The sequence below is a fragment of the Macaca thibetana genome, chromosome 17 (assembly GCF_024542745.1).
Source record: "Macaca thibetana thibetana isolate TM-01 chromosome 17, ASM2454274v1, whole genome shotgun sequence".
Taxonomy (NCBI): Eukaryota; Metazoa; Chordata; class Mammalia; order Primates; family Cercopithecidae; genus Macaca; species Macaca thibetana.
The window spans coordinates 29429605-29567946 of record NC_065594.1 but is presented as its reverse complement, the minus strand read 5'-3'; the positions used below and the strand labels follow the sequence as shown (position 1 = coordinate 29567946).

At 40.5% G+C, this 138342-nt stretch overlaps 3 protein-coding genes across 6 annotated transcripts; 2 read left to right on the top strand and 1 right to left on the bottom strand.

Moving 5' to 3' along the window:
- Positions 1–8621: 8621 nt before the first annotated feature.
- On the top strand, positions 8622–36119 carry LOC126940428 (guanylate cyclase soluble subunit beta-2-like). Its single transcript, XM_050766312.1, is given in 15 exon segments — positions 8622–8723; positions 12975–13074; positions 14307–14494; positions 15941–16052; positions 17311–17414; positions 18446–18481; positions 18483–18663; positions 22015–22092; positions 22095–22118; positions 22121–22336; positions 25710–25858; positions 26441–26587; positions 32661–32815; positions 35793–35944; positions 36025–36119. Coding segments are annotated over 15 exon segments (1839 nt in total).
- A 261-nt stretch (positions 36120–36380) lies between these two features.
- LOC126940468 (uncharacterized) lies at positions 36381–48434 on the top strand. Its single transcript, XM_050766384.1, has 2 exons — positions 36381–38679; positions 48134–48434. The coding sequence occupies exons 1-2, from the start codon at positions 38379–38381 to the stop codon at positions 48277–48279; spliced, it is 447 nt and encodes a 148-aa protein (XP_050622341.1). The 5' UTR covers positions 36381–38378; the 3' UTR covers positions 48280–48434.
- An 18260-nt stretch (positions 48435–66694) lies between these two features.
- On the bottom strand, positions 66695–130888 carry RNASEH2B (ribonuclease H2 subunit B). Of its 4 annotated transcripts, XM_050766366.1 has the most exons (11): positions 130453–130888; positions 113174–113245; positions 111053–111160; positions 109877–109953; positions 105312–105426; positions 94128–94192; positions 92076–92181; positions 89550–89631; positions 87793–87835; positions 83207–83287; positions 80655–80800 (listed from the first exon to the last, which is right to left on the bottom strand). In XM_050766366.1, exons 1-11 carry the CDS (start codon positions 130514–130516, stop codon positions 80684–80686), a joined length of 930 nt encoding a protein of 309 aa, XP_050622323.1. In that variant the 5' UTR covers positions 130517–130888; the 3' UTR covers positions 80655–80683. The 4 variants fall into 4 exon arrangements, with proteins under 4 accessions (XP_050622325.1, XP_050622323.1, XP_050622326.1 ...); XM_050766368.1 differs by lacking the exons at positions 80655–80800; positions 83207–83287 and adding an exon at positions 66695–67211 and having other exon boundaries at positions 130453–130819; XM_050766367.1 differs by lacking the exon at positions 80655–80800 and having other exon boundaries at positions 83207–87270; positions 130453–130819.
- Between the last annotated feature and the right edge of the window lie 7454 nt (positions 130889–138342).

Sequence of the window (138342 nt, the reverse complement as noted above, 5' to 3'; positions counted from 1 at the left end):
CGTGCCCCTGTAATCCCAGCTACTCAGGAGGCTTAGGCAGGAGAATCACTTGAACCTGGGACGTGGAGGCTACAGTGAGCCAAGATCGTGCCACTACACTCTAGCCTGGGTGACAGAGCAAGACTCTGTCTCAAAAGAAAAAAAAAAAATTATGTTCTGAGCTCTCTGATTAATGGTCAGCAAACTACATACAGACTAAGGGCCAGATCTGGGCCTTTGCCAGTTTGTGTAAATCAAGTTTTATTGGAACACAGCCATGCCACTTTGTTTACACATCATCCGTGGCTGCTTTTGTGTTACGTGGCAGGGCTGAGTAGCTACACAAAGACCGTATGACCTGCAAAGCCGAAAACATTTACTATTTACTATCTGCCCTTTACAGGAAAATTTTGTCATTTCATGCTCTCAAGGGTAGATGCAGATATTTTACAAGATTCTAAAAATATCTTTTAACCTAAGAACTGCTCTGGACTGAATTGTGCCGCCATTCCCCAAATTCATATTTGGAAATGGAGCCTTTGGGAAATAATTTGGTTGAGATGAACTCATGAGGGTGGGGCCCTCTTGATAGGATTGGAGCTCTTATAGGAGAGATACCAGAGCGCTGGCTCTCTCCCTCCCTGTCACATGGGGACATGGTGAGAAGGTGACCCTCTAACAAGCCAAGTAACCATATTAGCACCTTGATCTCAGACTTCTGGCCTCCAGAACTCTGAGAAAATAAACATCTGTTGTTTAAGCCCCCCCATCTATGGCATTTTGTCATGGTAGCCCTAGTGGACTAATATAAGAACTTGGATCAGCTTGTATATCTCCAGAAAGAAATACTCTGTATATATCATATCACCCCAGTCCATTTTTGTGGCTGTCTGTGCTCATGTACATCAAACGGTGTGGCAGTACCTTCAGCAGTGAGATGCCATCACATACCTGCCCCATTGCCGTCACATTCCCAACCCAACCAACCTGTGTAGAGGCAGCAGCCAGTCTACAGACCAATATGTGGGCTGGCCCACATCACCTTTCCACCAAAAGCCAAAGTACCCAACGTACATCACTGTGGTTTCTCTCTGCCTAGCTTTGAGTGTCAGAAGTGTTTTCTTCTTGTCGTTTATTTCCATAACATCTATTGGCCTATATCTATCTGAAAGAGCAAATCAGTATGGCGAACGCAGTTTTCAAATAAGAAGTTGAGATGCAAAATTGAGTGAACACATGTATGAGATGTGGAATCAGGACAGCCCCAGGAAGCCCGTGGTGATTCTGTATGTCTACAACGCCCGTGAGACTGAGAGAGCAAGAGCAGGACCTAGCCAAAGGGAAAGCTACAGGAAGGACATTTTACTCTCTAACAAAATACACTGGTCAGTTGAAAATCCTCTCTTTGACAAAGGAAAAAGCGTGCTTAGTCACCAATAGCAAGGGCTTTGCTTTCCATGTGGGCTTCAGAATGCAATTTCCCTACCTTGAAGCAATTGTTGGTGCTTTTCCAGACCGCTCTGCCACTGCATAGCTCTGTGCTTTCCAATTAGCATAATTCAGGAGGGGACCAGATGGCAGGTTGAGCACTGCATAAGGAATTGTTCTGTGTATGAATAAGTGCCTACTTAATGTGTAAGTGGGTTATTAGTGATCTGAAGTGACAAAATTCAAAACAACACACAACAGCCATTTGGCACAGCTGTGTCCGTCTAGACTTTGCTTGCGAAGACACCCATAGTAAAATGTGTTTCAACAGTTAGCTATCAGCAAATGCCAGCAAGCCTCTCTGCACTCACATCTTTAAAAAGAAGAACAATATAAAATTGACAAAGTCTTGAAGTCAGGCATTGTAACGTTTGCTCTGTACCATACTCCTCTGAGGGTGGGACAAGTAACTCAGGCTGCGCAGCCAGCCACGAATGGAGACCTGAATTCAGGTCTGCTGATTCCAAGGCTGGTGCTTCATTCCACAGACTGGAGGGGAAGTTGACGATGTCTGGAGCAAAGGCTTTGGAATCAGACTGACCTGGATGAGCCCCCCTGGCTACACCGGCTCCTGATAATGTAACCCGGGGCAAATGTTCCCCTGGTTGTGCAGCAATGATACCTGTGACACTTTGTTCACCTTATTTGATTTCATCTGTAGGACAACAACTCAGAGGGTTTCACCTATCCTACAGAAGAAATCAAATAAGGTGAGCAAAATGCCTGACACCCAGTGGGTATACAGCAAGGTACCTCACCCTATCCCTCACCCCTCTATCGGTTGGCGATAGACCCCTGGCCCTCTGCTGTGGCTCTGGTAGGGCTGACTACTCTGTTCCAAGGTTTGACGGGAACCAGACAGCTTCTTCTCTACCAGGCTTCAGTGGAACTGTTTCATCCCTGCAGAGCACCACTTTCTGAGCTGCCTTAATCGACTTCCAGTTTATTTTTTCTCTATGCCTGAATAAACTTACTACTACTTCTGAAACCCAAGCCTCCCAACTTAGAGTCTTCTTCCTCCTTGCAAACTATGGCATGGACGCGGGTAGATGTTTCTTTCCTTCTCTCAAACTCCTCTTTCTCCTACTCCAAAATATTTCCCCATAAATTAACTCATGCCTGACATTAGTGATATAATTGGAGAAAAAGAGTATGTGAGATTGTGGCTCTTTTCAGGTATCTGAAGAGTAATCCTTTGAAAACCAACGCTTTGGGGGAAAAATTACCACTTTTCAATGGAAAACTTTGTCAAAGGTAGAGCATGTACTTCCCTTTGCTGTTGAAGAGCATACGTTTTGCTGGGTGACTCAGGAAGGGTGCCATGAGGAATAGCTCTTGTTGCCTGTGACTTGGGTAATGGGAGGTGGGCAGGGGTCTTGGCAAGTCTGGCCCTGAGTGGGCTGTTTGCCTAGGAGGCTCTGCTTTGGTGGCTAGGCTGTCCCTGCCAGCCTCATTGCAGCTTCAACAGGTTCCCTCTGTCCCCGTGCCCTAGACAGCCCAACTCTACTCTTTCCAGTACCTTGAGCTGAAACCCAGCAAGAAGCAAATGTTTCCCAGTGACAAAGAAGACCCATGCTTGTTAAGTCAGAAAGTTTGAGTTCATGCAACATTCCAATGTAAAAGCTTGTTAGAAATCTCCACACCTGGGGAACCAGGTATAGAAGCTTTGTGACCATTGTTTCCTTCTGGAAAAAAGTCTTGGATAGGTGCTGTAATCCCAGCACTTTTGGAGGTCAAGTCGGGTGGATCACTTGAGCCCAGGAGTTTAAGACCAGCCTGGGTAACATGGCAAAACACCCATCTCTAGAAAAAATACAAAAATTACCCAGGCATGATGGCACAAATCTGTAGTCCCGGCTACTTAGGAGGCTGAGGCAGGAGGACCACCTGAGCCTGGGGATGTTGAAGCTGTGTGAGCCATGATGGCGCCACTGCTCCAGCCTGGGCAACAGAGTGAGACCCTGTCTAAAAAATAAAAAAATAAAAATAAAAAAAACAACCAACCAAAAAAACCCCAAGTCTTTTATTTATTTAAAAACAAAAACAAAACCAAAAAACAACGTATTTTAACACACACACAAAAGTAGAGAGAATTATGTACAGAAGCCCACATACCCTCCACCCAGCTTCACTAGTTAACAATATTTTGCCAATCTTATTTCATCTATTTGATTCCTCCACTCTTTTTCTGGTTTTATTTTTTCTGGAGTATTTTAAAGCAATTACCAGGTTTCTCACAATTTCATTCATAAATATTTCAGTATGAGTCTCTAACAAGATAAAGACATTAAAAATATACTGATAATGCCCCGATTATAACTAACAAAATTCATAGCATTACAGATGCCTGGGCTGCAGGTGTATTTCAGCTGGCCATGGATAAACATGGTCTTTATCGTGTTATTATGTAAGATTCTCTATGGTCTTTTCAGAGCAATCAACAGAAACTTTTTTACTTTGACGTAATTTCAAACTTGCGAAAGGCTTACAAGAATAGTACAAAGAATTCCCATGTAGTCTTTATCCATATTCCCCAAATGTTGACATTTTACCATATAGTGTCTATCCTTCTCTTCATATCTAGATTTATACTTTTTTCTTGAAATTGTTAGTATATTGCAAATGTGGTGCCTTTTTGTCCTTAAAAATTCTCTTAAATAACTACAGTACAACAATCAAACTCAGGAAATGAACATGGATATAGTGCTATTATCTAATCTATAGAACTTATTGAGATTTTTCCAATTGACCCAATGATGTCCTTCAGAGCAAAAGAAAATCCTGGATCATGTCAGTTATCATGTCTCTTCAGTACTCTTTGGCTTGGAACAGTTTCTGAGTCTCTTTATGTTTTATAAAATTGGTATCTTTGGAAAGTTCTGGTCAGACATTTTGCAAAATGTCCCTCAATTCAGGATTATCTGATATTCCTCATGATATAATTCAGGTTATGCTTTCTTGGCAGGAAGATCACAGACGTGATCTTTTGTCCTTCCCAGTTTATCATATCAGGAGGCATATTGCATTGATCTGTCCTATTATTAGTGAGGCTAACCTTGATCACTTGATTTACTTAGAATTTGCCAGCTTTCTCCACTGTAAAGTTACCTTTTCCCTTTGTAATTAGTATCTTGTGAGAAGATACTTTCAGATTATGCAGATATCTTGTCGTTTCTCAAACTCCCTCTTTCATAATTTTAGTATTTATTTGTGATTTTTGTCTGAATCGATACTTATGATGGAAGTCAAATAGTAATTTTCTAAAATATTATTCCTTTTGTATTCATTGAGTTTCTATAAGGAAGAATTTCCCCCTCTCCCCCATGTTTTTATTTACGTATTTCAATGTAGATTTGTGATTTTTATTTTTTAAAAACAGGCTGTAATCCTTTCCTTTTATTATTTATTTTGATGCTCAAATTCTGCAAGAGTTAGCCAGTGACAGCCTCCCTAAACTGGCCCCTGTGTCCTTTTGACATGTCCCCATTATTCTTTGATCACTTCTTTACCTTCTTCATAACAAGATGTTATGGGCTGATCTCATCCTTTCCCTGCCCCAGCCCTTGAAGCTGCCACTTCTCCAAGGCCCTGATTCCTTTTACAGGAGAAGGGCATTTAAAAACTAAGATCTAGACATTAGGCAACCCCACTGCTACCGGGGTGTCACTGCTTTTAGGCCCTCTTAGTGGACAGTGCTGGAAAATAGATGTCATATACACACACCCACCCACACACACACACATACACACATCCATCTCTCTCTATATATACATATATGTTTTATATAATATTATATGTCTAAAATTTATAAAATATATAAACATATTAGATACATAATATATTAGATATATATATATATCTAAAACCATGATAGATTTCATTGTCTTATTATGTTAGATTTTCTAATCCAGAGGCACAGGGTTCATTCTAGTCTTCTTTCCATAATTGTAACTTCGTTCTCAGATAGTGAAAAACCTGGCTCCCACTATCCACAATGTATTACTTGTTCAGAACATAGTTTCAGAATTGCTAACCCACACTGCTGTGAAAAGGAAGCCTACTAACTGCAGTAAAATATTTGTTTAAAGTTCTTTTTGCTTTTGGCCTGAGGACACAGTAGTGTAAATACTATATTCAAATATTACTGGGTTAATTTTTTTCCTGGGTAATTATGTTATTCAAAACTGTTCTGTTGAAATGCTGTTCTGTGAATTTGTTTCTGTTTGTATTCCATCTTAGGGGTTTTCTCTATCCTTGTTGATCTTATATTTTATTTGTTTTAAGCATATGAAACATTAACATGACCCCCCAAACCAGAACTGTTCAAAAAGTTATGCTCAGAAAAATGTCGTTTTCCCCAACTCCACAATTTTTCTAATCTTTCCACCCCATTCCCTACCAATGTCCTGTAGGTAACCAATCTCAATAGATCCAGGTTTATCCTTCAGGTGTTTAATTTTGCACAAGTAAGCAGATAGATGATTATTTCCTTGTTTTCTCTTCTTTCTTACATGAAAGAATACTAAGCATAGCATAAATTGTCCCCTGCACTATCAAAAAACATTTTAAGGCACTTTAGTTCTTTCTTGCAGTTTCTAACTATTTCTTGTATATCTTGGATCCTCTGTGACTGAGCAGGCTCTTAGAATCTTAAATACACTGAGGTGAAACTGTATAAAAGACTAAGACAGGTGTTGATTTTTTTTAAAAAGTGGGCTTTATTCTCTGCTGGACAAGCATTCTCAACTAATAATTCTAGAAAAAGCTCCAAACCCATTACAAGTGGAAAACACCACGCTCAAACCCCAGATCCTTGTTTCAGAAACAGTTCCTCTCTCAGCCAGATGTCCTTTCCTGTTAACAGAGCTGGTCATCCACAAACAAAATAACCAGAGCCTGGAACAAACAGCTTCATGGATTTTTGTAAGTTTAAAGATTTAAAAGTCAAACAGGCAGTCTTTTACCCAAAGCTGCCACTCTCACTTGAATATAACTTTGCTTGGCTTACAGGCAGCCCAGTCCTCCTGGCAGAGGTTCTTGGGAGAAGGGGGGCCACTGGGACCCCTGCTCTTCCTGGCAGGTAACAGGATGCACCTGCTCAGAGCTCCAGCCGCCAGGATGCACAGCACAGCTGTTTTTTCTTAGTCTGGATAAGCTAGATTTAGAGGTAACAGAGGGATGGAAGCAGGAGAGCAGAAGGACAATTCCCCATCTGTCTGTTTACCTTTTAGCAGTTCTCCTCCCAGAGACTCAAGCATTGGAAAGGAACGTGGTAGAATTTGTCTCAGATCCCCTAGGGGTTAGCAGGTGGCCCCTGAATACTGGTATAGATAAGCCAGGATGCACCCACAAGCAAAGAATCCAACGGAGGCAATTAACACAGGCCATTACCACTGGCTCCTTTACCATCCCAAGCTTTGTCTAGATTCAGATCGGTCTAATCAATTTTTGGAAAATATGTGTAACTCATCTTGGAAAATATGTACAACTCATCTCTGACAAAACTAGACCAATTCAGTGGGGACTCTATCCTGCTCAGATTAGAGAACAATGATCTGCCCCACGGTCTGGCTGTGGATTATGAGCTGTAGGGAAACTGCTCTTCAGACCATCCTAGGAAGCAAGCAGGGGCTGGAGAGTGCTCAGACCTCCTTGGTCTGTCCTCTGTAGGATTTAGCCATGGATAGCTCATGAGACCTGGAATGTCCCTTGCTGTGAATTTCAAATCCAGCCAGAGCATCATAGAGTTTTTCAAGGATGTAACCACAGATACTGGTGATGGTGAGCTCTTCAGGCCTTCCATAAACCTGGGCAGTACAGACATTCGCCCCAGCCCCCAGGACTTACATGTGTCACAGCCCCATTGTAAATAAGAGGGCGTTTCTCACAGGAGCTCCAGACCAGCAGCATGGATGGATGCCCTCTCTCCCGTGTCAATGATGCCAATGCATAAGCAGCCCTTGCCTTGGGGAGACTCCCTGCTTCTCTCATTGCTGCTTCAGAGGCTGGGGGATGTGGTACAAAAAGCGCTGAACTTAGAGTTGGAGCCTCTTCAACAAATCTGGCCTCTGCAACTCTATGTGACTGGAGTCAATTCACAGAGATGACTCAGCCCCCATAGGCTCAGCTGTAAAAAGGACATGATAATAAGGTTAGCTACCTTACAAGAGCTGGGCAAACATTGAGTAACGGAACCATAATTAATGTGTGTTGTCAGAACTATAAAATATTCTTTTAAAATGTTTGCTGTCTCTCCCATAAAGTGGACACTTGCCCACTGTCTATTCCAGCAGTGCAGCCTGGGGAGCGGGGAGGTGAGCAGCAGTCCCAGCTAACGCCGCAAATCTACCTCCAGGTGTTCATCAGTCACCTACGCTGCGTTTAGCACAGAAAACATGTAGGACCAGGTTGCTTCTCTCCAGAATTACCATGAATTAGGAAGAAAAAAATGCAACATTTAGGAAGAGAGAATTCCGTGTGACCTGGACCTTTCAGAGAAATCTTTATGGAGAATAGAATGTGAACACTGGGCCTCACAGGGAGGCCAGGATCTGATGAGGTCAAGAGAGAAAGGAAATGTCACTGCAAGTATTTGGTATCATCTTTGTGGTAAATCGGGATCCTATAGCCTTGAAGGCATAGGTTTTTCACTGTGTATTAGTTATTTCTCAGAGACATCCTTGTAGTCTTATTAGAGACTGTTACATTTAAAGATGTGGGAGGTGTTGGGAGTGATCGTGGAGTGCCGTTCCCTCCCCACCCAGAGTGAAGCTTGTTCTGGGTACTGGCTTCAGCAGCTAAGCAGGTATGGCATCTCTGCTTCCCCTTCTTGACTTTGAGGAAATATTTGTCATGGAGACTCATGTTTCACAAGCACCTACCCAGTGCCAGGCTGCACTGGGCTCCTCACAAAGGCCCCATGACATCAATGTGGTTATTGGCATTTTACTGATGAGGCAAGTGATGGCTTAGAGAGTAGCTTAATAGTGTCACACAGCCAGGATGTGAACCCTCTGGAAATAAATGAAGACCACGCAAAGGACAACACATACCTCCCAGGGGATTTATTTAGGGGCTATACTTTGGTTTCTACAGGTGTCTTCATGGAAGCCATCCTGAAACTCTTTGGAGAATACTTCTTTCAATTCTATAAGATGTCTGGCTATGACAGGATGCTACGGACACTGGGAGGAAATCTCATGGAGTTTATTGAAAACCTGGATGCCCTCCACAGTTACCTGGCACTCTCTTATCAGGTAAGGCCACTTGAGTCTGGTCTTGGCTGCCCAAGAGGAAGCAAATACTGTGGCAGTCCTGGGCCAGCTCCTGCCTCCCCCTACGGAGGTGCAGTTGTAGGAGAACCCTCCCACCTGCAGAATCCTTGGTACCTGGTATTGGTGGGCCCGGGAGTTCTTTTCGGAAGAGAATGAAAAAGAAACACCTGCTGGCCACTTTTATAAACTGGCTCACAAAAACCGAAGGGATGGCCTTTTCAGATAGTGTGTGGTGTTGATTTGGAAGTAAATCCTGGAGACTGATTACAATTGGAACAAAGGCTGGAAAACAGTCAGGTTTCAGTGCATTTGCAAAAGCTCTCCTAAGGTTTCCTGGCCAGGATGGAGCTGATAAATTGCATATGCAGCCAGATTCATGTTATTCATGTATCAGAAGGGAAGATTTGACAGGGGTAAGAGCCAGAATCAGAAACCATCCAACTCTAATTAACCCATGGGTGACCGACTGAGGTGTTAGGAAACTAATTTCCCTACCGGGATATGCCCTCCTGGAGTTCTTTCCTTGGGTTTCTTGTTTGTAGAGATCACTAGAAATTCAAACATCTATTTTCTCTTTTATTTTTTAGACAAGAAAAGGTGAAAGAGCATTTATATATATCATAATAATAGTTTATTACTTTAGAGAAAATAGTTTAATTTTAGGGCCTTTATACTTCACCGAGATCTTCCTTCACCATTTCTATACTGGTGTTCATATCCACCCTTTCGGGGTTGTCATGGGGACAAAATGGGATTGTGGATGTTAAAAAGCCTCAGCAACCCTTACACTCCCCATAGACGATACATGGGAAAAGTATTATTTTCTCCATTTTTCGTATAAGGAATCAGAGGCTTGGAAGCCTTAACTGACTTCAATTACGAGTCATGCATAGTTGGGCATGAATAGCCAGGCCTGTCCTATTGTTATCATGTGAACTACTCAAGGGTAGAGGGCGTGGAAAGAGCCCTGCTTATGGGGTCAGATGGGCCCACGAGGCTGTCCCACTGGCTCTACAACTTAACAGCTGTGCGATTCTGGCAAGTTAGTTGCCGTCTCTGAATCTCAATGTATTTTATTTAATAATATTTATTGGGTGACCAATATTTACTGAGTGAGAGTATGTATCAAGCACTTTTTAAGGTATTGGACACAAACAGAGACAAAAAGAAATAAGTAGGGAAAAAAAATAACCTGCCTCATAGCAATATGTGGATTACGAGAGATAAGATGTAAAAGTCTCTAGCATTGTAATCAGTCCAGAAAAATCAGCTTTCCATAAATAAATAATAACTCCATTCCTTCCCCTTTCTTTTCTCTCTGTTCAACATGGCCAGTTTAGTAACTACGATAATTTGCATGACAACTTCCTTTCAATTTCTTAGCTAAAGCACAACAATCAGGATATAAAGAAATATAGTTAGGCCCTTTTAATATTTTTTATAATACATATATTTTTTATTCTATGATCTTTCTTTCTTTGCTTTTTTATAATTTCAATTTTTTGAAAAAGACTCAGAGGGTACATACGCAGGCTTTTTACATGGGTATATGGCATGATGCTGAGGTTTGGGTATGATTCATCCTGACACCCAGGTAGTGAGCATAGTACCCAATCGACCCCCATCCCCTCCTCCCTCCTCTAGTAGTCCCCGGTGTCTGTTGTTGCCATCTCTATGTTCATGTGTATTCAATGTTTAGCTCTCACTTATAAGTGATGCTACAGAAGCAATAGAATAGAACTTCTCTGGTGGTATTTGAGGACATTTTGCATATAATGAGATAAATAAAATATTTAAATATTATAATATACAAGTTGGAAGAAGATACATGCAATGATACCTAACAGCTATATAGTGCTTTATTCTGGGCAAGGTATTATAGATTGTCTCTTCAGGCAAAAATAACAAATTAAGATAATGTTCACTTTTTTTGTGTCTGTCTAATAATTTGGCAGTGCCTTTGAGGCATACATTTCTGGTTATAACTGAGCCTTTAATCTTCTTATGCTTTAGCTAACCTTTATTGAGTGCTAATTATGAAGCAGGTGTTGGGCTAAGTAATGTGTCAACATTGACTTATCTTCCTGATGCCATTAGAGTTGGCAGTCTTATTTTTCCTATTATGCAGATGAGAAAACTGAGGTCCAGAAAGGTCAAGTAACTGTCCCCAAATCACCCAGGCATGGTGGCTGAGCTGGATCCAAACCCACACATGTCAAATATCACACGGCTTTAGGTGTACAGCCTTATTTCTGGGCTTTCTATTATGTTCTGCAATGTTACCTAACAGCTATACAGTGCTTTATTCTGGGCAAAGTAGTATAGATTGTCTCTTTAGGAAAATTTTTTTTTATTCTGTTATTCTTTGCCCTGATTCTCCACTTTTAAAAAGCCCTATTTGAAGCAAGAAATAAAAGTATAAGAAATGAAAGTATAAAAGTACAAGAAATAACTGTATTATTTAGAGATTTAGTGACATTGACCAGAAGAACTAAAAGCACAAACTTTTGGAAGTGTCTCTGGGCAGGGGCTAAGGAGTGAGGGGCATGAAACAGGATCACGTGGACTTTCTTTCAGGCCTCTGTATTCTGTTACTTTATTTTCACTATGTAGGATTTGGATATAATTTTTAAATTAACTGTTAATTTCCTATTTTATTGATGCTTTTTATATGTGCTGCCTCAACTACTCTTTACATTTTGTCAAGATGTAAACACACATACATACAAATAAATATATATACTTTCTCTAGGTACACACTTTTGGAATTATAAAAAAAAAATAGTATTTGAGGGCTGGGCATGGTGGCTAATGCCTGTAATCTTAGCACTTTTGGAAGCCGAGGTGGACAAGATCATTTGAGCCTAGGAGTTTGAGACCAGCCTGGGCAATGCAGCAAAGCCCCCATCTCCACAAAAAAAAAAAAAAAAAAAAAAAAAAAAAAAAAGTAGCTGGGCATGGTGGTGGCATGCCTATAATCCCAGCTACTCAGAAGCCTGAGGTGGAAAGATCACTTGAGCCTAGGCAGCAGAGGCTGCAGTGAGCCGTGATCGTGCCACTGCATTCCAGCCTGGGCAACAGGGTGTGATCCTATCTCAAAAAAAAAAAAAAAAAGATAAAAAAGTATTTGGGGGAAAAAAAGAAACCCATTTTAACTAACAACCTTTCACCATGGAAGACGACCAAGATCTTGGAAGGAACCCATCTCCTTCACCTATTCCCTCATGGCCAAAAGCTGTGTGTCCAGGGTACTGAACTGTCTACTAACTAGCTAGAGACTCCCCCAGGCAAAGTCTCTATTCTTCTTTCCTGGTATACATCTCATTTACTGTGAAATGATACGTACTTGAATGTCAACATTTCTGGAGAAAGGGGATCTCTTCTGATGTATCCTTGAAGGTTCTACTTTTTTTTTTTTGAGATCGCTCTGTCTGTCACCCAGGCTGGAGTGCAGTGGCGCCATCTCGGCTCACGGCAACCTCCGCCTCCTGGGTTCAAGCGATTCTCCTGCCTCAGCCTCCCGAGTAGCTGGGACTACAGGCATGTGCCACCATGCCCGGCTAATTTTTTCATATTTTTAGTAGACGGGGTTTCACCGTGTTAGCCAGGATGGTCTCGATCTCCTGACCTCGTGATCTGCCTGCCTCGGCCTCTCTGAGACTGGGATTACAGGCACGAGCCCACCGCGCCCGGCGGAAGGTTCTACTTTCTAAATGTTCAAATTGACATCACAGATGACATTATCCTTTCAGAACAAGAAATGATTTAATTCTACTTGCAAATTATCTGATTCCCTGATGTGTTGGAAAGTGAAGATGCCCATGGTCACTTGGTCACAGGCCAAGTGTGGTGGAAACTCACTAAGGCTTCCTGTTACCAGCAGACAGCTGCTTTTGGAATATGGGTGGAAACAGCATGGCACGGTGCAAAGGCTCATTTGGGAATCAAATGTTGTTCTACCATTAACCTAGGTTTACCTTCCCTGAGCCTCAGTTTCTTCCTCTTAACATGGAACTACTACTTGACATATAGGGTTGTTTAAAGTATAGTAGGTATAGTATAAAATTCCTGACATACAGGAGCAGAAACACTGGGAATTTTTATGTGATTGGAGAGAGGGTTCGGATATAGTGCCGTAGGATGTAATGGATAAACACTATTGTTTCACAAAGCCTCAAAAGCATAATTTACACAATTTGTGTCCACTGGGGAAAATGTGTGTCTTTTAATTAGGAGATGCATGCACCATCGTTTCGTGTGGAGAGAGGAGCAGATGGGAAAATGTTTCTCCATTACTACTCAGATAGAAGTGGTCTGTGCCATATTGTACCAGGTATGGAAATGGCTTAGCTGACTGCAGAGCTATGGAGCTTCTGAAGTGAGGAAAGTTTCCCCACAGATTCTCCAGGATGGCTAATAGCCGGCTACGGGTAAGAAGTTAAAACTCTCTTAGAATGTGTGACTTCATATCATCTTGACCACTGCTCCCAAAGTCCTTGAGCTTTTAAAATGTTTCCAAAATTCCACAAAAATGAATAATTTGTATTTTTCTTTCAACATTTTAAATTATACAGGTTTTTACATAGCTGTGATAATTCTGCATATATTATTTTGTATCAACTCTTTATTTGCATTTAGCATTGTAGTAAAAGCATGTTTCCACATAATCTTTAAAACCACATATTAAATGGCTGAATGATATTCCATATTGTAATTATCTGAACTAATCTCCTATTATTAAATTTTCCATTGATACTAATCTTTTGCTTTTGTAAACAATGCTATCATGAACATCTTCATGCATGCTTTCCATATATATATATATATATATATATATATATATATGTGTGTGTGTGTGTGTGTGTGTGTGTGTGTTTTTTTTTGAGATGGAGTCTCGCTCTGTCCCCCCAGGCTGGAGTGTAGTGGAGTGATCTCGGTTCACTGCAAGCTCCACCTCCTGGGTTCACACCATTCTCCTGCCTCAGCCTCCCGAGTAGCTGGGACTACAGGCACCCGCCACCGTGCCTGGCTGATTTTTTGTATTTTTAGTAGAGATGGGGTTTCGCTGTATTAGCCAGGATGGTCTCGATCCCCTGACCTCATGATCCACCCGCCTCGGCCTCCCAAAGTGCTGGGATTACAAGCATGAGCCACCGTGCCCGGCGCTTTCCCTGTATTTTGTATATAACCCTGGGATAGTGCCCAGAGGAACACTTTTAAAAACTTGATCCTTAAATCTTTTACAACTGAATTTTGCTTACATTATCTCTAGGTTTATTTGATTGTTTAATGAGTTAAATGCCTACCTGAAATAACAAACAAATGAATAGATGCCAAACTAGAAATTAAAGTGGCATGGATATATTTGGTATCCAAACATGTATAACTTCAGTCTCTGCATATTTTTATTTAATTGGTTGTTGCTGATGTCTGATTTAAAGCAGGGCCTGGGCTTGGTGAACTTCAGAATATTCACCAGAAGTTTTACAATTTGATTATTTTATGATTTTTGCTAATAAAATTGCCTTCGGCCATCCCTCAACAATAGGTGTCCTTCTGCTGCAGGTATCATTGAGGCTGTGGCCAAAGACTTCTCTGACATTGAGGTAACCATGGACATTCTTGACATGAATGAAGAAGTGGAGAGGACAGGGAAGAAGGAGCATGTTGTGTTTCTGAAGGCTTATAGGAAGAAGAGAAAGGCAAAGTCAAAAAGGCTACAAGACAGTCAGGGCATCGAGAGAGACCAAGAGGTACTGGGTTTGCTATGCCTTTAGAAAGAACAGTTGCACTTAAGTAGAGCTATCAGTCTTGGAAAAATCTATGCAAAGGTCTATTCAAAGGTCCAGAATCAACTGGACCTTTGAATTTTTTGTTTTTGTTTTTTACATTTTCCTTTAAGTTCTGGGTTACATGTTTTGAACGTGCAGGTTTATTACATAGGTACGTATGTGTCATGATGGTTTGCTGCACCTATCAACCCGTCATCTAGGTTTTAAGCCCCACATGCATTAGGTATTTGTCCTAATGCTCTCCCTCTCCTTGTCCCCCATCCTCTGACAGGCCTCAATGTGTGATTCTCCTCTCCCTGTGTCCATGTGTTCTCATTGTTCAACTCCCACTTATGAGTGTCTACAGCTATACCACCCTGAACATGACTGATCTTGGAAGCTAAGCAAGGTTGGTCCTGGTTAGTGCTTGGATGGGAGACTGACTGGACCTTCTAATAGTGGAATTAGGGCAGAGCTTCTCAATTTTGACACAACTGACATTTTGAACCAGATAATTCTTTGGTGTTGATGGTGTGTCTTTTACATTATAGTGTCCTTAGCAGCATCCCTGGTCTTTTCCTACTAGTAGAACCTCATCCCTTCATTTGTGGCACACACACACAAAAAAAGACAGAAAGAAAGAAAAAGAAACGTCTGCTGGCATTGCCAAGTGTCCGCATAGTGGGGGTAATGGATAAAATCATTCCCAGTTGAGGATTGCTGGGTTAAGGTTAAGTGGATATATACTGGGAAGCATTCTGGAATGTACCTGAGCCTGGAAAATTGTTCACCTATAAGAATAACCATATGAAGGATTTGAAATTTGAACTTGATGGCTTTTTTTTCAATCCTCCTCAAATAAATTGATCTTTCCAGTCTTCAGAGCCCACTTCTGCAGCTGGAACCATTCATAGGTCCTGAGTCAACTCAAGACCCTGTACTTGGCCACCTCAGTTGCACCTGGTAGGGTGACCATTACATTACATTAGGTGAATAATGTACTGTTCACCTAACGTACATTAGGTGAACAGCTCTCCATGACCATAGCTTGTGAAAATACTCAGATTAGGATTAGTCTGTGATTCCTTAGAGTATTTTCAAAGTCCACCTCAGAGTCTGTTCACTGCAGAATCTTCAACCACAGGAAGAAATGTTCGTGCATGATTTTCTTGCCAGACAGCATCTTAGTTCCGTCTTGAGATTTTCTAAAAAGTTGTGGCTTTCTTTGATAGAGAAACAGTATGAGGACTAATTTGATTTTAAAATATCGGAAACACTAAAATCTTGGTAGAATTGATCTTATAAGCCCTCATGCTGTTCCTCTGGCCATGGCACAGTTCCTTAGTTAAAGGTGGACCCCATCACAGCAAATGGGGTTTGTGCTTCTCCAGTCATGTGACCTGGTGCCTATCTCCCTGCCATCTGCAGGCCCTCCAGGCAGCTTTCCTCAGGATGAAGGAGAAATATTTGAATGTTTCTGCTTGTCCTGTGAAAAAACACCACTGGGATGTTGTGAGAAGCATAGTCATGTTTGGAAAAGGTAAGCGAGTGGTTCTCCCAAGCTCAGCTCTGAGATCAGAAAGACTGCCTGATTCTCAGGAGTAGCTGCCAGTGTACACTGACGGGGCCAAGCCCTCTGTGATTATCATGGCACTAGTTTCCGCAACACTTGGATTTGGCGGCCATGGTTTTTAACTTTAAAATGCCAGACTCTAATTGTCCTTCCATTGCCTCTCATTATTTGTGCTGGGTCACATGGAGACATCGTCTCTCCTGTCCTAAGAAAAAGTTTTTGGAGACACAATTGGAATCACTCCCAACAGGTGATAGATGGAGAGAAGGAAGATGAGCACTGATGTGCCATCAGGAACAATGAATTTTCCACAGCTCCTCTTCTGCAGTCACGCCTTCTCCATTTGGACACATTTCGGGACTGGAGATCTGTGGATAACAACCCTAGTCACCCAGCAAGGCCACTAGATCAAGAGCCAAGAAAGCAAGTTTCTGGCTCTGTGCCTAAGGAGCTGTGTGACCCTGGACAAGAGTCTCCATCTTCTCATTTGCAAAATGCAGGCATTAGGCTTGCTAAGGTAGCCCCGTGGGCACTGAGCCGGTCTAACGATTAGCACCTAACGCCTGAGTCTGAATAAGGGCTCTGATCCACTGGGAGAAGGGAGTTAGGGTGCTCTGTGTCACAGCTCAATGGGCCAGGTGACACGCATCTGGGAGAAGGTCTGCAGGGCTCAAAGAGCTGCATTTTGCGTCCTTCAAGCCATGGCAAGTGAGTCAAACATGCAATTGACATCCTTTGTCTAGGAGATTTTCATATCAAAAAGGCTCCATTTCGAATCTCTACCCCCTGCCAAATAGGACTGTTGGTTAAATTTTCACGTGCCACCCAAAACTGTCAGTCTAAAAAGCTCCATGGCAAATGTCCCTGATGCTGGGCCCGGAGCACACGCTCTGCTCTGCTGGCTCATTGTCTGGCTGTCACCATTTCAATGCCGACTCTGTGTTCATGGCGAGACGTACTCAATTGGCCCAGAAACTCTTCAGCGGCAGGCAGAAACTTGGCAGGGGGCAGAAGGGCTTCTCAACCTGGTAGCAAGTTTTCTGTTTGTTTTAATTTGGAAGAAGAATTGCCGTGGCCATCTGGAGATGCTGAGGGAGCCCATGCAAAAGAAGTAGGATTGCACTTTGCTTGTGAAACACTTAAGATACTATCCCTATCCTGAGCTCTGCTCTGTGCAAGGGTGGCGGCAGGAGCTGCTTCTCATCAGCACTTTCTCTATGTCCAGGGCATCTCGTGAATGCCTTTGAGCCCATTTATCCTGAGAGACTCTGGATTGAAGAGAAGACATTCTGCAATGCTTTTCCTTTCCACATTGTATTTGATGAATCAGTAAGAGACTCTTCCCTAAATAGTTTGGGACTGGGGCTAAGCCAGGGAAGTGAGCATGATTTATAGTCCTTCATGAACAGTGGAGATTTTCAAGTCCCTGAGAAATCCCCAGGACTTGGGAGACTAGGCTCTACCCTGGCAGGACTATTGATTTCCTTTTCGTATTGTGGTATCCTCCAGAATCCAGAATGCAGGAGCTTCTTGATAGGGGAGAAAGGGAGGTTTGAACTAGTAAAAGCATGGGAAAGTTTACCATTAGAAAAAAGGGGAAAAGGAAGTGACACTAAAATTCACTACATAAACAGACAGCAGAACACAATCAGTAGCAATGATAGGGTGGAATTCTACCCGTGAATTCTTCCCATCCTTGTGGCCACCAGGTATGTCTCCATCCCACCCAGCTTCACATTCTGCATCTTGAACATGGGGAAAGGGTCATGCCAACTCAAGCCACTGCTCTGTGAGAGTTGTGAGCATAACTATTTAAGTTTGATTGTTAATCCATTTCCATGGATAAAATATATGTCAACTGAATTGATTAGGAACTCATTAAAAGGACACCTATTTTACTTCCTCCTTCTGTGTGTTCACTGGTGATAGCAATGAAAGGCATCTCCCCACCTCCCTGATGAATTTCTTCATCCAGACCTGGGTAATAGATCCAATGGTATAGAATTTGCTAGTTTCTTCATTAGCAAATGATAGAGAGAGAGAGAGAGAGAGAGAGAGAGAGAGAGAGTTGTCTCAGAGCTAGGGAGGAACTATTAGCCCAATAGAGAGCTGTAACCTCATTTCTCTTTAGTCAGAAATAAGCCTCTGAGCACTCTCATACTATTCTTTTCTCTTTCAGACATTAGCACAGATTTGATTGTTTCAAAAAAAATTATTACTTCCATGATGTTGATTCCATTACTGATCCCCTTTCCCGACAGTGAGCCACAGAACATGGCTAGAACGTTATTTCCAAGGGGAAGTTTATGGGGAGGGGGGTCGCCTTCTATTCCTGTCTTATATCTGTCTTCTGTGGATAGCTACAGGTAAAGCAAGCTGGAGTGATCATTCAGAAGTTACGTGCCAGGACTCCAAACCCAGAAGATTCAACTGGATGAGTATTTCTCCATCATTCATCCTCAAGTTACCTTCAACATTTTCAGCATCTGCAAATTTATCAACAGTCAATTTGTCCTGAAGACACGAAGAGAAATGATGCCTGTAGCATGGTAAAGTCAGACCACACTCAAATTTCGAGGTAATCACTCACTCCTTTCCTGTTGCTCCCTGCCTGTTTGAGAGATTGATCAGAAAGGGAAGACGCAAAGTTTTCCAATTTCCTAAAAAGTGGGATAGGGGCTACGTTGAGAACACATTTTCTTTTTTCTGACCTTTCCACTTGACTTGATCTGTAAAGAATGTATTTTATTTCCTCAACCATCTCTGGTTTAGACGTAAACTATATATGTAATATAGTTACATACATAATTATAAAATTATATACATTATGTAATTACAAAATTCTGATGTTACCAAAATTTTCAGAATGCATGAGGTATTACTGGTACTAAATTAATGTCTGTATTTTATGTAGTAACATGATCATCTAATTCACTGTCAGTAGGGCACACATTTTGTTTTTAATTGAGCAAAATTTACATAACAAAATTTACCATTTTAATAATTTTTAAATGTACAATTCATTGACATTAAGCACATTCACATGTTGTACTACCTTCACTACCATCTATCTCCAGAACTTTTTTCATATTGTGCAAAACTGAAACTCTACCTATTAAGCAATAACTCATTTGTCCTTCCTCAATTCCCTGGCAACCAGCATTCTACCTTCTGTTCCTATGAATTTGACAAGTCTAGATACCTCATATAAGTGGAATAATACAGTACCTGTCCTTTTGTGACTGGCCTATTTCAATTAGCATAATGTCTTTAAAGTTCATCCATAATGTAGCATGTGTCCGAACTTCCTGCCTTTTTAAGGCTGAATAATATTCCATTGTATGAATATACAACATTTTCTGTATCCATTCACCCATCAATGGACACTTGGGTTTCTTCCACAACTTTGCTATTGTGAATAATATTACTACTATAAGGGTGGGTGTGTGAATGTCTCTTTGAGTCCCTGCCATCATTTATTTGGAATATATATCCAAAAGTGGCATTGCTGGATTTTGTGGTAATTCTATTTTTAATTTATTAAAATCAGGAACTTCCATACTGATTTTCATAGTGGCTGCTCTATGTTACATTCCCATCAAAATGGATGAGTGTTCCAATTTCTCCACATCCTCATGAACACTTATTGTCTGCTTTTTAAAAAATAGTAGCCATCTTAATGGGTGTGAAGTGGTATCTCATTGTGCTTTCGATTTGCATTTCTCTAATGATTATTGATATTGGGCATCTTTAATGGCCATTTCTACTTATTCTTCAGAAAAATGTCTATTCAAGTCTTCTGTCCATTTTTAATTGGGTTGTTTGCTTTTGCGGTTGAGTTGTAGGAATTTCTTATACATTCTGAATATTAACCTCTTATCAGATATATAATCTGCAAATATATTCTGTGTGTTACCTTTTCACTGTTGGTTGTGTCCTTTGATGCACAAAAGATTTTAATTTTGGTGAAATCCAATTTATCTATTTTCTCTTTTGTTGCTAGTGATTTTGATGTCATATCCAAGAAATTGTTGCCAAATCTGATGTTATGAAACTTTTCTTCTATGTTTTCTTTAAGAGTTTTATAGTTTTAGCTCTTACATTTAGGTCTTTGATTCATTTTGAGCAAATTTTTGTATATGCCATGAAAGGGCACACATTTTGAGCTATCTTTCTATTAGAGGGATGATTAGGTATTCCAGGGATAAGCACAGGCAGAGCTGGGGGGATGTCTGACGGGAGAATGACATGTTCTGGGAGCCTGAGTGAGATGTAGAGTGGAGTGATGGGAGAGGAGGCTGGCAAGATGAGGACTTGAACTCTATCCTGCAGCTGGAAACATGTTGAAGTGTCTGCCATTATCAGATTTGATTTTAGAATGATCACTCTGGAGGTGTGTGAAGGATGGGTCAGAGTGTAGAGAAAATGGATCCTGGGAGGCCAGACAGAGGCTGCTTCTGGAGTGCAGGAAAGAAGCTCTAAGGGGCTGAACTCCGGCAGTGGCACTGGGGTGGCAGTTGGAGGATAGACTCATGAGATAATTAAGACAGGACTTGGTGACCTGATGTGAGGGGTGGAAGAGAATCGTTGGGATAATTATTAGCTTCCTTGCTTGGGTAACTGGGTGATGAAGGTGCAATTAACTGAAAAAAAGACATGATATAATGTCTTGAGGCAGGGATTTTTGTCAGTTTGAGTTACTGCTGTATTCCCAATGCTTAAAACGGTATGCCTGGCTCATCGTAGGGACTAACTACATATGTAATGAAAGAACTAATAGAAAGAGAAGATTTGTGGAGGGGATTGAAGATGAGTTCAGTTCAGATATCCATGAACAAGACACCTGATAGCGAGAACAGAAGAAAAATAAAAACACTGTTCATGGAGTTATTAATTGTCACAATCATCCTAGAGGGTATTTTGGCAATATGTATCAAAAGCCTTAAAAATGAGCATGTTCTTTGTCTAAGTAACCCGTGTCTAAGAATACATCTTTTAACAAACTAACTAGCCATGATTATACACAAAGACTGCCTCAAGCTTATTCATCACAATGTTGTTTATACAATGATAAGCTAGATATAATATAATCAATACTAACTTATTATTTAATAGTATGAGCAAGGTAACCAGCAAAAATTAAGATGCATATCTATATTTAATACTATGAAAGAATATGTTATATATTTTAAGTGAAAAATTCAGATTATGAAAAGAAGATGCCATGTACATCTTTTTTGTAAAACAAAGATGTACTACAAAATATTAACAGTAATTATCCATGTGGTGTGATTGTGGGTGATTTTTACTATTTTCTTTCGCTTTTTTTTGTTTTCTGCAATGAATGTGTACTGCTTTTACAATAACAACAAACATATCTATTTTTAAAGAAATACACATATTGAGTTCAGGAAGCAAGGTTTCTCTGGAAATTCAGGTTCAGTCAGCATGGTGTAGGATGCAGCTGTGTGATGCTAAACAAGAATACCAAGACAGAACCCTCAGGAACACTAGCGTTTAAGGAATGAGATTAAAATAATGTAAATAAAATTCAAAGAATTAGGGGACATCTCAGAGAGAAAGCAGTGCAGAGAAGTCCTAGGAAGTGAGATTTCAGGAAGGAGGGTCTGGTTAACATCATCAAACAGCAGAAGGGCTGAGTAAAGAAAAATCCAAGAAACTTGTGTTGGTATCAGTAGCATGGAGGCCCTTGATAGATGGGAGCCACTTCAATGGAGGCAATGGACAGAGCTGCTGGGGAAAGAGGGGAGATGAATAAGGTCTCATGGACTTTGGGTAAAAGAGAAGGAGCGTGACTGTGCAGTGACTAGAAGCACACAGTGTGGGAGATGATTGGTTGTCCAGCGAGCTCGTCTCAGCCCCTACTGGTGACATACAATATTGTTGCATTTCTCTCCATGATGGCAAGGCCAGATGATCTGGATGGAGTCCATGCAGTACATGGTGTACCTGTGCTCTCTGAAGCTCCGCAGCCTGTACGAGCTGGAAGACTCAATATGCATCTTTCTGACATCGACCCGATGACACCACCAGGGATCTCATCCTCCTGAACCAGCAGCGGCTGGCTAAGATAGAGTTGTCCAACCAGCTGGAAATGAAGAAGAAGGAAGAGCTACGGGTCCTCTCCAAGCATTTGGCCACTGAAAAGAACAAAACAGAGACCTTGCTTTATGCCATGCTGCCCAAACATGTGGCCAACCAGTTGAGGGAGGGCAAAAAGGTGTCTGCAGGTAAGACACCCTCTCCTGCACGGGGACCTCTGAGCAGAAGGTGGTATGTCTTAGTGGTCAAGGCCACAGGTTTTGAAGCCAGACAGAAGTGGTTTTGAATTCTGGTTCTGTCACTTGTAAGTGACATGATCTTGGGATAATTACTCCACCTGTATATTCTCAGCTTTGTTCTCTCTACATTGATAATAATAAAAATAATACATGAGTAAAACATGAATTATATAAAAATGGTTGTCAACTACATACACATTAGGTTCTCTAAGAATGCAAGGATGTACCCTGAGACTGGCCTCATTACTCAGTGACAATGAGTAGGGTTCTTAACTGTAACTAAAAATAATACACTCGCACACCGGTTAAATCACAGCGTTCCTCTGAGGATCATTCTGGGACAGTATACTATTTATGGAGGCAGGGATGCCGTGTTTACCCTGAACTCACTTTCCATTTGTCACGGGACTGTGTTCATTCACCAGACATGCCTGGTGAACTTACTCTGTGCTAGGGTGCTGTTCCAGATCTGGGGCCACAGAGGAGTTTACAGACTTGTGAGTTTGATAGATATATGCAGAATAAATTAATGGATGTAGAAATGACCAATGGAAAAGAAATTAATCTGCATTAAGGAGAAATTATTGTGCCAGGATCCGTGTTAGACATTTTACATGTGCTGTTTCATTAAATTTTCTCAACATTTCTATGAGGGAGGTATTGCCCATGCCATAATGCTGAGCAAATTGACATTCAGCACAGCTGATAAGTGAAAGAGCTGGAAAGTAACTGTGTTAAGGCCATCTAACTTCAAAATCCATACTCTTTCCATCACATAAGGTGCTATGGCAACACGGGGACAAGGAAATTAATAATAAAGATATGTCAGGAGAGAAAGAGATAGGGTGGCCAGTTGGGGTTGTGGAGGTACCTCTCAAAAGTGTGTGACACTTGAGTTGGGCCTTGAGGCTGAATTTCAGCAAGCAAAGAGGAAAAAGGCATTTCCGGAGAATGGGCTACTAAGAGCAAAGGTGCAAATAAATACCATGGGGCATGTTCCCAGAGCATGGGGTATGTGGAAAAGTGGGGTCTGGTGAGGCTGAGTGGGTAGGGTGAGGTTCAGGTGATGCAGTGATTAATCTGGACTGTTAAGGAAAAGGAAATTGTCTTTTATTTTGTAGGCAGTGAGAATTCATTGAAGTTTCTTCTCTTATTATGGAAGTGACATGATGAGTTTTATAAATTCAATTTGGGCTGCAGTGTAGTGAATGCGTGAGGTGGGGCTGAAAGCCCGTAAGGGTGCAGCTGATTGATGGTAGAGGCCTGAACTAGGGCAGCCTGAGGAAGAATCAGCAGGATTTCCCCACTGACCAGATGGGGAAGGTAAGACAGAGGGGGCAGGCATGGGTCTGAGGCTTCTTGCATGGAAAAATGGGATGATTTATCGTAAGGCAGGGCCAGAAAGAAGAGCAGGGTTGGGGGAGAATGATAAGGTCTATTTTAGAACCACTGAGCTGGAGATGTCTGTGGGATACTCCACATAGGATGATCAGAGGTAGGAATCTTAGTGAGAGCTCAAGGGAACATTGTGGCATGGAGCTATACATCTGGGAGTTATTGCAATGTGGGCAGGGTTAATCATAGACTCTGTGAATGGTGGATAAGATCACCTAGAGGACAGGAAGTGAGAAGACAGTGGAGTATTACTGTTCAGGGAACATCTAGTACTTAAGAAGGGTGAGAAGCCAAGGAAAGATATAAAACAAGGAGATCAGAAAGCTAGGAGGAATATGAAGAGAGGATGATAGGCCAGAAGCCAAGGAGAAGAGAAAGTTCCACGAAGAGGGAATTACAACTAGAGGCTTAACTAACAAAGTAGGCACCCGGCTGTGTTCAAGGAGTCATTGATTCACCCACTTAATATTTATTGAGCATCTACTATGTGCCAGGCCCTGCTTTAGGAGCTTGGGATACAGCAGAGATCTAAACTGACAGTCTTCCATCTCATGGAGCTTTGTATTCTAATGCAGAGGTAGACAAAAACCAAATAAACCATTCCATACAAAATATCGGGCCAGGCGCAGTGGTTCACGCCTGTAATCCCAGCACTTTGGGAGGCTGGGCTGGCGGATTGCCTCAGCTGAGGAGTTTGAGACCAAGCTGGGCAACATGGTGAAATCCTGTCTCTACTAAAAATACAAAAAATTAGCCGGGCATGGCAGTGTGTGCCTGTAGGACAGCCCAGCTACTTGGGAGGCTGAGGCAGGAGATTTGCTTGAACCCAAGAGGCAGAGGTTGCAGTGAGCCGAGATCGTGCCACTGCACTCTAGCCTGGATGACAGAGCGAGACTCTGTCTCAAATAAAATATATATATATATATATATATATACACATACACACACACACACACACACACACATACACACACACATATATATACATAACGTCACATGTGTATGGAGTGGGTGGAAGGCAATCAAGCTAAGAGGATAGCCAGTCTAGGGGCTATTTTATACAGGGTGGTCAAGAGAATTCTCACTGAGTTGGTTACATTTGAAATGTGAGTAACAGGCCCTGTAGATATTTGAGAAAACTGTCAGGCAGAGGAAACACCTCTTTTTTTAGGTGTAGAAGCCCGAAGGCAGGAGGCACTTGGCATGTTGGAGAAACCCCATGAGGCCAGTGTGGTCAGAGTGGAGGGAGCCGGAAGGACATAGGGTCAGAGAGGTGGCAGGGACAGAGGTGGGGTGTCTCCTCTGTAGGCCATGGTCAGGCCTGGGTTGCATTGGGTTGCACTCTCAGTGTGATGGAATCATGAAAGATTGGAGATTGAAGAATGAGAGATCTGACTTAAACAGGGCATCTGGTTGCTATGTGGAAGTTAGCATGAATGGGGGCCAAGGTGGAATCAGGGGCATGACTTACAAACAAGTGTTAAGGACAAGGTAGCTTCCCTGCCATACAAAGACGGGGAGCTACCACTTCACAGGGACCAGTCTCTGTCGGCCCTGTCCCCATGTCTCCTGTAGCTCAGGCTCTGCTTGGTCCACTTACTAGGGACCCTTTCTGTCCTCCCACAGCACTGGTTGCATCTTACTAGAAGCATTTGTTCACTTTTCTGTCTCCTTCATTCGACTGCGGGCTCCTTGGGGGCGAGGGCCTGGTCTGCTTGCCCCCTGTGATATGATTCTCCTAGTGTGACTAGCTTGCAGCGAGCACTCAGTAAACGTTTGCTGAGTGATGCTGAATGGGAAATGGTGTCTGGCTCCTTTTCCCACAAGCCACAGGCAGGTTTGATTCTCAAAGGGCCTCTGAATCCAGAATTCATGAACTTCTTAGTCTATCTCCTTGGTTCTCACTGATACCTGGTTTCTGTTGTAGGAGAATTTAAAAGCTGCACGATTCTTTTCAGCGATGTGGTGACATTTACTGACATCCGTGCTGCCTGTGAACCTATACACATAGTGAACATGCTGAACTCCATGTACTCCAAGTTTGACAGATTCACCAGCGTGCGCGCAGTCTATGAAGTCGGCGTCTGTGCAGTGTGGGGTGTTACACAGTGTGCTCACGCAGGGCAAGTGCTGGATTCTAAGTCTTCCTTTACCTCTGTCTTCACCGGTCTGGGGTTTGGTGCGGATGAGTGTGGGCTCAGAATAAGAGCTGAAAGGGAATGGGAAGTATTTTAGGAATTCTAGTTTTTAGGAATTCTTTTTACAATACTCAGTGCTAAGATGGCACTCTGGTGCCCTTGAAGGGCAAACACTGTTGCCCTAGAGCATCGTTCTCCTACTCCTAAATTCAGCAGAAAGTCGAATCCAAACAATGTGTTATCTCATATATAGCATCACATGACTACCCCAGGACCTTCCTCTTCTCTGGAATTTGTTTCCACCCAAAGCAGAAAGGCCTTTTGGCTCTTTTATGGTTGTTTCCTGAGTCCTTTTCCTTCTCACTTCCTCCCTCATGCTCCTCATACCCTTAGCAAAGAATCCATCACCAGCTTTAATATAGTCCCTTTGTCAATATATGCAAAATGAAAAAAAGCATAGCGACATGTTTAGTGCATGAAGGAAACCCTCTGAATACCTATTTTTTTTTTTTCCTGACAGGTAGAAACAATAGGAGATGCATATATGGTGGTAGAAGGAGTACCAGTGCCTACTGGAAGCCATGCTCAAAGAGTGGCTAATTTTGCCTTGGGGATGAGAATTTCTGCAAAGGAAGTGATGAATCCTGTTACTGGAGAACCCATCCAGGTAGAGGGCGACTGAGTACTTGGCTTAATGCCAAACATCTCACACACAAAAGTAAACTTCTGCTTATGTGCTTAGGTGATTACTGGGTAAGTTGCTGTCATTAAAATGGATAATGTATCCCAGTCCTTTTCTTCTCTTGCATATGTTCCTAATAGAGATATTCCTAAGGCTACTATAGTCTCAACTTTTCTCGAATTTCAGAGGAGGCTGTAGTGCTCAAGGTTTTCCTACAATTGACTGTAAGCTTCCTTTGTCAGTAATTTAGGACAGTGCTGAGCAGTTCTTCCTATTTATCTAGCAGGGCTCAATCCATCTTAAAACCCAGCTCATTTATAATTCCTGCTTTTTTGTTCAAGCATTTCAACAAGTGGTTCAGGTTTACTGAGCAGCCAACTTTTCCTGCTTATGAAATTGTGTCTCCAACATGCCATCTGACAGGTTCAGAACTCAGACTGAGGTGTGAAGCTGCCTGCAGTCAGCAGGCCAGGCACCGTGATGCCATAAGATATTCAGAATGGCTTTCCTTCCACCACGTGGCCACTAGCGAGACATCTGCTCGCCTTTCTCACAGAAAAGTATGTTTCCAAGTCTGGAAGTTTGTTCACACTCTAAAAGTTGAACAGTTTTGGAGATGAAAAATGAATGTCCTCCTCCGCTGGCTCAGCAGATCCTAATGCTCCTGGGATGGCTGAGAGTGGCGTCCGTCTGCCTTTGATTTCTAGATCCTTCTCTTGCTAATATCAGAAATTCAAAATAAACGAGTCAATTCAAAATAAAGCCAATTATAAGATGGACTATGATTTTTCCACATTATAACCTTTTTACAGGAGAGTCTGAAAATGTGCTGCACTTACTCTGACCAGTGCAGTGCAGCTCATGGCTACAGCATTGAGCAGTGCAGCTCATGGCTACAGCATTCATTGTAGTCTTCTAAGTAGAAGCTGGCCTTAGATAGTCACAAGAACAAGACAGCTGCCATAATGACTCATTGTAAACACTGTGTGCATCAGTGGAATAAAAATCCAATGTAATAAATAAAAAATCAGGATGGGAGGTAATGAGGGAAGAGATATAAGAACATTAGATAAGAGATAAATGTTTCAGTTAAGGGACCCTTGTATAAGTCACTGGTGAAAAAATAAAAATAAAAATGGAAAGTGTAGTGTGTGTGTGCACGTGTGTGTGTGTGCGTGTGTGCATGCACGTGTGTGTGTGCATGTGTGCATGCGCGTGTGTGCGTGCACGTGTGTGCGTGTGTGTGTGTGTGCGCACGTGTGTGTGTGTGTGCATGTGTGTATGAAAGGGGCATAGCACTAGAGATGAAAATAATGCTATACCAATAAGAATGAAATAGACAGTGAATTCTGGGAAACACTCAAGGTGGATTTACCAAGAAAAAAACAGGAAAAGATGTTAGCAATTCCAAGGTAAGAATATGGACATAATTAGGAGCATCATTAAATATCCACCAGAAAGAGCATATCATATGGGTTTATCCGAGGATGTAGGTGAAAGAACTGGAAACACTTTCTCTCTTAACAGAATTGTGCTGCCATTTCTACATTTTAAAAATTATTTTGCACTGAGATATCCTATTATTTTATTCATATAGCTTTAATATACATTTACTGAGATCTGTCCATGTATGAGACAGTATTACTAGGTGCCTTGAAGGGTTCAGAGAATCCTCTTTTTCTAGAGGAAGTTATAATTTTATTTCAAGGAGAAGAAAATCTAGCAAGTAAAAACAACAAGCAATCTGATTAGGATGTAGACAGCTGCAAGAGACTGTTGCTCCCATGCTAGTAGTTTTTAATTTTTAATTTTAATTTTTATTCCCCACCAGAAAGCAAAGGAATCAAAGTAAACTAAATTCCAGGTAGTAACAAACCCTTTCAAAGGGAAGACCCTCATAATTGCATTCAATCCTGGCAGGGCAGCAGAAGAAGTAATCTTGCAGAGGTGAGGGTAGGGATAAGCCCGTCTAAATTTTAGTGGGTTTTTAATGGTCACAGGGCTGAAACAACAGGTTACAATGCCAGAGAGCAGCAGACACAGAGTCTGGACCCATCTACCAACTCTTCCTCATAGGCCAAGTGTGGCGGGTTAGTCAGCCAAAGACTAGGACAGGAGAGGAGAGCTGAGAGAACTCCCGAGTCCCTGAGGTGTTTGGGGCCTTTCCCAAATGCAAAACGGTGGCCCATTAAAGGCTAATGTTAGAGTAAGATAACCGAGAGAAATCCAACTGAAGTACTCTTCATCTTCACCAAGTACACTACAATGACCTTTTGAAGTCTGAGGGCAAGGAGGAATGGCAGAGAAAATTTTCCCAAAGTGCAGAGAGCCAGGGTGGGACTGAAGAGCAAAGAGACTTCTGAGAATCTCACTGATGGACTGTACTGCAGAAGGAGATCTCCTACAACTCCAAAAGCTGGTGGATGGGCTGTACAGCACTCAAGGTCCTCAGAGCCTTGCTGGTGCTCAGATTCTAAGCTCTGCTGTACTGAAAGTTCTGATTCAGCCTTCATAATATTTGAAACCTGTGGTGCATGGAATCTACCATTATTTCCAGAAAAGCCCTGACCCAACTCAAATATGGATTAGATTACTCCCCATTCCAGCAGCCTAATTCTGAAGGGATGTAACATATTCTGGGGGATAAATGTTATCTACTTCAGTCTCTACTGTATTTTCACCCACAGTATGGATCATTCAATTAAATAATGAAAAATATGAGATGCAAGAAGAATCAAGAAAATGGTAATATAGTGGATAGCCAATAGAGAAAATAGTCAATAGAAGCAGGTCCAAAAATAGCCTAGATGTTGGAATTATCAGATAGAACCTTTAAAATAAGTCTGATAAATATTTTAAAGAGTCTAGAAGAGGCAAAACAAGTGTGAAGATATGGGAAATACACACATACTGTCTATATTTATATCTGTATCTATATCTAATAGAAAACTATCATCTCAGAAATCAGAAATAAAGAATTAATTTTATGGGCTTAACAAAGACTAGACACAATAGAGAAAAAAATCAGGGAATTTGAAGACAGAGAAATAGAAATCATCCTAACTGAAATTCAAAGAAGAAAACAGAGTGAAAAAGAGGAACAAGACTCTATATCTGTAGGACAATATCAAATGGACTCCTATATACGTAACTGAAATGCTAGAATGAGAACAGAGTGAGAATGGGTAAGAAGAAATATTTGAAGAGATAATAGTTAAGAATTTTTCAACATGAAGGATGTCAATGCACATATCCAGAGCTCAGCAAACCCAAGCAGAATAAATACAAAGACAACTGCTTCTAGTTAAAGTATACCAAAAACCCTACCCAGTGCACTAAGGCAAGAAGAAGAAATATAAGGCATTAAGTTTGGAAATGAATGAAGAAATAAAATTATCATTATTCACAGAACAAATAATGGTGCACCTAGAAAATCTTATACAAATTACAGGAAACTACAAGGTCTAATAAATGAGTTTAGCAAGGTCGTAGCATAAATACAGGAAAATTATTTAAATTTTTATATGCTAAGGACAAAAAAATTGAAAAATGAAATAAAAAGAAAATAAAATTATTTAAATTTCTAGGAATAAATCTAACAGATATACATGACCTCTATGCTTAAAACTACAAGATATTGCTTAGGGAAATTAAAGAAGACCTAATTAAATGGAGACATACACCATATTCATTGGAAAACTCAATATATTTAAGCTGTCTGTTTTCCCCAAATTGATGTATAGATTCAGCAGAATACCAAACAAAATCCCTGCAAGCTTCTTAGAAAATAGTCATAGGTTAATTTAAAAATTGATATGGAAGTGTAAAGAACCTAGACTAACCCGAACAATCTTAGAAAATAACAAAATTGGGGGATGTACACAACTAATTTTAAGACTTATTCTAAAGCAACAGTAAAAAAATACAGAGTTAGATTGGGAGAAGAGCAGAAAAAGAGACCACTGGAACAGCACAGAGTGTTCAGACATAGACTCAAGTTTAGTCCATTGATAAAAATCAAGTCATCAAACAATTGAGTGGGGAAGGCAACCTGTTTTTAAAAAAATGATTCTGGTACCACTGAATATCATATGGAAAGAAAAAATGTACCTCACTTCTACCTCACCCCATATACAAAAAGATCTTTTGATATGTATCACAAATCTAAACATAAAATCTAGGATCATAAAGCCTCTTGATGGAAATAAAGAATAGCATCATGACTTTGGGGCAAATGATTTTTTTTTTTTTTTTAGATAGGACACAGAAAGCACTCACCATGAAGGGGGAAAAAATGATAAATTTCATTGTTACAGGCTGAATTGTGTCCTACCCAAAATTCTTATTTTGAAACTCTAGTACTCAGTACCTCAGAACATGATTGTCTTTGGAGCTAGGGCCTTTACTGAGTAAAATGAGGCCTTAAGAGTGAGCCCTCATGCAATGTGCCTGATGTCCGTATAAAAAGATGAAATTTGGATATAAAGAGACACCAAGAATGCATGTGCACAGAGGAAGGACCATGTGAGGACACAGCAAAAAGGAGGACAATCTACAAGCCAAGCAGAGAGGCCTCAGGAGAAACCAACCCTGCCCACAGCTTGATCTTGGCCTTCCATGCTCCAGAATTGTGAGAAATAATTTCCATGGTTTAAGCTACACAATCTATGGTATTTTGCTATGGCAGCCTAAGCGGATGAATACATTCATCAAAATTAAAAAATTCTGCTTATTCAAGAAAATAAATACACAAACCCACAGACTGATAAAAATATTTGTAATACATACATATATGTATACAACTCATACACATTAACAATAAAAGACACACAGCTCAATTTTTATAACAGGCAAAAAATTGGACAGACTTTTTACAAAAGAAAATATGTGAAAGGCCAGTGTGTGTGTGACAATGTGCTTAACATCATTAGTCACCAATTTAACGCAAATTAAAACCACAGCGAGATATCATTTCACACCCTCGAGAAGACCAAATGATGGTGAAAATGGGAGCATCTGAAAGTGTTGCATCGCTGATAGAAATGTAAAACAGTAAAACAACTTTGGAGAATTGCTGGGTAGTTTTTTTGTTTTGTTAAAAAATAAAATTAAATATGTATCTACCTTGTGACTCAGAAATTCCACTTCTAGGTATTTACTTAAGAGAAAGGAAAACGTGTCTACAAAAATATCTGTACAGAAATGCTTATAGCAGCCTTAATTTTAATAGATTCAAACTGAAAAATAATCTAAATGCTCATGAAAAGGAGACTGGATAATGAATGTGGTGTATTCTTACAACAGAATACTATTCAGTGATAAAAATAATGAACTACTGATATGTAAGACAATATAGATGAATCTCAAAACATTATGTTGAGTAAATGAAACCAGATAAAAAGCAGTTTATACTATATGATTGTACATATGTGATGTTCTAGAACAGGCAAATCATTCTTTGGTAAAATAAACACAAAAGGCCGGGTGCAGTGGCTCATGCCTATTATCCCGGCACTTTGGGAGGCTGAGGCAGGTGGATCACCTGAGTTCAGGAGTTCGAGACCAGCCTGGCCAGCTGGCCAACATGGTGAAACCCCATCTCTAATAAAAACACAAAAATTAGCTGGGCGTGGTGGCGGGCACCTGTAATCTCAGCTACTCTGGAGGCTGAGGCAGGAGAATTGCTTGAACCCGGAAGGCGGAGTTTGCAGTGAGCTGAGATCGCGCCACTGCACTCCAGCCTGGGCAACAAGAGTGAAACTCCATCTCAAAAAAAAAAAAAAAAGAGAAAAAAGAAATGAGAATGTAGTCATCTCTGCTGAAGAAGATGGGGAGAGAGCTTAACTAGAAGGTGCACAAGATAATTTTGCGAGGTAATGGAACTAGTTTACATTTTATTTTGGCTGGTGGTTACAGGGATATAAGCACTTGTCAAAACTCAGGAAGCTAAACACTTTACTATCTGTTTTTGAAAAATTTTATGTAAATTGTATCTCAACTTACAAATCAAAGCAAGAGTATTAGATGGTCTCTTTTCAGTGATGCTCTCTCTGTACAGATCAGAGTGGGGATCCACACTGGATCAGTCTTAGCAGGTGTCGTAGGAGACAAGATGCCACAGTACTGCTTGTTTGGTGACACTGTGAACACAGCTTCTAGGATGGAAAGTCATGGGCTTCCCAATAAAGTGCACCTCAGCCCCACAGCCTACAGGTAGCCTTCCATTTATTCATGCCTTCCTTTGTCCCTCCCTCTTTCCAGAACTTATAGAGTGCCTAGCAGCCATGGGACAGGGTAGTGGAGGAAACTTGTGCTTTTTCTTCCATGTCTCAATGGCTTTCAGAAGATATTGTGGCAGACAATAAATTTTGTTGCGCTTCTAACTGTAACACAGTTTTTACTCTCAAGGAGCATGTAGTTTAGTTCAGAGAACAGCAAATTATTACCCCACAGACCAAATCTAGTCTGCTGCTCATTTTTGTAAATAAAGTTTTCTTGGAACACAGCCATGCGCTTTCATTTACATATTGTCTATGGCTGATGTCATGCTACAAAGGCAGAGTTGAATCACTGCAACAGAGACCATATGATGTACAAAGTCTAAAATATTTACTCTCTGGTCTTTTATATAAAAAGGGTGCTGACCTTTGGTCTAGCAGAAGAAAAAAGAAAAGTTGCAGTTAATTATTTTTAAAGTGAGAGGAGTACAATGATAAATATGTGCATAAAACTCTACAGTTTCTTGAGCACTTACAATAGGCCACATTCTATTCTAAATTCTTTCATATGTTAATTCATTTACAGTTGCAACAGCTCTGTGAAGATACATTATTATTATGTACATGAAAGAAAAGGCACAAAAAGGTTAATCATTTGCCTCAGGACCAGGTAGGCTAGGAAGGAGAATAGCCTACATGCAGCCCACGAAGTCAGGGTTCACAGTCCTCCCTTTAACTGCTGCACTCTTATCCCCAAGGGAGTCACAGAGGGTGCCATGAGAGCCCAGACAAGGGTGCTTTACCCAGTAATAAAAAAGGACTTCGGGAAGGAGATTCCTGAGCTGAATCTTGAAAAAGGAGTTCCAGAGTAAAATTTAGCCAAAATTGGGGTATTGGAAGTAAAAAGCAGGTACAGGCTCATATGTAGAAGAGGTGCAGAGAACTATAAACACCTGAGCTTTTCTGTATTGGAAAATATGAGACAGGAGTGATGAGAGCTGCACATGCCTTGCTGAAGGGCAAGGGCCCTATGCCATAGGTGAGGAAAAGCCCCCAAGGAGTGTGAGGTTGAAGACAGTGACAGGGTCAGGGTCCTATTTGACACTGACCACTCTAGAGACCCTGAAAGGACACATTTGAGGACCAAAAAATGAGATAGATGAGACCTGTTAGGAGTTTGATCTGAATCAGAACATTAGTGGTAGGAATATGGGGGAAAATAAAACCAGCTAAACTAGTTAGAAATGGGGGAGGAGAAGAAGGGAGGAGCCCGGGTCTCCATTCTGGGTGACTAGGGCTTGAATGGTGGCCCCGCCATCTGCAATGGGACAAATGAGAAGTATCCCAGATCACAGGGGCAGACAATGAGCTCAGGTTGGACACATTGGGTTCAAAGGAACTGTGGAACACTCAGCTAGAGGTACCACAAAATGGATGGATGAAGTTTGGAGTTGAGTTGTTCAAGATCCAGACTTGGAGTAAGCAACATATAGGTGGTAATTAAAGTCATGAGAGTTGATGGGATCAACCCAGGGAAGGATGCAGTATGCAAAGAACAGTGAGAAAAGAAAGGAATCCTGTGCAGAACCAACATTTAAGTGGCATAGAAGGAAGACGAGCCCAGGGAAGAGACAGGAGAACAAATAGTCAGAAAGGACCAGGAGAGTTCAGGGTGAGAAGCACTCTTGTGGATGACTGTAGGAAGGAGGAATTGAACAAAAATGTCAATTGTAGTAATAAGGACGGAAAAATACTCACTAGAGGTTTTGGGGACATTCTCAAAAGTCTTTGTAGTAGAATGGTGGGATAGACATTGGGCTGAAGAATAAAAAGAAGAGAAAATTTTATGGGATTAAAGCAGGTGAGAGGCTGTTTGTTTGCTTCTGTTTAGGATGGAAGAGACATAAGCACACCGAAAAGCAGAAGGAGAAAGGCAAATGGAGTGGGAGCTGAAGATAAGGGTGGGGTGGCCAATGGAGCAAGGCCCAGAGGTGGTGGGAAGGGGGCATGTGTGAGGAGCCCCTGGACAAGAAAGATACCTCATACTCAGAGATTGGGGGACAGGATGGTGTGGTCATGGGGTGAGAAGTCACAGGCTCTCACTTGTAATTAATGTAATTTTCTAGATGAATCAGGGCATAAAGTAGGAGGCACAGCCACCAGCATAAAAGTGAGGGGAGCAGATGCCAAATGGAGGCACATGAGGAGTGTGGTGAAGGTCTGAACTCTCTACCAACCTGGCCAAGGACAAGGGAAGGCTCAATGGACTGCCGAGGCAGGTGGTCATGAATTTGAATCCTCGTTGGTTTGAGTGGTTCTTTGGCTTTTCTCCAACATCACTTGGTGGCCAATAAATAAATAAACAGGAAAACATTTTGTAATTACTCTGTAGCTCTGTCTCTTTTCATGGTCCCTACCCTATAGTCCTCCTCTTCAGTTCCTCTACAGACAGAAATTATGGTGGAGAAAGCTTGGGTAGTTAGGATGAGCATAGTAGCAAGCGTGGGGCATATGGTGCACTTGGGGAAGATGGAAAGAAGAGTACTGATACCCAAGAGCCTTACGTGGCAGAACCATGAAAGGTGGTGTCCACACGTGCACTGACAGCATGGTGTGTAGAAACGTGAGAGATGCCCAGATGAGGGGTGAGCTGGAGGGAGGAAAATTGGTGGCAGGGTTTGGGAGGGTTCTGGTGGGTCCCTGTGCTCTCTTTCGGCCTGTGGCATCCTGTTCAGAATATCTCATCCTCACTTTCCCCACGGCCTCTGTCCCATTTCAGCAGGCTGATGTCTGGGATCCTCCCTCCTCTTCTGTTGTGTGTCCTGTGTCCTGGACTTTTCCTCTTGAGTAGCCCTTTGCATTGTAGCCAACTCTTAGTAGCCCTTTGCATTGTAGCCAACTCTTAGTCTGTAAAGATTGTTACAGACCCACAATCTTTGATGTCTGATGCATTTTTTTTTCTCTCTGTGCAGTGCCTTAAAAAATCAAGGGTTTGAAATCATTGAGAGGGGTGAAATCGAAGTGAAAGGTAAAGCGAAAATGACCACATACTTTTTGATCCAGAACTTGAATGCCACAGAGGACGAGATCATGGGGAGATCTAAAACCCCACTTGATCACAAGGGTAAGCAAAAAAGAGAAGCTTTGCCGTTAGTGTTGAGTAGTTTTTCCACTAACCACCTCAGATATGTTTAGTATCTGCAGGGTCAACACAGATGGTGTCCCTGCCCACCACCAAGCTCCAAGACTCAGTTCAACCATCTTGCCCTGAACACTCTTCTCTTGTATCCTGGTTATGATGATGTTCTTTGAGCTGGGCCGATAAATCCAGCTGAAGAGTTCTACACACATTTGTCTTAAGGTTCTTCTCTGGGCGTTTCCCATGCAGCTCTCTGGTAGCTGGGGAATGATTTGTGAGTGCATCCTCTGCTCCCCAGCCTCAGAGGCTCCAGCACAGGCTGGAACATTTTGCCTTTCACATTTTGTTCTAGCTTCCAAAACTGGGATGAGGGACAACATTTGTGACTCACCCAGCTCCAGGAATGACAAGAGGGTGGCAGTTTAGGGTAAAACAACCCAGTGCTAAGCTGGACCAGGGATTACTGTGTGGCTCATGGTACCCCCAAAAAGAAGCTGGAATCCAATGGCGAGGTCTCCATCAGCTGCAAGGCTGATCAATCCCACACACTCAGGGTCCCTTAGCTACAGCCTGGCTGAGACGGAAGTGCTGACCTGAAGGGGAAACCCGGTAGCAGGAGGCAAGCCTTTCTGAACCTCCAAGAAGGGAATGAATTCCTTCTGGCATGAACTAATCTGTAGCCACTCCAGAGGCCCACAAGGGGAATCTCAAAGTCCAGAGATCCCTTATTTTCACAGCTATTATATGCAGTATGTCTCTCTGGGACATGTGGATTATGATGACTATTTTTTAAAGTGGGACTATCCCAAAGAAAAGATGGATTATTTGAAGAATGTTTAAAATTGTTGTCATCATGCTTTCATTCTAATATCAGCTCACCTTAGTATCCCTGTGAGTTATAGTTGGTTTAGGTCACATTTTACTGCTGTAGACACTGAGATACAAAAATCTAAACAAAAAACAAGAAATAACTTTGGCAATAAGGACCAGGAGCAGTCCTCACTAGAGCTTTTAGCCCCAGAATTTCCAGGCTCTGGGCACCTCATCCACTGATATCTCCTGCTCCCTCTCACCCACCATCATGCCAGCCCCACAGTACAGAGGGTTTCTAGAGAGAAGTCAAACGAACTTCCCCCCTTTTCTCTTCTTTGTTGTCAAGAAATGGACAAAGTAAAGTGGGGAGAGGGCATCATGCCACGTGATCATTGGAGAGGGGAAGGCAGGGCTGGAGGCTTTGCCACAGGACAGGGCAGATGGGTCTCAGCTGTGCCTGGCTCTAACTGCACACTGCTCTCTCCCACTCGTCCGCTGAGGGTTCCCACACTTCTTAGAGAAACAGTATTCTGGAGCAAGGTCTGAGTCAGTAGAATCAAACCCACTTTCAGTTCTGAGCTAGGGAAAAGCAACCCCGAGTAGAAAGTGAGGAAGGGTGCCTTAACCGGGAGCCCTCAGAATGGAGCCTGAGAAAGAGGAGGGAGGGTGGGTGTGAAAGGAGGGCAGGAGATAGCAGCCCCCATCCCCCGAGGCCCCAGTCAGTGTCTCTGCAAATTAAGAACAAGGACCCCTTTGTGGGCTATGGGGTCGACAGCCCCCAGACATGGCTTATCGTAGAGGAAAACCCTCTGTGTGGGCTGAGGTCAGTCCTCACCCTGAAACCCTTGGCCAGGTGCCTCTATGTAGAGAAAACTGCACAAACATATATGTGGTCCCAGGAAGGAAGGATCCCAACCCTTTTCTTTTCATGCTTCTGTGCATTTCCCAGTCCCTGCTCCCTTTCCCCAGCAGCCTTGGATTTCCTGCTGTGAGCCTCAGCCCCCAGGCTCTGGGGGAGGGTGAGTCTGTCTCTCCTAGCCTGCCTTCATCTGCCCTGAGTGGGGGGCGGGCGGGGGGGGCTCCAGCAGGAAGGCCAGGCGCTCTCAGGGGAGACCTCATGCAGATACTGCTTCCTAAGGAACCCCATTAACTTCCGGGGGCCAGGGTGTTTTCTCCCAGTGACCACTGACAGCTCCATGAGGCAAGATAGAGCCTCTCAAAGGCAGTGAGGGGGAGGGGCATGGAAGCACTATGATGTTCACTGATACTCTTTTCACATGGGTCTATTCCCTCAGATTATCTCCCACGGGACACACACTATGTTTTGGGGGGTGGTTACTTAGGGAGGAGCAGGAGTGAGGGCACTTCAGTGATTCTAAGGTGCAGTCAGCATTAAGAACTATGTCTTAGACCAAAACAATGCAGAAGAAAGGGCCCTACAGGGTCTTTCTTGTGCCCCACTCCACCCTAGCCCAGACAGACCCAGAAGGTGAAAGGAACAAGAAAGGATAATGTCCAGGAGAGCTCTTCCTCAAATGAGCGTCCTCTCCGCCACTTTGTTCTCAGACAGTGCATTTCCTCGTTCTAGGCAATGAGTACATGAAACATGTTAAATGTCCTTCAGCCTCCCCAGCACGACATCCAACAGCTGGAACTTCCATCCAGTCCTTCACATGATGGGCACCTGTGGGAAACCTGCCAGGGGCAACCGATGTTCAGAGGCATCCAAAAAAAGTCTCCCACTTCGGCCGCCATGAAGCCCACTCATGCAAGCATCCTCACTTTTCCTTCCTCTCATGGTTTCTTTGCAGAAGCAAGTGCTCAGGGAAATCAAGACAGGAGAACGGTCATGAGCTATGCCGACAGTCAGCAGCTGATCCCCGACAGAGACACAGCAGACGCAGACGGTGAGTACAGCAGGCCTGGTCTAAAATACTTCCAGCCCTGCGTTGCTCCTAAAGACAATCGGACCCTTCAGAGGTCATTTCGTGGGCAGTGAGAAAGAGCTGGGAAGGGATAGCACAGCTCGTGTTTGGGGTTCTGGGGCAGGATGCTACTGACTTGCTCACTGTATTTTGAATAAACTGTTGTTTTGAGCACCCCCATCCCAGGTGTCCCAAGGGATCTCATTCTGGCAGGGCCTTCTATACTCGCTTCCAAAAGAATCTCTAATGGCAGAAAAACGTATTACTTTCTGTGCATCCACCAAATGTGCGTCCACCAAAGTTTCTCTGGACAGCGTAGCCCTCAGTAGCTTGCCTTGTCTTACTAAGGAGAGCTGAGACTTCCTCTTCCCGCACTATCTGGTGCTTTACAGAGACCTCAGGGCAGAGTAGCCCAGTTACCGTCTTCTCCACTTTGTCCTGAGGGTCGTAGGGACAGGAGGGTTTGCTTAATTCATGCTTATCTGGATGGCCTTGGCAGTCATTCAGCTCCCTCAGAGCCAGAGCCATTCTCAGGACTGACAAGGCTTGGTTTTGAGTATGGAATCACAAAGTAATAATGAAGAACCAGGGATGGGTGGACAACAGGAACCCCTGTAGCAGCAGCTCCCCCATCCCTTTCTAGAACCCCTATGCTAGGTGATCCATGTGGAGTTAAGTGAGGCTCGGCCACAGTATATGTTTGTTAGAGGGGATCACATCTCCTGCATTTTCTAAAAACTATCTCTAGTCACTGAGGCAATTTCTTAAGACAAATAAAACGATCCATGTGATGAGTTAGAACAGCTTAATAATCCATATAAAAAGTCCAGCTCTCATTATCTTTACTAGACAATATCTCTAAAGTTGAGTGTTGCTTGAGCCCTTGGTATTGGCACTGCCTTGATGGCTAAAGGCTTCCCTCTAGCTTCATCCTAGAACCTGAGGTTGAGGGAATTAATAGCAGCCTTCTGTTCATTTCAGGTGAGAGGAGACAGAGCAAAGCTTCTGTCACTCTGATCCTGGGGTCAGACGGACGTTCGAATTCTGGGACATGAGAAGCTCAAAGCAAAGTTTTTGCCTTTGCCTGGAGGCATTTCCCTCCCGTCCCCACTCCTCTCCTTCCTGGAGTTGCATGTTTCTGGCAGTGCCCAAAACCCTGAATAGTTGTCCAACCTATTACAGGATAGAATTATAACACTCATAGATCCATTTGATAGCGTTCCTGGGAAAACTGTTGCTGCTGCAGGAACAGACTAAGCATCTAGTCACTGTCCAGGGATCCGCAATGCTCACTGAACTAAACACGTGAAGTCCCCGCCTTTGGGCAGCTTGTGGTTTAGTAGAGGGAGACAATTAACATGTAACTAAACAAATAAGATCATTCGGGTAGTGATGAATGTTAAGAAAAAAAATAAAACTGATAGAGGGCCAGTGAAGCCTTCTGAGAGGGAGCGGCATTTCAGCTGAGACTTGGATGAAGGAAGAACCCCCATGTGGCTACCTGGGTAGGGGCTTCCAGGCAGTACTGTGCCCAGGGCAGAAACAGCCGTGGCAAGTTCACAGAAGATAAGAAGACCAGTGTACACTGCCTGGGAAGGGCTGCAAGAGGAAGGGAGCCACAGGGATGAAATCAGACAGGTGCATGGGCGCCTGGGACAGTCTTGGCCTTGAGACCGCTTTTGACGTGCAAAAAAGCATGAGCATGAAATAAGGGGTAGATGAGGAGGTGCTGGAGCTCCCTGGGGACCTTCAGAGGGAGAATGGCTCTGCCATTTGAATTCCTAAATGGCAGTTCCATAAACAGCTCAGAAGGGAAGGTCTTAAAACTCTTTATGCTCCAGGAAGATGAGTAAATTCATTTTTCAAACTTCTGCTGGGTGGGAGATGGGGAGGTGCCGCCACAGGGACCAACAGAGCTGGATGTCTTGCTTAGAGGTGAGAGACAAAAATTGCACAGCACCTCTTCTAACTGTGGCTTTCCTGGATGGAAAGCAACACTGACAACTAGAGAAGGAAAAAATTGAGGCCACCTCAGATTTGAGGGAAAACTTGAGGGGTCAACTGGTATCTTTTTGGCAACTACTTTGTGCCAGGCATTTTACCCACATTATCTTATTTACACAACAGTTATATAAGGTCCCACAACTAGTAAGTGGAAGAAATAGCATTTGATCTTCATTTCAGACTTGTTTGTCTTGGGCAGATCACATCCCTGTGAGTTAGTTTTGAGCATCAGACCAAGACAATTCCATAGTTTCCCTAAGTGGTAGCCACTGCACTTGAACTGCTTGGGTTGACAATGGCCCAGCCATGTGTCTCTCAGATCCTCCGGGCCCCATCTGAACAGATCTCTGATTGTTCGGTGTGATTAGCAGGTGTTTTAATGAGGAAGCACTCCCACACTGTGGGTGCATGACAGACTGGTGTGCACCAGGGTGCCATTGGACCCAAAGCTACCCGCACCCAGACGTACTGAACCAGAAACTGCCCTTTCACAATGTGCCCCAGTAATTTGAGTTTGAGTTTACCACCGACATGGGTTTCTTCCTTATCTCCAACAGTTGGCAGCAGACATAGAATACAGCAATGGAGGACTCATGCCACCTGCTCATGGGCCCTGCCTCTTCACTGTGGTTCAGGTCCTGGTTCTCATGGGTTTTCAGGTCCAGGTAGGTCTCCTATATCATGCTTAGCTCTGAAGTCAGTGAAGGCTGCTAGAGGGTCACTGTGGGAGCCCCCACCCTCGCCACTACCCCTGGGCCATCCTGCTCGGTCCCTATGTGGGCATCACGACGGGGAAGCATCTCCATCAGTAGCCATGACCTGTCAGGACTCCTCAGAGACCAGCCTGCTTCCCAGGCTCCAGGCAGCTGGGCAGACATTCAAGACTTGCTTCATTCCTCATCTCTGCCGCCAACCTCGTCAGGTGGTCACCTGGCTGCCAAACATGATAGCTCTCCAGTTGCACATCCTTCCATCTGACTTGGCTCTCTCGGGTGGGAAACAGGCACTCCTGGCCTCCTCTCTCCGGAGAGGACCATGGATCCTGACAAAGTATCTTAGAATCTTGGTAGCTTGTGCAGCTGCAGTGCACCTAGACTTCTCTCTGCTGGCCAGCTGAGGCCTGGACCTCACCGTCTCTCGACCCTCTTTAAAAAGGGGGCCACATGGAGTCCCTGCAAGGCCCAGCCACCTTCTGCCAGGGCAGTAGGGAGTGCTCAGCGGGACCCAGGCCTGCAGGCTGCACGAAGGACCTCATTTGCACTTCAATAACATCCTTTTCTTTCACTTAACTATGTATCTTGGTGTTAGATGTGTCAGTGGAGAGACTCCCCAGTGCAATTAAACGGGAGTATTGAGCCGGAGAGAAATCAGTGTGTGTTGACTCAGATATTTAAGCAACCACCTTTCAGTATTGACTCAGAAATTGGCCTTCCAGCTGTCCCTGCTGGCAGACTCTTCTGGCATCTCGTCAGGCCTCTGTTAATGTGTTTTTCAAATTTCAGCTTGCTTCGACTTGTCTCCTAACTGATCCTCCTAATGATGATAATAATGGTTTCCAGGCTGACCTGCACACAGCACTTAGGCAAGCAGCCCAGGCGCCTCTCTGGAGGCGACCCCTTCCTTATACATCACAGTCCGAGGGCGGCTGCTTGCTGGGTTCGTGGCAGGTTAAGTCAGCTTGGGGGACTTCTCAAGCACCTCCTAATTATTCCTCTGGAGAACTTGAGTGGTGAGGGTCTCTCTCGTGATGGGTTTAGGCTTTAGTGGTTTGCTGCTGGACGGGGGCGGGTTGCTGATTCCCTCCAAATTTTACTCACTCTTTCAAACAGGAAGAACTTTCCCACCATTTGCAGTCCCCTTGATGAGTAATTATTGGATGGGTTTGTGGTCACTTAATTGCCAGGGCCCTTGCCCCTTGCTTTGCAGAGACGTGACTATACGAGCACCTTTCCCAGACGTGGCCAATTAGCGGGGGCCCAGCTGGTTTGGAGCCAGGCTTCTAAGGAAGGCTGAGTCCCGGTTCTCAGCTCCGAGGCCTTTCTGCAGCCTCTCTCAGGCTTTCCTAAGTGCGGCTGTCAAACTTTGCTGACCTTTCCCCCTTGGGGCTAATGAGTGTCACAGCCATTTTTAACCTTGGGTTTTCTAGAAGTTGAGCTGTTAACCTAGCTCCTACAGAAGGAGGATCCTGGGAGGTGTAAGTGAACTCTTCACACACAAGGAGGTGACTAATGGAGGAACATAGGATTTTCAGTGTCAGGGCTAGCCTTGAAGTTTTGCATTGACACCCTTGATAACATCGACCAGATGTCAAATCAGAGCTGGTCAGCACAGGCAGCATGGGTGGGAGGGCAGCTGGATCATCTGTGGAACAACCCGTTGACAGTATAGATGGCTGAGCCTCACCTGAGAGGGATTTGGCAGGTCTGCAGTAGGGCTGTGACTGGTTCGTTAACCAACTTTATGGGGGATTCTAATGAGCCAACTGGCTTGGGGATCACCATCGTGATGGAAAGAGCATTAGACTGAAATCAGAATTCCAGGTCCTGGCACTGAGTGACCTGTGTGTTACTATGGGCAAGTCCTCTTCAAGCCATTTTTCTTATCCTGAATGCAGGGGTAATGGAGGGCCTTCTTCACAGGGTTGCTTTGAGAAATAGATGAGATACTATGTAGCATCTGAAAACAGCAGAGCATCAGGTGTACGGACTGCTGAGTCACTTGTGCATTTGTTCGCTTAACAAATATATGGGTCTTAACACAAAACTGTAAGAGGTACTGCAGAGGTGTTTTTTGTTTGTTTGTTTGTTTGTTTTTTGTTTTTTAAAGTACAATCTGTTGCCTGCAAAGAGCTTCAGATAAATGGGACAGAGGAATCCACATGGGAAGTCAGGATCTCAGCCTTGTGCAGGGCGCTCCAGCGTGACAGTGTGCACAAGCGATGCTGAAACACACACTGGGATTTGGAAAACCTCTTAGACAAGGTGCATGCAACAGCAGAAATGAGAATAGGCAAGGATCTGCTCTCGTCTCTGGAAAATGTGGGGACTTCTGGAAGCTGGGAATTTATTTCCTGCACAGCATGGCCTCTTTTGCCCATGGATAGAAAGAGGCAACCAGGTGGGGTGATCCCAGAACAGCCACCCCTCCCCTCATCCTGGAAATGCCATTGCACTCTTTGTATCACTAGGGAAGAAGTCTACACTCACTGGTAGAGTTTCCCCTAAAATTTCATTTTTGAAATTTGTGTCTCTTTTCTCTGTTCACACTTCCCCTGTCCTTTCTCTGGGATGACGGTGAATGCTGGGAAAACTGAGATGGAAGCAAGCGGGAGGGGTACAGAGCTCTGTACAAGTGGAGACCACACTGAGCAAAGGCCAGTCCAGGGTGGGGAGAGAGGTGGGACGGTGGCACAGGCCCTGTGCTGTCAAGGACCAGGATTGGGTGAAGCCATGGGTGGGGTAAAGCCATGGTGGTGCAGGGCCCTGGAGACAACTGAGCGTCTGATTTCAGGCTCAGGCCAAACCCTCCACCCCAGTCATGGAGAATCAGTGTTGAAACCAAGATGTGGTCTTCCATATCTTATTCTGTTTAGAAGGTTAGAAACAGATGCAGAAATGCTATGAAGGGATTATCTTAATGGAAAATGCAAGAATCCTTCTTGTAACCCCATATCATATCGTGTATGACTCATAGAGCCTGCCTATGATAACAGGTGATGATCCACATCCCACCTCTATTCCCCAAGGCAACAGCATTGCCTCACATTCCATGTTGCTATTGCTGCAGCCACTACCACCCCCAACTCCCCAGCCTCCAAGTTTGTGTTTGACAATCTTACGTGATAGGTGTTTTCCAAATGGGAAGATTTCTTCTGCAACCATTCTTTTCATTTAATCTGTTCTTGATCTATATTGAGATAGATTTCTGTGCTGATTTTAATACTGAGCTATGTTATTTGTCCAATTAAAGACTATTTGTTTATTTGTGTTATAGAAGAAATATTTAATTTTTAATAAGTATGGATAAACCAAAAGAAGAAAACAAAAGCACTTATAATTACATCACCCAGAGAGACTACTATTAAAATATGGGTCATATCTTCCCTGACTTGTGTATGGGAGGTTGTGTGTATGTGTATACATACATGTTTTTTCTTACAAAAATGGAATTGTCATGCATATACTGTTTTGTAATCTGGAAGGTCATGAATTTCTTTCCTTTGAACATTTAAACACACATTAATACTGAGGAGAAAAATTTTAAAAAGATATAATGTGCTTCACATGGTACCCTTATTTCCCATGTGACTTGTGCTATTGCATACCCCCAAACCACTTTTACATTGTACCAAATGAAAATCCCAATTATCTTATACTACCCACATCTACAACACATCTTTGGTACCCTCGATGTTCCATGAGTCCTGAAGTTTCCTCTAAAATTTCCAAGAATGACTAAACTTGTTCAAGTTAGCTTTGGTGTTTAGGGTATCCCAGGTGTCTAGATGTCAGCAACCCATGGAAGATGTACCTTGTAAGTTCTATTAATGGGAAAATGTAATTAACCAGAAGGCTACATTTCCCAGCTGTGCACAACAGTGAGCATTAACTGTAACAAAATGATGGTGCTCATAGGCAGTCCTTGGGGGTTGTGAGCAATGGTCTTGTGGGAGCGAAAGATGATGGATGAGAATTTGTCTCAAGTAAACAAAATTCTTCCACCATCTGGGCTGTGGAACTGAATTGGAGTAGAATGTCAAACATATATGTGTGAAAATTCCAAGACAGCCTTGCGGTTCTGTGCTGACCAAGTCTTGTTTGAATTGTCAGAGGTGTCAACTCAAATTGATGGAGTCAGGTTTGGCTTGTCCAGCTTTCACTGTGCTGTGTCAGTTCATTTTCTCAGCACAATCCTAGCTGATTGTCCTATCTGTTGTCTGTTCACTCTTTAGGGAGAGAAAAGGGGAAGAGGAAAATGAATTTAAAGGAAATAGGAGTAGAAATGGAGGAGATGGAAGATCCAGTTAAGATACAAGTGAGAAAAATGAAAAATGGACAGGCTAGAAGAGAGAAAAATGTGCTATGAGGCAGGAGAGATGAATCAACGCTAAAAAGCGACATTTCTGAGAAGAGAAATTGCAAGGGGGAAAACTTAAAGAGTGTTGAATAAAGAGGAGACGAAGAGATCTGTAAAATATTATTTCCTAGTGTTCAGCTTACTTCCAAAATACCTTATGAGAGGTTAGGCCAGAAAATAGATTATTCCTCTTGGTTACAAAGAAATCATGGTGCTCTCAGGAAGCAAGAGCAGATCATGAACATAGCCTGACAGCTGCTGGGTACAGGGAATGGTTTCCTTTATCGTATTTCCACTCATTTTAGCAATTCCAGCCTTTTCCAGCTCAGTTTTCAGTTTTTACTAGAGTAACCTCCACTTTTCATACAATTACAAAGATACAAAACAAATAAGTTCTGGGATCACAACACTTTTGTGGAGATTCTTTTCTCTCAAAGATTCTTATAACATTTCTTTGAGTTGAGGGGGAGACAGATGTGTTGAGTGGTGTTGTTTTACATCTGGAGGAACTGGGGCACAGAGCAGTACTGAGGGGGAGTTCAGCTGCCCTTTGTAGTGCTGATGGGTGGTGATGGATGTGGAGGCAGATGACCAAGTCTTCTCAATAGAAAAAAATTACACTTCCATCTGTAATCAACTCATTTTTTCTCTGTTTGCTACGATGACAAAACAAAATGGAACCCAAATTTCACAAATACACTATCCTTATCATTTAACCTGCGTGTTCCCATTTTTGAAAATCTTAGTTCTAATTATAATAGTTTTTACATCTCAAAAATACACTACTGCAGTAAACTCCATAATTCAAAATGAGATAAGGGTATTGGGAATAACAAAATTAGTAGAGAATCAGCAAAAAGCAAAAACAAAACACCCTGTATCTGAGTAAGTAACAATTTCCAAAGAGCATAAAATACTGCTGAATATAATTCAGTTTTGTGTGTGTGTGTGTGTGTGTGTGTGTGTGTGTGTGTCAGAGAGAGACAGAGAATACGTAATAGCAATCAAATGAATCTATAGCTAATGACATCTGTACTTAGCTAACTCTGGTTGGGCCACACCCTATAAGATGTCACAATTGAGAGTTTCATGAACCTTGATTCCTTTTCGGATTGGCCCCAATCTATGCATAAGCTAAACGCTTCCTGTAAATCATTGCTGGAAATTGCCTCAGTGACATGGCCCTACATGTTCCAGGAACCCCCCTTTCTCTGCTCCAGGGCCCTCTCTCCAATTTTCACCTCATTCTGGGCCTGAGACTGAGATGAGACTGGGGAGAGGTCTGGTGCCCCAAATTTTCCACATGTACGTCATCACTGACATTCCTCAACGAGCAGTGCATTAGCGAATGGGGCCTGTTTCAGTCTCATCGTTTGTGCTCTTAGGATCTTAAAACAAAACTGATCACTAATCCAGGTTCAGGAAGAAGTCTGAGGTGCTAACAGCCTCTAATAGTGAAAAAAAAGTCATCCATTATTTTGGGAAGATAAGGCCGAAGACAGGAGCCCCTCTTGATTTCCCAGTTTCTGTAACGCTAGATATACATGAGCCTCAGACCTAACACATGCGACTCTCTGAACTTGAATGTCTCTGTGACAATGATTTATATTTTTAAAAAGGAAATGGGAATGATATATGACTTTAAAATCTTAGACGCTGCCCTTCCAAATGAAACTGCCCGGAACACGGGAGGAGATAGATTCAGTGTCCTCCACCCAGCCTCCATCCCATTCCTTCTCTGATCCCACTCTCTCTCTCTTGCCTTGGTTCACAGTCCTGGAGGCAGTTTTTCTCCAGGGCCTTCTCCCAGGGTTCCCTCCCATGCTTAGAAATACTAATTGGCATCTTTGAGTTTGTGCTTTGTGGGGCATTGTGTGAATCACTTGGTATAAATCATGTAGTTTAATGATCCTAACAGCCCTGGGAGGTAGGTGTTATTTCCCCATTTTTCAGATGAGGAAAACTGAGGCCCAGAGAGCTTCAGTAACTCATCCAGGGTTACAGGGCAAGTAGTGGCAACCCTGGCTCTGACCTTCAGCCTCCGTGTCTGCTGCTCAGAACTCACAGACAGTCACAGGCCAGAAGACAAGGAGTCTTGGTGCTATTGTGTGACTTATGTAGAAGCAAAGATTTGGGCATGACCAAAAAGATGGCACAGGGCAGTTCAAGGAAATCATAGAGCCACAAGGCAGTGGTCTGTCTGGGCTGTTTGGCCTTGGCTGTGAAGACTTCTTCCTGTCCAGGGTCACGCTGAGTAGAAAAGGAGGCACATAGTGTCCACACGTGTTCCCCAGGGTCTGGCCCAGACAGACAGTCTGAGGCTCCATCACTTGCTCACCCCTCTGTGTTCTTTCAGCTCCTGATGAAACCATCCCTGTGGGGAGTGCAGGGGCAGATGGGGACTCCATGGAGGCAGCCGACCTGCGACAGCCTTCAGTTCCGACAAAGACACATCACCTTGCAAATGACACTCTGCCGTCTGGTTTCTGTGTTTTGTTGTAACAGGTTAAATGAACCCCTGGGCTTAATTTTCCCCCTACTTAGTTCTGTGGCAGCAAAGAAAAGTGACTTCTTTTCATTTCTCAGCTCAAAACTTCTTAAGCTGTGTCTCTTCCTCATCACCCCTTTGAGAATAAAAGTCTAGAAATGAAACACAATCCTGACAAGTTTGGAAAATGTGCTTTTATAGTCTTAGTTCAAAGCCAACCCTAAACTTTGAGATTTTGGGTCAAATTTGTTCTCAGAGATGTAAGTTTGGCCTTGAGGCCTATTTCTGTCTTCTTCTAACAGGAATGAATGGCTTCAAGTTCTCATCACTATGGTTCCACTGAACTTTTGCCTGAAGAAGAGCCCCAGTGGCTGACACCCTGACTCTGGAGGCTCACCTCGTTTTAAAGGGTGGTGGGAAGGAGAAAGGGAGGAGGAGGGGAAGGGGTGGGGGGGGGAGGAGGAGGAGGAGGAAAGACACCCAGGCTCTGCAGTTTGTAAATCACCCCAGAACACAGCCGGGCTGTGAAAGGCACTTAGCCAGAAGTTGTGAAAGGAAATAATTTTCATTCCCAGCCCTGGGAATTGCGTGAAGCAACAGAACAAAAGCTGCATTCCCCAGAGATTTTCTGAAAGTAAAATGAAAGGGAAAACATGAAAATCACCGGAAAGGCAGAGTTAGGAAAGCTAAGGAAAGAAGGCAGAGTACAGCCAAGACACCCAGGTCCTTTGGCCGGTTCCTCTCCTGCTTCCAGCTGTAGGTACAGAATGCCTTCTGCAAAGAGGAGTGTTGGAAATGTTCTCAGAGGCCACCCGAACAAGGGGAGGAGAGGCCTGAGATGGGGCTATGCATCTGCATTTCTTGATGATAAGAAAATACGTATTTTTTTGACCTAGACATTAAAGAAAATCTTAAGGGCACACAGGAGCTTGTGATCCATTTAAGCTAGTACCTTACTTGTCCCAAGAGGCATTAATTGTCTCAGCAGTTCCCAGGAGGGCACAGGCAGGACCTAGCTCCATCTTCAGCCAATCCCAGGGCCTGGAGACAAAGGGAAAGTGACAAGAGGTGAATTCCTTGCTCTTTCTAGAGAGCAACTGTGTCTTGTGTCTAGAAATGGACAGGTGTGACCTGCAGTCCAGCAGGAAACGGCAAGCTCAGATTAGACAAAGTGCAGAGTCAAGAGATGGGGGTTCTTGCCCAAGCTTTACCACCTGATACACCAGCTATACAATGGGGTTAGTGACAGCTGCCCCACCTACCTCACAGTTTTATGTGTGCATGTGTGTGTGTGTGAGAATTCAGTGAAATACAAGAGCACAAGATAATGACAATGCTCACAGTAGTAGTAACCACAGATGCTCCTCAACTTATGATGAGGGTTCTGTCCAGATAAACCCATTGTAAGCTGAAAATACAAAAATGCATCAGGTTTATATCCTGATAAAATGTTTATATCCTGATAAACCCATGGTAAAGTTGAAACTGTAAATCAAACTATCTTAACTCAGATGCTCCTTGACACACGACAGGATTACTTCCCAACAAACCCACTGTAGAGTTGAAAAACTGTTAAACCATCAGGGTACCATCTGTACTAACATTTATGGAGCCTCAACCACATGCCGGGCACTGGCCTTGCATGCATGTATGTTACACATTACTTCTGCTCCTGACAGCAACCCTATAAGACCACTATCCCAGTCCTTCCTTGACAGATAAAGAAATGGGAACTCAGGGAGACTTAGTAGCCCAAGATGGCACCACTGGTGAGCAGCCAAAACAGGGAGCCTAAAGCTCAGTTATTACACCATCAAAAGAGGTGGGAAAGCCTGGTGGTATGGACCCGGGACTAGCTGTGCAACTTTGGCAAAGTTGCTTAACATCTCTAGGACTTGGCATTCCATTTGTAAAACAAGGATAATCAGAGAACCTGCCGCATAGGGTTGTCATGAAGATTACATGAAATGTACACAAAACACTTAGAAGCAGGGCCGACACGTTGGTAAGCGCTCCTTAAACGCTAGCATTTTACAATTTTCTTAAATGCTCCTACTGAGTGACTGATCTCCCTGCTTAAGTGGAGGCAAGGAACGATGATGGAGCTCACACTCTTGTTACTTTAGTGATATGGTTTCCTTCGAAATCCTTAGCTCTGCTGTGAGTGAGAATCCTGTACAGAACGAAGAACCTGTTATGTGGTAGCATTGCCTGGGAGATAAAGAGCAGAACCGTTTTTTGGTGGGGTGCTGGCTTTCCGTTTCATTTTTAGAAAGAAGAAAAGCCAGAGCCTGTGGTTTTAGCCCCCAGCTGGCAGCTTGCTTTGCTTCCTTGGCCCTGACAGAATACACCAGCTTAATGTTCAGCTTTACCGACAACTGCCAGGAATTGTGAAGCAGGTGCCCCCATCCTGGGCTGAAAATGAAGAGAATTGTGCTCAATATTTATTAGGAGTTAAATAATAGTTTCCAGCTGTAAATGAATGACTACATCTCCCCGCATTTGGTGTCACCCTGGAAACTACTATTTATTCTTTTGGGTAAACACTGTTGGAGACAAGCTTCAGGTGCCCAGGCAACCTAGCCAGGCTGACAAAGTACTCCATGAGCCCCCTGCACTCACTCCCACAGGCACCTTCATTCTCTCTTGGTCTGCTTCTCTGGGTGGGAGGCCTCAGGAGCCCCAGTACCGAGCTGGGTATGTAAACACTCACTAAGCGGGCAGATTCGCTCGAAGGAGGCCTGCACCTCTGCACACACCTGCAAGTGCTAGGCCCTAACACCAGCATCTGATGGTCTGTCTGATGTCCACCAGCCCCCACATGTGGCTGTCACTCCAGACAACAGACTTGTTTATGAGCAGTGAATGCTTTGCTCAGCAGGGCAGGCAGAATGACCCCAGACCAGGGCCCTCTCAGTCTCAGAATCTTCAAGCATAGGAGCCCTCCCACACCTACAACCTGTCGGTTCCATTTGACTGCCCCCCCACTCCAGCTGCCTCCACCTCAGGCACCTGTTCAGGAGCATGGCAGACCTGGATCCCAGCAGATGGCTGGTCCTGCAGGCTGAGGACTGACAGACTCTTTGGCCTGTGGCCCACAGAGACAGGCAGACATTGTCATTAGGAAGAAATGAAAACATTGCTCACTGCCCCTTTCCAGTGGGGCACAGAACTTAACCCCATGGCCTCTACAGCAGCCTGCCCCCCTCCTCCCAGTCTCTACACACCAAGCCTTCCAGGCAACATTGGATCGTGGAGGTGAAGTTCATGGATGTGTGTGGAGGAGATAACAATGTGTCAGGTGTCCCCTGTCTCCCTGTCTTCTCCTTCGTGGACATCTGGAGACAGTTCTTCAACGTTCAGGGCTGGCCTGGTGTCTCTCTTCCTCTGGGCTACGAGGACCTGCTTGTTCTTTACAATCACCCGTTTTCCCCCACCCCTTCCTTTTCACCCTTTCTCTCTTTTCCAACTTCCCTTCAGCTCAAGTTGTGTGTGAGAGAAAGAAGGCGGCTCACGTGCCCGGCTGAGGAATGAGATCATTTCTCTCCCCGTGTAGCGGGCTTGCTGTCTGCTGGTCGGGGTTACTGGGAGAAAGCAGGACAGCTCGCTCTCCACAGAGAGCCATCTGGCTCCAACAGACTCACGCGGATGCTAATCTATTGGTTTCTTTTTCTTTTATTCTTTCATTCTTTCTTTTTGTTTGCTCCCGAGGAACACTTCATCTGCAGCTGTAAATTCAGACCTGGCCCCGTGAAGGCGAGCGTTCATTCGTGCATTTATTTATTCCTGCATTATGCCCCCTCGCCCCCTCTCCTCTGGTAGGTGTCAGGAAGCCATTGTTATCATTGGTGTGTCTATGTCGTTTTAATGTCAGGGCTGTACTTTCAAATGGAAATCAGGCAATTATGCTCCACATGGAGAAATCTGACAGATGCAGAGGTTTTACACCACTGGCCGTGTGGCAGGGACAAAAGCGACCAGGGCTCCCAGGGGACGGTTAAATAAATAGAATATGTTTCAAGAGTGCAGAAAAATTCAAGAATAATTAACTGCCTGATGAGAGTTCATAGATCCTGTGGCTGTTTATCTTCAGAATGTGATAATGATATGTCAACGAACCGCTTAACTCATCCTTGTAAAGGCAGAGTTAGAAAACTGATTACAATGTGCATTTACACAGAGGCAGACTGCTCTGTGCATCTGTTTTCCGGTTTCTAAATGCAAAGCTTTGCAGTATTTTCACTTGCTGTTTCCCCCTCGCAGGCGTTCTGGTTGGAGAAAGGAGATGGAGGCATGCTCGAAGCCTGATGTCTACCTGATGAAGCACTGTCATGTCTACATTTACTGTTAGCTAATCACAGTGGTATCTACAGATACCAATGGTGTGTAATATCAGTGTTATCTAATATCAGAGGTATCCGCCTGGGAACTCAAGCTGAAAAACATGGCGACGATATCATTGTGGCTATTGTTGGTTGATGCTTGTTTTGCGTCAAGCACCCAGCTAAATATTCTCCATATGTGGCCTCCTATAGTCCTGTGAGTGTGATGTACATAGTATTATTATCCATGTTTCACAGAGGGGAAAATGAGGCATGGGCTAAGTGGAAGAAGTGGCCTTCAGACCTAGCTCTGCCCAACTCTGACCTTAGCTCTCAGCCACTGGGCCCCAGTCCTCCCTAATGTTTCAACAGGAAGAAAGGTAACTACTCACTCACACCCTGTATAAACACTTTCATAATGTCAGACACATAGAGTTGGAGTGAACTAAACAGGAGAGATCTAATAAAAGTTAAAGCTTGATTTTTTCCCTGACATATCCTGCTGTTTAAACAGATAGTTCATTTGGAGCCTGAAAAAGAGTCATCATTCAATGTCTCCAAAGCTGGGTTTACATTAATCTATTTTATGAAAAAGTAAAGTACCTCCAACTACTGGTCATTGCTCTCTTCTGTTGTGGAAGAAAGAGTCAGGGAGCAGGAGAGGGTGTGTTTGGATTCCAGCGCCCCCTGCATCTCCCCACTAAGCAGCTGCCTTGAAATACACGGAAGCTGATGCCAATTAGAACTCAGAAAAAAGGGAGGACATTTTGTCGCTCAGGAAAAGTATGTTTTAAACAAATGATAAAATAAACACAACAGGTTTACGTAAGAATCTCCAATGCTTTCTCCAATGAATGAGCGCCATCTTGAAAGTCCATGAGGCCCCACTGCAGCGAGCAAACATTAATCAAAGCCAGAGTTATCAGGAGACAAAACGTCTACTAATTTGCTAGGGACTAATAAGCATCAGTCACACCCACCATTATAACTTGTTTTACCTTGTCCAAGGGTAAAGACACATGTAAGGAGACTCACAACCTTTTAGAACATTAGCTTTGTCTTAAGTGAGGGAAAAAAAAATAAACTTATGCTTACGGAGGAATTAGTTTTCTTTTTTCATCTCTATTGAACACATTGGTTTGAAAACATTAGCATAATAAGCTTGCATTACAAAAACAAAAAGTACTATTAAAGTAGCCTTTCAATAAACACCTTAATTAAAAGGATTCAAACACTAGGGGAAAACACGAAAGAGACAAAGTCATAGCTCACTCAAGAATGGATCACTCAAGAGATCAAGAAAACAGCAGGCACATCGTGTCATGGGAGGGCTGATGCAAGGTCTGGGACAGTCAGAATGAACAACTCTTGTTCCACTGAGACCAAACACTAAAGAATGAAGTGAATCAAAACAGAGAGAAGAAAATGGGAAAACCAATTCAAAGCCAGCCTTAAAACATCTGAAGAGGCTGGGAGCGGTGGCTCACGCCTGTAATCCCAACACTTTGGGAGGATGAGGTGGGCAGATCACCTGAAGTTGGGAGTTCGAGACCAGCCTGACCAACATGGAGAAACCCCGTCTCTACTAAAAATACAAAAAATTAGCTGGGTGTGGTGGCGCATGCCTGTAATCCCAGCTACTCGAGATTCTGAGGCAGGAGAATCGCTTGAACTCGGGAGATGGAGGATGCGATGAGCCGAGATCACACCATTGCACTCCAGCCTGGGTGACAAGAGCAAAACTCCGTCTCAAAAAAAAAAAAAAAATTCTGAAGAACAAAAATAGAGGTCAACAGTCCTGAAAATACATGTCATAGCTGATGTCATTCAATTGGTTAATGTCCATAATCAATTATTTTCACATAATAGCTTTCCACAAATAAATTTGGTTAACATCTTCATGATAAGATTTTTACATAGCAAAAACTATTTTAAATTAAGCATTAAACAAAAATTAAGATTCATTTACAGAGGAATCTCGAACACTTCCCCAGATTCAACAAGTGCTATTGTGAAGTTCAAGATGCGCAATTGCAGGGATGATTTATTAACTAAACAGAACCTGAGGTGTCTACTAATTTACCTGTGATTAATGAACACCAGAAACAGACACACAATCATTAGTCAGTTTACCTTCCCAAGTAGAGAAAATCATTTAGAAAGCCATTCAAAAGCTTTTGGCCATCAACTTATTTTAGGAAATAAAATTTTAATAATTTTCATTGATTAAAATAATCTTGTGATTATGACTTTTTAAAAAATGCTTGTGATTGGCAAAATCAAAATTGATTTTGACCCAGCTCTTCCAAAAAGAAAAAATGTATATGTATGTGCATGTGTGTGTGTTTATGTGTGTGTGTATTTTAATATTAGCCCACCTCTCAGGTGACATATGCACTGTGACAATACAGGTGACTATGTATGCCTATCACCATAATACCTAAGCATCTTAAGAAAAGTAAAGCAAGCGACTGGCCAGAGAGGGTACAGGTAAATCAGTAGGGTTGCAACAGTATGGGAAGGCTTTCCATTAGTAATACATAAAAATCAAACTTCTTCACACCTGATCACGGACAACGTGAACTTTGAAAAACCATGTCATTTATTAGAAGGAGACTAAAACAGCACAATGGACAGACCACATGAAAAACACGTGGAACTTTTCAGATGACACCTTCTTACCCGTAAGAAAAATCATTTCAGAGCGAGCCCCATGGGATTCCTCAGGATAAAAGAGTCACAGAATTCAGATGGACCGGGTTGGAGAAATGGTAGAAAGCTGCTGATTTAGATTAAAATATTAAGAGTGGTCATATTTAGGAATGAGAATTATGGGTGACTTTATTTTTCTTCTTCATTCTTTTCTGAGTTTTCCAAAGTATAGTGTGATGGCTTTTCAGCCTGATTCTGCAGCTGCTTGGCTCGTGCAAACCATTTCTTGCCTTTGGACCCTGAAGGTCCTTTCTGTGGGAGGGAAACTATCATAGTGCCTACTGCAAAAAGTTGTTACAGTGATGAGTGACATGGTGCTGGCAAAACATATAGTGCCTTGCACATGTAACTCTGCAATAAATGTTAACTAAGAGAAAAATTCTGTCTACAGATGAAGTCTGTAAGGGTTTTTATAGAATAAGTGGAAATCCTAAATCTTAGTGGTGAAGTCAATATGCCTTCCTATTGCCACATCGCCTGGTCACCTGGTCTGAGCGAGAAGCCCCTCTAATTCCTTCTCTGTGCTTTGTTGTCTTTCAGGATTAAAGTTTCTTGATATATGTATGGAATATTTCTTAGATTTATTTCCGGTTATTTAAACTTTTTTGTTGTTCTTGAAAGTGTAAAAGGGTCTTTTTTTCCATGACATCTTCTACCCAGCAGTTGCTTAAATGTATAAAACCTTTTGATATTTATATATTGATTTTATATTAAGCTACCTTACTGAATTATAATTTTTATAATCTTTTTCAGATGATCCTCTTGAGTATTCAAATATAAAATCTGCAAATAATGATAATTTTACTTCTTTTCAATTTGTATATGCCTATTTTCTCTCTCTTATCTAACTGTTTAGAACATTCTTATCGTACTCCTGACTTTAATGGTAATGCTACTGATATTTCTCCACTAAACATAATGTTGACTTTTATTTTGTATATATTAGGGAAGTACACATCTATTCCTATTTCACTGAATTATTTTGAGATCAATAAAGGAAGTTGAATTTTACCAGGTATCTTTTTTTTTTTTTTAAATACAGGAAGGGGTTTAATTGACTCACAGTTCCACAGGGCTAGGGAGGCCTCCGGAAACTTACAATCGTGGCGGAAGGGGAAGCAAACACGTCCTTCTTCACATGGTGACAAGAAAAAGTGCTAACAAGTATCTTTTAAGTATTTAAGGAGATTAATACCTTATTTCTTTCTCAGATAACAAAAATGGTAAGACTTCCTAATATTGAACCATCTCTAAATTATGAGTAGACCCCACTTTGTCACATTGTATTATTCTTTTAATGAATTATTTGAGCCTACTTGGTAATATTTTATTTAATATTTTTGCATTAATATTTACAAGTAAGCTTGTTTTTATTGAATTCTACAATCACCAGGTTTTAAAAAATCAGTATTTTGCTCACTTTTTTGTCCTGTTTAATAAATCTTTCCTGTACCCATATCAATTTCATTTTGCTTGGTTTTCTTATTTTTAACCTCTAAGCTCTTGTGCTATTATTATTGTCTATCTTCCTTCAAACACAGCTTTGTTTCTTTGATGGTTTACTTCTTCCCCCATGTCTACCCTGTAGTGCGCCAGCTCGAACAACGTCACTTGTCTTTCTTTTTTTTTTTTTTTTTTTTTTTTGAGGCGGAGTCTCGCTCTGTCGCCCAGGCCGGAGTGCCGTGGCCGGATCTCGGCTCACTGCAAGCTCCGCCTCCCGGGTTTACGCCATTCTCCTGCCTCAGCCTCCTGAGTAGCTGGGACTGCAGGCGCCTGCCACCACGCCCGGCTAGTTTTTTGTTTTTTTTTTTTTGTATTTTTTAGTAGAGACGGGGTTTCACTGTGTTAGCCAGGATAGTCTCGATCTCCTGACCTCGTGATCCACCCGTCTCGGCCTCCCAAAGTGCTGGGATTACAGGCTTGAGCCACCGCGCCCGGCCAACCGTCACTTGTCTTTCTATCACTTCCATGATTCTTCCCTCTCTACTTTGTGCCCAAACTTCATAGAGGTAATTGTTTCATTAAGTATTTTATGTTTGTAGTAAAATACTTTTTATTATTTTTATCTGCTCTTTGGCAACATTTTATCTGCCATTTACTTTTTCTGGTCTTTTTTTTTCTTGTTTTATATTTTGTATCTTTGAAATAACTTGGGTTTGCTCTTTTTGGTTTCTCATCTTTGAGGCACAAGAGTTTTCCTTGGGCCAAATATTTACAGGGCCACATCCCAGCCTAGTAGGAATTTTCTTTATAAATCAGGGTTTTGCATGCAAGTTTTAGATCTATTTCTCCCTGATCAATAAAGACAGGCAGCTATGGGGTTTTTTTAAAAAGCCAACGTCTCTCTTCTTTCCCTCTGCCACCGAGATAGATAGTTCCTGCAAATGTTGTGGATGTGTGATTTTTTTTTTAATCCCATCATCTCTTCATTTCACAACTAAATTGGGTCTTGGAGAGTTCTTGCTACTCTGGTGTGTATACTGGTTCCTTCTGTCATAAACATGTGACTTAGACTTTATTCTTCACCTCTGCCTTCCCTGTTTACAAATGTATTTCTGCTGACTCGGTCTCATTTCCACAGCCATGAACTCTTCCTTCCTCTTTCTCCTGGAAGCTCCCCTGCTTTTTGCAGCCCTTCCATCCATCTATTTGTTGTTCATAGCTTAAAATATCCCCTAGTTTTACTGAAAATTGATTTTTTGGTTTCCATTTCTTATTTTCCTTTTGCTTTGGATGATTTCAAAGAAGAGATTGGGGGTGGGAGGTGGGGACAGGGGATGAACTTCCCACATCCATCTTCAAATCAGAAATACTAGTATTTCAAAACTTCAGTGTGAGTAATCTAATGGGTAAAAGGCAGCTATTTCTGAAAATCTTTCAAAGAAAAACAATATGGGATTCATTTTATAGAGCACATGCACATTGAAACCTCAAGGTGGATTTAAAGCATTCAGGGTATTTTCTTAACTTATCACTTGGGAAAGTCATCTAATCTTTCTAGGCCCCATTTTTCCAATGAAGGGGTTTGACAAGAAGATTCCTAGAGCCTGAAGACAGAACAGCCAAAACCCAAGGTTTAATTCCAAGAAATGAATAACTGGTGGTAGTATATAGGCTCAGGGATACTTGGATTGAGGAGAAGTTTGGGGCCTTGGAGTAGAAAGAGAACTAACTTGTATTGAGACATGATTATGTGCCTGGCTCTGTGCTAGGAATTAAATATGTGAATATTCTGGGGAGATGAGAAACTGGGGAGATACTATGATCACCTCTACTTTAATGCCATAGAAAATGAGGTTCTAAGAAGTTAAAGGACCTATTCAAGATGGCAGAGCTAGGATGGAAATCCTGGCCTTTCTAGCCTTGAAGCCCAGTATTCTCTCCCAGAGAAATATACAGAGGCATGCAGGCCTGTCCTGCCTGAGATTCATGGGCTGGTTACACTCCAGCCACTGCTGCCTCTGTCGCCCTGTCTTCTACTCTAGCTCCATGGCAAATATTTAAAAACCAGTCCTTCTCATATACATCATACTGATTTAGTCTCTAATCATGAATCCAACCAAAATATCTGGATCCCTTCTGCCATCAGTCCATGGTGACCAGATCCAGGCTGTGTTAGGGGTCACTGCATTCAGCCTGCACTCTGGAAATTACACTCCAAACAAGAGAGTATTCATTTACTAAAGTTTTAACAAACGCATTCAGGCAAGTTATCCATTTAAAAAGTAGACTGAGTAGGTATCTTTGAAGACCCAAGATAAACAAGAAAAAACAAACCGAAAAAAAAATTGGTAATTTTGTTCACATTAAAAAAAAAATGCTGCATGTTGACCATCTGTCATGGTTTACTTATTAAATCACTGCAATTAATCTTGTATTACTATTTTTTAAAAGTTAAGAATGAGTTTCCTGAAAATGCTTAGAATTTCTGTGGAATTGCTTATAAATTCTTTCTTTTTGAACTTCCTTGGCCTTATAAAACCGTCAGCAGAGCAAAGGGTGGGCCAGTTTTCTGCAGCCATAACTACTCCCTCTCTTTTACAAGTCTTTATTCTTCAGAAATATAAAGGGTTGTGTTGAAAAGCATTAACTGGGAAAATAAATGAGCAGCACAATTATCAGTTTCCATTTAGTGATTAAGTTGCCTCTGGTCTGCTGGTTAACAGTGGAAAGCCTTTGAAGGCTGACGCCTTTCTTTGCACCTGGGTAAATGAAGTCTCCTGACTTTGCCCTCACCTTGCCTGGGCCTGTCCAACCCTAGGGCCCTCAGATAGCTGATGGCCCTCTAGGCTGTGTCCCCACTGGCCTGTTAGCCAGCCCTTATGATTCTAAGAACAACTTATCTTGGAATTTCCACCGCCAGCTTTAGACTATAGCACCAGGCAGAGAAAAAGTGAAATTATATCCCAAAGAGATTCTTCAAACCCAAAGAGCTAAGACTGCTTCCTTGCTGAATTCTCACTGCTTCTGATTCTGAAGACAGGGAAGGTGGGACTATGATGTGTTGTTAATTCCTTTCTTTCCCTTGGGGCTTGCCTTGGGCTGCACCTGCCTGAATCCCATTCATTCCAGCTCAGTTCCACCTTCTCCACAGAGCCTCCCATCTACACCTGGCAACCCTGTAGCTCCCTTTTTATGGCTTCTTATTCTGTGTGAGAACCTACATTTCCATCCCTTCAAAGCCAAACTCCTCTATCTGACTTCAAGACATGAATAGCCTTACCTCACCCAATTTATTACACACTGCTTCTAGACACAGATTCCATTCCCTGAGAAATCTACCTGGGTGTTACAAAGGAAAGATAAATCACAGCTCCGCCAGTTAACAGCTCATGCATCTCATGGTCTGCTGTCTTGCCTAGAGAAGGGTTAAAAAATGGCAAATGGATAGATTTACATTTAGTGGAGGAAGGAGCTTCCCAATATAGGAAATAACATATGCCTCCTCATTACTGATGATGAACTGTTACCAAATATTCAAAATAAAGTTAATTTACATCATCTTATATGTAAAGTGAGATATATATTCCTTAGTGGGCAACCGGCGGTGTAGACTACTGGTCATTATTGAAAACCATGCTCTCCTGAACGATTCTGTTCTGCACCCCAGCCACGTCCTTAGGAGTGACCCAGTCCGCCATAGTCCTGATTTGTATAGTTTCGAGTTCCACCTGCTTGTCTTAGTTGCTCCAATCTTCTCATGTGGTGGAGGCAAAAGGTCTTATTTCTTCCTCTTATCAGCGTGCCTGCTAACTGGCTGTGAGTTCGAAAACCAGAAACCAGAAATTTTAAGAAGCGTTTACAAAATAAGAATTCGTTTTGATGGAAGGATGGACCTTGTGAAATCTGATTGTCAAAGGGGATGTGTGAGGGAGGAAGGAAAAGAGACTGTGGAGTTAGAAGAGGCTGCACATTAAAATCCCAGTGCCTGGACCACACCTCGGGCTGATTATTTGCAGCATCTGTAGGAGTGGGGCCTGGCATCAGTATTTCTTCAAGCTTCCCAGGTGATTCCAACGTACAGCCAACGTGGAGAAGCTCTTGCTCCCCTGATACCGGGGTGTCACTCTCCGTGACGAGCTGGCTGACAATCTAAATACACAGGAAAGGGGGCGGAGATGGTGAAGGCAGCAGAAGAGCATCAGGGCCCAAGAGGAGCTGCTGGCTCATCTCTGCCCTGCTGTCACTTCAGATACAGAAAATTCATCTTTATGAGAAAACAATTCTAATGGGCTTTGATGGGCTAAATTTCCTGAATCATTTTTTATTCTGCCTTTTCCAGAAAGATGTGCGTTCTCTATTTGGGTCATTAGGATATAATTGATAAATCACAAAATTCCTTAGTTCTTTAGAGAATTTCCGCAGGATAGACTTCGTCCTACTCCTCTGAGGTCGTTTTCTTTTCATTAAAAAAATTATGTGTTAAGCAATTCATTAAATGTCAAATACTGAGCAAGATTCTGGGGATACCGTGGTGAGTTGAGAGTCCCCAAGACACCCCGATGTTTGAGTATTTGCAATGAGGACTCACCGGAGTTGGCACATAGCTGTGTTCACAGCTAGGACTTAGGACAGTGGTGTGGTGAGGATACACAGCCAAGCCAGGAAAAAAGACATGGGCAGAGTCTGCAGAAATCCACGTACAGGCTTCCTTATGCTCTCTCCCTCCCAAGTGAGGTCACGTGGGGTGCACCTCAGCAATGGAAATGCAGCACCACGCCTGCAACAATTCTGCCTGGGGAAGTCCATTATCGATTCCATGACTAATGTTGGGGCTGGTCACATGGGCTTCCTCTGCTTGGTGCATACCAAAATCCCAGACCCCCAGAAAGAAAGTCGCATGTTCAACATAAAGCACATGCTTCTACCCACAGTTTAGGCACGGCCAGCCCCTCTGATCCTATCACTGTTTCATACCAGTGTAAGGAACCATTTACCACTCAAGCTCCCAGATGCCAGCCAAAGGCCAACCTTGCAAGCAGGCCGTTCTAAGCATAGCAGTCTCAGGCCTGCCGTGTTAACTCTTCACACGAGTGGTTAAATGGTCTCTGCCTTCCTGAAGCTCTGTGTAATCCAAGAGATACACATTAATGTAATTATTAGGCCTAAAAATATAAAATTGTCTCTGTGATAGTTCCATGAAGGGGAGGTCAAGGGCGCTGTGACAGCTGTGATGGGAAGATCTGACCTGCTCTGGGGGTCAGGGGAGCCTTCCTAAGGCTTCCCTATGGCTGACCACGGTAGAGCAGATCTGAAGGAAGATCGGGACTTAGGTCATCAGAGGAAGCTGGCAGAACATTTCAGGTGAGGACACAGAACAGCTAAAGGCCACATAGCCAGAGTAAGCACAGCACGACTCAGGGTCTGCAGAGGGAAGGGCTTCAGCTCTGGCATGCAAGGCCTTGCAGGTCATGATGCGGGGCTTCATCCAAAGAGCAATAAAAGCTTTACAGAGGAGCTGGGTATGTGCGAGGGCATGGGAGAGGCAGGGATGATAGTGAACTTTGTGTTTGAAAGGCATGGAGAGTGCACAGGAGGGTTCTAGAGTTGGATGCTGGTCCTCCAGGTAGGGAGGACACAGTTGTGCTCTGGGAGATGACAGTGGTTTGAACCAGCAGGAAGGTGATAGGAACGGAGCAAAGTATCTGGCTTGGTGAGATTTGAACAGGATAAACTGAAAGATCATGCATGGGGTGTCGGGGTTAAAATAGCGAGGGGGGCCAAGGATGACTCTAAGATTTGTGGCTTGTTATCAACAGGTAAAGCTAGGAAAAACTTTGTCCACCATGCTTGGTTTTAAACACTTTCCTTCTCTACTTCCTTTTCTTTTTTCTTTCTTCTCTCCTTCCTTCCTTTCCTCCTTTCTTTCTTCTCTCTCCTTCCTTCCTCCCTTCCCTTTCCTTGTCTTCCCTACCTCCTTCCTTCCTTTCTTCCCTTCCTTCCTCCCTACGTCCCTCCCTCCCTCCTGTCTCTCTCTCTTTTTCTTTCCCTTTATTCCTTCTTCTTTTTCAATTAAGGAGATCATGAGTTGAGACAGTCCTTAAGATACCCAAGTGTGACTGTGATGTCAAAGGACCACTAGACATTCAAGCATGGAGCTCAGATGGGAAGTCTGGATGGAGGTCTACATTTGTGGAGTAGCTGAGTCTTGAGATTTGAAATAATAATGAAAAGGTGGTATTCAGCCTGGATAACCTTATAGAAAAAATATTTAACACCTTCATAGATAACATTTAATCAAATAGAACTAGGTTTTCCAAAGGCTGGTGATACTAAGTTCTTAATTGCTGTATCGTGATGGATTGAAATAATGTAAGCATGAACAAGGGAACAAACAAATGTAAAACAACACAAAACCCAAACAATAAACACACACCCAAGGGTTCCTAGAGGGATAGGATTCTGGAACACGATTCATCTGGAAGGCTTTTCTGCTTTAATTTTTAGGTTAAAGCTTGGGTGTTATGCAGCTGGAGGACGTCCGTATCAGTAGACTGGCAATCTAGCTAGACTGTTCTGCGGTCTGTGCTATGCTATTTTATTTATGTTAAATATTGTGGATAACACTCTTGCTATAAAGTGACTAAAGAAGGTGCAAGGAAAAGTCCCAAAGGAGTTTTAGGAAATAGCAGCTTATTGAGACACTATATGGGAAAAATAGTTAAGAGTGGTAAAATATATCTGGGAATACTGAAAACTGAATGCATCTCTAGTTTTACAAGGCACATGAAGATATTTGCTCCAAAATCGGTCGGGAGAGAAGCCTGTCAAATTCGGTATAACATACCTATTTTGCCACAAAATGCTGTTCTTTCTTCTAGGTAATATGTATCCATATCTAACCTCTTTTAGCAACAATGACACAAAGAAAAATGTATCTCAACTTTCTAAAAAGCCCTCAACAATGTCAAATTTTTATAGTTTCCTTTATTATATCATCAAATCACGTAACTGAGGGAGAAATGAAACATTAAGTTAGGCTCATACAATATTACATATTTCCAGAAGTGGCCTAAGTAACTTTAAAACAATTAAAAGTATAGTAGCAATTAATTTATCCCTATAAAGTTCTTTTGAAAAGCCAAGTACTAGCACTTAGAAATTGAGTCTCTAAAGTTCTTGCTGTGAAGTTGAGCAATTTGGTTACAATCTGCTAGGGCAAAAAAAAAAAAAAAAACCCAGCAAAAACTGCATGTCACCAAGTGTGAAACATGCACTGGCTTCTGTGCTCTGCTCGTTCAGTAGTATGTTTTTCTCCCTCCCCTTAGTTTTGTAGACAGAAACGGTAGTTATCAGTCCTGGTTGTGATACACTCCAAAGCATTTGCAATTATTTCTAGGGCTCTTAGGAAATCTTCAAAGCAAAATTAATTAATTTCAGCGTGTGTGTACATGCCCGAAACACACAATTCCGAGCAAATCATATATCGCTGACCAGGTTGGGAAGTCAAGGAATCAGATAGTTGAAACCTGAAACTCTAAAGGTGTGGGGACAGAAGAAGGGCAATTATTTGATTACTGGTAGGATTTGCTATGATCTACTTGAATGCTAAGCAAAGAACGGTGAAACATATATAGTATGGTTCTTCCTCCAAGAAACTTACCAAATGAGACACAAAAATTTGAAAAGAGATTATAATCTGGAGAGGAAAATGATGAGTGACCGATATATAAAATAACGAACTGAGTATTTTTATTTTTGTATTAGCATAATAGTAAAATGTTTATCTAGAAAATTTCTACAAAGGGAGACAAGAAAAAAGAAAGAAGGAGAGAAAAGAAGGAAAGAAGAGGGGAAAGAGAGGGAAAAAGAGGTATTACTTATACTTGCAGTACAAATTTGTTTTTGTTGTTGTTGTTGTTTGTTTGTCTGAGGCAGAATCTCACTCTGTAACCCAGGCTGGATTGCAGCGGTGTGATCAATAGCTCATTGCAGCCTCGACCTCCCAGACTCAAACCATTCTCCCACCTCAGCCTCCCAAGTACCTGAGAATATAAGCACATGCCACCATGACCGGCTAATTTTTCTTTTAATTTTTCTTTTTTCTAGAGATAGGGGTCTCATTATGTTGCCCAGGCTGGTCTCAAACTCCTTGGCACATGTGATCCTCTCGCCTTGGCCTCCCAAAGTGCTGGGATTACAGGCATGAGCCACCACACACAGCCCAATAAAAAAGTTTAAAAAATAATTTCAGCCTCCTAATTTAGTTTTTTTCTAATTACTTACTATTTAAACAGAACCACAGTGAATATTCTTGTAGCTAAATCTTCGTACACATTCATGATTATTTCCTAAGGCTGTCTTTCTAACAATGGATATTGCTGAAACAAAGACAATGCAACACATTCAGGCTTTTCATATTTACTTCCAAGTTGGCCTCCAAAAGTCGTACCATTTTCTATTCTTACCAGCAAGGCCCACTTTCCACCTCCTCTCTAGCTCTGAGCATGGCTGTTTTCTAAAAGTCCTTGACAACTTGATAGGGAAGGAGTATGTCACCTTGTGTGTCTGTGACTCATGCGCTGAGTGGGGGATACACGCGGCATGCTCAGTGCTATCCTGGTGTTTTTAGCAACGCGGGTGTGTCTCTATTTGAGACATGGGCCATATGGTCTCTGCCCTCAAGAGAACAGCCTTATGCTTGGTGGCAGTGGGCATGAAGAAGAAAGGGCTAGCTGGGCACGGCGGCTCACGCCTGTAATCCCAGCACTTTGGGAGACTGAGGCGGGTAGATCACTTGAGGTCAGGAGTTCAAGACCAGCCTGGCTAATGGTGAAACCCCATCTCTACTAAAAAATAATTTAAAAAAAAAAAAGTTAGCCGGGCATGGTGGTGTGTGCCTGTAATCCCAGCTAATTGGGAGGCTGAGGCAGAAGAATCGCTTGAATCTGGAAGCAGAGGCTGCAATGAGCCAAGATTGTACCACTGCACTCCAATCTGGGCAACAGAGCGAGACTCTGTCTCAAAAAAGAGAAAAGGGCTTATTCAAGTGCTGGAGTTTTCTATTTCTTGATTTGTCTGATTTTTAATTTTCCCCATGAGGTATTTCTGAAGGAGAGCTCAAGAGGATTGGATTCTTAGAGGAAACGATGAAATGGACTACATGAACAGTGACTGTAGGGCTGCTCGGGCTGCGAGGAAACAGATAGAAACTGGAAGTGGGAAAGTGGATAACTAAGAAACAGACCTGAGTCAGGGCCCAGGACGCAGTCACCCAGGGAAGCCTGAGCACTGCTGGCAGTGGGACGTGGGGATCACTTCTGCCTTCGCTTTTTGTGAGAATGTATCATGAATTACTTGTGATTTAAAGAAAAAAAAAAAAAACAACCGAATGAAATCTTGTAATGTTAGGTGTTTGAATTTAAAGTGTTGGAACAGAAACTCGGGGCACAGGTAAGAGAGCAGGGTCTCTAGTGACAAACTTGAACATCATCAGAATCTAGTGGCTTTGGTTTTTGCAGAAGGAAGATTCACTTGTCCACTATAGAAGGGCAGGAATTTTAAAAGTCCCTGAGGCTAACAAAAATTTCTACATGTGAAGGGAGGTGTGGAAAAATGGTAGACTACGTCCCAGAACTAGGGTCTAATTATTAATAATCTTTGTAGTCAGAGATTCGGAAACAAAATTATTTCCTGAAGAAGCAGATTGGGGTCCTGTGTGAATGCGGGAAGATCAGCTGAGCAGCACCCACACATTCCTCTTGCATGTCAAGTGGACAAGCCACCTCAAATCCGCAGACATTTTTGCACAAAACCTCCCACTGCCTGCTAAAACATATTCACGACGCGCCAGATTCCCCACCAAATCACTTTTTGGCATCTACTTCCAACCTTCCCTCATCTCCTATGTCCTTACTCTGAAAAATAAAATAATACACATACTGGACAAATCTTTTAAAAAGGAAGAAATGTTTAATAACTCCTGGAGAGATAAAATGCCGATGTTTAGGCATATTTATGAATTAGAAGCTTCCAAATTGACATGGAGTAAAGAAGTGTCAGGTTTTTAAAGTAAGGGTTGAAACTTGGTTTGCCAAAGCTTTCAGGGTGAAATCAAGACAATCAAGTACTTTAAGTCACCATGTCCATGCCTAAAACATGCCAAAGCTTGAGGTCCTCAGACTATGAACAGGTGCACAGCTGGGATGCTTTGAAGCTCCCGGACAGAACCGCCTAGCTGAGCGCTCCAGGGAGGAATGCTGCTGCCACATCGACTAGTGGGACTCATCAAAGAAATAAAGCATTTACAGTTAGCGCTTTAAAATACACCTTTTGGCACTTGGCAATTTTCCAGAAAGTGCAGAAGAAAAAGTCCGAGCCCTCTGGGAGTGTCTGAAGTTGCAGGGAAAACCGCCAAGCCTTGCGTGGAGCCACCACCGTCACTTGCCCCTTTTCTGTCTTTGTGCTGCCATCTAGAGAGGAAAGGAAAACATGTGTTGTGTCCTGGTGAGGAGAAACAGTCACCTGAAATCCCAAGCACCATCTGCAGCTCCTAGAACAGAACGCAGGGCTGGCGGGTTTAGTCCTGAGGGGAGCTGAGCATTTTTGCTTCTAAGAGATGACCTCAGATACAAGAAGGGGCTCCTATCGTGGCCAGCCTCCAAGATCTCATTCTAGGGTTCATAGCAGGCTCCTGGAGAGCACACCAAGAAGTATATTTTCTTTAAATATTCAAAGGCAGGGAAATATAATGTTGGGGTGGCCCAAACTTATGGGATGGGCACTATCTTATAGGAAAAAAAAATAAAATACAAGAAATGCATGAAAATAATGTTCGGAGATGAGTACTTCTTAAACCATTTTTCTTTTCTTTTCTTTTTTTTTTTAAGAGGCAGTTCCTTTTATAAAAAGTAGAAAGCCTTATGTGGACTACAATGTATAAAAAATAGATAAGCAGATACTTGTTGCTGATAGAAGTAATAGCACCTCATGTCCCTGTGAGGAATGTACTGAACAAGTTTAATTACTACAAGTTGGTTTTTATTGAGTGTAAAGTTAAAAATAACTTATTTTGGAGCTATATGTTACCAAAAAAAATGTACACGGAAATTAAATTCCTATGCCAGAATGTGGATAAGAAGGAAGCAAGGCCTTCTCTGACCACTCACTCCTCAGAACTCAGTGCCCTGCCTGGTCAGCTTTTTCCATAGGTCCTGGCACTACTTGAGATATCATCTGTCTACTCACTCTAGAATGGAAATTCTTGAGGGCAGGTATTTTTGCCTGCCATGTTGATATCTGCGTTTCTACCATCTAGAACATGTCTAGCACACAGGAGGTGCTCAGTACATGCTCTTAAAGGAACAAATAAATCTAAGTTGATTCCTTAGCTTCTTTTGCTTGTTTATGCAAGAACTAACAACATGTCTAACTTTAATTTTACATGCATTCTGAATCAAACACGTGTAAAGCAACAATTCTTTTAAAGTCCATGAAGAAGCTCTGATTTCTCTGTAAATTTCATTTGGTGCCGTCCCCCATTTCAAATAGTCTTGATTAGCCTGAGACCATCAAAATAACATTTATTAATGAAAGTACAGTAAATGCTAAAACACTGACAGCTGAATTAAAGATTTGACATGCAAATGTACCAGCTAAGTAGAAGCTTTACTTAAATTCTGGCTTGCCACCGTTGAGGATAAATTGACCTGCAGATTCATTATGAATAAAGCATAATGTAGCAGAATAAATGTGATTTTTTTTCCTTTCTTAAAGTAAAATTTGCTATGAAAACAGATTACTTAAGGCTAAATGGTCATAAGCTACACAGACAATGGTATGAATAGGAACCTTGGGTAAAAAAAAGGAATGAGGGCTAGGCTTGGGCACCTGGGCTCGGCCACCTACTGTCTGTATGACCTCACATGAACCATCAATAAACAGCGATACCACCTCCTTCCAGTCTAGCTCGGAGGGTTGTTGTAAAGATTAATTTATTTTACTTTTTTAAGAGACAGGGTCTTGCTCTGCTACCCAAGCTGAAGTGGAGTGTTAAACAGTCATAGCCCACTATAACCCTGAATTCCTGGGCTCAAGCAATTCTCCTTCCTCAGCCTCCCAAGTAGCTAGAATTACAGGTGTGTGCCACCACACCTGGCTAATTTTTAATTTTAATTTTTTTTTTTTTGTAGAAACAGAGTCTTGCTATGTTGTCCAGGCTGGACTTGAACTTCTGGCCTCAGCTTCCCGAAGTACTGGGATTACAGAAGTGAGTGACTGTGCCCAGCTAATATTAATTTAAATACTGATAAATGATTGCTGTGAGAACTGTAAAAATACTATGAAACATAGGGAGGAGTCCTTTTGGTCAGTCTAATGGCTCTGAGGAATATGTAAACCTCAGGACTATGTAATCTCAGAGTGTATACCAAGGTGTAAAAATCAAATCATTTCTTCTGATTATTCAGATGAGGACAAAGCCCATAAACATTTTCTAAGCACACTTGGAAAACACCCTCCCACTTGTTTCTCTAGACCTGGAGCTCTTTGTCTTCCAAGAGATCTGACTATGACATAGCTAACTCCCAAGACTGCCAAAGTTTGGATTAGTCCTAGAGAAAGGGGTGTTTGGGAGAAAATATGTAATACAAGGCGGCTAGTCAAGTTAGATTAGCTTTAAGAACAGAGAAAGTCAACTCCTAAACTATGTGAAAAGGCTGTCTTTCCTATCTGGTGAAGAGGTGATGGTCTAGAATGTAACAGCGTCAAAGTTAGGGCCCCTGGGGAAAGGGAATTTGATGTAGTGGAGTCTGGATGTGAGAGGTCCTGAATTCAAGTTCTGGCTCAGTTATTCATTAGCTGTGTGATGTTGGACAAATGAGCTGACCTTCCCTTTTTCAACTGCAAAACAAGAGAAATAATACCCTTTGTGTCATATGGCTCCTGGAAAGATTAAACACATAAATTCATGTCAAAGGTGCTTTAAAAAAAATCACAAAGCACTTTGCCAGTCTTTGTTATTACTTTCCAACAATTGTGTTCTTTGTATTTCTTTCTATTGCAAAGTGAAATAATCTTTGGAAAATGAAGAAAAGAAATATACATATACATGTATCATGGACACCCCAAAACCCAGCATGAGCATTTTGTTGTATTTTCTTCCAGACTTTCTTCCAGCAAAACACATGAGCTAGTTCATCTAAAGAGTTTAGGGGAGTGCCTAGTATATGGTAAGCACTGCATGAAAGCGAACTTTAAAAGCACTTTCCTCCCAGGTATAAAGGAGATGAGGTTCCCCAAGCACCAGTGACTGGAGGGAAAGACATAAAAAATCTTGATGATGTAGTCCTATCTCATGCTCAGAGGTGACTGGGGCCCAGCGATACCAGTGACCTCCTCCACGCCTCATAGAATTGAGGCAGAACTGAGACTACAACCAGGACCAATCCTGCCACGTTGTATTAATTAGTCTTTTTAGTACTGAAACATGGTTAATGTGAAGTCCTTTTTTCACTTTATTTGTGTTTTTAAAGATTAAGATATCTGTTTACTGTTGTCAGAAGTTTGCATACAATATAAACAACACTGTACATTTAGTAGGTAAATGGGTACACTTTAGGTTCTCACTTCGAGCTTGCCTTTGTGTCTTGCTAGGCCTCAAATAAGAGAACTATGATTTTGGGAACGGACAGCAGCACAATATGAAATCGATTTGAACAAACAAAAGACAATTCCACTTGACATCCAATTTAAGCCTTACAGAGTCTCTTTGGCAGTGCAGAACCGAGAAGCACAAACCTTGAAAGATGACAGGATCTGAGAGTACAAGAAAAATTTAAATTGAAGATAAACTAGTCATAAAAAAGGAAAGAATGTTGGTAACCTGGGATCTCTTTCAGAAAAAAAAAAAAAAAAAATTTATGGTTTGATGAAAAAGATGGAGGCTCTTGTCTGTGTACCCAAGTGGTTTTGCAGTTTGTAGAAATGTTTTGAAGTTTTCCCAAACTTGGCACATTAATCAAAAAGAAAAATGATCTAAGTAAGAGAAGCAAAGGGCCAAAGGATTCGAGTAGGCTAGCGTATCCTAATGTTTAGTACATGAGAGTCTAAAAAGGCTCTAGTTTGAAATTCCTTAAATAATTTTAAAGGACAGGATATGTAGATATAAGTCTGTATCTGTGCATATGTGGATACGCATTTATGTTTGTGTGTATATATGTGTGCTTATGAACATTTTATGTACAAATATAAACCCACATGGATTTGTTCCTAATATTATTCCCCAAAACAGCACCTGGTATGTGTAACACCTTTTGTTTTTCACTTTTCAATTATTATTCAACTCAGTTAATGTTGTACATTGCCAGTGAGATCTTCAACTTGGCATCAAAGGTAAAGTCAAATAGGCAAGAAAAAAAAATTGCCAATTTTCCAAATTCCCAAATAATTTGTAGCTAAATCATAACATGAGCTCTTATTCAAGCTCCTGTGAATACAAGGAGTTTATAAAGACCACACATATTCTCAAACTGCAATAATTTAGGTTGTGGGCTTAATATAAATAATCTCTAAGTGCTACGTAAAATGACTCCAGCAAGTGCAGTTCAATCAACTGACAGAAGCAAATTCACAGCCCTTTATCCAGAGAGATTAAAGACTGTATCTATTTCATTAATTACCAGCAACATTAACACACAAATTTAAGGCCCATACAAGTTTATGAGTGAGTTTATGAATAAGTCCTTGGACTTCAAATACTAACGCATCACAGAAAACTCATTCTCAGAATGACTCTTGAAGTTCAAGGTTTAGCAATAAGGCTGTCAAGGACTCCAACACTGTATTGCTGAACACCTGTCTGGGGTGTCCAGAACGGATTGATGGATTGGTTGGTTGGTTAATTCTCTCATGCAGCAAACATCTTTGAAGGTCTACTGTATACAACCCCAAGTTAGGTGCTGTGTATGTACAGTCATATGTTGCTTATTGATGGGATACGTTATGGGAACAGTGTTGTTGAGCAATTTCGTTGTTGTGTGAACATCACAGAGTGTACTTATACAACTTATACAGACCTATGGTGTAGTCTGCTACACACCTAGGCTATATGGTACAGCCGATTGCTCCTGGGCTACAAACTTGTATAGCATGTTAGTGTACTGAATACTGTAAATAACCGTAAAACAATAGTAAGTACTTGTATATCTAAACTTATTTAAACATAGAAAAGGTAATGCATTGTGCTACAACTTAGGTTGTGATGGCTACAACTCATTAGGTGATAGGAGTTTTTCAGCTCTGTTATAATCTTATGGGACCACCATCACATATGCAGTCTGTCATCAACCAAAACATTGCTGTGCCAGGCATGACTGTATGTGAAGCAGTCAGGCAAGGTCCTATGCAGAGAGTAATGCAGGAAAATGGTTTGGAGAGTACTGAGTAGGAGCTGGGTGGAGGTAGGGGAGGAAGGTCAAGGATTGGGTCTCTGGAAGAGTGATTAAGATAAGTGATAATAACAAGATGGAGCCAGTCCTGTGAAGACTCAGAAAAAGGCACATAGAGACAAACCAGTCATCCAAAGGCACCAGTGTGGAAACAGCTTGGCATATTCGAGGACCCAAAAGAAAGCCAGAAAACAGCTTAGGCACTTTAAAGGTAGATAAAGATCTCGACTTCACTGGAAAAATCAAGTCTCAATTAGTGAGAATATTGCTGAGATTATTCAACCTATCTGACTATCATGTACTCATCCTTTACCAATCGCATACTGTGTGCTCAGCACCATGCAAGATGCAAGCTTGAATGGCACAGAGTTCCTGTTGTTAAGAAGCTTACTTTCAACAGGGATAATGATGCAGGTGTTTAAGCAGCTCCTCCTCTCATCTTTTGCCTTTTGGGTGGGTGTCAATATTCTGGCTTGTATGGCACTGTACAATTATAGTTTTTGTAGGGATTAAATGAGTTATTATATGTAAAGTGCTTAGGTCAATGCCAAGCACATAAATGCTATGAAGTGTTTGTTACTATTAGTATTATTAGTTAGTAGTATAGTGAAATGATCATAAGAGAAATAGGATATTAACATAGTTTCAAAGTATCTCAAAAATTGAGGGGCATTTATAAAATAACTGGCTAGTACTCGCAAAAGTGTCAAGGTCATTGAAAGACAAAGGAATATTGAGGGACTCTTTCTCTTTTTTTTGAGATGGAGTTTCCTCTTATTGCCGAAGCTAGAGTGCAATAGCACGATCTCGGCTCACTGCAGCCTCCGCCTCCCGGGTTCAAGCGATTCTCCTGCCTCAGCCTCCCAAGTAGCTGGGACTACAGGCATGTGCCACCATGCCCGCCTAATTTTTTGTAGTTTTAGTAGAGACAGGATTTCTCCATGTTGGTCAGGCTGATCTCAAACTCCCAATCTCAGGTGATCTGCCCACCTTGGCCTCCCAAAATGCTGGGATTACAAGAGTGAGCCACCGTGCCCGGCTGGGACTCTTACAAGTTAGAAAACACTGAAGAGATGTGGCAGCTAAATGCAATGTAGAATCACAGACTGAATTCTGAAATTAAAAAAGTATTAGTGGAAAGATAGGTGAAAGTACAATAAGGTTGTAAATTTTCTGGTTTTGATTCTTGTAGTATGGTTATGTATGCTAACATCGAGGGAAGCTGGGTAAACGTCATATCTAAACTCTACTATTTTTGTGACTTTTCTATAAGTATAAAATGATTTCAAAATAAAGTAAAAAAGAGAGAGAAAAAAAACAGACCTAGAAGACAGAAAATAACAAAGATAATAGAACTAGCAGATGAGGACATTTAAGTAGCTTTTTTAACTACATTGAAGCATTTAAAGAAAACCGCAACCATAATAAGAGATCTGGGAAGACATAAAGAAGAACCAAATGGAACATCTAGAACTAAAAATTACAATATTTAAGGCCGGGTGTGGTAGCTCAGGCTTGTAATCCCAGGACTTTGGGAGGCCGAGGTGGGCAGATCACCTGAGGTTGGGAGTTCAAGACCAGCCTGACCAACATGGAGAAACCCCATCTTTACTAAAAATACAAAATTAGCCAGGTGTGGTGGCACATGACTGTAATCCCAGCTACTCGGGAGGCTGAGGCAGGAGAATCACTTGAACCCAGGAGGCAGAAGCTGCAGTGAGCTGAGATCGCGCCATTGCACTCCAGCCTGGGCAACAGGAGCGAAACTCCATCACAAAAAAAAAAAAAAAGAAGAAAACAAATTTACAATATTTAAAGTAAAAATTAAATAAGGTTAACAGAAGATGAAATACTATAAATCAAAGTAAACTTGAAAATACACCAAGAGAAACTGTCTAAAAATTGAACATAAACAAACAACAAAACAGAAACTCAGTGATAGGACCTGGAGGACAATACCAAGTGTTCCAGCATACATGAAATTGGAGGCCCAGAAGCTGAGGGGATAGGGAGAAAAGGGAGGAAAGAACAGAAAAAAGTATTTAAAGAAATACTGGCCAGAAATTTTCCATATTTGATGAAAATTAAAAATTCAAAAGTTCAAGGAGCTTAATAAACTCCCAAATGAGATAAACAAAAAGAAAATCACATCAACACATCATAGTCAACTTGCTGAAAACTAGTAATAAAGAAGAAAATTTTAAAAGAAGCCATGAGGAGGAGATACATTATGTAAAGGAGAGGAAATATAAGAAATATCATAGATGTCTCATCAGAGATTATGCAAGCCAGAAGACAATGGTTCTTTGAAAGGATCAATGAAATTGATAAACCTTTAGCTATACTAATAGAGAAAGCAAAAAGAAGACACAGATGACCAACATCAGGTATGAAAAAGGGAACATCACTACAGATCCACAGACATTAAAAGGATAATAAAAATATGATGAACAACTTATGCCAATAAATTTGACAACCTAGATCAAATGGATACATTCCTTGAAAGATATAAATTACCAAAACTGGCACAAGAAAAAAAATGAAAATTAGAATAGCTCTTCATCTATTACAGAAATTGAATTAGTAATTTAAAAGTTTTCCCCAAAGAAAATTCTAGATCCAAATGGCTTCACTGGTGAATTCTGTCCAACATATAAGGAAGCAACAACACCAACCTCACACAAACTCTTTCAGAAAGTAAGTGATAAAAGAATACTTCCCAACTCATTTTATAAGCCCAGTTTTACCCTGACATCAAAATCAGACAAAATCATTACAAGTAAAGAAAACCACAGACCAATATCCCTCATGAACAGAGATACGAAAGTACTTAACAAAATATTAGGAAAAAAACCGCTCATACTACATATAAAAAGAATAATGTACTGTGACCAAGTAGGGATTATCTCAAGAATGCAAAGTTAGTTTAACATTCAAAAATCAATAATTATAATTCATATATTAAAAGACATTCCTTTATTAAAAAGAAAACTACTTGATCATCTCAATAGATACAAATTATTTGACAATATCTACATATGATAATACCTATATATTCAATACCCATATATGATAAAAACTCACAGTGAACTAGGCATGGAAGGAAACTTTCTCAGCCTGATAAAGGGAATCTACCAAAAAACCACATACGTAGATAAATACTGATAGATACATGGATAGATTTAGAAATGTTGATATGAGTATATAGTGTATATATGTGTGTGTACATGTTGTACACACACACACACATTTCCTAGTGTTGGCTCCTAAGCAATGACATACCAATAGCAATGAGCATACCTACTGCCTAGATCTTGGTTTCTAAACTCCATTCTTCCCTGAAAGGAACCAGCGTTCCTTGAAAAAAAGGTGGATTCAGGGCTTGCACAGGGAAAGTGCAAGAGTCTGAAACTCCAGTCACAGAAGTAGGAATGTATTAAAGAATGATAGAAACATACTCAAAAGATATAGAAGTCAGCTTGAAGGGTCTCCCACTAGCTCTTCTGAAACAACATGAGCATTAAAAGCATTAAAATTAATAATAATAATGTAATACAGCCCACTGGACAAAATAAAAATCTATAAAGCCATACTGTTAAGAATCCATAAATGAGTGAGGAAGCAAGGAAAAGGGAAAGTTCTTCCTTACAGAAGAATACCAATTGATAAATATAGAAGATATGAAAGTTAGAAAATCATCAGATCCTACAACTAGTGGGCAAACATCTGATAAGAAATAGGATACTTACAAAGTCCCAGAATACTTACCCACAAATTGCTTATTAATTACAAAAATAATCAACAATAATTCACAATGAAAAACTTGTAGGCAGCACCTTAATCAAGTGATCAAAATCAACAACACTGATATTGGGATAGACTGTGATTCCTGCCATGGTATACTGAGAAAGACATATTGCTTCTGTAGGTGCCCTAAGAGTATGACCTGAATTTAATCAGAAAGAAACATTAGAATGAGAAATATTCCAGCAAATATTTACCCTGTACTCCTCAAAAATGTCGAGTAAGACAAAGAACAGATGAGAAATTCTTGCAGATTAAAAAAAACTGTAACAACAACAAAAAGGCTCCAGTGCTAGATGGTTTTACCTCTAAGATTCTTAAACATTTTCCAGCAATAAAATATCATAATGCAAAATGAATCCTTCCAGAATATTGGAAAAAAAGGAAAGCTAGCCTAATTCTAATGCTAAAGCCTAACAGCAGCATTGCTTATAAATATGGCTGCAAAATTCCTTAATAAAAGCGTAGAAAGTCTAACTGAAAACTATATTTGACAAAGGCTAAGAAAGATAGGATGCATCCACTGTGTTACTGATCCTTTACTGCCAGGGGGAGTTTATCAGACACTCAGATACAGTTTGATGGTAGTAAAAACTTTATGGACACTTCAATAGATGCCAAAAAGATATCTGATAACAACCAACACCAATTACTAATTTAAACCTTAAGGAAACTAAGTATAAAAGGATGGATATTCTTTATCATATTAGCAACAGCTAGTGTCAGAATTAATGGTAAAGCACATCAATAAAATCACCAATTAGACACAGACAGCTATTATTACTCTTTAATACTGTTCCGGATATTCTAGCCCATGTAATATAATGTAAAAAATATAATAAAAGAGGTGTAACTATTAGAAAGAATTGCATGCAATTTTTAAAAACTAAATTACATACTATATTATGTACTGAAACCCAAAATAAATAAAATGGAAAATTTTTCCATTAATAGTTTAGTAAACTGGTTATTTAAAAGATAAATATATAAAAATATAAAACTTTACCACAAAATGACCAGTTGATAGACCTAGCTGGAAAAAACCAGATTTCATTAATAGCAATGAAAATATCTACACATACTCCTACAAAGAGATGTCTAGAACCTATTGAAGATGAAGAACCAAATGTTAGTGAAAGGTATGCTTAAGATTTGAGTAAATAAAAATAAATACTATATTCCCAAATAAGAATATTTAAGTTTGTAAAGATGTTTGTTTTCCCAAAGTAAGTTATGCATCTAACAAAATCTCAATAAAAATTCCATTGGAACTTACTCCGAGAATTTGACAAAATAACCCTACAGATTAAATGAAAAACTAAACTGGTGAGAAAATAATTAAATTACAGCTTTACCTCACAACATATTTAAACATAATTATACATTCTCTAGATGATTTAAGTAATTAAATATAAAACAAAAAGAGGCCAGGTGTGGTGGCTCACACCTGTAATCTCAGCACTTTGGGAGGCCAAGGCAGGCAGATCACCTGAGGTTGGGAGTTCAAGACTAGCCTGACCAACATGGAGAAACCCTGTCTCTACTGAAAATACAAAACTAGCCAGGCATGGTGGCACATGCCTATAATCCCAGCTACTCAGGAGGCTGAGGCAGGAGAATCACTTGAACTCAGAAGGCGGAGGTTGTGGTGAGCTGAGATCGCACCATTGTACTCCAGCCTGGGCAATAAGAGCGAAACTCCATCTAAAAAAAAACCAAAAAAGAACCAAAAATATAACTATTAAAAAATCAGAAGAAAATAAAAGTGTCTAGTTAAATTTCCTGTAAAATGAAATATCTTTCTAAGCACAATATCTGTGTAAAGGAAAAGTTTATGTATATATGTCTACATAAAAACTAAAAATACCTGCATGTCAAAAATCATAAGCAAAATTAAAGGCAAAGTATAAACCAAGAAAAGAAATTTACAACAAACACAGTAGACAAAATTAATGTCCTTAAGCTATAGAATACTTTTAGTCAATAAGAAAAATATTGATACTCTAATAATGTAGCAAAGAATATAAAAGACAATTCTCTATAAGATGACAATTGATTAGTAAGTACGAAAAAATGTTCAAAATCACTACTAATGAATTAAAACTACAATAAAATGTTTTTTCACTTATTTCCAAAGGTAACAACCAGTGCTAACAAGGCGGCATTAAGCTTTCACACCCACTGTTTGTTAGAGTGCAAGAGTCTATAAGCTTTCCATGAAATATATTCCCACAAATATATATTTGAAAATCTAATAAGCCCACATCCAAAAATCCATTATAAGGAAACAATAAAAGATGTGGACAAATATTTACTTATAATCTGATTCTTCAAACACTGAACATTTGTGAATAATCCAAATGTCCAAACAGGATCATGGTTGTTAAACAATCAAATATTCAAATAATCAAAAATTACACTGTCATTAAAAAAAACCATATTTATAAAGAAGAGTTAGTAGTCTGGGAAAATAGTAACAAAATAAAGTTTATAAAAAAGTAACTAATGTGATTCTTCACAGAATTAGAAAATAACTATTCTAAAATTCATATGGAACCACAAAAGAGCTTAGATAGTCAAAGCAATCCTAAGCAAAAAGAACAAAGCCAGAGGCATCACATTATCCAACATTATCCACATTATCCAAGGCATCCACATTACCCATGCAAACTATACTACGAGGCTACAGTAATCAAGACAATATAGTACTGACATAAAAACAGATACATAGGTCAAAGGAAGAGAATAGAGAACCCAGAAATAAAGCCACACACCTATAGCTATCAGATCTTCAACAAAGTCAACAAAAATAAGCAATGGGGAAAGGACTCCCTGTTCAATAAATGGTGCTGGGATACATGACCAGCCATATGCAGAGGAATAAAACTGGACTCCTACCTATCACCATATACAAAAATTAACTCAAGATGGATTAAAAACTGTAAGACCTCAAGCTATAAAAATCCTAGAAGAAAACCTAGGAAATACCCTTTTCAACATCAGCCTTGGCAAACAATTTATGACTAAGTGCTCAAAAGCAATTACAACAAAAATAAAAATTGACAAGTGGGGGCCTAATTAAACTAAAGAGCTTCTGCACAGCAAAATAAAGTATCAGCAGAGTAAACAGACAACCTACAGAGTGAGAAAAACTATGCATCTGACAAAAGACTAACATCCAGAATCTATAAAACTTTACACAAATCAATAAGATACAAATAGCCCCATTAAAAAGTAGGCAAAAGACATAAACAGACACTTCTCAAAAGAAGACATACAAGTGATCACAAACATATTAAAAAATGCCCATCATCACTAATCATCAGAGCAAAGCAAATGAAAACCACAATGAGATACCATCTCCCACCAGTCAGAGCAGGTATTATTTAAAAGTAAAAAAATAACAGATGATGTTGGCAGGGCTGCAGAGAAAAGGGAACACTTTTGGTGAGAATGTAAATTAGTTCAGCCACTATGGAAAGCAGTTTGGAGATTTCTCAAAGAACTAGAAACAGAACTACCATTCGACCCAGAAATCCCACTATTGGCCACTACTGGCTATGTACTCAAAGAAAAATAAATTATTCTACCAAAAAGATACATGCACCTGTATGTTCATCACTGCACTCCTTACAATAGCAAAGATATGGGATCAACCCAGGAGTCCATCAACGGTGGAATGGATAAAGAAAACATGGGACATATACACCAAGGAATACTACACAGCCCTAAAAGAGAATGAAATCATGTCCTTTGCAGCAACATGGATGCAGCTGGAGGCCATTATCCTGAACGAATTAATGCAAAAAACAAACAAACAAATAAAACCCAGAAAACCAAATACCACATGTTCTCACTTATAAGTAACAGCCAAATGTTGGGTACAAATGGACATAAAGATAGCAAAGATAGACACTGGGGACTTCAAGGGGAGGGAGAGTGGGAGAGGAGCCAGGTTTGAAAAATTACCCATCGGGTACTATGCTCACTACCTGGGTGACAGGTTCAATCACATCCCAAACCTCAGCATCACACAGTATCGCTCTGTAACAAACCTGCATATGTACCCCCTGAGTCTAAAATAAAAGTTGAAAAAAAAAAAAGTCATAAAATTACTGTAATTCCCTTCTAAAAATTGTTATAAGAAAATATATTATCTCTGGGTAATGAAGAAATGGGAGATTGAAATTCTTATTTTATTACTTTCTCTATTTTCTACAAAGAACATGTATTCATAAAGACAGAGAAACACCATTAAACAAATTTACCAAAAACTAAAGCCTTTTTAAAAGTAATAATTTACCTGACAGTTTTGTAATCCAGTTTCCCTCAGTATACTAAAAATATTATTACTATACCTACTGGGTGCAAAGTTGCATTAAAAAACAGTCATACACTCTAACATTGTCACAGGTCAGTTTATTGAGAAAATCCTGACGCTATATGTTAATTCTCTTTCCGTGATTACTTTTCATTATCTCAGATGAGACTCCAAAAGGCCATAGCCATGAAGTTACACAATTACTTTCCCATATTTCGTTCAGGAACACAAAAACCAAATGCAAATAAATGTTTAAGAGAACATGAAATTGGCCTCTTCCTTCCCCCCATCAAAGGTAGTCATTAATGGTCAGGAAGCACAAATTGAAACATGTAAAAAGCAAATATTTTTGCTAGATTTTATTATCAAAGTTTCAAACCTTTCCAATTGTTTTTTTATTTTTTACAACAAAAAAGGTATCAATACTTTTCATTCCACTCTTGTCAACTTTAGCCAAAGCCTTCTGAGCTGCAGTCATTTTGCTATTTTTCTGTTAATGAAAATGAGAGAAAAATTGTTATGAATGTAACATTTATTAATCATACATGCAAATCAAAGGAGACTGCATGTCTCAAGTTTCATTAAGGAAGGTAAGCGTCCCCCACTAACAGGCTTCATAAGGGAGTGAAAAAGTTCTGATTTCTATTCAGAATTCGGACCTCAGAGACAGAATATGTTAAAAGAGGTGGAAGACAAAACTGCCGCCTTCTAAGGAGCAGAATGTTCCAACCAATGGTTTACATTGGAGAGGGGGTGGATAATTCTGGAGGGCGCATAAAGTGCAATAACACAAACAATGGAACTGACACAGGCCGCAATTGTCAGAGGTAGGAATTACAGCCTTGTATTACCACTTGATGAATAATTCACACCAATTTACCATCTGATTTCATTCATTTGCTCCATGGGAAACCAAGGACAACCCCATGATATTCAAAAGATGACTCGTGTTGCAAAGCATCCCAGACCAGCAGGATAGCTGCCTTATTTTTCCTCCAACAAAGCAATACTTTCCAAAAAGCTGACTCCAAATAATTCTGCCCTGTACATTTCTCTCTCTCTCTCTGGTCACTGAATTTTTTTCTTCCATGTCTTATATAAAGCACTTGCAGAAGGTAAGTAGCAGCTGATTTAACTTTGATGCAGATGCACCACAGCTTGTTTGGAAGAAGCATAAATGATGGGAATCAAAAAACAAAAAACCACCTGTCTACCTGGGAATTGTAAGACAAAGTCATTGCCAAAGTATTTTTTAGAGGCACAGTATATGATTCCCACAATTCTGCTTTTCACATTCAGTCACTCCTTAGTAGGCTTATTTTTGACTAAATGGTGCAAAGCAACAGTCTGCTTCAGACTTATCTCTGCATTTAAGACACTCCCCATGCTGTGCTCAAGTGGATACAGTAAGTGGCACTCACACAGAAGGGCGGGGCACAAAGATTTCTCTCAGAGAAACTGACAACGTCCCTGCTGACACAGCATCGGGATAACTAGCTATTTGGGCAGATCTTAAATCGAACTATCCCCAATACCATATGCCCAAATAAATTACACATTGATTTAAGAATAACAGTTCTAAAAAACATTAAACTCAAAGGGGAGTTAGTATTTTTAAAATCTAAGTGAAAGTTAACTTATCTTGAGATAGGCAATGCCTTTCTAAGCATAAAAACAATGGAAAAATCATAAAGGGAAACAATTTCTGTACTTAATCCTCAGAAAAATTTAACACTGTTAAAAAATCAAATGAAAAGGTTAAAACAAGTTTGTGTCCTGTATTTCATGAAAAGTGTATAATAGCCTTAATTTAGAAGGAGCTCATACAAAGCAACAGAGAAACATTACTATCTCAACATAAAAACAGGCAAGGGACAGGAACCAACAATTTGCAAAAATGCAAATAGGCCATAAGCATTTGGAAAGACAACCTTTCCAGTTAAACAAATGTAGCCTAATTTGACAGGCAGCAATGTTCAAGAATAAAAGTGATACTCAGTGCCGTCAAAAATGCAAGATAAATACTCATTGGCAATAATGTTTGGGAGCACAAATTTGTACAGTTTTGAAAAGCACTTTAGCTATATATATTTCAATTATCATGAAAGAGTTCATGTTCTCCAAGCTCTTAGTTCAAAGTTGTGTCTAATGAAATGATTGGAGATACAGTCTATAAGTAAGAATGTCTATCACTTCAATAAAAACAAAAAATAAAAAAATCAGAAGTAACCTATATGTCCAAATATAGGGGAATATTAAATTACATTCCATATGGTGAAATAAACACCCATGGCTGAATATCATAAAAACATGAATAATTTTTCAAAGAATGTTTAATGACATGTGAACATTTTCACAATTTAATGCTAACTAAAAAGGGCAGAACTGAGTGTTATAATGCCAGTGTTAAAGGCCACATATGTATTTACAAGGCATGTATAAAACTCAGTAAGGAATGTCACCAAAATGCCATTTGCCAGGGTGAGTGCTGAATGGTGAAATTGTTGATAATTTTTATCATCATCATCATAATTTCTGCTTCTGGGCAGCAGGGTTCATAAAAAATTACCTGTAGAGCTTCCTCCTTCCTTTCCCACCCTATCACTCTATGAATACATAGCAAAATTTAGGCACACTCTTGATAAGTAGTATATTGTTTTTCTTTGACTCATTATAAGTCTTAATTAACTAGTAACTTAATTAATAAATCATAAATGCTTAACATTTTCATTGTCGTACACAATTCTGAATTAATTATTAAGTCACAGAAATGCAAGTTAATAATTCTTCCTGGTTAAAATTGCAATCACGATCAAGTGTGCAACTGTTCCGCGTGTATTCATGTACATCACCCAATGAGTACGAACGATACGCCACTACACCTGAACCCACATACCTTTTCAGTCTTCAAATCTTTAGTATTAAACTTAGTGTAATCTTCTTTTGCTTCTACAGGCTCATCTGATAACTTTATTTTCTGCAACATTAGAGCAGTGAAGTGGTGTCAAATGTCACCTTGACACTAACATCAATCCATTAAAAAAAAAACCAACATGTATAATTTAGACCTCCACAGAGGCAAATGGAACAGAAGACACAGCAAAGGGCTTACTTTTTACAGGCTCCTTTACATTTTGTCAATCATTTAGGGAATCAAGTCACACATCACTTCTAAGAAGCAGCCTTGGTGATGGTGGGTATGATTGGGTAAGTCCATGGCTGAGGTCCTTAGCTGGTCTAGCAAACACAGGCTTTGTAGGTGCCAGGTATGGTGGGCACGAGGGGATTGCTAATTACCAGATGAATGCAAAGCACAGAAGTCAAAATGAGAATAGTCTCTCGAAGGAGGCCAGGTGTCCAGCCAGAATCCCTATTTCATTTACCTCCTGGGCTGGTTTAATGTTCACTTATGAATGAAGGGACAATATTATTCTATAATCACTATCTTTGTACAGCTTCATGTCTTTCCCTCCTTTCAATTCAATTATCTTACTTTATCCATGCAAGAACAACCTTGCACAAGCAAGCAGCCAGCAAGAGAGGGAAGCACAGAGAGGCTAAATGAATAGCTTAAGGTCACCAAGTAGAGGACTTCGGCCAAGGTTTCAATTTTGATACAGTGTTCTTTCCATTAGGCCCAATGCCAGTAAGTCAGACCTTTACTGAACATTTTCTCCTTTCACATGAACATTTTACACCAGTGAATGTGAGAATCTCATCAAGGGCTAGACTTTAGCCTTAATGATCACAATATAGAAGAAATCATGCCACACTTATTATGTAAAAGGTACAATAGCAGGGAAGACAAGTCTTGCTGTTGAACATGGAGAATTGACTGCATGGTAATCACAAGCCAGATTTTTATAATTTTCAGGCTGGCTGTGGAGACACCAGGTTGACCAGACCCAACATGGATCTACCCTAGGAAACAGACTTCTTCCCAACTTCATTCTTCATGCCCCTGCTTGGCTAAACAAAGAACTGGTAGAATTGGTGCTAAAAGATTCCACAGCCCATGGTGTTTTATCCCATAACCCAAGAGAATAAAACACCATGTCTTGAAATTGTTTGCTGTAAAAAACAGAGGCTCATCCTGGGAATATACCACATACTATAGGAAAACCTCTTGGCCACACAGCAACCTCTAGCAAATTAATCATTAAAAGACAAAGACTAATCCAAATGAACCACCTATCAGCACCAAGTGAATGTATATTTGCAACTTTGTTAAGAATATATGTTTCAGCTGGGTGCAGTGACTCATGCCGGTAATCCCAGTACTTTGGGAGGCCGAGGTGGGCGGTCACTTGAGGTCAGGAGTTCGAGACCAGCCTGGCCAACATGGCAAAACCCCATCTCTAATAAAAAGATAAAAATTAGCTGTGCATGGTGGCATGTGCCTGTAGTCTCAGCTACTCGGGAGACTGAGGCACGAGAATTGCCTGAACCTGAGCAGAGGCTGCAGTAAGCTGAGATTGTGCCACTGCACTCCAGCCTAGACGACACAGCAAGACTCTGTCTCAAAAAAAAAAAAAAAAAAAAAAAAAAAAGAAAAGAAAAGAAAAAAAGAAAAAGTAAAGAAAAAAAAGAATATATGTTTCTATTTAAATTAAGACAGTAAAGGGTGTTTAGGTGATGCACATTTTTTCTAGAAAGGGATCTTCAGCTAGGAGTGTGGGACTCACAGCTAATAATGCTGAAGGCCAAAATACTTTCAAAACACAAAAAGCTTGAAGTTATGAGGATGCTGTGGCAAAATGTTCCTAACATAGATGTCATTATAAACACTTAGGCATCATTCCCTTTTTTTCTTTAGAGACAGGGTTTCACTGTGTTGCCCAGGCTGGAGTGCAGTGGCTATTCATAGTTGCGATCATTACATACTATAGCCTTGAACTGTTGGGCTCAAGTGACCTTCTGCCTTAGCCTCCTGAGTAGCTAAAACTACAAGTGTGTGCCACTGCACTGGTGAGGTTCACTTTTCACTGATAATTCAAATAAAAAGTGTTCATTACAAGAACTTAAGATGAAAAGTACTTTTGTATGGACATAAAATGTTTAATTGGAGAAATGATTTGTTCAGGTGTTTTAATAGCTCACAACAAAACAAGATACCAGTTATAAGTATTTAAAAAAAGAAAATGATTGTGGTAGTCTCTACATATAACTAGTTTTTATGTTATTGCTAGTGCACTGTTGAATATATTGGAAAAAAAGATGATTGAAGCATTTACTAAAATTTTTGTTATTTAAAAGACCAAATCACTATGGATTTGGGAGATTGTTTCAGCAGAAAAGTGGCTCAGAAAGACAGTAACAAATGACTAGATGGATACAGTTCTGGAAAGAGAACAAAGTACAGAGTACCACAGGGATTAATGTTAGGCCTTCTTACAAATGATTTGCAAGAAGAAACTCGGGAACATCTCCAAACCCACTGGTTGTATTCAACTCTGCCTGCTGACAGTGACAAATTGAAAAGACTGGAGCGAGTGAGGGTTGGAAGCTGAGTTTCAACAAAGGCAGACATATGATAGTAAAGGAAAATAACATAAAACATATTAAGGATGACAGGCTCCATGCTATCGATTACAACATAGATACAAAGATACCTAACAGCTACTGGAATATATTTCCTGCAAACAGTCAACTATATTACTGTAAAAATCAATCAAGTCCTGGATACAGACAGGAAAGCTAGCAGAAGATATGTCCTACGCTTGTTTAAATGATGGTACATCATCCAGTATAGTTTATAATGTGTACACTGGAACCCCAGAAAGACACAGAGTAGAAGACCTCGAAAAGCAACTCAAATAATATAGAAGACAAGGCTGGGGTTTAGGAAGAGCAAGATGCCAAAATCGAAATCAGGGCTTGGCAAATGACGGCCCAGGGGCCAAATCCAGCTGGCTGCCTGCTTTTATAAATGAAGTTTTACTGGAACACAGCCATGCTCATTCGTTTATGTATTATCTGTGGCTGTTTTCACAATAAAACAGCAGAGTTGAGTAGTTGCAACAGAGTCCATCTGCTTCATGGAGCCTAAAATATTTACTATCGGGCTTTAGAAGAAAAAGTTTGCTGATCCCTGATCTAAATCATAAATGATGAAGTCACAAACAACTTAAATTTTGAAAATTAAAATAAGAAAACAGAAATCAGGAGCAGAGAAGAATAAAGTTATGAAACATATTACTCCAAAAGGTACCCAAGGCTAAAGCTTTCAAGAATAGGTTTAGATCAATTCATGAATGATCTCTAAGTTACTAAGGAAGATAGATATTTGGGAGAAAAAAATCTGCTTAAGTTTTGGATGAAGAAAAATAAGAAACACTCTCAGAGAACCTACCCTCTTAGTTTCAGCAACACAATTGTGCCTGTCTAGGTCCTCTAGAGCTACTGTCAGAGATTAACGACTGGAATGAAAGAAGCATGGGTCTGGCCTAGAGCAGTCCTTAGATCTTACAGGAACAGGCTTCTGCCCAGTGCATTCTCCAACAGAGTAAAAAATGCATTTTTTTTTTTTTGACAACATGCTGAACATAGCCCCAGACAAACACTGCTGTACTTTCAATTTTCTGTCCTTTTCTAAGGACAATGTTTTTGGAGCCACCACCACCTCTATAAAGGGAATGATATAAAAAATTCTGAGCGTGTTGGCTACCTTATAGGCCAAGGAATGAATGCAAGGGAGAAGGAAAGTTTGTAACATCCGCAATATGTCCATTTTACATTCTCAAGGCATTCTTTACTTTGCTGGCTGAAGAAATGACCTCACTGACAAGCTGGTGCGCATGCTTATTTCCCTGTCTTGAAGCAGCGTTTAACTCATCTGAGATCTGGTCTGGGCTGAAGGAACGCTGCAATTTGCAGTCAGGTGTGGTTTATGATTGGCTTTTCCATTCTCTTGATCTAGGAGATAAACACACCAGCTGCAGAGGAGCTGTGGGTAGCAGCCTGAGAATGAACGAGGAAAAGATTTTCCACTAACAAAGATTACATGTAAATTCACCAATCATTTCAAACTCAGAAAAAAAGTGATCATCCTTTCTCAAAGGATTCTTTGTGTTATGGAAATCATTTTCTGTTCACCTTTGTGTGCCAGTGACAATTAGATTTGGCAAAATGAATTTTAGTTATATATAGAGTATGCTTAGTGATTACTAAATTTAATTAAGTGATCTAACTAATGCAGGAAGATTTAATTTTAACTATATGTCTTTAATATTTTCATAGGGGTACCTTGCTAAAACCAACTCTTCTTGGGTTTTCATGGCACTTTATCTACCATTCAGGTGGAATCTACAAAAATAAAAAATAGTGATGGACAGCCCACTACAATCTTTATTCCACATGGCATCACTCCATGCAAAATGGATTTAGTATGTTTTAAAATATATTAGAAAAAACTAAACTCATGTGGTAAGAGTGTAATATTTTTCTAAGTCCCCCAAAGATATCTTAGTCACAGCTTCTTACCTTTGATGGAGGATTTGGCAACGAGGCTGAAGGTTCTGGAAGCCTAAGGAAATTAAAAATAAGAATCAAAGTCATGGTTTTTCATAGACAAACAAACAGAAAGACAGGGCCAACTTAAGACTTAGTAAGTCCTACTTTTCAACTTACAGCTTTACCTCCATATATCTTCCTGTTCAATTACCTCAGTGTAAAGAATGAAAGTTTTCTCAATAAAAGAGTCTTTATTTTGATATGTAATTCCTTGTTTTGGCGTTGTCTGAACTAAAAAATAAAATTAGAACCCATCTGTTGGAACAGAGTTGCTTTTCTTTAGCCTCTATAAATTTGTGTTTGGGTGTTGGAGTATTTTTTCTTCATAATAAAGATGCTAACATGTATTTAAAGGTGAAAATTATTTTAACTGTTCACAAAAAGCCATATAAATTTCTTTTTTTTTTTTTTTTTTTTTTTTTTTTTGAGACGGAGTCTCGCTCTGTCGCCCAGGCTGGAGTGCAGTGGCCGGATCTCAGCTCACTGCAAGCTCCGCCTCCCGGGTTCACGCCATTCTCCGGCCTCAGCCTCCCGAGTAGCTGGGACTACAGGCGCTGCCACCTCGCCCGGCTATTTTTTGTATTTCTTAGTAGAGACGGGGTTTCACCGTGTTAGCCAGGATGGTCTCGATCTCCTGACCTCGTGATCCGCCCATCTCGGCCTCCCAAAGTGCTGGGATTACAGGCTTGAGCCACCGCGCCCGGCCAAAAGCCACATAAATTTCAACTTTTCTTCCATCAGAAAGCAGTTTAATTGGCATACCTTTCTTCTGAACTCTTCAACCAAAACTTAAAAATGTTAGTGGAAAGAAAGGAATCTATACAAATAACGGAGTACAAAGACATGAGGTCTCTAACAAGACAAGCAGCATAGAAATCTGGGGATATTAAGCAGAGGGATATGATTATCAATTTGAAGCAGGCTTTCAACACACTTTAACTATTATAGAAACCAGCTTGCAATCATTGTTTTTTAAAGTAGGACCTCTGGAATTTGCTAAAACCAGTAACTATATCTATTAAAAAGTCATTTTATCTTCATGACTCAGAGGATAAAAAGGATTTATAAGGATCAGGAAAAGCTATTAAATCATCACACGCATAAAATCTTAACAACAAAATTAAGTAATGATTTTGCAAAAATCTAGAAAATAAACACTTCTTTTTCAACTTAAAGTCTAAATGTATAAACTCTTTATAAAGAAAGGAACATACATTAAACCATTCTTAAAACCCTTCTTCTGTCCCTCAAAGACACAGATTGTGTTTCATATTACTTTGACTTCCAAGTCTTGGGCATAGTAAAGTCCCTTCAGTGAACATCTAGTGATAATAGTGCAAATGATACAAATATTTTATAAATTTAAAAAAATTCTATATTCCATCTACTCTTTCCATCCCTCTTTTCTACCTCTTAAAATGATCATAAAGAACCAAATTAGTTAAGTATAATTGAGGATAAAATTTTAACATAGTTAATCCTCTAAAATCAGACCAAGCCATAATTCCAATCTTGACATTAACTAGTTCCTGCAATCTGTATCCATCAAATCAGTTCATTCCAATCACCCATTAAAAATCACCTCCAAGGCACAAAGTAATATGACACAGCTCAAGAATAATCTTGTATCATAAACAGTGATATGATAAGCCATAAGGAAACCCCACTGCTGGGGAAACCAAGAAGCAGATGGTACTTCATTATGACTGAAGATAATCAATACTTACTTTAAGTATTTAGATAAGTCATCACTTAATTCTTTAGGGATGTAATCAGATATCAGACCATGGGCATAACGAATATAATCCTCTGAAAGAAACAGAAGGAGGAGTGAAAGTAAAAAAAATAGTAATTATGGTGGTTTTACAGTCAAATTGACCTGAGTTCAAATTCTGACCCTATCTGGATAAAGGGAACTCACTTAAGCTCTAGCCTCAGTTTTCTCATTTGTAGAATGGGGATAGTAATATCTATCTGTCAGATTAGTGGGAAGATATGATGGATGAGATATGACATGGGATGATACCAAAGATATAAGATAAAACAAGTATAATACAGTAGATGCTCCCTAAATGACAGTAAAAACAAAAACTCAGGGTTGCTTTCTTAGTTGAAACCATTGAATACAAATAAAGTTTAAAAATCAGCTATAACAATATGAAATAGTCATGTCTTTGTTAAAAGGGTAATCTTTTCTAAGCCTGTTTCAATAAAGAATAAATCTAATTATTCAACAGTAATGAGCATACTCATTTAAGAGAAATAAAATACCGTATGTCTCTACTACTAGGTATTTGCTTTATAAGAACTCTGAAAAAATATATATATATAGTTCTATATGTACATATTGTTCTATATATAGTTCTACACACACACACACACACACACACACACACACTCCCAAACTAATAAAACACTTAAAAAAACCAACTAACTCAGCAGAATTTATCATCATTAGTTCTAAAGCATCTGGATTCTCAGTACTAAAATGCAGCTCTGGCAGCAATTAGAAACACAGTTACATAAGAAGACAACAAAAACTGTTTCAAAACTCTGTTCTTGAATTCAATATTTTATGTAGACTACAAGCAGATAATCAAACTTAATCATAAGATGGGATAACCATGCGGGGATATAAACCACCAAAAGCAGACCCCAGGTTTGCTGCTGGGATATTCATTCACTTCCTTTTTTCCATTCTCCTCTGCTCTCAAGTGAAAGTAACAATTTGCCTTAGTATTACATAGAAAATGACTGCCGTCTGGTGACCACCTGACGTCAAAAAGTCTTCAGTAAGAGATTTTCATTGTCAACGTAGAACTGAAAGTTATCATTTGACCCTTCTTAAAATTGCTCATGGTTCTGGGATAGTCATTATCCAACCAGTCATGACTAGACAAAGAAAACTATTTTAAGAAAGTCAACATATAGTTCATTTGCTTCCTCTGGTACCAAACCAAGCTAAATATCTAAAAAAGGAAATAATGTACAATATGTAAAGCTTACTTTACGGCCAGGACACTAAATGGCAATATATAGCCAAGCCCAGAACCTTAATATGTAGAGTACTGGTAAAAGCACTAGACTTAGAACAGAAGATCTTGAGGATAAGTTACTATCTCTCCATTTAAAAAATGAGATGATCTGTCTAAATAACCTCTAACATCCCTTCTTCTACTTTTAAAACAAAATCTATGGTTTCATCCATCCATCCATGGATGCATCTATCCACCCACCTATCTATCCATTAATCATCTATCTCAATCCCTCATCTTCTATTGTTAAAGCCAATTAAAGACACTGACAGCTGGTAACTCAGTATGGCAAAGGTGCTGTCCACCACTCCCAGAATAGCAGTAGCCAACTAGCTATACATGCAAGGCAGATTCCTGCAAATCAGATTGCCTGAATTACTATCAATCACAAACAGGCCACTATTCCTAATTTTTATTTATGTAATGACTAAAGCCATATGTATACCCTGAACAAGGGAACAACGAATTGGAGTTTAACGTCAGAATAATTTCTGTCTCACCATTTGAGATTGTTAACTGTATTATATAGCTGTCCTTATTCAACAATACATATAAAAATAAGAGGACTCTACTTGGAAAAGAAAATAATATACCTTTTTGAGATTATGAAAGAATAACCTAAAAGAAAAATTGCCAAGCAAATCAATTTTCATCTAAAATCAAAGTATATTGATCCCTGTATCAGGAAACATGCGTCTTGAGAAGAAAATGCAAACAGATGCAGCCACTGGAACAGTACAACTGTGTCGCAGGAACAGTATCACAAAAAGGTTATGAGTGTGGGCTTGAGAGACAAGCTCCATAAATAGCTCAGCTTTGCCATTTACTAGTTGCGAGACTTTGGACAGGGCCTCAAGACGCTCATTATGAAATTTACTGGGAGGGTTGGATGAGATCATGTTTGTATAGTGGCAACTTAGCAAAGGGCCTGGCACACAACACACCCTCAATAAATGATAGCCAGGGTTGTTACTACTATCAGTGTAAAAGAAATATTTGCGAATAAATAACTTAAGTATCAATGAATAACAGAAGTAACCTATTGTAGAAATATTCTTTGCTTCTGAAACAAGATGCACACCTGCCACAATGTATACCAGGCATTGGTAGGAATATGAGGCTTCTGTGACATTAAGATTTTTAAATCTTAAGATAGGCATTTACAAATAAGCAACTTACTCCAGACAAAAATCATTTCTGATAAAATGCTTTACTTACCTTCCTTGTCAGTGGAAACTTGATCACCAGAGAAAAATGCAGTTGACTGTACCCGGCAACTGACATTTACATTATTGGTTTTTAATGCTGCTGTAGTTTGGTTAACCTACAAAGCAACCAAGAGGGGAAAAGCAGCGTATTTTCAACTTAACTTTAGAAATCTATGACTACATAGGTGGCCTTCAAACCACTTAAGAGATCTGCAAAGATGTATTTGAGAACCTAGAAGTATCTTCACCAGACGCCAGAAGATGAGAAATGGCTGCCCATTTGAAGAAAGGCTGAGTGGCAGCAGTATCTCTGGATGATCTCACTACATGGACTGCCATGGCCTACACAATATGAGAGGCAACATATTGTGATAACTGAGAGCTCTGACTCTGGAGTCAGGCCGCTGGGCTTGGCTCTGTAACCACGGCTAGTTACTTAACCTTTCTGTGGCTCTATCTGTGAAATCGGGAAAAAAATAACATACACCTCACAGGACTACTGTGAAAATTAAATAAGGTGATATATGTAAATAAAGCCCTTAGAATAGAACCTGGCATAAAATTTATATGTAATAATTTCCTAAATAGAATAATATAAATTTCCCACTTCCTAGGAAATATAATCAGTAAGTATAAACTCCTCTTCGCTATTCATATCCTTTTCCCTGGCTAAGAGCAAAAGTAAACATCAAGGATTCTACTCCGCATTGATGCTCATTCTTCGTCTACATGGAATACTACTACTACTATATCACAAATGAAAAGTGAAACATGGCACTCTAAATCTTTCCACTACTTTGCACATTAGGAGCCTGATTATTCTACTGGACTCATTTCCAGCTTCTCAGGCTTCCAATGAGCCTGGTAACATGATATGACAAATAAACATGATTAATTTATTATTTATTATTATTTATTATACTTTAAGTTCCGGGATACATGTGCAGAACATGCAGGTTTGTTACATAGGTATACAAGTACCATGGTGGTTTGCTGCACCCATCTACCCATCATCTAGGTTTTAAGCCCCACATGCATTAGATATTTGTCCTAATGTTCTCCCTCCCCTTGCCCCTGACCCCTGAAACGGCCCCAGGGTGTGATGTTCCCCTCCCTGTGTTCATGTGTTCTCATTGTTCAACTCCCACTTATGAGAGAGCACATGCGGACAAACATGATTTTTCACACAGAAGATGGAAGAGAATCTTAGGAAACAGTACTATAACTACTGGTATGCACTGATCTTGCAAAAACTTTATCATTATTCTATCTGGTTTAGTGAGATTCTTAATCAACGTGAGAGTACATATTATCCTTAGACCAGTGGCTTTCAAAGTTTTTTTTTTTAATCACAACCCCATGGTAAGAAATATACAGCAATCCAATACTTAAACACATATAAATATGTTTCATAGAGCCATACTTAATACTTGCCCTTCCTCTGCTATATTTTAATACATCCCATCACATCCCATCTGTTTCATTGCAAGAGAAATACTGGTTGTGACATACTAAATTGATTTGCAAGTCACTGCCCCAGTCCTTCCATTAGGTCAAGATTCTTAGAATCACTAAGATACAGGCTTTGCCTGTAAGACGACCCCTCCTCAGCATCCAGACCCTGAAAGTGGGACATACGTCCTCTAAACCTGAACACCTTTGCCTGGCTGTGTCCCTGGGTCCCTTTGCCTGGCTGTGTGGGAGCAACATCACCCTTGGAGACACCTGCAGGACTGACAATGGCCAACAAGTGCCAGGCCTGGTATCCTCTTACTTGGAAGACTCAAATCTATACCAACAAATTATTTTATTCCATAGTAGGATCAGGGAGAAATGAGAATGCAGGTCATGAGAAAACATAAAGTTAACTTCAGAGATACACAAGTTAGGGAGGATTGAAAAGTCAAAGCCTTCTTCTCATACTTGGTATCTCTACACAATTTTCCTCTTTTCATGGAATATACAGGATGGTCTCTGGATTCAGACTTACTGCCTTCTCTGAAAATTTCTTAGAGAACTGAATTTTTTTCTTTTACCACAAGGCACTAGAGAGGAACTATACCTTTTTTCCCAGCCACTTTAATGTCTTCTCTTTGCTGTACTTGTAATATTTCTTGTTGTCTATTTCTGGATTACATTAAAAAAAAAAAAAAAAGACTCAGCACAATGAATTTAAAAAATAAACTCATAAGGTTCTATCATATACAAGTTAACCATTTAAAAATATTTCATAAGTTTATATTCTTGAAAAACTTAATTTACAAACCTGAGAACATACTTGAAATGTTTTTTTAAATGTTAGTAGTAGTGTGGCTACCTCAGGAGTCATCAACCACTAAATGAGTAAGAATTTAAGGACACCTTCCAATTATACACACAACTCTGTAGAAAAGGTAATTTTAAAACCTCAGCAAACAAATGTGAAAGGAAAATAAATCTTGGTGATAGGGACAGGAGGCTGGGAAATTCTGGGCAGAAGAGGGCCAGTCCCTAGCCACGGCCCCACCCTCAAGCCAGACTAAATTGTGTATTCAGTGGAAGGCTGATCAAAAAAATGCAACCTTTTGTCTCTTCTCTATGTCTAATGTGGAAGCCCCCACTTTGAGTTGTTGCTGCCTTACTGGACTAAACCAGTGTACACCTGACACATATTGATGGCTCATGTCTCCCTAAAACATATAAAAGCAAACTGTACCCCCAACCACCTTGGGCACAGGTCTCAGGACTTCCCGAGGCTGTGTCATGGGTGCGTCCTTGACCTTGGCAAAATAAACTTTCTAAATTGACTGAGACCTGTCTCAGATACTTTGTGTTCACACTAGCATACTAAGCAGTCTTAACTGTTTTGAATAATTTTAAGCTCATCTCAATGTTTTCAATGAAACACTTTTTTTTTCTTAAAATAAAAATGAAAATCCCAATAAAGAAAATTGAAACTAAATGCAGGTATCTATGAAGTTCACTACATACATTCAGGAAAAAAATCTTGGTAACTACTCAGTAGTGGCCTGGTGGGATTGGGGGAGCATTAAAAAAAGATCTATCTTTTAACATATTACCAACATAATCATAGCTCTTTCAGAAGAAGATTTAGATTTATGGTAGGCTCAACCTGGCCCTTTATGGGGATAAAAGTTTCACCTCTTATAAATTACACTTACTCTCTTCACAATCCACCCAGCCTTATATACCATGCCATTAAACCATGATTTCCTCTGCAACCTTTTTCATTCATGGGATTTCTTCTTTCTGTGCAATTAGCAAGGGCAGCACTTCCACTCCAGCCTCCTCTGTCCACGCAGGATTTATCTTTATGACCACTAGTAACCCTTGGGTCTGATGTGAATTCACCACCTCTGAGTTATATAGAATGAGGCTCTTTCTCCCTTCCACCTTGTGATGGGAAATGGAAACTGTCCATTCAGGGGTCATTTTCTGCAGTCTGTTAAATTGTATGGGAGAGGGATTGGGAGGTCCCTGGCCTTAGTTCCTGTGAATTTTCTCCCTGTGTCAGTCTATGGTTGTCAATGCTGTAGGCAAGATGAGGCAGGCTGGATTGAGGGCTGGACATCTACAGCCATCTCCTCGGGACATGTCACTACAGTAACAAAAAAGAGGGACAGGTGCAAATAGCATTGTCAGGAGTGTGAGAATTCCAAGGTGCAATGTCTGCTGTTTTGGAGCCAGGACTACCTGGGCAAACAGCCTACTGTAAACCAAAGCCAATGAGACTGAACTCAACTTCCTTGGAGACTATGCCCCAACCTATGTACAAACCAGGGGAATTCTAAGAGCATACAGCAATCACTAAATAAATATATGCTGTTGAATGGCTTTTAGAAGTTATATTCATTGCCTGAGGAATGAATGTAACTGAGGAATGAAAAAAGCAACTCCAAAAGAAGCTCACTGCTCAAGGTTCTCCTGAAAATCCTACCCTGATCTGGCATCTCACTTCTTTCTTGCATCTACCTCCAAATTTTCTGAAAGAATGTCTCCCACTCCCTGAGCCCCACCGGGAGGCTTCTCCTTTACCTCTGGGAATTGTTCTCTAAGAAGGGGCAGAGAGCACAGACTGAGCCATGCTACCAGGGCTCATGCATACCCCAGCACATGCTGTCTCCTTGGGAAGCTGCCTCGCTCTCAAAGCCTGTTTCCCCATGTGTAAAGAGAGGCTTTTTTCTCACTGGGCTATTCTGAGCATGAAATGTGATAATCCATACAAATCCTATCGCACAACACCTGCCACTTAGCAAATACATAATATTAGCAAAGATATCATGATGCAAAAGATGATTTATTAATAAAACATAAGAAACTAATGTTTATTCAGGTCTGTGCTAGGTACGTAATACACATTTTCTCATTGAATGGTCAGAATGAATCTCAGAATCAATTAAAAAACCATGATTTATCCCCATCTTTGAAGACTGGGTCTGAGCGACATGAAGTAAACGGTCCTAAGTCACTGAGGAAGTAGGCAAGAGCACCCAACTCCCACCCATGCTGACATCAAAGCTGTGGATCTGATGTTCACTTTACCAAGATCACTAGGTCTACACTTTCTTCAGTACCTCCTAACAACCGGTTTGTGGGAAAAACCTCTCCTCCATGGCATATATAAAATTGCTATTTTTTTATGTCTCTAATGACTTGTCTGATTCTTTTCCCAGCTCTGCTTCACCCTCCTCCAAAGCCAACTGTATCCTTTCATCTGGTGTGATCTCCTCCTGGCTCAACAAGACTAAACAAACTAACCGGGAAGCCCAAAGCCCTGAACTGAGGCTCCATGGGTCTAAAACCCAGTGGTTCATCTTCCTCCCACACCACTCTCCTGGATATCAAGGCCTAAACCTCAGAGCCAGTGCTCACGCCGGCCTTGCCTCCCACATTCCATCTCTCCATCCCATGGGAGGTAGCAAGTGTGGAGAGAAAAGGAGCCAATATTATTTTGGGGGAAAGGGGGAATTAAAAAAAAATAGTGTGTTAGAAATCAGGAGGCTTAGCTTCTAGTGCTGGATCAGTAAATATTTTTTTAAAAATGAATTTTATTTAGGTGTTCACACAATGTTCATGTTCACACAATGGACACACCCATTTTAAATGTATAATTCGAGGAGTCTGGAGAAATGTATGCAGTCATGTAAGCATCATCCCCAAAGTTCCCTGGAACCCTTATGTAGTAAATTCTCCCATGGCTACCCAGACCGCAGGTCACCACTCATCCATCATTACAGCGTAATTCTTGCTTTATTCTGGAATACCATAGAAATGAAATGATACAGTATATACTTTCTGTGTCCAACTTCTTTTGCTCAACATTATTTCTGTGAGATTTATCCATTTTGTTGCAGCTAGCAGTAGTTCCTTCCATTGTACTAGGGAGTAGTAGAACTCCTGAGTTGTAAGAAACTGTCAAGTGGCTTTATCATTGTAAGCCTTGGACAGCCAGGTAGGTAAGTTCCAACTATCCCACAACTCACAATCTCCTTTTTTTCTTAATGGCATTTTTCAAAAACAAAAGATAATACTTTTGATAAAATACAATTTATAATTTTTTTACAGTTAGAGGGTTTTGTGTCCTAAGAAATGTTTGCCTCATTCCCAAGGCAGCAAAGATTTTATCCTATGCTTTCTTCTAGAAGCTCAATAATTTTCATTTTTGAATTTAACATAGTGATCCATTTTGATTTAATTTTTCTGTATGAGGCGAGGACCAATGTTATTTTTCATATGTATACGAAATTCTTCCATCAACATTTGTTGTAAAGACTATCCTTTTTCCCATTGAATTATCTTCACACCTTTGGGAAAAAAAAAATCAATTGACCATATAAGTGTGGGTTTATTTCTAGATTCTCTATTCTATTCCATTTATCTATACATTTATCTTATACCAATACCACATTCATTTTATTTTTATTTATTTTTTAAATTTAGGGACAGGGTATCACTGTGTTACCCAAGTTGGAGTGCAATTGTGTGATCATTGTTCACTGTAACCCTGACCTCCTGGGCTCAAGTGATCTTCCCTCCCCAGCCTCCCAAATAGTTGGAACTACAGGTCCATACCACCACAGCTGGCTAACTTATTTTATTTTATATTTTTATTATTATTTTTTTGAGACAGAGTCTCAGTCTGTCACCAAGGCTGGAGTGCAGTGGCACGATCTTGGCTCACTGTAAGCTCCATCTCCTGGGTTCATGCCATTCTCCTGCCTCAGCCTCCCGAGTAGCTGGGACTACAGGTGCCTGCCACCACACCTGGCTAATTTTTTTGTATTTTTAGTAGAGATGGGGTTTCACCGTGTTAGCCAGGATGGTCTCGATCTCCTGACCTCATGATCCGCCTGCCTCAGCCTCCCAAAGTGCTGGGATTACAGGCGTAAGACACCATGCCTGGCCCACAGCTGCCTAATTTTTAAACTTTCTGTAGAAATGGGGTTTTGCTATGTTGCTCAGGCTTGTCTCGAACTCTCAGCCTCAAGCAATCCTCCTGCCTCGGCCTCCCAAACTGCTAGGATTACAGGCATGAGTCATTGTGCCTGGCCCCCACATTTTCCTGATTATGGTAAGTCTTTAATTCAGTTTGTATAAGTTCTCCAAATTTATTCTTCTTTTTCAAAATTGTTTTGACTATTATAGGTCCTTTACATCAGGGCTCCCCAATCCCGAAGCCATTGACTGGTACTGATCTGTGGCCTGTAAGGAACTAAGCCACACAGCAGGAGATGAGTGTCGGGCAAGCAAGCATTACTGGCCGAGCTCCGCCTCCTGTCAGATCAGTGATGGCATTAGATTCTCATAGGAGAGAGAACTCTATTGTCAACTGTGCGTGCGAGGGATCTAGGTTGTGTGCTCCTTATGAGAATCTAATGCCTGATGATCTGAGGTGGAAGTTTCACCCCAAAACCATCCCCCTCCCCACCCCATCCATGGAAAAATTGTCTTCCACAAAACCAGTTCCTGCTGCCAAAAAGGTTGGAGACTGCTGCTTCTGCTGCTTTACATAGTCATATAAATTCTAGAATCAGTTTATCAATACTTACCAAAAAAAAAAAAAAAAAAAGAAGTTGGCTAAGCATTACATTGAATCTATAGAACAATTTGGGGAAAATAGACACCTTAAAAATATTGAGTCTTCCAATCCATGAATATGGCCTATTTCTCCATTTAGTTAATTTTTCTTTAATTTCTCTCAGGAATATTTTGTAGTGTTCAGCATATTGGTCTTATACATATTGTGTTACATCTAGCACTAGAATGTTATTTTTAATGGTAGTATAAATGGTATGTTTTTATTCCATTATCCAATTGTTCACTGCCAGTATATAGAAACACAACTAATATTTGTATATTGAGCTTGTATCCTGAAAGCTTGCTTATCAATTCTAGTAACTTCTTTTGTAGATTCTTCCGGATTTTTTCATACATGACAATATTGTCTATGAATAAAGACAGTTGTACTACTGACTTTCCAATCTGTATGCCTTTTTCTTATCGTATTGCACATGCTAGGACATCCACCACATGGTGAATAGAAGTGGTAAGAGCAGGCATCCTTCTCTTGTATCCAGTCTTGGGGGAAGACTGTGTTCAGTCTCTTACAATGAAGATGATGTTAGCTGTGAGTTTGCCATAGATGCCTTGGAAGTTCCATTTTATTCTTCCTTTGCTGATAATTTATATCATGACTGAATTTTATCAAATACCTTTTCTGTGTCTTTTCAGATAATCATACAATTTTGTAATGCATAAATATGGTAAATTACACTAATTGATTTTCTAATGCTCAACCAATTGTGAATTCCTGCAATAAACCCCACTTAGGTTTTACATATTTAATTTTTAGATATTTGATTTTCCAATATTTTCTTAGGATTTTTCAGTCTATAATCATAAGGGATAATGGTCTAATTTTTTTGGTAATAATTTTGATTTGGTACTAGGGCAATTCCAGTTGCATAAAATTAGTTGGGAAACATTCCTTCCTCATCTATTTTCTGAAAGAGTTTGAGCAAGTGTTATTTCTTTGACTATCATTTCTTCCTTAAAGTATAGTAAAATTTATTAGTGAAGCTAGCTGGGTCTGGAGGTTTTTTCCTCAACTTTCATAGAAAGTTGACACTTGCCAGGAAGTTAACACTCCCTGGCAAGATGATTACTATATCCCAGAAGGCTACACATGGACCCAGTGTATAAATTACTGCTTATTTTTGAAATTTACAAATTTTGAAAAACAAGGAGGTTTAAAATATTCATGAAGGCCACAGACTACCCATAATTATGAAAAATATCAAAGCATATTAATTTGTGTCCTAAATTTAATATTTGTGAGAGTCAGTGAGTTTGATAAAACATGCATATGCTGGAAAGGTTTTTTTTCCCTTATGTGCCTGGTGCCTATAAAACGGATTTCAAACATCTGGAAAGACTGGGTTTACAAAATAAAGATGGAATAAAAGTGAGTTCGCAGTTAAGTAACATGTTCAGCAATTGGGTAATCGGCTCACAAACTTGAATTTCCCTGATGTATTGTTGAACTGCCTCGAGCACATTTTCACTTCTACTTTCTCAATGTTTTCCATTAACTGAGAAACTCGTATGATCGCTTTCTTCCCCTGCTTCCTAGGGAAAGAAACTTGGCAATTGTACTTGGGATATTTTAATCAGGTAAGTTTTCCTGGCTCTTCCTGTTAATCACCTCAGACAGTGCACTGCAGCTTGTGCTGGCAATATGAAACAAAGGGTTACATTCAAGATAAGGTTTGTGACCCTTCATTAGTCCTTTTCCCATACCATCTCTCCACTGAATGTGCACTTCTTTGGCAAGAAACCTGCTCTGAGCCCCACAACGAGCAAACAGAGACACATCATTTCTTTCACTAATAAAGTAGGCAGGGCTAAAGTCACAGCCATCATCATTCAGGGTACAAACAACCGTGGCTAGGTTCATTCACCAGAGAGAAGGCAAAAGGGGAAGATTCTCACAGGCCTCACAGCCTTTACCAGGTCTTTAATGCCACAGATGTTTAAGACAGCATCTGGAGTTTAATATCAAAACAGCTAGCTGAGGAATTTGAGTATTTCAGGCTTTACTCTATCTGCACAAGTGCCTATGGAGAGAATGGAAGTTAAAAAACATCGCTTTCTTCTTTACCTTTACTCCCTATCATGGATAGTAACTGACCACTCTTTAGTAGTCGTCTTTCTTATTTAGAAATCTAGAAATGAATTACAGAGAATGGAAGCAAACACTAATTTATAAATGGACAATAATCCACATTCAAATAAGTAGCCAGTACCCAACGCAGTCACTAGAAGAAGGCCCATGGGGTCACATAGTGCCTAGAAGCTCTAGGAAGTTCCCTGGAGGAATAAGAATGGACATTTCCTTAAGCTATGGGAGTTTTTTCTGTCTCCTTCCCTGTCTCTCTCTCCTTTTGCCACACAAAGGGAAAATATTAAGAGGGAATATATGAGATTAAAAAAGAAAAATCAAAGCGAGGCATGGTGGCTCACACCTGTAATTCCAGCAGTTTGGGAGGCTGAGGTGGGAGGATTGCTTGAGCCCAGAAGTTGGAGACTGGCCTGTAAAACATACTAAGACCTTGTCTCTGCTAAAGATCAAAAAACTTAGTTGGGCATGGTGGTGCCCACCTGTAGTCCCAGTTACTCTGGAGGCTGAGGTGAGAGGATCACTTGAGCCCTGGAGTTCAAAGACGCAGTGAGCCATGATGACATCACTACATTCCAGCCTGGGTGACAGAGTGAGACTCTGTCTCTAAAAAAAATTAAAAGAAAAATAAATTTTAAAAGAGTCAAGTTTTTGGCTGGGTGCAGTGGCTCACACCTGTAATCCCAGCACTTTGGGAGGCCAAGGTGGGTGGATCACTTGAAGTCAGGAGTTCGAGACTAGCCTGGCCAACATAGTGAAACCCTGTCTCTACTAAAAATACAAAAATTAGCCAGGCGTGGTGGCGCCCACCTGTAGTCCCAGCTATTTGGGAGGCTGAGGTGCGAGGATCACTTGAGCCCAGGAGGCAGAGGTTGTAGTAAGCCAAGATTGCGACACTGCATTCCAGCCTGGGCAACAGAGGGAGACCCCGTCTCAAAAAAAAGAAAAAAAAAAATAGAGTCAAGTTTTTATTTTCACATGAAACACCACACATACACGCAGACAAATGCTTATAGAGTATTTTGGAAGTGTTACATACACAGCTATAAGAAGGAAGGCAAAAGAGTTGCTGTCAGACAGACATAGGTTCAAATCCTGGTTCTACCACTTCAAGTTCTATAGTGTCAGTCAAGTTACTTCAACTCTTTAAGCCTCGGTTTCCTCATTTGTGAGAACGCAGGTTATAATATATAATGAAAGAAAATTACTGCAAGGACTACATAATATATGTAAACCAATAACCAAAGAAGTTTTGCCGTCATACAAGTACATGTACTGCACTTGCCTTGGACTCTATGGCAGTGGTAAACTTCCGAATGCTGATCCCTGTAGATCTTCATGGAAAAAGATGTTTATCTCAGTACACTGTCCCTGTACACAGATCTTCCATAAAGAAACATATTTCACATATTTATGTTTTGGGTCAAGGGGTAAAGCAAGTAACGTGAAAATGCTTGTATGTATTTTGATGAAAAGGTCTTTTTGAGGATGAGGCATTTGAGAATCTTACTTATTTTTTCCCCTCATTTAAAAATCTTTTTGAGAATGGGCATGGTGACTCATACCTATAATCTCAGCACTTTAGGAGGCTGAGGCGGGAGAATCCCTTGAGTCCAGGAGTTCAAGACCAGCCTGGGTAACACAGAGAGACTCCCTCATCTCTACCAAAAAAATCCAAAAAAATAAGCTAGGCGTGGTGGCTTGCACCTGTGGTCTTAGCTACTCAGGAGGCTGAGGTGGGAGGATTGCTTGAGCCCCAGAGATTGAGGCTGTAGTGAGCCGTGATTGTGCCACTGCATTACAGCCTGGGCAATAGAGCAAGACCTTGTCTTAAAAAAATAAAAAATAAAACTAAAAATCTTTTTGGTTCTGTTTTTAAACCTTCCATTATTTTGAGATTCACAGGCTGAGTTTATTAAGGGAAGAATTTGATAAAAAGAAACTGCCAAACCTCTAGAGATTGAATACATCTTTTACTGCGTGAAATTTATTCTAACGTATTTTATGTTTTGCCCATCACTTAAAAATAAAGAAAACAAATTGACGCCTAGAGTTTTCGAAATCTGGCAAATATAAAGGCCAATAATATAGCTACTTTGAAAATGGAAGTGCAGAACTTCCAAAAGTTAGGCAATATTGAGAAGCAAAGGAGACTAAGACAGAAGTTCAGATAATGATGCAATAAATGGTCAGGGGTTCAGTGTACAAGAGGGAAGGGATGACACGGAGACAGCTTCTTGCTCTCGGCTGCAGACTGTAAGGAAACAAATGCTGAGGCACTAACACTGTTTCTAAACCCAGATTTCTGGGTTTTAAGATGATTGTTCTTATACAGCTAATAGCAGAATTCTGGACAATGAGTTAACTGCATTTTCAGCTTGTGTTAAGTTGACAAAAATTAACATGGCTTAATTAAATTATTCTTCATTACTTTATCTTTTAAAAGTGGTTATGGGTTACTTCATTTGTCACCCACAAAAAGATTGCTGTCCTCTGCCAAATTCAGCATCAGAGAATATCTTTAATGGAACTGCTTTGATAAAACCTTGGCACCACACATCCCTCAGTTCCAAACTGGAGCTCCAAGTGTGGCCAAGTATGAATTTACTGGACCCCTTAAACATAAAATGCAATCAATAGGTTCTCCTCTTTCCCACCGTAAGCTTACACTTCTTGGAATCACCACTTTCGTGGTCCCAGAAGAACTGTTATAGTTGGCCAAACCATCTATGACCCAAAACAGCCACTACTTATCAGCCCAACATTCTGGTTCCCACACTTTGTTTCCATATTAACTCTGAAACTACTTGGATGATTTTTTGAGACACTGAAGTCAAGTTTTTACACTATTTCTAACCTGTCAAAACACATTCACACACACTGCCTTACTTTCCCTTCTGAAAAATTAAATGAATGACAGTTAAAATGCATCTCTTCATTACCCTATCCTGCTTCTCCAGCCCATGTTCCCTGTGTCCAGGATCCCACCACTACACATCCTTTGGGTCAGGCACAAACCCAGAAGTCACTCTTGACTCCTCCTTCTCCTTGACCATCACCCAACCACTAGATGCAGTTGGATCCATCTCTAAATGGCTACTTTTTTCTTGTTCTGTCTCCTAAGATCAAGGCCACCATTATCTCCTGTCTGGATCACTGCAACAGCCTCGGTGGACCTGGCTTCTCCAATATACTCTCCACACTGCAGACTGCCATGCTTAAAACTTCACACACACTCCACTAACATTAAGCAAAGTTCAAACACACACAGTGCCCTTTACCATCTGGACTCATGCCCAGCATTCCCGCCTCATTCCTTACCAACCTAAATCCTTCCCTAGCATCCTATACTTTGAACTTCTTGGAACTTCTTGAACCTGACAAACTTTTCCATACATCTAAGCCTCTGTTAAACTGCTTCTCTGACTATCCTTCAGTACTCCATAAAGCGGTCATTTCCCCCAGGAAAGCAACACAACATCTACCCACCTGCACCCCCCACCCAACCCTGCCAGATTAGAAACCTGTCCTGTGCATCCCCAGCAAATTCAGAGTTCACTTCCGTTACACTGTGCAGGCACTGCTCAGCTTGTCATTGACCCCCGTCAGACTGGGCGCAAAGTGAAGAAAAGGATTATGTCTTACTCATAAGTACCTAGAGCTTAGCACTAATGTGCAACATGTGCTTTTGGAAGGTGCTTGATAAATGCTTCCATCTATTAAGGTACAGGTTTTATGTAATTTTACAATGAGAAATCTGAGGCAGAAGGCAGCTGAGTGACTTGCCTGATGTCACAGAACTAGTTCAAAGAAGAGGTGAGACTGAAGGCACACCTTGTGATTCCTGCCCTGTGGGACATAGCACTAGACTGCCATGGTTGTAGTTTCAAAGACTAAACACTCTAAAGCAATAGAGGAACGGTGCTGGCAGTGTTAGCAAATCTGAATGACAACTTTCCCTATGGTGGACACAGAATAAGCCTTACATTCAGTGGGCCTGTAAGCAGCCACATTCTTAGGCAAGGTCCATCCTTTCTACCAGCCATAAATCTTTAAGTTACACCATACCTTTTTCCTCTGTCACATGGTGAAGTAACTTCTCAAGTCCAGGAAGTTTCAGCAACAAGATGCAATTTGGAAACATGTTATCTACCACAACTTGATCAAGGGGCTGAAACTTCCCCTGAAAAAACACTTTAGTTAGTTGGAAAGCAAGCATTTCATTCAACAAAGACATTCAGAAAAAAAGAGAAAAAGACACATTTACTCATGACTGGGCCTTTAAACTTAGTGCAGAGCCACCTGTTCCATCTAAGGAATCCCTACAATGGGACAGGCTCTAGGACGGACCCCAGCTCCCTTTAGGAAGCGCCTGTGAGCACTGGGGTCCCACGCAGCACACCATCTACCTCAGGTGTACAGTCCCCAAATGAAATGGGGAACAAAATCAATCTATCAAAGCACTGGAAGCCACAGAAGCTTGCAAAGATGGTGGAGACTGCCTGGGGCTGGTCCAACCCATTCAATTTGAAGAACCAGCTATGGTCACAGAGCAAGAGTCCTGACTATCACATTGGAACAAGCCCAGACCAGGCCCAGACATACATCTGCTTCCCCATCGTCACTCTAGGGATGATGAAAGAAGCACCCACCACAAAAAGAAAATTCAAAAGTGAATCTACCCCGGTCAGAGCTGCCTGACAATGCTTCCAAATTTAGACCAGAATAAAAGAAAAGACAGCCAGAGGGAGAAGTCCTGGGAAGCTGCAGACAGGCCGAATCAGGCTCAGCCACAGAAGTTTATACGGCCTGGTTGTCAGTGGGCCAGAAGTGCAGACCGTATGGATTCATAACATCATTCTTTGGAATTAGGTCCAGTTTTTCTTAACTGTACTAGTAGCAAGTAGAGGTGAAGTTTGTCTAAATTAAGGTATTAGCCCCCTGATTTGGGGACACCAGATTGTACCAGATGTATGGTCTTGCCCATGCCCCACTTCTAGCTCGCTCTATCTCTCGTGTACTGACAACTCCTCCTGAAGACACAAAAACTGTGTCTGATCAATTTCTGCAAACGCAGCTCTCTTGGGTTTTAAGGGTAAAATCTTTTCAATCATTTGGGAGCACATGTGATAGCTTGCCATACTTTCTCTTAGGTTAACTAGTGCCATGAACTATCTCAATTTAAATATTCTTTTTCCTTCAAATAGTAAGAATAATGCACAGATTTTTCCCAAGTCTTACTGTCTTTAGATTCCTACCGTAAATCTTTAGTCTTCCATGATCAATCAATATGTTAAATATTTGACTACTCTAAAACAATATTTATATGTAATGGACTACCACACAGTCATGATATAAAATAATTTCATAATTAACTAGTGTTTCATTCTTATTTTTATTTACCATATATACATTGAAGGAAATGCAATAAGCAACCTGCCTTGACTATAAAGCTAGTAGCAGTGGGATACCCAGAAAAAAAGTTATTTTTACTGATGTTAAAATAAAGTTTAAAAGAAAAGGTCACATTTCAAAAGTGTGTATCATAATTTTTAACTTAATAGGAAATGATCATATCTAAAATGCAGAGAAGGAAATACCCAAACATCTCAAGTATTACTTTAAAGGGCATTTCTGGCACTTGGGAAGACGTGTTTGGGAAGTATGACAGTTTAAAATGAAAGCCAAAGACCATCCTGAACAGCATTTCTGCTTCATTCTGCACCTGTCAACGTGAGCTCCAGAGCACCCCAGAGGCGCCCAGAGTGCCAGGATAGGGTTAATCCCCCAGAGTCATGGTCCTAATGGGAGATGGAGAAATGCTATCAAAAAGGGGAGGGGAGCCTTAAGTGCAGATCAATACATGTGCTGAGGCTGGTTGGTGTCTTTCTGCTCATTAATTTATCCCAGAAAACACCACATAGGTGAGCCACTGAGGTTTTCAAATTCCTCACTGAATATTCCCCAGGGCCTTCCTGGTGGTGATTAGGACCATTTCTGTTCCTTAGAGACATGAGGCTTACCAGCCTCACAGCTTGTGTGCCCTCGTTATACTGGCCATCACAGTAGCTTCCAGATCAAGGGACACATGATTAAACGAAGGGATAAAACTTCACTAATCCACAGTGAAGGGCAGAGGGCAGGGAAGGAGGAGGCTAAAAGAGGCTAAGCTGCATCAAGAGAAAGCATGCATTGATACTTTATGACTTTCAGCATTTATAGCAACTTAAATTAATTTACCTACCAAATGGAGGTTTCAGGAATTTGGTCTAAGGATTAAGCAAGAAATTTGTAAGTGTTCAAACTTTATGCAAACATGAGAGTCCAAAAAAACCAGATTCTTCTAAGCAGTTTGAGTAACACTTATCACTTAAAATTATTAATTAGAAGATTTTCCAACTATGGTTGATGGATCCCTGGGTCATGAAGTACCCAAGCTCAAAGCTATTTTCCTAATACTGCTAAGATGCTATCTTCATTTTCACTGTGTGGATCTGCGCTGATGATTCAAATGCAATGGTGGGTAAAACTGCTGGCTCCTTAGCACGAGTCTGCTGGTGGCACCAGACTGTCCTAGTCATCATTTGGATCCTCATTGCCATTTATGTGCAGTTTAAAAAATGCCAGTATCACTTAAGAATATCCTTGAGTAAGTAGTAAAAGCAATTAATTTTACTTAAATCTTGAATCTTGAACACAAGTCTTGTAAATTATCTGTGATGAAAGTGAGGTATGGCTAAAGGCCTTTGGATGCTTAACCAAAGGTAAGCTGATTACCAGGAAGAGCATGTTCTCCTGGGTCTGGCTTAGTTGCAAGCAGAACCAGCTGCTTTTTCACGGATACCATTTTTATTTGAAAAACCCACTATGAATTATGGTGATTCAGGCCCGGTATTAGGCAGAATATGAATGAAGTGAGCCTGTTATTTCAAGGGAAAGATTGACAGTATTTGCAGCCAATAATAAAATTTGAGCTTTCAAGCAAAAATCAGAATTGTAGAATATTTCTATCTGCCACTATGACAGCTTCTCAATACCTAAAGAGCTTTCTGATGAGATCAGTGGTAACATTAACCAAAGGGAGTGTGTGTGTGTGTGTGTGTGTGTGTGTGTGTGTATAAAATGAGATGTGTCAACATTTGGAAGATATGCATAACTCAACAAATCAATATTTTCCAAATGACCAAAGCATGATGTTACAAAATCATACATGGGTAAAAAGATCCTTTATTTTTTTTTTGAGACGGAGTCTCGCTCTGTCGCCCAGACTGGAGTACAGTGGTGTGATTTCAGCTCACTGCAAGCTCCGTCTCCCAGGTTCACACCATTCTCCTGCCTCAGCCTCCTGAATAGCTGGGACTACAGGCGCCTGCCACCATGCCCGGCTAATTTTTTGTATTTTTAGTAGAGACGGGGTTTCACCGTGTTAGCCAGGATGGTCTCGATCTCCTGACCTCGAGATCCACCGGCCTCGGCCTCCCAAAGTGCTGAGATTACAGGTGTGTGCAACCGCGCCCGGCCAAGAAAGATCCATTTTAAGTGCAAGACAGACCAATGGATTTTAATGTAACAGAGCATAAAAAGTTAACTGACAAAGTTTCAGATTCCACATTGCAACTAAACTTTAAAAAACTACCACTTGTTGATTTTTTAGGTAGTATTAAAGAAAAATATCCACAATAATCTAAAAAGGCTGTAACATTATTTCTTCCTTTTCTAACTACAAAGATGTACGGGGCCGCATATTTTTCATATAATCTCACCAAAATAACATACGGAAACAGACTGAATGCAGAATCAGATATAAGAATCCAGTTGTCTTCTAGTTAAGCCAAACACTAAACAGATTCGCAAAAATGCAAAAATGTCACATGCCTCATTAAATTTGGTTGTTTCAATAAAAAATGTGTTATTTATGTTAACATGTAATGGTCTTATTATTTTTAACTTTTAAATAAATAATTTTTAAATTTCTCAGTTTTAATTTCTAAGAGTGAGTATTGCTAGAACCCACAGAAACATAAGCTCTTTGGAACCCTTAATAATTTTAATTGTAAATATATCCTGAGACCAAAATATTACAGAAATTCTGGCTAAAATTATTACTATTAGTAAGCTGTGTCTTTATTTCTATTCCAAAGGTAAATTTTATCCATCTGGGATTCCTTAAGTCTCAACTAGCACATCCCCATTAATGAGCTTCTACTGGACCTGCCCAGGTTACCTATTCCACAGTCTCTCACTAAAGAAGATACATTTTTCCTCTCCTAAGACATGTGGTCAATTTTTAAATACCTGTTTTGTATTTCAAGGGTAAGGAATACTTAATGATAAAGGAGTGTTAGTTGCTAGGCTTTGTCAAGCAGTAAGGTGCATAGCACAGTGAGTCAGGCAAGTCAGAGGTCACAAGCAAGCCAGGGGCAGACTGGATCAAGAGTAAGGTGCTGCTTCTCTGGCCTGTGCAGTAGTGCTCTGTCCTGCACTGGCCCATATATGACTCATGTTTTTTCTAGTTACTGTATTAGATCTGAAGATAGAATCCACCTTTGGATCATTAAAAGCAGAGAGAGGAGATCAAGCAAAAATAGTTGATTCTGTTTCCTCACTGTGGATGCCCCAAACTGGAAACTCACCTCCTTATCAGCCTTTATGAGGTAGTGGAGAAGCAGAAATAGAGGATCCACAGGTGTGGCGAAGTGGAGAAGACCTCCTGCAGATTACAAAAAGGACGAAGGGAATTAAACGCCTTGGAAAGACAATGTGGCTATTTCACCTTAATCTCAAAGTGAAAAACAGTGTTGAAAAATATGTGTGAAATTCCAAATTCAAATCTCTTCTTATACAGGTCTGAGAGTCTATGTGATTCTCTCAAAAGGCAGAATGTGCTCTATGAGATTTTACTCCAAAGAGCTTCAAATCCCTGTGTGGAGAGGAGAATCAAGACCCTGAAGTCGATCTTTAACTTTCCATTTCTTCTTTAGAAATCATTTTTAACATAGCCTCCCAACCCCCTGCAAAAAGAGGGGTTAGGAGGAAGCACAGACAGAATGAGAACACAGGAATGTTAGGAAACCTGTATAGTCAGTCTATCTATAAAGCTGCAGTAAAATGTAATTTCCTGTGCTTTTGAGGACAAAGCCATGGGAAAGCAGTGCCATTCTCTCTATACACAGTCCCTTCTGTAGTCTGTGGGCAGCAGGATGTGGGATGCTTTGAATACCCACTAACTGCCCCCACCCCAGAACAGGAGGCAGAACAGTTCCATTGGCCTACTCTTCCTTTAGTCAGCACTGTCCCCAAATTAAGGGAACACCACAAGAAACAGAACTTTGGTGCTGAGGGGTGTATGTGTGTATGGGGGTGGGGGAGCACGTGGGCAGGCAGGTATATGACAAAGCATTTTAAAGAAACTTTGTTAAGTTCGAGCCTATGTTAGAAGCCATATCAGTATTCAGTTTCAAGGAAATAACATGTTAAAAACACAAAGATCCTCAAAAGAGTTTCCAATCAACACGGTATGTGCCCCATGTACAAACCTAACTTCTAACTCAGGACGTGTCACTGTTTTAGGAGACAAATCAGAGTTGCTAGCTTAAAATTTCCTACCATCTAAGACACACAGGAGATGACCTAACCTTAGTGCTCAAATGAGCTTTCCTTTCTCTTGATTAAACCTGCTCTGATGCCAAGGAAGGCTAAATCAGTGACCAGACTCCAAACCCCGTGACAGACCCACAACCCCACGTGTGAAGAATAGAAAAGCTGCAGTATGTGTTTAGTTATTGGAAATGCTTACACTAGTCACCTACCTGATTGAACTGACTGATTTATAAACCAAGAATGGTGTTTTTCCTTGAAAACTTTTACTTCAAACAGCTGCTGTAGACACATATTGAACAAGTAAATGGCTCCTTCTCCTGTTAAGACAAATCTGTCTTTTATTTGTAAGTTTTCTCACACACACACACCCCAAAAGACTATCCAGTATCTCTGAGGAATGTTCCTAATATGAACATAAACATACACAGGTCTATTCTAAAATTTCCTTGATTCCAAGGAAAGCTTATAGCTATTATACATAGATGGTAATTTTCCAGCTCCATAATCCTCACTGGACTTAAACCAAAAAATCAAAAAGTGCAAGTCATTTATCTTAACTGCTACAAAGCCTGTCCTTAAATCCTCCATCAGATCAAGAGGGAATATCCATTCCTAAACTATCAAAACACAATAGTTCAGCCATATGACATGAGCTGGCACATGGGTCCCTGCCTCTGGGCAGTGTGTGGCTCTCCCCACACAGGGTCTAAGACAGAGACCAAGCCCATGGACCCCACAGGCCAACCCTAAGTGAGAAAGACAGACATGCTTGAAGCCATAGGGAGTGAGTAAAGCTTTATTCAACTGAATGAATTTTTTCCTTTTCTTTCTTAACCAAAAAAAAAAAAAAAAAAAAAAAAAAGGGAGGAGGCAGAAGAGGGTGAAGACTGTGCACATCTGCATGTTTTATCACTTCAACTAATGAAAAAAAATTCTTTTAACCATAGCACAATCTCTGGAGACAAGGATGCTGCGTTTAACTCTATCTTCACCATATGCTGGGCACATGCCCTTGGGGAAGTTACATAAACCTTCCTGTGGCTGTTTCCACATCTGTAAAATGGGGACAATACTGAACCTCCTCATAGGGTTTTTTTATAAGAATTAAAAAAAGAACACATGTAAATTTCCTGAACCAATACTTGGCACATGGTAAGAACTCAGCAAATGTTAGCCTTTACTTTCCCACTGCCAATGTAGCAAATAAAAACATTTGTTCCTCTGTGGTCTATGAGCATTTAGATAAAACAGAAATTTTAAAAGAGGGCTGGCTTTCTCCTGTACCTGTACTTTTCTTAAATGCTTTAGAACCTTTACTGCTACCTAAAACTTCTCTTCAAGAAATATTTCTCACCTCAACTTAGTCTGATATATAACTAAGAATTCTAAATATAGCTGACCAATTACAGTCAATTTCATTTTGAAGAAAAGAACACTGGAGAAAGTCAGGAATGTGTTTCTTCTCTTGTTGCTTCTATTTACATGTCTCTATAACAACAAGGCACTACCCATTGGCCCTCTCGTACTTTTACTATTCAGTATTACTGTCACCAGGAGAAACCTCTAATATGGCAAGTATCAGGTGTCTATGCAAAACCTTATAAATTAATGGAAAAACAATTACACACAGAGATAAACACTATCACCCATATCACTCCATATTTAGAATACATTTTAATATTTTTGCCTAAAAAATGTGAAGACAAAACTGAAAATGCACTGAATATAAAGTTAAAATAAAATTGTTTTTCAATAAAATATGAATCTCTTCAATATACAATGCTTATCATTAAAAAAAATCATCCCCTGACAGAGAAAAAAATGTACTACTTTTTGGTCAGAAGAAAATAGGGAAGTATAGCTAAAACTGAAACTAATCAAAATCTTGGCATGTCAAGTAAAAGCCTTCTGTTTTTGTTTTTGTTTGTTTAATTCTGGTTGTTTATTTTACTTTATAAGATAAAATGAATAAAAATGGAGGCTAATGTTGAATAACTACTCTAAGAAAAGTTGGCTTAAAGAAGCCAAAGAAAATTAATCTGTTTTTAAAGAGACTCAAACATGCTACTTTTTTGTTTTGCCAGTATTTCTGATGGCTGAATAGTTCTGTGAATTAAAATTATGAGAAGAAATTGTTTAAATTGCTTAAGTCAAATGAATTATCTGGGAAGACTAGTAATGTCATCAGCTTGTTTTCTTCTCGTCACGGTGCCATCTTAACTTTAAAAGCTATTCAGAAAGAGCAAAAGCAAGGACACAAAGACATAAAAGTATATATATTCAGTAGCCACAACATTTAAGAACATTCAAGTTACGAGAAGAGAACTTACCTGAACACGGGTTAACCAGTTTTACAAACATTAGCCCACTTTTCATCTTCTTTGAAGCATCTTTTAAATATTCTGAAAATAAACCATGAATATCTAAAATTAAAACACATAACTGCTTTGTTGCTCATCTTACTTTATCCTGTTTTCCTTTCTTCTACTTACACAACTTTTCTAAGATTTTTAACTCAATTTATCACTTACAAATGATGTGATCTTGAGCAAATTACCAATTTCTCTGCAAGCTGCAGTTGAATTTCAGGTAGTTTAAATTTATTTCTATGAGGAATAATGAGAAGCAGGGGTCTAGAATCAGAAGGCCTGGGTGATAATCTTGGCTTAGCCACTTGGATAGCTTTGTCACCTTGGGCAAGAGTCTTAATCTCCTTTCTCAAACGCCATTTATAGAATGAAAATAATAGTATACTTGTTCTTCAAAGTATCAAATTAACCAATCTACTGAAAACATTAAAATAATCAGGCAAATAGAAACATGAAATAAATGATAGCTATTATTAGTAGTACTATCACTTGTAATTGTTACTGTTATTATGAAGTAGAGAATTATAAACATATTTACCTGAAACTTATATTTTTTACACAATTAAAAATATAAGTTGCCTAATTTTTTTTTTTAGGCAAATTATATATTTTTTTCTTTGCCTAATTTTCGAGTGGGATATTTGGCTTTTTTGTTGTTGTTGTTACTACTTTGTGAGGTATCTTTATATACTAAGGATATCAACTATGTTTTTAATCCTGCTCATAATGACTTTTGCCATATAAAAGATAAAAAATCTTCATGCAATCATATCAATCTTTTTCATTATGGTTGTATCCTTTATATCACACTTAGAAAGGCCTTTTCTTAAGATTATGTGAATTGCCTATATTTTCATCTAATATTTAGAAATTATATTTTTAACTTATCTGGACTACATCTGGGTATAAGATATTAAGAGGAAATCCAATTTAAATATTTTTTTCAATGAGTTAACCAGTTGTACCAAAACCATCAAGTATTTATCACACAAATTAAAACATAATAACCATGACTATTTTATTGGTAACACTCATCATATATTTTGAGTGGCATATTCATGGAACTCTCAAAATGTCCCTATTACCAAAAGGAACAATGGGGCTCTGATTAGTAAGGGGACATAGCAACAATTTACCAAAAGAGCAAAAGAGAAAGGATGAAAGAAAGGAGATTTTACTCTCTTTTATTTTTCTATGGCCCCCACTCCCTTTACTCTACTTCAGATCTTCATAAGCTTAAATAGAGCAGACATATTTTAGAAGTTGGCTTACCCATGAATGGTTAAAATACGACCATTTTTTTCTTAAACTAATAGTGACATTAAGTATCTACAGAAAAAAAAAAAAAAAAAAAAAAAAAAGAGATTTCTACTTTCCACCAAGATGGAATAACAGGAATTCAATTAACCCTCTGAAACAACAACAACAAAAACCCACAAAACACCAGACAAAATATATGAAACAACTATTCTCAAGGCACTACACACAAGCCATGCAGGAGTCCCTGAGAGGTGGGAAACAAATTAGATGAGCCCTATGATTGCCCAGCTTACTGCTTTAAGAGTTTCCAGGCCACAGTGCAAAAAGGGAGAACACAGTAAAGCCTCGCTGACTTGCTGAATTGAAGAGACGATGCTGAGAATTCCAGCGACACCAAGGTGGTTAGGGTTCCCAGGTCAGCACACACGAAAGGAGAGGGCTAAAAAGAAACAAGACCCCAAAGATCTGCAGAGGGTCCTACTTAAGTAGGATCAGCGCATGCATGTGATGAAACTACCCAAAAGCCAGGAGAAAACCCATCTAAACAGATTTGAGGGAACAGTACCTCACACTCCCTCAGGGTCTTGAATTGTGCCTAGTCCCAGACACACTGTAAAACCTCACAATTCAAAAGGATATAGTACTCAAAAGGGTACTCAGTAGTAGGGAACAGTCAGCCCTATTTGCTGCTCTGGTCCCACCAAACTAATTATAAAAGCAAGACCTAAAAGTATCCAATTCTTTCAAAGTAACTGTGTCCTAGAATGAAGTTCAAGAATAGTTATAGAAACACAAAAATACTCATCACCCAAAAGGACAAAATTCACAATGTCTGCCATCTAATCAAATACTATGAGGCATTCAAAGAAGCAGAAAAATATGGCCCATAATAAGCAAACAGAATCAATTACTGAAAGAGGGGTATTAATATACAAGATAATAGAATTGATAGACAAAGGCTTTAAAAACAACATTCCTCATGGACAAGTTAATTAGAGACATAGAAGATTGCAAAAAAAATACCTAAACTGAATTTCTAAAGATGAAAAACACACTGGATAAAATTACTAGCTGAAGAAAAGATAAATGAACTTGAAGACACAGTAATAGAAACCATCTAAAATGGGAACACAGAGAAAAAATCTTGAAGAAAAAAGAGTATTAGTAAACTAAGGGACAACTTTATGCATTTTAATATATGTATAACTGGAGTTTCCAAAAGGAGAAGAGGGAATGAAAAAAAATTTGAAGAAAATAAGTCTGAAACGTTCCAAATTTGATGAAAACTACAAATCCAAGAAGCTCAATGAACTCAAAGCATAAGAAACAGGAATAAAACTATACATCACAATAATACTTTGAAATCAGTAATAAAAAGAAACTCTTGGCTGGGCATGGTGGTGCATGCCTGTACTCCAGCACTTTGGGAAGCCAAGGTGGGCAGACTGCTCGAGCCCAGGAGTTCAAGACCAGCCTGGGCAATGTGGTGAAACCCTGTCTCTACAAAAAATACACGTGTGGTGGCATGTGCCTGTAGTCCCAGCTACTCGGGAGGCTAAGGTGGGAGGATCACTTGAGCCCAGGAGTTTAAAGCTGCAGTGAGCTGTGACTGCACCACTGTACTCCAGCCTGGGTGACAGAGTAAGACTCTTTCTCTAAAAAAACATTGTTATTGTTCAATTGTCTACATCTCCCTTCAGTTCTGTCAGTTTTTGATTCATGTAATTTGGGGCTCTGTCATTGGGTGCATATGTTTATAATTGCGGTATCTTCCCAATAGACTGTTACATGTCTAGTAATAATTTTTATCATAAAGTTGATTTCATCTGATACTAGTATTGCCACTCCAGCTCTCCTTCAGTTAGTTTGTATTGTAGATCTTTTCCCATTCATTTACTTTCAACCTATTTTTGTTTTTAAATTTTAAGTGTGTGTAAGTGTGTCTAGTAGATAGGATATAGTTGGGTCAGGAGGTTCCCCCCCACCCCTTCCCTGCATTCTGCCAATCTCTGCCTTTTAACAGAAGTGCTTAGTGCATTTATATTTAATATAATTATGGATAAGGTAGGATTTATATCTGCCATTTAGCTGTTTTCTGTATGTCATATTCCTTTGGATTCACCATTACTGTCTTATTTTGAGTTAAATAGATGTTTTCTAGGGTACCATTTTTGATCCTTTGTTGTTTCTTTCATTTAAAGGAGTTATTTTCTTAGTGGTTAACCTGGGAATTACAGTTAGTATCTTAACTCACAACGTAGTTCAGATTAGTATTAACTAAGTTTCAAGAGTATTTAGTAAGTTTTCTGCATATTCCTTTTCCTCTCCTCTCCTTTGTGCTACTGTCATACAAACTACATCTTTATGTATTATAAGCCTGTTAACACAGTTTATAATTATTGCTTTATGTAGTTATCACCCAAAAGAGTTACAAAAATATATTTGTGCTTTTATGTCTATTTCTGTATTTATCTTTACTAGTGCTCTTTATTCTTCATGTGGATTCAAGTTATCATCTAGTGTCTTATCCTTTCAATCTGAAGGACTCGCTTCATAATTTTTGTGGGACAGGTCTGCTAGTGACACATTCTGTTTCCCTTTATCTTAGAATGTCTTGGTTCCTTCCTCAGTTTTGAAAGATAATTTTGACAGATATAGAATTCTTTGTTGAGACTCTCTTTATTTCAGCACCTTAAATATGTCATCCCACTCACTTCCAGCCACCATAGCTTCTAATAAGAAGTCAGCTGTTAATTTTATTGAGGATCCCTTTTATTTGACGAGTCATTTTTCTCTTACTGCTTTCAAGATTCTCCTTGTGTTTTCACAGTTTGACTATGACACACGCAGGTATGGATCTCCTTGAGTTTATCCTATTTAGAGTTTCCTGCACTCATTAGTTGTACAGACAAATATTTTTTAAATCAAAATTGGGAAGTATTTGCATTATTTCTTCAAATATTCCTCTCCCACCCTTCTCTTCTCATCTGGGATTCCCATAATGCATATAATAGTAGGCTTGATGGTGTCCTACAGGTCTCTGGGACTACATGCAGGTTCAGTTTTCTTTATGCTTCTTCTTTCTGTTCCTCACCCTGGATAATCTCAATTGACCTGTCTTTGAGTTTTCTAATTCTTTCCTCTGCCAGCTGAAATCTGCTGTTGAGCTCACTAGTGAATTTTTCATTTGTTATTATACTTTTCAAATCCAGAATTTAGATCCTTTTACAATTTATCTGTCTGTTGATATTCTCTATTTGGTGAAACTTCATTGTCATACTTGCCTTTCATTCTTTAGACATGGTGTTCTTTAGTTCTTTGACTATGTTGATAGTAGCTGAATAAAATCTTTGTAGAATAAATCCAACATCTCAGCCCCCTCAGAGACAGTTTCTATTGACTACTTTCCCTATTGTGTATGGGTCATACTTTCTTGTTTGTGGATGTATGTCTCATGCTTTTGTTAAAACAAAACAAAACAAAACAAAACTGAGCACTTCAGATAATAATAAATGTGGCAATTCTGGAAATCAGACTCTCCTCTCCCAACTCCCCAGGATTTGTTGCTGCTGTTTTTTGTAGTTATTGTAGTTGTCGCTGTTTGTTTGTTTAGTGACTTTCTGGACTAATTCTGTAAAGTCTGTATTTCTTGCAGTGTGCAGCCACTGATGTCTCTGTTTAGTTAGCTTAGTGGTTAGCTGATGCTGTGAACCAATAAGTGATCCAATCTTTGCTGAGGGGTGCTGTGTGTGTAGGTTGAGGCATACTTTCAACACTTGGGCACTTTAATCTTCTGCTTTAGCTTGTATTTATTGCTTTCTCAGGACCTCATGGTCAGTCAGAGGTGAGACACTGAGGCCCTCTCAGGTCCTTCTGAGCATGCACATAGCCCTGCATATGTGTGTAGCCTTCTAATCCCCTAGGAATATGACAGAGTTTTTTAAAGCCTCTGTGTACATCTTGTTCCTCATATCTTACCCTTAAGTTTTTGGCCAGGTTTTTATTTGCGCAACTAGTATTGACCCCTCAGAAGCTACAATATTAAACGATTGTCACTGATTGTTTTTGACAAATACCCTGAAGATAGGGCTCTGTGGGAAGAGAGCAAGCTCTGAGCTCCAAGGTAGGTCAAATAACAACTATGCCCTGCAAATGAGACTTTTCCAAGGAGCTGTGAGAAAAGTCAAATAGGGACAATGCTCTGGGAATGGGACTTCTTGAGGATCTTCCATCTAGGCCTATCCTATCCAATGGTTGAAGGCTGCTGGTTTTTACAAGTACCGTGTTTGCAAGACTGCTGGTTTTCAAGGCTACTGCAGAGCTGAGGAGAGGAAATGGGAGTAGTTCAAGTTACAATCCCACAAACTCTGCTGTTCCTAATAAGATTCAGAAGATTTTCTTGAATAAACACTTCTCAAACTGTTGGAAGCCTTTGGCTAATTTCAGGGGTTCTGAAAAAGTTGCTTTTTGCTATCTTTGCCAGTTTTTTCATTGCTTTTATGGGAGGGTGGATTTACCCTGACTGAACTTTGAAGACTTGGTATGAGAAAAAGAGTTCATTTACTATAATATTTCTGATAAATTCCTTAGTCTATACCTGGTATTAGGCATACAAAATTACTTGTAACTATAAATTAACACTATCAAAGTTAAAGAGTTTCCATTTACTCTGAGAAAATCCTGGATCATTTCATGGACCAACTTCTCACCCAACAGGTTTGGAAGCTCCATCCTTTTTCTAACTTCTGCTATATTTTACTTGCATCTAGCACAGGTGAAGAATAGCTAAATTAATTAGAGAAGAAAACTCTGCTTTTAGAGTAATGGGAAAGAATTAGAAAAGAGAGAGTGAGTGTGAGGAAGGGTCATGATCTATAAACCTACTTTTAACTTATGTCTATTTCTTCAATGATGTCAGCATAGAAAGAACATTGGACCCAGAGTCAGATGGGTTCATACTCCAATCTCAGTTTCTCTCCTGACTCAGCAGTATGACTCTGTGCAAGATACTCAACTTCTCTGTGGTTCAGTTATTTCATCTATAGAATGGGTATAATAATAATAATTTTACATGTTTCCGTTAGATTGAAATGAAATGTATGTGAAAGTGCCTAGAACACATAATAAGCAATCAATTAACAATCAGTTTCCCTTCCTTCAACTACGTGGAAAAAGTCAGGAACATGTAGGGAATAATAAGATCAAAATATAAAAGTCACAAAATCTAAGCACAGAGTTACCTAAGGGCTTAACAATTAGTCTTCCAAGAAAATATTAAATTAGAACCAGCGTATCTTGTTTAAAAGCCAGAACACAATGCATTTTATATGTAAAAATCAAGATAATGTAAATTCCCAGCGGTGTTTCTGGCACATGAGATATACTCAATAAACATAACATAAATGAATTGTTCAGTTTTAGAAAAAACTCAATAAGAAATTATAAAAGCGAGTTTTGATACTAAAAGAGCCAAATTTCACTTGTCTAGAAAATTTACTCATATGAGACACCTTCTTCCAAAACTATGCTTCCAACTCTATTTTTAAAAGAGTAGCTATACACTTTGTCTTTTTTTACTCTTTTATCTAAGAGATGATATAGTCATGCTGGCTAAAAAAGTATTTTCACAAAAAAAGAAAAAACTCAGACAACTGAGAAGCAGCTATCGGTTTTGCTGGCCATTTTAGGTTTAATAATATGTTAAACTTCCCAATTATCTCAAGCTCTGCCCCTCTGGTTCCTTAAAAGTAACTGATTCCACAATAGTTATTCTCATGGTCTCTATATTCTCTGTAAAGATTCAATTGTATGTCCCACTGGTCACCATTAACTCTGGCAGCAAATCTTCCATCTCTTTACTATTCTGATCTAAATACTTCCACAGGCTGGGCACGGTGGCTCACACTTGTAATCCCAGTACTTTGAAAGGCTGAGATGGGCAGATCACTTGAGTCCAGCAGTTAAGAGACCAGCCCGGCCAATATGGTGAAACCCCATCTCTACTAAAAATACAAAAATTAGTCAGGTGTGGTGGCACATGCCTGTAATCCCAGCTACTTGGGAGGCTGAGGCATGAGAATCGCTTGATAAGAATCGCTTGAACCCAGGAGGCAGAAGTTACAGTGAGTTGAGATCACGCCACTACACTCCAGCCTGGGTGACAGAGCGAGACTCTGTCAAAACAAAACAAAACAAAACACCCTCAACAAACAAGGAATCTCTGATTGCTACTTTCCTGACATCTGTACTTTAAAGAAAACATACTAGTGACAAAGAGACAACTATGTCTAATGAATGTAAAATCAAAAATAATAGCTAATATGTATTGGCCATTTACTGTCTACCAGGCACTGTTTAAGTCCTTTATATTGGTCACATAATAAGTGCCATATTAATTTCCACTTTTTTGGATGAAAAACTTGCCTGAAGGTCAGAGTGCAAGTCAACTATAGAGCCAGGATTTAAACTCAGTCAACTATTATCCAGAGCCAACGTTTTAAACTATAATACTGTAAAGAAACTCTTAATCTGAAGTCCCATACCTCTTAACTTAAAAAGCACAAGCTGCAGCTTGGAAACACAATGATCCTGACATGACTATTCTCCTATGATGTAAACATTTAAAACTTTCCCTCTCTTGTCCTGTCCTCCTCATCCTCAAAAACTAGCAGAGTCATCTAATCAGCTGCAATCCAGCTACTGTAATCCAGCCAGTAGACCCAGCCATGGGGCAGAAGCAAGAGAAAGGAGGGAGAGCTGGGAAAGCTAAAAAGAGAAAGGGGTAGGATCCAAAAATCCATATAAGAAGGATAAAGGGAGAGAAACTGGTTGTGGGATATAAGAAACACCTAGTGACAAAAACAGATGAAACATTTGACCAATGGCAAGAAAAGAAAACTGATCTTCCTATTAGAGTTTACAATATTCTATACATAGATGTATATACTTCTCCCCACCACCCCCATATATCTGTGACATTTTAATGCTTAAAAATTAGGTTACACAGCACGTATCAATGCACAGACTTAACCATTCTGTATTTTTTAAAGTTAGTCACAAAGTATTGTATAAGCCAAAATGGTACATGATTTTTCATCTACAGACTATACAGTACAGGTTGTTGTACAGTTGATATGAAGTTATTTATCAAGCAGGTTTGTCAAACTTGGCAGCTCTTTCTTATCCCTCTCTTGGTTAAGACAAGTTTTTTTCACTGCATTTAAAGTTCAAAGACAAAAGACAAGTGATTTTTGCCAATTGTTCTTATGACTTGGAATCAATGGACATTTGTTCCCGAGCCTGTCTGATTTTTGGCACATGGGAGATAAGCTCTGAGAAACATACACCCACTGTTACATAGAGGAGAAAGTACAGACATCAAAGCACCATTCACTTTATTTTTAGATACCATATCAAGGCTATTCAGGTTTCTTAAGAAGATCCAACAGAAAAAAGAAAAAGAGAGATGAGATTATCACTCTCATGCTTATGCAATACTACGTCCTAAATAGGTTCCAGTTCATTTTCTTTAGACTTCAGCCATCAGAACATATTCAGACCCTCCCCTTCCCCCGACCCCTGGCACCCTCCTGCCTGTTTGCCAGATACTTCCTTGGAAACACTTTGGTAGGACACAAATACGATGCATGCAAGACAAATCAGCATAATTTTCAAGTAACTTGCAGCTTCCAGGAACACTACTTTCAGTAATAGCTATATGCCTTCCCTTCCCAAAACATCAGCACTGCTGTCAAAGACATCTGGGTCATTTTCCTGGCTTTGAAGCTCTTTGTTTCTTCAAAGACTACAAGAGGCAACCAAGAAAGCAAGAGAGACATACACCAGGAAAATTATGTGATTACTGAAGTAATAGGTTCCTCTAAGCATAACTTTCTTTTGAAACTTTGGAAAAAAAAATTAGAAAACTAGCCTTCAGCAGGACCACAGAAGACAAAATCTCCATTCTTTCAGGGCTGTCCCTATCAACAACCATATTTCTAGGAATGACCTGTGCACTGGAGAAGAAGCTAGTAAAAAAATTCAGGTTCACAGCCAACTCAGAGCCACAATGACCAGCAAACATATTGAGATGGAGCATGAACTATGTGGGAAGCAGGAAAAATTCTGGAATGCTAGAAAAGACAGACCTGACTGGGGGGACTGAGAGCAACCAGGTTTGGTTCCAGGGAAGGAGGTATATCTAGTCCCCAGTCATCAACCTGAGAGCAGTTTGAGACCAGCCTTTCCTGGTCCTCTGGCCTCTCCCACAGTGGTGAGGTATCATTATTCAGTCAGCAGAGTGGCCTCTGGCACATGCAGGAGTCCTGGAAAAGGACTTGAGAGCGTTGACAGTCTCTGCCACTGGATTTCTATTGTATGTTGACAGATTATTTGACTTCTCTGAGTCTTGGTTTCCCGATGTGCAAAATGGTGATAATAAAGCTTGCCTTAACTGCTTCCCAAGGTCATCAAGAGGGTCAAACACAATTATATGAAAGTATTTTGCAAAGTTATAACAGCTAGAAGATGCAGACCTAGAAGCTGGGCTTCCTAAAAATTATACGAACTTTGACTAAATGAAGGCAAGTATAAGTTACAGCTAGAACTCAATTCTCCATACAGATAAACCTCTGCCATATCTATATACAAGTCCGTCAAAGAGACAACCAGCAACTGAGAAACCCCTAATGCTGGCCGTAGGCAAGACAGCTCATGAGTCCCACTGAGGTTTCTGGCCAGAGCTCAGAGTCCCACTGGTGAATGACGTGGTAGCTAGTTCCTCTGCTGTCTATCCTGGACCCTTTCCTTCTTCCAGAAAAGCACTCTTTATCCTCAAGTGCCCACTTTGTCCTCCTCTCGCACCTTGTGCTTACAGTGAAGCCTGCCCTCCCTGGCTACAGTAGGTATGTGATTACTGAAGTAACAGGTTGCAGGTGGAGGGTGGGACTGCATGTGACCACAGCAGGACTGGTCAGAAGGCTGTTTTGAAAGGTTTCAAACTGGAACTAAGAGGAGAGGCCCCTCCCAGCAGACACCAGGGGAGCTGAGGCTTGGGAATCATGTGAAACCAGTTTTCCACTAAATGGAGGAAGTTGGTTTGAGAAGAGGAAGTTAACACTCAGGCAGAAACCCTGGACTCCCCCTGCTGCAACACCCTAGGGCCAGATGTCCTATGCTCTCCCCCACGCCACCACCCCTGCTCCTTCCTGGGAAGATGTGAACCTGCTAAGGAACTCCCACAGAAGTTCAAGTCTGGTTTTGTGACACACAACCCAGGTGCATTGATCCCACATTAAAAAATGGCAATTTCCATACTAAGGCAGACTCACAGGCTATTCAAACCAGTATCCGCTTTCAGGAAAGCACACCAAGGGATGTTTGCAGGAGGCTATGGTTGTCCTCAAAAATGCAACCCGCTTTGAATGACTTCTGAAACATCCTAGTTTGCCATTGTGTCCAACATAGCTCTGTAAATGTGTCTTTACCTATTTTGCACCTATTTGTATTTTCAATCTTTATCCACTTTCAAAGATAACCCATTCCAAATATGTACTGTCTACTGTGTGAAGTAATACACCTCTTCAATGTTCAAAGCCTAAAATACAAATTCTTTTTGTCAACTTGGTTCATATCATTGTGTAAGTTTCTGTCCTTATCAAAATCAAGAGAAAAAAAACAGCCCCTACCTCTATTAAATCAACTGAACTGTCTTTCTCCGATTTTATGTAGAACAGCACTATATAAACTTCTATGTAACCCCAATCTCCCTGAGTGTTTTAGTGTTACATTAAATAAGTAGTAAGAGTAAACAATGAAATAAAGGCAAAAATAGAAAAATAAGAAAAAAAATTTAACAACACCGGAATTCATTTTGTAATATAAACAACATGAAAAGACTGGAAATAAGAATCTCCAAAATTTTTATTTTGGGTGGCAGGATGATGGACAAATTATTTTATTCTTTATTTTTTTTCCTGTATTACTACAATTTCTATACTGGGTTAAGTATTACTATTCTAATTATTTAAAGTTATTTTAAAAAAAACTCTAGGAGAAAAACGTGTAAATGTAGAGTTAACTGGTTAAAAGGGCAACAACAACAACACAAAACTTGAAAAACAATGAGGCAAAGGTAGCCGAGCATGCAGGAGAGCCTCACCAAATGCTGAGACCCAGGCCCTTGGAGGAGTCAGCACTGACTGGGGAGACCTCAGCCAGCCTCCAGCTTAGTTGTTTCTGGGACAGATAATGAAACAGAGAACATGCAGCCCCAAATCCCTTACATTCCCTTGCCCCGGGGTGGCCCATTCCGCTTTAGCAAACAGTCATCTTTAGACAAGGAAATCATAAAGGTAGCGCTGAACAAAGGCCTGGAAATCCTACGTGACATGGTCTACTGTTTGGAGGTTCTGCTCTAAGCTGAAGGCTGAGGTGTCCACACTGAGAAGTGAAATGGCCACTCAGGGAGAGAACACACTTGGACTCTCTCTAGCTCCTGGCATGTATTAGGTGTTCAATACATATTTACATAAAAATGGCACTTAAATGAATAATCATGATGAAATGTGTAGGTGGTCAAAGAGGTACCATGAACCTGGGCAGTAACAAGAGGAGAGACCCATGGGAAGGCTTCCTGGTAGAGGTGATACTTGAGCTGGGTTTAAAGGATAAGTAGGAATTTGCCAGGTAGATAAAGTGAAGAGCAGGCAGGATTCCAGGCAGACACAAAGTCAAGACAGAGAAGTTGAGCTGGAGCAAATGGCTTAGCTTTGTGGAAAATAAAGTTGAACGGAACCTTGAGGAAAGGGTAGAATTTGGATAGAAGTAGAAGGGGAGGAAAAAGCAGAATAAGCAAAGACATTGCAGGAAGAAATGGAATGTGAGACTTTTATTTGTTCAGTAAATATTTATTGAAATATCTACTCTGTCCGAGGCCCAGGGCTAAAAGCCTGAGGTGTAAGAAATCTTATGAGTAACTCAAACCACAGATAACAACCCCACGAGACTGGTATTGTTCTCCCCACTGTAGAGATAATGAAAGTGAGGCTTTATAGTGAGGAGGTAAACCGTCCAAGGACACAGAGCTAATAAATAGCATAAATCTAGCTTTTAAGTGTGTGTCATTATAGCCAGGCTTTGGAGCACACTGACTGAGTTGTTTGTTTTTTAGCATCACAGTTAAAGCTCAGAGGATGTGGGAGAATCCATGTAGTCCCTATTCTGTTACTCAAATAAAAAATCATGAACACTGCTTGCTTTCCTTTAATGAATATATTTTTTTCTGACCTGGAGAATAAATATGTGGGAGTCATGAGTTCTTACTCATAAATATCCCAAGTATTTTGGAACAATTACTAAAGGGACAAGATCAGACCCTGGAAACAGCCTGATTACACCAACTGGCAACTGCAGTCCATCCACTTCAGAACGTGCTCAGATAGATAGCAAGGGGGGCGGATCCAGTGGCCATCTGAGAAAGGTCAGTTGGGTTCCACCAAAAAACATTTCGCAAAAACAAAACCAGACTGAGGATTCGTGTGGAAAATGTTAAACACGCTCTATGCTGGAAAACTCTGAGACTCCTGCATTGCTGGCTGCCTGCAGTAGACTATTCGGTAAATGACACATCTTCCAAAAAGGTGAGCTTAACTATTCCGAGGTTGTCTAAAATCAGCACTTGAACTGGCCAGGTTCTCTATCATTTGCCAAGTGAAGTTCATCTCTTCTAAAAATAAGGAAGCTTTTGGCCCTCAGGTGTATTTCTAAACACAAACATATACATACATACCGTTTTGACAAAGAACAAAAATCCTGCTAAGTTTTTCTTCTGAGATTAACCATGTGCCATTAGGTAAAGAAGAGAAAAGAGTGTTTTTTTAGTGTCACTGAAAAGTCAGTTAAATCTATAGTAGTTCTTCCTTTGCCATACACTTTAAATCTTTACTTTTTTTTCTCCCCCAAAACAAGAGGCATTTCTTTGGACTTATAAAAAGCTACAATTATGCCAGTTGGTGGATTTAAAAAAAAAAAAAAAAAAAAAAAAAAAGCTTCAAGACTATAATCAGAAATAAATTTTTCTCCATCATTAAGAAAATTAGTTTTTCCTTTTAAATTTATTTTTTAAATCCTTTAATTAGAACATAGTTCTAATGCACAAATTTATATAATCCTTCCACATCTATTTTTGCATTCCACTTGGAGAGACAGCTCTGGCATAATCATTTGTGATTATCATGATGCCTCACATAAAAAGCTGTTATTGTATTTGAAATGTCTAAGGTAGACAGTGATTCTTATCTCCCAAAAAGCAACCCATCCTCTACCTCCAAGAAACTGCTTTCTGTGGGGAAATAAATAATAAGTGCAATCTTTCCTAAAATACTTTTTAACATATATATTCATGAAATAAAGGGGGATAACTTTATTGCAAAACTTGTTTCTAACTGAAAATCTGAGTTGAGGTCCAGTTTCACCTCAGGACTGTTTAATCAGGGAGCTGATTAAGGAACATTTTAATCAGCCTAAGTAAACCCAAATGAGTTTTGTTTTAATAGGCCTGAAATGATTTTTCTTCTTTTTTTTTTTTTCCATACACAATGTTAAGGTTTCCCAATTAACATTTCCTTGGAGATGAACCCAATTAATTGTTCAGCCCCCAATAGCAATAAATGCAGTCTTCTATACACAGTGAATCAGGTGACCTCTCACACCTGGGTACATCCCAACTTACTAGCATTAACAAGAAAAATGGACTTAAGAAAAATATTAAAAATATGACTCAAACATTTACTTTTAGGGCAGAAAAAGAGGGATAGAAACTTACACTACTTTCCAAAAAGTAAAGATGTTAATGGCCTCTTATAGAAATTAAAACTGCAAACAGGCTAGTATTCCCAGGCCATTTTACAGAAACATTTAAGACAACCCCAACTAAAAGAAATGCTTGCCTTTGCTGAAATGGGAAACGGTTCTGTCTTCACCAGCCTATGAAAACCAACGTCCCAAGTCTGAGTATCTCACAAGTATCTCTTCCAAGTCCCAGATTTGTTTATCTGAGATAGTCAGCTTCTCCAAACAAATGGAAAACTAGAGGCAAAATACCTAAACCAAACATTTAAATATATCCTTCAAGATATAACACAGTGCTGTGGCAGGCAACTCGATGAACAGCATGAATTAAATGTTGAAAAAATGTATCATTGCAAGGTTAGGCAGCTTTACCCTTGTATCATGGATAAATCCCTTTAAAGTTCTGTCGGCCTTTGAGTTCATGTGCTCACTTTTCAGTACACAGAGTAAGTTCTTCAGATCCCAAGTTTTCTAAAATCGAATACAGGCCGCCTCCACCAAATACTTTTGAAAAATGTTTAATAATCTTTGGTTTCTTTATTAAGGGCCCAACTTTACTGGGGTATGGTGCTCCCTCAGCTGAGGGCATATCGTTTCCAACTCCCAAATGTGTAACTAAGCAGGGTGATTTCTCACCTTCTGGAAAAGACAACTGGGAAGATGAACCTCATACTCTGCACTTACATGCACTTCCCTGACCATTTAAATTCTGGCCCACCACAAAGAGGGCCAAACATGAGGCTGGTCATTCCTATATCCCAATCTAGTTCCCAAAGTCTTTACTGCAGTGGTTCCTGGGGTGGGGCCGAGATTTCCGGACAAGCAGCATCAACATCTCCTGGAAACTCATTACCAATGCACATTCTCTGGCCCCAGCCCAGGACCTACTGAACCAGAACCTGTGGGGGCTGAGGCCCACCTCCCTAGGTGAGTGACGCCTTCAAGTTTGAGAACTACTGTTGCACTGCAGTCGCTATCAAACCGTGTTGTACCCTCAGAGCCTGCAGGTGGCACTAAAGGCCAGAAGGAAGAATTGCAGAAGCTGGCAGCCCAAGTTTTTAACTGTTAAGAGTTCCTGCCCGCCTGACCACACAGCTCTTTCTAGCAGTTCCCAACAGCTGCTCAGCCTCCGCCAATGCCTTAAAAGGTCACAGTAGATCTCAGCTTTGAACAGAAACTCAACAGAAACTCTTCCCACAACCCAGCAGTAGATATATTAAAACCTACATTTTTCAGGGATACAATCAATATTTAATTCTTTTGAGGGTTTTGTGTTTAATACAATAAGGACACAAACACACTTTTAAAACGACGATGTCAATACTGATTAAACAGAACAACAAAATAAGAAGCTCAAATTATCATCAGCTATTGTGTATATCTGAATAATAATAATGCAATTGATTCTGAAAGAATGATTAGAGTTCCTACCCTGAAAATCTAATTGTCTTGAAGTGACAAAGTGAGAAGGATGATTTTTCTAATGAAAAGCATATTTACGGGTAGTCCTTTGCGAGATTGTCAAAATTCTGAATTTTGCATTGGCTGTTTTACCACCCAAACGTCTTTACTGAAGATGTGCAACAATGGGAACTCTCATACACTGCTTGTGGGAATATAAATCAGTATAACCACTTTGGAAAACCATTTAACAGTGTCAACTACAGCTCTACACACAAGTACTTAGAACCAGCCATTCCACTCCAGGGTATACACCCTGGAGATATGAGTGCCTATGTCTACTAAAAGCCGCCTAAAGGAATGCTCTGAGAAGTGTAACTTGTAATAGTTGCAAACTGGAAACAATTCAAATGTTCATCCACAGTAGGGCAGATAGTTTGGATATTTATACAATTAAACAGAAGTAGCAATGAAAAAACTAACCAACCAAACAACTGCTACAACATGAATGAATTTCACAAACCATGGATGAAATTTTCGGCGTGAAAGAAGCCAGACACAAAGGGGTACACTCTTACCCAAACAGGCAAAACTAACCTCTGGTGACAGAGGTCAGCATAGAGGTTCCTGGGGCTATCTAAGAATAGGCATAAGGACCTATTGGAAACAGTCTACATCTCGAACATCATCCACAAACTGACTGCAGTGGTTTTTAATCCTTGGTATGGTTTTTAATCCTTGGGATGGTTACTAGGGTGATGTATACGTATGAAAAGTTCAATGAGTTGCATACGTAAAATTCGTACACTTTATATATTTTTTTTAGAGGCAAAAAATATTCTTCACAGCCTGTCATGTAAACATTTTCAATAAGCATCATAAAACTCTGAATTCCTGGGAAAGAATATTGGTATCAGACTATATTTAGGCAACGAACACGCTGCATTTGCTGAGCTAAACTCAAAATTTAATACAGGGAACAGGAGATTTTCCTTTTTTCCAATGTTATACATATATAAAAAGACCAAAACTTTCTGGCTTGCATTCCGTAGGCCAAATTCCTTTAACTGTGTCATTTAATCGATCCTTCCTTGTGTGGCACTGGCTGTTCATTGTCTCAAGCCCTCGCATGTCCTGGATGGCCCGTCATCATCCACACGGGGGCTGAAAGGCCCGGCTCCAGCACTCCTGTGGTCATTATCCTGCTGAGTCGCTTTGAACCACCCTTGGCCTAACCGCGACTCCCATCCCGCTTCCCTCCTGCCTCGCCACCGCAGGCCTGTCCCTCTGCTTTCTTGTTAAAACGGCGCACCGCCTGGGGCCACTTCGAGCCTACTGGATCCCTGGTTCCAACACAGTAGGATCACAGAAGCAGGGCCAGCTGCCAGGTGGGGAACACCAAGGGCAGAAACCTCCGGGGCCCGCAGCGCACCGATGACCCCGAACCCGCGTGGCTCCCCGCAGGCTGAGTCGGCTTCCACCCGCCCACCCGAGCTACCGGGAATCAGGGCCCAGGAAACACGCTCGGTCCTTTTCGGCGCTTCCGGGTTTGAAAACCGCGGTTTGCTATGACGTGTGACCAAGATGCGGGGCCAGCTGTCCCAGAGAGAATCCCATCCCGCGCCAGGCCGGGGAATGGGAGCTGCCGCGGTGGGGGGCAGCGCGCCCGGGGTGGCGCGCCGCTTCACCAGCTCTTGGGCAGTCCCCGCCGCCCGGGCGCGCGTGTTTACCTGGAACCAGGAACACGTGCTGCCGGGCGCCAACCCCGTCCCCGCAGTCCACGCCGGCGGCCATGCCGCCCGCCTCTTCCGGGGCGCCGCAGGCCCAGCGCTGCGGGCCTCAGTCTCCCAGCCCCGCCGAAAATGGCGGGAGAAGGGTCTGTTCCGGGTGGCGCGGCGCGCTGAGGGACCGGCAGCGCCCGGGAGGAGGCCCGGGGGCCGAGTTTCGTTTCGTTTCCGGGACCAGCCTGCTGCTGGTGTTACGTTTTTAAATTTAGCGCCAGGCGAGGCGCTCTGAATGCCGGCGCAGGGTCGCCGGCAACTGGAAGGGGCCGCGGCCTCTCCCTCGCAGCTCCGCTAGTGGTAGGTGCTCACAGCGCGCCGCAGGGCGCCGAGTGACGCGGCGCGGGGCGGGGTCGTCGGGGCCCCGCGCTCTGTCGCTGCACCCAGCGGCCCTCCGTGGTCTAGCGAGCGAGCTAGGACTGGGTCTGCGTGGTGTGGGCCCGGACAACGGGTGACGCCCGCCACACCGCCAGGGCCGGGGGACTCTCCTGGAGCTAGTCCGTGTTAGGGACATTAGCAGTCACGTCGGAATCCGAATCCAACTCTTAGGCATGGTCCTCAATTATTTGTGAATATATATTGGTCATCAGTTGCATTCTATGTTGCTATTGATGTCAGAATATATGTGCATTGTGAGTTATAAGGGATGTCCTCAATTTGGACTCCGTCCTCATCACTAAAAGAGGTGCACAGTTTTAGGCTCAGAATATGAATTTGTTGTTTTGGAGAACGCTGTAATGAGGTAAAAATTTAGACATTTATTTAAAAAGTTAGAACCATGAAATTTGGGGGTTTAAACTTTTAAAAATAACATTTTAATTGAAAAGTGATGTTTGGTACATGGGTTTTAAGAAGAAAGTACATATTCCTTTCATACTTTAGAGAAAAGCATGGGCCAGGCGCAGAGGCTCAGGCCTGTAATCCCAGCTCTTTGGGAGGCCAAGGCAGGCGGATCGCCTGAGGTCAGGAGCTCGAGACCAGCCTAACCAACATGGTGAAACCCCGTCTCTACTGAAAATACAAAATTAGTTGGGTGTGGTGGTACACATCTGTAATCCCAACTACTACGTAGGGAGGCTGAGGCACAAGGATCACTTGAACCCAGGAGATGGAGGTTGCAGTAAACCGAGATCCCGCCACTGCACTCCGGCCTGTGCTACAGAGCTAGACTCTGTCAAAAAACACACACACACACAAAATCCACGAAAACCTAAATGTCTTTTTTTTTTTTTTTTTTTTTTTTTTTAAAGAAAAGCATGATGTCTCTCTTTTATCCCAGATCCCAGGGGTAACTGTTAACATTTCTTGTCTATTCTTGCAGAATGTTTCCATGCAAAAATGAGTTAATATCTTATTTTTGCACAATTGAAAGAATAATATACATAACTCATGCACTTTGCTTTTCATGTTTAATCTTGAAAGTAGTTAAATTTAGCAGCACTAAATTTATCTCGGCCCTCTGAAAAGGTTTTTAACTTCAAACCTGTTTCCCATGGGGTGAGGCAAATATGCTGCAGTTGATTGCAGGACACAGCTGGTGGAGAAGAGGCCTTTCTGGCTGAGGAAAGGCGCCTCTTGCCAGTTTTGGGGCAAGGAGCAGCAGATTGGTACCGCTCTGATCTTCACTCTGGCCCAAAACTACGGTAGAAGATGCTATGGTGTATAGCGCAAATCCCCAGGTACACCATCATCTTACTAACAGCTACAGAAGCACCCCATTATTCCTACAGAAGCACTACGTTATTCCTGCAGGATGGGATCCAAAACCCCCAGTGAAGGCCTAAAACTGCAGATAGTACCAAACCCTCTATATACTGTTTTTTCCTTTGCATGTATATCTATGATGAAGTTTAATTTGTAAATTAGGCCCAGTAAGAGATTAACAACAACAATAATAAAATCGAACAATTTTCACAATATGCCAGCATCACTACTCTTGCAGCTATTAAGTGGCTCATGAGGAGTGACTTCTGCAGTGACTCATAAGTGACTTCTGCAGTGTGGATCCGCTGGGCGAAGGGAGAATTCAGGTCCTTTGCAGGATGAAGCTGGATGGTGTAAGACTTCACACCACTCAGAACACTGCACAATTTAAAACTTATGAATTGTTTGTTTCTGGAATTTTCCATGTAATATTTTTGGACCAAGGTCGACTGGGGGTAACTGACACCTTGGGAAGCGAAACTTCGAATAGGGGGAGCTACTGTACAAAAGAAATGTTACTCATTATTCCCTTGCTCAGACATACATACCTGTTTCATTTTTCTCTGATCCTTTCCAGCCCTTGGCTATATAAATGTGTATTTTTGTGGTGGTTGTCACAATTTAGACTATTTTGTCTGCTCTTCTCACTTAACATTGTCAGAAGCATGTGCCCCTTCATATTGAGAGCTGTCATTCTTAATGGAGGCATGATATTTAACACTGCTGGTGTACCAGGATTAGTTATCCATTCCCTAGTGTGCAGTATTTAGGTTATTTCAAGCTGTTATTATAAATAATGCTACAATGTGTATTGTATATGGGCCATGTATACAGAAGTTTGACACAGTGATTGATGTACATATATAAACAGATGCTTTGTATCTAAAGAAAAAAATTTAGATGCAGGAAATTATTTTTAGCAGAATACCATGTAGGTAAATGTAAAAGGCATAAAGAACAACATGATGTATTTTGCAAGGATACATGTGTATTTAAGACCATGTCAAGCACATAAAGAAATGGGTGTCTTTACATACATGTGGCCAACAAACATGAAAAAAAGTTCAGCATCACTGATCATTAGAGAAATGCAAATCAAAACCACAATTATATACCATCTCATGGCAGTCAGAATGGTGGTTATTAAAAAGTCAAGAAACAACAGATGCTGGCAAGACTGGGGAGAAATAGGAACGCTTTTACACTGTTGGTGGGAATGTAAATTAGTTCAACCATTGTGGAAGACAGTGTGGTAATGCCTCAAAGATATAGAGCTGGAAATACCATTTGACCCAGCGATCCCATTACTGGGTACATACCTAAAGGAATAGAAATCATTTTATTATAAAGATACATGCATGTATATGTTTATTGCAGCACTAGTCACAATAGCAAAGACATGGAATCAACCCAAATGCCCATCAATGATAGACTGGATTTAAAAAATGTACGTATACACCACGAATACAATGCAGCCATAAAAAGGAATGAGATCATGTCCTTTGCAGAGACATGGATGAAGCTGGAAGCCATTATCCTCAGCAAACAAATGCAGACACAGAAAACCAAACACCGCATGTTCTCACTTAAAAGTGGGAGCTGAACAATGAGAACACATGGACACAGGGAGGGGAACATCACACACTGGGGCCTGTAGGGGGAGGGTGTTGCGGGAGGAGATCATTAGGGAAAAGAGCTAATGCATGCTGAGCTTAATGCTTAGGTGATGGGGTGATAGGTGAAGCAAACCGCCATGGCACACGTTTACCTATGTAACAAACTTACACATCCTGCACATCTGCCCTGGGACTTAAATAAAATAATAAAAAACAAAAAATGGGTGTCTTTAATATGGAGAGGAATGGGAGAAAGGAATGGATAAGGAATGAGGGGCAGGAGAAATTAAATGAGAGGGCCAGGCTCATACAGGTAATGGTCACTATACTCTGTGAATGAGAAAACAATGAACTCTGCCCTCTCTGTAAATAATTTCCTTTATCGTTAAAAAAAATTATGTAAGTACCTTTTTGAAAAGGGTACCATTACTGATAGACTGACTCCAGATCCCTATTGTCTTCAAGGTAAAGTCTAAGGTGCTAAACTTTGAACACATGGCCCTTGAGATCTGGTCCTGGCTGGAATCCCCAGCTACAGTTCCCACTACCTACGTCGCTCTCCATCCAGTCCACAGTGTGGCCACAAGGAACTGCCTGTGGTTCTCTCCTCTGTCACATCTAGCACTTGGTATTGTGTCCCCAATGCTGAGGCCATTCTGTTCTCCACAAGCCTCGTTCCTTCCTTTGTCCCTTACCCTTTACCACTGCCAGGACAACTTTCACTGATCCATCAGGTCTCACTAAGTGCCTTCTCTTCCTGCCTCCTAATACCCTCCCCAAGAATAAGTGAGATGCCTCCAATTTCACCAGCTAGAGGAACCAGTCAGTTCCTTGAGGGAAGAATAGCATCTAGTAATTCACCACTATATTGTCAAAAAATAACAATGGCTTCACTGAGTACTAACTATGCTGAGCACTGGACTGAGCAGTTAATGCAAATGACCTCTTTCAGCCCTCCAACAGCATTAAGGGTAAGTATTATTGAGTCACCCACATTTTACAGAGGAAAAATGTAGAGTCGAGAGAGATCAAGTACCTGCCTATGATGACATGACTAGCAAGTGGCTGAGCAGGAATTCCAACCCGGGCCTTAGGACTCCAGAGATTGAGCTCTTCACCTTCCTTCCCTCCCTGGTGTCCCCATGCCTGGGACAAAGTAATATGGAAACATAGCATGTGTTCAGCAAATATTTTTTGAGTAAATATTTATGCAGATAGCTAGGCAGTCGTGGCTTGTGGTATTCCCAATTTTATAAATCAAAACAAATTGATTATATCCAGTTGATCATAAAATAGTCTGTGAATTACTTGCAGTGCTAGTCTGTACTAGTCAGTCTAACAAGAGACAAGCAGGTTGTTCTTCAAACAATAAAAAGGGAGCAGCAACTTTAACACCTCTGAGTAGAAAATTTGCGACTCTTCTAAATGCTGGAAACAATAGATGTTTGGTTTTTAGTAAAAAGAGAAAAAAGAAAAACTGGGTGGAGCACAGGAGAAGAAGTCAGTGCCAAATAACCTTTAGGAATGCTTAGTGGTAATTAGAGCAGACATTGTATCAAAGGTAGTGGAATAATATTTTCTCCTCTATATTATTAGAAACCTGTAAGATTGCTTCTTTCAAAACAAAATTAAAATTAAAATCCATGTTTATCACCATTTTTCTCAGGAGAAATGGTGGTTCTCTTTTACCAAATTTTCCTGCCATCAAATGCTCATCGAGTGGCAATAGAGAAAGCACCACAGTCCTCAAGCATCAGATTGGGAGAAGAGTTCGCTGTCAAGTGCATCAACTATGTAGAAAGGGGACCAGGGAGTATGAGTAGCACTGAATCATTTTTTCTGGGAAGAATATTCCCTTTCTGTTCTCTCGTAACCAACCCAACCTAAAATTGAACTGTAGTTGGCAGTGTGACAAAAAGGCACACATAAACCTGTGAGCTCTGCCCATTATAGGATAAGAATGACTGAAGCTATTGAGGAAGGAGAAAGGGCAGCCCCTGACACCCAGAAGCTGGCCTGGCTCTCATAGGCAGACCCTGTGATTCTCCTATTAGACATGAACCATCTCACAGAAAACCAGCCTCTGACAAGGCTACTTTGAGACTATGATTAAATAAGACCGAGCAAGGCCAATTCATTATTTTGTCTAAGCACAGACAAAAGCAAGTCACTGTACCACCCACGAAATACCAAACACCCTATCTCTTGGCCAAAATGAGTGCTACTTCTTTACCAATGACAACTTTATTCTCACTATAATTTCCCCTTCCTATAAGAGTAAGTGAGATCCCCCATTACAGAATTACTCCGCTTTCTAACAGCATCCAATCTAGAGGGAATCCCTGCTGCCTTTGACTCTGCCTCAAATCACCCAATCAAAGCCCAGATCCTATAAGGTCCTTTCTAACACCCTCTTACTGAAACACCCGTGATTCCCGTGACGTGTGTTCTCCCTCGCTGCAACAAGTAATGAACCAAACGTGTTCAACTACAGGTGACTTCCTGGCTTCCTTGGCTGAAGAGTATTGATGCTATGTTTACACATTTCCATATGCGTATATGTGTGTATAGAGTTATAAGTGTTACATTTATTTATATAAAATCAAGGTAACTAGAAATTCAGGCAATTCAAACTCCAAAGTATACTTTTCTGGCTGAAGTATCTGTAGAGACAGACTACCAGAATTAAATCAGATAATCAGATAATTACATATTTTGCTGCCTGGCACCCTAGTAACCATCATACAATTCATATAATTTTAATAACTTGATGTCCTAGTTATTCTCACCTAATTTGCTTTTATATATGCTATTAATATTTTCTACAATGCAGTGTGTTTGAGATTTTTTTCAAGCTATGCATTTTTTAACATGATAATAAATGGAGAAATCAAAATGTTGGTTACTTTAAAAAAATTGTTTTTCGAAGCAGGATATAAACTTTTATAGAAAATATGATCACAGGTAAAAAGAATAATAAGAATAAAAGGGTGATTACTAAAGTCTAACCATAGTTGCACTTGAATCATTTCAACTATGATATATTTTCTAACATTTTTAACATTTTTAATTTGATGGTGGAAATACTATTAATTTCTGGTTTCATTTTACCCTGTTCCTCCTCTTAGGTGCCTAAACAATGATATCCTGATTCGCTTTTGGTAAATCTTAATTACTTTTACCAACAGTCTCTACAATTAAGAGGCTTAAGGAGACACGCATTACTAAAATCAAAGCTGTTCATATCTGCTGCTTTCTCACTGTAAGTAAAATACTCTTCAAATAGTAATAAGATATTTTATTAATTCATGCTAATAAAACATCTGTAAAACAGGAAATGCAAGTACTAAATATGGTTTGTTGCTTGCCAAAGATTAACAAATTTTTCTGGCAATGTGAGCATTTCACCCAATGTTTTGCTTAAGAGCAAAAACAGGTAATATTGACTGAGTATTTAAAGAGAAAGTGTTGTAACTTCTACAGAATAATGTCAATTTCATGTTGACTTTTGCAATTATGTTGATCCTGAAAGAGCAACATTTCTGAAACTTAGTCTTCTTCATTTGTTCACTACATATCTCTAATTATTTGAGAATGTAATTCAATTAATAAACAGTTTATTCTTTAAAAGTCCTTACAATTTCTCTATTTTTAGCATAAACATGCAGCACATTTAAAAAAATTTCTTTATCAAAACCTTTAGGCAGAGTAAATGAGTCTTTTGTATTTCTTATTAAGATTATAATAGAGGTGAAGATTATAACAAAGCAAGCATCCTTTTTCTGGATTTGGAAAGAAACCAGAGATTTAAAAAGGATTTAATATTGAGTTAAAATGTAAAGGATTGCTCTGTACTTATACAATATTCGTTCTGTAGGATTAATTTTGAGTTAAAATGTAAAAGGATTGCTCTGTACTTAAGGACTACAATATTCGTTCTGTAGTAATTTCCATAGCAATGGCAGTAATTGATTAAATTGTAACTAAATTGACAAAAAAGTGGCAAGCCTATAATGAAACAGACTCCTTGTCACCTGCTCGTGGATGGGCACTCTCCAGACATTGCTATCTAATTAAAATGTGGATTAAGATTTAGAAAATTAAGAAGTATGAACAAGCTATGGCATAACATTTGTGGTTTCAGAGTTAAACACTGAGTTAAAAGGAGCTTTATTGCTGAATTGATGTTCAAATTCCTCAGACCGTAAGTATAGACTGGGACAAAGAAGGTATAAATTTGGGGATAGAAGAAAAAAATACTTTTTTGTTTTTTACATTATCTGAACAGTAGAGGTTAGGACAATGATTAAAAGGAGTGGCCAAATCTTTAGACATCCCTTGCTGAGCTTTTGAGCATTTTTTGTTTGTTTGCTTGCTATTTTATGATGTTAGTGTATTTGAAGTTGCCTCCGTTTCTTATTTCTAACATCAGATGTGTCTTCTCTGAGCAAACATCCAAATGACATTACTGTGGTAACCATGTACAACTCAGAAGTGATTTTCTACCATTTTTTCCAGG

Coding starts and splice junctions, on each gene's coding strand:
- LOC126940468 (XM_050766384.1), top strand. CDS start 38,379: ATGTTAAATGTCCTTCAGCCTCCCCAGCACGACATCCAACAGCTGGAA. Junction 38,680..48,133: donor AGACACAGCAGACGCAGACG/GTGAGTACAGCA, acceptor GTGTTCTTTCAG/CTCCTGATGAAACCATCCCT.
- RNASEH2B (XM_050766366.1), bottom strand. CDS start 130,516: ATGGCCGCCGGCGTGGACTGCGGGGACGGGGTTGGCGCCCGGCAGCAC. Junction 109,954..111,052: donor AAATCAGTCAGTTCAATCAG/GTAGGTGACTAG, acceptor TGTAATCTGCAG/GAGGTCTTCTCCACTTCGCC. Junction 92,182..94,127: donor TAAAGTGGCTGGGAAAAAAG/GTATAGTTCCTC, acceptor GTTGCTTTGTAG/GTTAACCAAACTACAGCAGC.